Source organism: Balaenoptera musculus, chromosome 12 (assembly GCF_009873245.2).
Source record: "Balaenoptera musculus isolate JJ_BM4_2016_0621 chromosome 12, mBalMus1.pri.v3, whole genome shotgun sequence".
Taxonomy (NCBI): Eukaryota; Metazoa; Chordata; class Mammalia; order Artiodactyla; family Balaenopteridae; genus Balaenoptera; species Balaenoptera musculus.
In genome coordinates this window covers 31,603,122-31,725,017 of record NC_045796.1, presented here as the reverse complement: position 1 = coordinate 31,725,017, position 121,896 = coordinate 31,603,122, and the positions used below count along the sequence as shown (strand labels likewise).

The 121,896-nt window shown below is 37.4% G+C and overlaps 2 protein-coding genes across 2 annotated transcripts in view; one reads left to right on the top strand and one right to left on the bottom strand.

Annotated features, from left to right (window-relative positions):
* The first annotated feature begins 11,443 nt into the window (after positions 1 to 11,443).
* ENPP1 (ectonucleotide pyrophosphatase/phosphodiesterase 1) lies at positions 11,444 to 79,870 on the top strand. The gene is made up of 25 exons (XM_036871129.1): positions 11,444 to 11,683; positions 44,185 to 44,257; positions 46,441 to 46,557; positions 47,293 to 47,418; positions 48,326 to 48,386; positions 50,528 to 50,625; positions 52,493 to 52,572; positions 53,469 to 53,588; positions 54,662 to 54,771; positions 56,150 to 56,215; positions 56,522 to 56,594; positions 57,747 to 57,855; positions 58,835 to 58,966; positions 61,098 to 61,129; positions 61,895 to 62,022; positions 63,284 to 63,353; positions 64,219 to 64,306; positions 65,777 to 65,946; positions 66,789 to 66,840; positions 68,207 to 68,361; positions 69,900 to 70,029; positions 71,096 to 71,176; positions 72,014 to 72,146; positions 73,736 to 73,898; positions 75,827 to 79,870. Exons 1-25 carry the CDS (start codon positions 11,444 to 11,446, stop codon positions 75,995 to 75,997), a joined length of 2,778 nt encoding a protein of 925 aa, XP_036727024.1. The 3' UTR covers positions 75,998 to 79,870.
* A 41,884-nt stretch (positions 79,871 to 121,754) lies between these two features.
* Positions 121,755 to 121,896, bottom strand: part of CCN2 (cellular communication network factor 2) — a 3,246-nt gene continuing 3,104 nt past the window's right edge. Inside the window, exon 5 of the mRNA XM_036871147.1 lies at positions 121,755 to 121,896. This exon is cut by the window's right edge and continues 1,210 nt beyond it. The gene's annotated coding sequence lies outside the window, so the exon portion shown is untranslated.

Below are 121,896 nucleotides of genomic sequence, written 5' to 3'. Positions count from 1 at the left end.
CTGACAAAAATAAAACTTGAACCCTAGAATGTGGGAATTAAAAGTATGGGCCCTGGAATCCAAAGCTGCCTGGCTGACCTTCGGCAAATTTGTTAATCTTTGCCTGCCTCAGTTTCCTCATCTGTAAAATGGTGATGATAACAATAGTATTTATCTCTTAGGGTTTTGTGAGGATTAAGTGACTTAATGTATGTAAGCCATTTAAAACAGCATCCAGCATTATAATAGGCATCAATAAGGGATTGCAGTTATTACTGCTAAATTGAGAGGCTGGGGGTGGGGACTGGAGCACATGCATTGCTTGTGGGAGAGTAAATTCATTTACTCCAATGTAAGGGCCATTTGCCAGGATCTTTAGCAACTAAAAGAAGTGACAATCCAGCATGTCCACGTGTTTAAGTATATATCCTACAAATGTGGTCCACATTTGGGAAACAAGGTATATGCAAAGGTATCCATTGTAACAGTGTTTGTAGTGGCAAGACTAGAGACAGCCTAATATCCCACTCCATCCACAGGGAATTGGTTTAAAAATGTGGTTCCTTGGTACAAATAAAATCTTGTGAAACTACTGAAAACCTTTCAGCCTCCTCACGAGTAAACAGATGATGAGAACTGCCTCGTGCATAGGGAGGGAGGGTGAGGGCACAGCTCTCTAGCTGTCACTGTCTTGTAAACAGTGAAGAGAAGGGAGCAAAAGCAGTCTGTAAATTGCACAGCTCAGTGCCTAGTGTATTGTAAAGGCCCCCAAAGTGGTGACTGGTATTGTTTTATTATTTGTCATCATTTATTTTCTCCATATAATAGAGCCACCTTGCCACGGGCTCCACGAGGCACCTGGAGTTGTATCAATGCCTATTAGAGATATCATTGGCTTTAAGCCTTTGCTCAAAAAAAAAAAAAAAAAAGCATCTCTCAGCTGCTTGCCAGACGGGTCTGTCACAAGTAGCTGTTTCCCAGCCAGTCCCAGTAATGGCTTACAGCCAGGGGGCAGGGGAGCATGCTTGAGTGAATCCTTAAAGTTCTTTTCATCTCTGCTTGGGATTGCTTCACTCTTGTTTACAGTACAGCAACTGCTAGAGAGCAGGGCTGCCCATTCTGCTCATGCGGCAACCTTTGCTCCCAGCTGGGAGGCCAATCGCATCCCTGTGGACAAAGGCCTAACATTGTGACCCCCAGAGTCCGCATCCCCCAACCCCGGTTGGAAAGACACATAATAATTTACGGAAATAAAATTTTGATACATTTTACAATTTGGGACGAGGTTCAGATATTTCTAGTCTGAAGAAAGTGTAAAAATAAGCAGGATGAATCTTTATGTTGTAGTTTTTCATTTTGTCAAGCACGCATCCCTCTGAAATGTTTTTGCAAGTTTAAGATTTTTGTAAGATTGAGGAGAAAAGGCACAACTTTCAATTTCCTTATAACCTATTATAGATCACTTGTTATTTAGAGTGTCTTAGAACTCAAGTTAAAACAAGAAATATTTTTATTGATTTCCTTCCTCAACATCATTCGGTGATTTGCTTTCTTTTCAAATCTCCTTTCAGATGTATAACACCTCATTTACTGGGATAAAACCTTATTTTCAAATAGATATTTGAATCGGTTTTCTAATTTACTGTTTCCTATGTTCAAAATGTACATACCTGAATCACATTTCAAATATATATTATTGTTATCATCACTTTCAAGTTTTTTTTTTTTTTTAACTTGTCAATTCCAGTGCTTCCCTATTCTCTGAATTACCAAACTATTTCTGGTGTTGTCAGGGGGGATCTTGACTTATTCTCATTTATAAAAGGGAGCCCATAAAACTGGTGGATTAAGAACTGATGTCCAAATAGTTTCCAGTTTATGACTCATAGTCAATATATCTCATTTCTTCCTATACACAGATCTTACACAACTAGCAAAAGCCATATTTCAAAATCATCTAGGTCTGTGGTCTTATTTCTACTTCTTCCTTATTTTTCAAATCTCAGTGAAAGCATTCCATCCTCAAGCAACCCTTCACTGACCACATCTTACTCCTACCACAGATTGGTTCAGACATTCCAGTTATATATTGTGCTCTCTTATACTTTTTTACCATAGTGTTTATTACCATTTTTTATTATAGTTCTCAGCATTTATTTGATTAATATCGATCTCCCTTCACTAGACTCTTAAATTCCTTGAGGAGACTGATATTCTCTTACCCATGTATCCTGAGTCTAGAATAACGCTTGGCTCATAGTAGGGATTCAACAAATATTTAGTGAATAAATGAATAAATAGAGGTGAAAAAAATGAATGAATGACTAAAGTCCCCAGAACTGTGACCAGTATACAGTGGCATTCAATAAAATAATAGTTGATATTATTATTGCTGGTCTCCATTCCAGATCAAATCAATTTGCTGAGTATTTTAGTTTGTTGAAGTCTTGATTGTGGCTTCAGAAACAAAGTTATGTGCTCTTTCAAATACGTGGTTTCTTACAGTTGAATTCTTTTCTATAGTTGTGCAATAGACAAATATGTAGATAGAGATAGAAAGAGACACGTGTGTGTATGTGTACATGTGACTGTGTTAATAAGGAATAAATCAATAATTTTTTAGATATAAAAATATGTGAAATAATTTTTCTATTTAGTAATCATGCATATTAAAATGTATATACACCTTGATTTAATTTCTTATTAAAACAGTTAAATTTTTAGTATAAGTTTTATCAATTCCTATCAGGATTTCCAAAATCAAGAATATATGACCAGAAGTAAACAAGGTTAATTACTTATACATTTTTTGCATTTTTTGAAAAGTTTGATTTTATTCCTTTTAATTTGAACACTTTAATAAAATTTGCAAGTTCAAGACTTCATTTTTCTTTAGAATAAAATATGATAATCTCAATTATATGGGGATTTCTGGATAATTAGTTATTTTTCTGTTATAATAAAGTTAATTTTCATTTTGCTTCTCAATTTAGTGATAGCAAGGACTCAGAATTACGTGGTATTAGATCCACATGGAAAGTTTGAGACTTGTGATTAATTACCATTCCATTATTACATTTGATTTCTTAAAATGAATTTACTTATAGCTCATAGACAATGAAGATATTTTGAAAGCACTTTTTTCCCATTGAAATTATTTTCTAAACAGAACATTTACACACAGCAATACTTTTATTAATTTTTCTATTGGAACCAGAATGGCACAACTCATTCTGTCTTTTAATTGGCTTGTCAAACTTTCCAGGAAACTTATTTACCTTTTTTTGAGTTGTAGAAACAAATTTGTCATATATGGCTGGGCTCTTAGTTCACCCCATCATCTTTCTCATTCAGTGCCTAGATGCCATCCCTGGTCTCTTTCCCGCTGCGATGTGCTTCAGCTGTACTCAAGTGCTTTCACTGCAAGTACTCTTTCTTGTACCTGTGAGTTTTGTGTGGGCTGCTCCTTCATCCTCAAATACCATCCTTCTCATTCTTTGCCTGACTGTCACTGGTCCTTGGAAGTAACAGACTGATAACAGGAAGTCTTCCATGACCCCTGTTCTATTCTTTTTGTATGAAAGGAAAGAAACCCACTAAAATCAGATCATGGCCAAAAGGAGGGGCATTCTTCTGAGAATACAACAGGTAAGATCCAAAGACAGTAAGTAAGGTAGAGCTGAGCCACACAGGTAGTGGGTTAGGGTGTTGAAAATCAGGAGGTCACTTCACGTTTTCTCCTGACTCTGCTTTTCTCCAAGTGCCCACTCCATGCTTCCCTTTCTGTATCTACCAGAGTCCTCTGCTGACGCACCTTGCACAGTGTCCAGCGTGGTCTCTGTCAGCTGCTCTTTCTACATTGTGACTTTCGACTCTGTCTGATTGCAAAATTCTCAAGCGACAGCAAACCTTAGAGCTCAAGCCAGAGAAAACCCCAGTCACAGCAGAGTGAATGGATGGGCTGGATTTCTGTGAGGCATCTGATCAAATCATTTGTGACCACAAGAGCAGGGCCATGTCCCAGGATATGTAAGGCTGTCCTTTCTAGTGGCTCTCAGGAGAATAGATTTTCTAAAGTGGGCTACAGGAGGTATAAGCAATGATAGTCATAAAGACTATAGCCCTCCAATTTGGGATTGGTACCTTTCTATGGGCTCCCAATACATTGTGCTGCCCTTTCATAGTTCTCAACATACTGTATTAACTGTGAATATTTCTGCCTTCCACACTGGGCTAGGAGCTTCTCGTGAGGTTGGACCATTCTTGTTTTTCTTTCTTTATCCCATGTTTCTGGCACAGTCCTTGGTATACAGTAAGTAATCAATAAATGTGTGTTCCAGAGGGCAGGCGGATTAGCATTCAGTGTGCATATTTGCAACCTATTTTTCACACTATATTTTTTGGGTAATTATATGGTAATTAGCCAAATATGTTGATATGGTAATTTCTTGCCTTTCAGTTCTAGAGCCCTAGAGTCCAAAGGCTCTGTTTTATTTTCTCCACAGAATAAACCTCCAGTTTTCTGCTGACAAGGGGGAAGAGATAGTCACCAGCTGCATGGAATTGGGGAGAAGATCTGGCCCTCTAACTGCTTCTTAAACAGACTTTGAACCAATTTGCCTGTTTTTTAGTCCTACCTTCACAGCCTCTAACAGAAGTACCTGGTGTAGCCCGTTTTGCACATAAGTCTGGTTACATCTTGGCTTTCTTCACTTTTGGTTTAGGGTTAAGCTTTCTTTGGTCTGTTAAAGCAGTTATCAAGTGTCCACCTGTTTTTCCATCCACTATTGTGTTATTCTCGTCATGTCTTGCCAATTTTCTTTGTCCCCGAGGACTTACGCCTTTAAAAAAGGCATTCTTTTGTCTTAGTATGGTCTGGGGAGAAAGTGAAAGCAAATGTACCTGTTTGATCCATCATCTTTTTCCAGACGTCCCTGTTTGCATGATTTCCTTTTTTTAATTTTTAAAAGTCACTTTTATTGAGGCACATTTGATACATAGTAAAATTCTTTGATTTTAGGTCTACGATTCAATGAATTTTGACAGATATATGCAGTCATATAACCACCAACATCATAATGTAGAAAATTTCTATCACTCCAAAAAGTCCCCTTGTGCCCATTTATAGTCAATTTTCTCCGCTCACCCTGATCCTGGCAAACACATGCCTGCTTTCTGTCACTACAGTTTTGTCCTTCTAGAATCTCACATAAAATTGTTTATAATATTCCCTTATCCTCCTAATGTTTGTAAAATCTGTGGTGTTTGTGCCACCTGTTTCACAATATTAGGAATTTCTTTCTTTCCCAATAAGTCTAATTAGAGGCTTGTCAATTTTATTAAGCTTTGCAAAGAAATATCTTTTGGTGTCATTGAGTTTCTCCATTTCTTTCTGGTTTTGATTTCATTAATTTCTATTCTTCACTATGTTTGTTTCTTTTATATAAAAGATAACAGTCCTTAGCTGCCCATTATTAATATGATGAAAAGACATTTTTAATATGTTTTGTCTAATTTTGTTTTATTGGTAATATAGTATTCCTTTGATTGGCAATTCTCCTATTATTAGTTAGGGCATTGCTTTGAATGTTTTCTTGGCCATATGCTTTTCTATTTCTGGTAAGTGCCTTTTTTTTTTTAATAAAAAGAGTTGGGTTTTTTGTCATTTTTTAAAATACTTAAGTTTTTAAAAATATCATTAACTTTAAATGATTATAAAGTTCCTTGTATATTAAGGAAGATCATACTTTATCTCCCTCATTTATTCATTCTTCTAAAAAAATGTTTGTTTGAAAAACCAGGAGCTATGAGGTAATTTTTGATAATCACCTATATTTTTTTCATATGCATTTGAGGGTTTTTTGTGCATGTGTTTATGTTCACATTTTTATCTTTTAGAAGTTTATACTGGAATAAAATATGAGATATCTTTTTTTATACTGTTTTTCCAATATTTTGGTTTTAGGTGGCTTAAGGTATAAAGAAGTACAAAGCTTTTTTCCCCACTATTCTCCATATTACAAGAATGAACAAATCTGTCTTACACTGGGCCAGACTTAAGCATCTGACATTCTGGATGATGTCACCAGCACAGTGAGGAAGAGGAAATTCTTACTCTTTGGGGTTCACAGCTGCAACATTCCTCCTTGTCTCCCAAGATTTTAGACTATCCTGCAACTATGGCATCTTTGTAGCAAATGTTCTCTCAGATGAGTGAGAAGGAAAGCCATGTGCTTGTCTCAGGCTTGGTCCCGTGTGTCCCATGATCATACCTAACCAGCTTTGATGACCACATCAACAGAAAAAATGGGATTCCCCATATTGATGAATCAGAAAAATGTCAGGATCTTTCCTATATACATGTTATATGCGATTATATACTTGTGAGAGTAAAAATGGATAATAATTTTGAAAAGAATGGTGAGTTAAATTTTTTTTTTTTTCTGTGTGAGGGATCTGATATCTGACCAACTAGAATTATCCACCTGCCTCAGAGCTGGGAGAGGAAGATAAGGTGGGCAGCCTTGACTTTATTATGACCAATATACAAAGATAAAGGAATTGCTACCAGTTTTCAACTGCAAAAATATAATTGTAATACCTACTTCAAGGATATGTAACACCTACTTCAAAGCCAGGTGTTGTTAAGAGACAAAACAATTTCTAAATTTTTTAAGCTCCCACAAACAAATTAAGTGTGAGGCCTGAAAGACTTGAATGTTCAGTGTACTATAAACCGTGGGAATACAGAACTCAGGAAGTGATGCATGAAAAGTCCCTGCTACACTGCAATGAGAGAAAGTTGACTCTTGGATTCTGTGGAGTGTGGAAAGGAGAAGGGTGAGAGGGAAGTGCTCAGTTAGACACCTTTATGATGGCTTTACCTTTTGTGAGCTGAAATCCTGGATGGGAAGGTAAGTGTTAGGTAGGTTGAATAGAAAGCCTGAAGCAGAGATGCTTCTACCCTACTTCCTGATTAGACCTCTGTGGGCAGAACGTTCCCCTCATCGATATGGGGGGGCTTCATCCAAATGAAAAATGTTTACACCCTGTGGCTAGGCAGAATCTGATATAGCGGATGGAAGTTGGCTCTACTGTAGGAAGGGAGCAATACTGAATTTCTCGCATGCCTTTTGGGGATGTGGAAGTTACCTGAGTTGAGAGTCAGTGGAGTTACCCAGTGGGCCTTATAGTCAAAGATAAGATGACCCTAACAATCATCTCAGGGTTCCGTAAATTGACCAAAGGCAGACAAGTTGAGAAAGCATTTATTCTCGAAAAACTGCTAGGATTGGATAAGAACAGTGGGAGTTTGTAGCCTTTAGACATCAGAGGGGCAGACTTGATTTCGTGAGGTGATGGTGGAGTGTGAAAATGGCAAAATTTATAGAAAACAGCAGGAAGAATCTGAAGTTTTAAGTCCAGGAGAGTACTGAAAGAAAAAATTCTCAGAAAAATAATCAGAATCCAGAGTAGCTATAACATATTACCTACAAGTCCAGTTTTCAACCAAAAATTATAGTACTTGCAAGGAAGCAAGAAAGTTTGACTCAGATTCATGAAAAAAAAATCAGTGTGTGTGTGTATGTGTGTGTGTGTGTGTGTGTGTGTCTGTATGAATACTCTGTTTTCTTAATTTCTTTAAAAAAACCTAAGGTTTAGAACAATGATCATAACACTGCATCAATGGCTTTATAACATATAGATTAATACATATGATAATAATGGCAGAAATGAGGAATCAGAAAATGGAGATCTATTACAGAAAACAATGTTATATTTTACCAGAATGAAGTCAGTATTAATCTGAAGTAGATGGTAAATTAAAGATGCATATTATAACCTCTAGAGCAACTACTAAGAAAATAACTCTTTAGAAAAGGTAAAATTCAACAGAGGAATTAACATGGTATAATAAAACATATTTGAAATACAATTTTAAAGACGTGAAGGAGAAACAGAAGGACAAAAAAAAAGACACGAGGCATAGAGAAAACAAATAGCAAAATGGCAGGCATGAATTCAGATTATCTGGCAACCCCAGGTTTTGCTTGACATGAGGTATAAAAGAGACAATGGGGGGTGGCAGAGGCCGTGGACCACCAAAAAGTGAAGACTGGACAGCAGTTCCCTTTAGATGGGGTCTGCATTTGCCATTTTCCCACAGTTTCTATGACTCAGTTGCATTCACTTTCTGCGCTCACTTCACTGATTTTGTTACCTGACAACGAGGTGTTTTTTTCTCCATCACAGAGGGGTCAGTATCCCTTCCTGATTCCATGGGCTCTCCCTTTGCAGATGCATATATCCAATGGGAGCTCTCAAACCTTCCCAGAAATTATATTTAAATTATATTTAAATCATTTATAGTTATTATATTTAAATATTTAAATTGTGCATAATTTATGTAAAAATTTGGGTGATTTAAATATGGAAAGGATCTATTTAAATTTTTATGTAAAGTTGGGAAAATTCAAAACATTTTGTTGACATTTAGAGATACTAGTGTAATTTTATGGTATTATTTATAACACCCGTTTATAAATGAGGCAACCAAGGCTCAGAGAGTTCTTGTACTCTGTACAAGGTCACATTGCAATCCAAGCTTCTTCCAGGGGGAGTATTTTTGCACTTACAAAAAAGAAAGAGAAATCAGGATGTCAGGCAAAGTCTTAAAAATAAATTAATGCCGTGGAAAAAAAATTTTTTTTCTAGATCTCATAAAGATGAAAGAAACTTGTTTTTTCATTTTAGACTGGGCTAGATGTCTTCCAAGTTTCACTGGAGAATTGGAGGGACTTCAGCTGGAGAAGCTCTGGAGCAGGTGCTAAAATAATTATAGTATATTTCATTTTCTAGAAGCTGAGAAGAGTTGTTTCTCAATTTTGAGAAGTCATAGTTCAAACATAGATAACAAGTTGGTTGTGTTTGCTGTTTTGGCCTTACTCATATCCAAAGTTTCAGGCACCAAGGGGGAAGTGTTTACATATTTTTGTACAGTACAACTTAAGGAATCATGAAATCTTACACCCTCATCTTTTCTGCTGTACTAGATTAGAGTCCTCACTCATTAGAGGCAGAATGGTTTAGGACTAAGGATGACACGTTCATTGTTCACCTTTACACTAACCGGAGTTTTGTTGCAGTTTCTGTCTCTTGACCTTATTGTACTTTGGAGTGTGAAGCTGTCCCTCAGATCATTTTGAATATAAACAAGATGGAGACAAGACTTGTCTATAGCTCAGCGTATGGCTAAACAACATGAGTGGCCTACTTGATCCACTTTTATTCTAATTTTAGGGTTTCAACTGGATTTTTATAGTTACCCATAAAAGTCCCAGTTGGCACAGGCAAGGCCTGAGCATAAGGCAGAGGCCACATCCTGGTGGCCTGAGTGCCAGGCCCACCCTGCTGATGTGTTACATTTTGTTTGGACTTGAAAGTATTTAATGAAATTGTTTTTCTGAATTTTGTAGACAAACTTTTACAATCTGGAGAATTCACACAAACATCTAAATTTCCTGTTTCTCTTGAAAACTCTGACCATCTGGCCACAATGGGCACATAGTCCTTCTGAATTAGTGCCATAGCCTTTAACAGGACACACACTCACCTAGGGGCTGCCTCACTCTTTTATGGTTCCTGTTGGTCCCTGGATGTTTGCATTTGTGACCCTGCAGTCCTCTGCACCAATGGGTGGAGTCTTTAAAATGATTTGTTGACTTGGGATGCAGACAATACACTTATTTCATTTGTTTTCTCAAGTTCAAAGCCATTTTGGAATGACTCTGTTGAGTTGCTTTTGACACTCATTTGAACAGTCTCCGTAAATCTTTGTCCTTGACTCTGATTTTTGGAAACAGTCAAAGGAAAATTTAGAGCCATGTTTGGGGTAAAAAAATGTGTGACTATGTAATAGTGAAAACCTGTTTCTCTTGGGTGGTTTGGTTTGAAAGCTGACTCAAAGGTAATTAAAAAAAAAAAAAAAAAAGAGCTCAATAGTGCTTTGAGGGATGGCCTTTACTTCTTCCAGATGTCAGGTACCCTTTCCATTAAGCTCTCGTAATATCCTATGTGTGATTCTATTATGCATATATAATTTGGGTTTTAGTTTTTTGTTTACTGCCTTCACCCTGTTTGATCAGACTGAGAGCCACTTGGGAAAGATATACTTCTGTGCATCTTTGATATTGTTGGAGACCACTGACATTGTTGGAAGCCAAGAGATTGAACTGAAGGATTCATTATTGAATGAATGAATGAATCAATCAATATAAATGGAAAGCATCGCAAGTTAACTATTTTAAAGGGGACAACACACATCTTATATCTGTTAAGCATCCATTCTCATTTAAAAAAATATTTGTATATATTCCTGAAATCAAAATGAATTGAAAATTAATTGATATTGGATGGTATAAATTTCCTTGGTCACTAAAGTCAGTTCCGGGTATGGAAAGTCATTGTTTTCCGCTTGACAACCGAGACTCACGTCACTACACACTTGTGGTTTTTCTAATTGATGAGCAAGGAAATGTAAAAGTTGTAGAATCAAAGGTGAAGCAAAACCCACCAAGAATTATAGCCTACTGTTCGTGTCCTAGTTCAAAAACAAAGTATCAAAGTATTCCAGGCTGTTAAAATTTTTGACGTTGCTAACAAGTATCGGCAGCAACCTCAGGAGAGCGCAGCGCGGACACTTTGAAGCTTTCGATGTATAAAGTCTAAAAGAACTAATAAACAAATAAAGCAAGAGCAGCCCTCACCCCCAGCACAGAAACCACAGAAAACCATAGAAAATTAAATCTCTTTTATGTGTGCATTTGTAAATTCAGGTATTTTAAGGTTGGATAGTCCTGAGTAGCGTAGGTAGTGGATAGCAGGGCTTTGAGGGAATTCTTGTCTGTTTCTACGTAGGAGACAAAGGTCGCTTCCCCCAACGCTTGACCCCATAGCCTCTCTGCTTGTCCATCCAGAAACACACAGGTCTGTCCTGAATGCACTCTCCCGCCTTTGAGAAGCCGCACTGGCCCGGCGGCCGCATCCTCCCTCTCCTACGCTCTATTTCGGGGCCCCATGATCTCATGCCCTCTGCAGACCACGCTCTGCAATTCCAGTCCAGCCCGCGCCGCGAGGCCACGCAGGGCGATTCCTGCAAGTGTTCTGCTGGTGGCCGGGGCTCGAGGCGGGGAAGGCTGGGGGGGCGGCGGGGGGGAGTTAAAGACGCGCCCACGTAAAGGACCCAAAATAACCCACACGCAGAGCGCCCGCCATCAGACAGGAAGCCAAATAATCCAGGGCGTTGAGTTGCTTTCCCCTCATTCGTAGCGCCGGACTGCGGGCGCCGAGCCAAGGGTCTGGCGGCAAGGGGCGGGCGCGGCGGGCGGGACGGGGCGGGGCCTGGCCCGCGCGGAGCCTATTAAAGGCGCGGCGGGGCGGTGGGAGCCGAGTGTCCAGGGCCACGATGGAGCGCGACGGCTGCGTGGGGGGTGGGAGCCGCGGCGGCGAGGGCGGGCGCGGTCCCCGGGAGGGCCCGGCGGGGAACGGCCGAGAGCCGGGCCGCGGCTCTGCCGCCGAGGCGCCCGGGGAGCCGCAGGCGGCCTCGTCCCTGCTGGCCCCCATGGATCTGGGGGAGGAGCCGCTGGAGAAGGCGGCGCGCGCCCGCACGGCCAAGGACCCCAACACCTATAAAGTGCTCTCGCTGGTAGGTCCCGGCCGGCCCGGCGCGCGGGAGGGCGGGGAGGGCGGCACCCGCTCCTGCGCTCCGAGCGCGCGCCGTCAGCACCCGGGGCCCGGAGAGAGACAGCTTTTGTGCCGCTCCTCTTCGCCTTCTCGCTCTCCTCTGCGGGCTTTTATCAGTGCTCATCACCGCCGAGCCTTCTCTTCCCCCCGGGGGAATAGTTCACTCTCACTTGTGTTACTGATTCTCAGAAGGGCCTGTTTATGAAACCAGGCTGTTAAAAATCGAGATCTTTAGAAATCCCACCTCTTCCCGCCCCGCCCCGCAAGAGAGCACAAGCTTTTTCGTGGGGAAAAATGACCAGCCCGAAAATTGTTGGTCTTAGGAAGGACCGACAAGGTGTTTTTTTCTGCTTTTTTATTTTATTTTATTTTTTAATTTAAATTTTTACCTCTTTTGGGGGAATCTGGGTGCAGTATTGATGACTTTCCTTGCATTAACCGATTCCACTTGAAAAGATTTAACAGAGCTCTTTAAGTTGTATCAGGAACTCTAGAAAATACTTTTTCTCTTGGCTCTGTTTAGGAATTTCCATGCAGCTGTTCAGAAATTCCGTCAATATTCATGTTAATGTGAATGTGAAGAAAAGTTAATGATTCTTTGTCTACTCTTTCAATCATAGGTTACACGGTTTTGGTTGCTAACAGAAGTACTCACTCTCCCTCTGCTATTTTGTCGTGACAGTTGCAGGATACACAGTCAATTTTATGAAATGTGGGGTGGCTTTTCATTCTACATGTATGGTAGGAAGTGCTGGGCTGAGAGTCAGAAGCCTGGGTTCTTGCTTTCATGGCCGTTATTAATTGCTGGGGCCTCCTGTAACTCTCCCCAAACCTCAGTTTCTTCTATGTTAAAATGAGGACAACATCACTTCTATGTGCATCAGATAAGATTATTGTGAGGGTCACTGTGCAACACTGTATGTGGGGGAGTAAATTTGAAAACTACAAGGAGATATAATCATTTTATTGTATTATATGGAAGCGACAATTCTATGTATAGTGTACCTTAAAGCATATAATCACTTACATATTATGATTAAACAATGCGGTGTAGAGGATATCTTTTCTGATTTTTGAAGTCTTTCCTTTCATAAGCATTTCCATTTTCACTATGTCTTGGGTATCGTGGAGATGATACAGTGCTCTGAGGAACCAACATTCCTAGACTAAAGAGATGGTGTCATATAATTAGTACTTAAAAATAAGCCTAAGATTCAAAGGGTAAGTGTCCCAAAACACATACTGTTTGTATCTCAAGATACATTTCTGCATCATATATCACTGTTTAAGAACACCTGATATTGATGAGAACTTAGTTTTAGTCTTTTGAGTCACCTTTTTTGTTTTTGTCAATGGAAGACCTTAGCTTTTGCAACACTATCACTTAACTTAGTACTTTTCAGTGTTTGGCAGGCATTCAATAATTGTACGTCGAATCTGTATGTAACTCCCGTGTGAAATCACTTCTACATGCCAATCTACAGTCTTGAAAGTTTGGTAAATTATCAGTTGCTAAATTCCATTTTAAAATCTTTCCTATTCATTTACTTATAAATCCACAATAGGTATCAGCAGACATCTGCCTTTGCAACATGCATTTCAGTCTTTGACACCTGCAGTCATCTGGTCAAAAAGCATTTCTTTATGCTCTGATGATGCAACTCTGGGCTTTGACATGGAAGTGTCTTTAGTACTTTTACAAGTAGGACAATCATGAATATTTTTTATGCCATTAGGAGGGGTCTCTTGCTGTAACACCCGTTGAATTGGACAGAATTCTTACTTCATGACTTTTGATGAAATACAGTGGACCATTAATGTACACCAAAACTCACTGCTGTGTTTTTGAAACTCTTAATTAATGGTTTCAGGTGAAAGTGAAACCTCTTACCCATTCTTCTTTCCCTTCCCTACTTCAATACCCTTCTTCCCTCTAGACTTTCCCAAATGATGCAATTCTAAAGGGAAAAGTCTCCAAGAGGAGCTTGACAGTTGTCATCAAAGAGCTCTGGGACATGTCTTCCAGAGAGAAGCTGCAATTATGGGATTCCTTTTTCAGGTGAAACATCAGCACGCTTTTCATAAACCTGAAGAAATGGGTTGACTAGTTGCATCTGGGATTGGGATTACAAGAGCCCAACCACTGAGGTGGTCCTCAGCCACAAGGTTGTTATCTAGTAGGATAAACACAAGAGTTGCCTTCTGGAGAGATAAGCAGTGGTGACATGACTGTTGCATTTTTCTGAAAGTGTTTCAGATAAACTTAAATGCCGGAGGTATGTGAGAGTAGATGCAGAAGGGACGATCCCGCCCTACCCTGGCTTCTCCCCATTTGATCCCTAGGAAGACCACAGGCTCTGCTCTGGAGGCTTTGGCCCTGGGCTCTGGAAGTACTCATGCCTAGGCACTGAGCCAGACTGTGGAAAACCCCAGAAGGGCAAATAAGTACATGCTTCAGTAGATATGTTAGATCTGGATGCCTTTACTGGTTCCAAGTTAAGTTTTGAACTGAAATGTCAGCTTCCACTGAGGTTGGCCACGGACATTTATTTGAAATAACTTTCCTGTTCCCTGGCAGGTATTTTCAACCACGTTGCAGTACACTTCTCCACTGTACAGTAAGCTCTTACACGGCATAATTTTGTGTTTGTGACCTTCTGCTGTCCTTATGAATACATATACCTGTGTGTGTGTTCATAAGGGGCCTTGTGTGTGGGTGGCTGTGAGTGAAGACAACTTTCACCTTTTGATGAAAGAGTTCTTTGTAAGTGGCAGAAGTTGCCCTTGTTTATCAGACATTTGAGTGTGAAAGTTATGAATTCTGTTAGCTTTTCTCTCCCTCTTGCATCATATCATCTTATTTCTAGAATACAGCATGGAGAATATTCAAGATAGTCCTCTGCTCTTAATCTGACTCAGAATTGACATTGCTTTTTGGTTTCTAAAATTTTATATCTGTCCAGCTATAGTGGAGCATTTTATTTCAAAAATGACCAGAACATCTTAGGGGCCAGAGACAGCTCCTGTTTTCCCCTTATGGTGTTTGTTGCACGTGTTCTAATAACATGTACCCAAGGTCTCTAGGAACCCAGCAACACTGTTGTGTTTACTTCTGGGCCTAAGATGGTACCTCACACTCAGTGTCAGCTTTTGGTCGAACGAATGAAGTGCACTTTTACTTAGACTGAGTAACACTTTGACTTGGAAAAGGGCAAGATGGGAAGACTAAATACACAACCACATACCCGTATGGCCAGCTGAAAGTCAGGAATCCAAATATAGGTGCATTAATAGAGATGACATTGGGTATCAATTCAGGGATAAGATCAAACTGGAATATCATTTGTTTAGCACATAGGGAGATGGAAGAGGCAGTGAATGAGTGATAAAAGTTCCCAACTAAGGCCAGCATACCGAAGAGGCCAGCAGGGCCTCCATGATAACTTGGATTCAGAATCAAGATCTAGCTACTGGGCACACCCTCAGAAAGAAACAAGGCAGGTGCAGCCGTTTGGCAGGTACAAATAAGGCCATCCTTCAGGTACAAATGGGTCTCCCTGCTTATACCAAGGCATCTTCTGTTTTGGTGACTTTGCTGTCACACCCCAAATTCTTTGGAAGTCTTTGTGGCTCTTGTAGGGAACTGTTTTCTTCAGCATTGCTTTCTGTGACTTCCTTTCTTCTGCTTTGAGTCATATTCTGGTCTTTCTCTCTCTCACCATTTATATTTCAGCTGTTTCTACTTCATGCAGCCTCTTAGGAATACACAGGCACCCTTTCAACCCTTTTTTTTTTCCATTCTATTCCACTTTTCCAGTTACCTCTGGGCACTCAGTTTTGCCGTCTCCTGCCCCATCATATCTTAATCATGACTGTGAATCATGACTCTCGCTAGAGCCATGTTGAGAGACCTTATGCATTTTGTATAACAAAGATCTGGGGACCATTAACCTTTTTAGAATACTTATAGGAATTTTTTGTCGGCTTCTTATCTTCCTCCAGGCAACTCTTTTTCTCAGATATCAGTATTAAAGGCAAATGAAAATAGTTTTAAATTCAGTTTTGTTTTTGAGTTTGATAAATTCCATTGCAAAATATCTGCATTACTTTTAAGACATAGCAAATGTATTTCATCTATATTAGGGACATTTTAGACAAGCCAAAGAACTTAATCATGATTCATAACTTTTTGGGAAGGTAGGTAGGGGGAAAGCCACTTCAAGTTTCAAACAACATAGGAACAAAAACCTTTTGGAATACAACTTGTAATTAGAGATCTGCCTATGGTTAAAATAAACATGCCTCCATCAACCATGAAATATCCCCCAAACAACAAAAATAAACAAGAAACCTTTTAGCAAATGAGCCCAAGGCAGAACATAGATTACTCTTCTAAGTTCTGTGCAACAAAAACTGATATTCAGAGTGCTGACCCAATATGAAAACCCTCTGGCATCAAACAAGAGCTAAGTTTTGTATTTACCAAGGAGAGAAAGTATAATAATATATTTAAAAGGGCTTCTCAAAAGAATGACCAGAATGTTCAGCTAAATATTAACTGGAACATTCTGTTTCCTGAGTATTTTAATTGTATGAGGTTTGATTACAAGAATTAAGATATTATTGATAGTATTTTTCATTTTATCCTCCCACTTTTGGTTTTTAGAATAACGTTTGGTGGAAAAGTAGGCGGTAAAAGTTCAGATGATTATTACATAGCACTTTGCACTTTCAGAAGCATTTTCTTGTATATTTTTAATTGATCCTTGGCATATCAGCAACTCTGAAATAGGAAAGTATGGTGACAGTCAATCCTACTTTACAGATAAGGAAACTGAGGCTCGCAGAGGTGTTTCTTAAACATTAGGTTGCATAGGAACCAGCTGGGAACTGTTAAAGACCATAGGTTCCAGGGCTCCAATCCCAGAGATTGTGATTTAGAAGATCTGAAATTATTATGGACTGAAGGTTTGTGTCCCTCCCAAATTCATATGTTGAAGTCCCAACCCACCAATGTGATGATATATGGAAGTGGGGCCTTTCAGAGGTAATTAGATTTAGATGAGGTCATGAGGATGGAACTCTCATGATGGGATTTGTGGCCTTATAAAAAGGGGAAGAGAGAGAGGAGATCTGAGCACACGCACCCACCCATAGAGGAAAGACCATGTGAAGACATAGTGAGAAGGCAGCCATCTGCCAGCCAGGGAAAGAGCCCTCACCTGATGAAGCAAATTGGTCAATTCCTTCATCTTGGACTTCTGAGCCTCTAGAACTGTGAGAAATAAATTTCTGTAATTTAAGCCACCCAGTCTATGGCGTTTTGTTATAGCAACTTGAGCAGACTAAGATAGGAATGGATCTAAAGAATCTGTATTTTTTAAACAAGTACCTCAAGTTGTTCAGATGTAGTTGGTTCAGTTATTCCACTTCTAGAAACAGTGGGTTAAATTTATAGACATAAGTCACATCACGTGTAAGTAATGGACTATGATAACTGAAAGGACTTTTGTTCTTTCTTTTTTTTTAATTAATTAATTTATTTATTTATTTTTGGCTGTGTTGGGTCTTCGTTTCTGTGCGACGGCTTTCTCTAGTTGCGGCGAGCGGGGGCCACTCTTCATCGCGGTGCGTGGGCCTCTCTTGTTGCGGAGCACAGGCTCCAGACGCGCAGGCTCAGTAATTGTGGCTCACGGGCCCAGTTGCTCCGCGGCATGTGGGATCCTCCCAGACCAGGGCTCGAACCCGTGTCCCCTGCATTGGCAGGCAGATTCTCAACCACTGCGCCACCAGGGAAGCCCAACTGAAAGGACTTTTAACTACAGATTTTTATTCTGAACTAATGGCGAAACCCCCCACCCCCACCCCCATTTATTTCCCTTTTATCAGTGTGAAGTCAATAATCATGTTATTGTGAGCTTCCAATGTATACAGATTTGGGGGAAAGTGACTTTCTTCTTAATCTGAGTTTCCTTCTTAATATATCTTTAGATGTACTACAACAGGAAAATAGAGTCGTGATAGTCGTTTTGGAGTGAGTGAATTTTCGCACACATATCTCATTTGTGGGTCAATCATTTTCTCACCATACCTTAGGACTTTACACAGATTTAGGTGGCAAATATCATATCACTGATGTGGTTTGAGACCCTTAAAGATCACTGTATCTTGGTTTTCAGGGAATAGTCCTGAGAAAGTATTGGGCTGGCCAAAAAGTTCGTTCGGTTAATGAATCCTTTCAATAAAGTTCTTGGTGAAAATGAAAAATGTCTTTTATGTTTACTTAAAACCGAAGGAACTTTTTGGCCAGCCCAATAGTTTATTCCTAGAGCTGATTTCTTTCCCTTGATAAGTTTTTTGGCATTAGCAAGCATCTGGAGCCTTTGGTCTCTCATGGAGAGAGAGGACTGAAAAACTCAACAGTTTTTTTATGATGCTATTATACAATAAAATAAATTTAGCTATTATTATGTGATTTTTTTTTTTTCCAAATAGAGTTTCATATTACTCTAGAGTACCTGTAAGTGATTTTGGATAAATATGTTTAGAAGCAAAAGGTAAGACAGGTAGAACAAAGCTTCAGCCAGAGTATTTCAAGCAACAGTTCTGAAAGTGTGGTCTGTAAATCCCTGAGGGGTCCCTAAGAGCCTTTCAAGGGGACTGTGAAGTCTAAACCATTTGAACATTAATAGACATTTTTCACCCTTCTCACTGTGCTGCCGTTTACACTGCTGGAAAACTGCTTGCCCCTCAGCAGGAATCAGGGCAGTGGCACCAACTGTACAAGTCCTCATGCATCTGCAGTTAAAACCAAAAAAGCCAGTTTCACTTAATGAAGCAGTAAAAATGTCCTCAATGAAGCAGATTTTATTAAATTTGAACCTAAATTACCTTCCTTTTTAATATTCTGTGCAGCAACATTGGAGTCTGCCTTTAGCACGTCTGCTGCAGCCTGAAGTACTGTTGTTTTCTAGAGGAAAAGCAGTTGAGCTGCTGTTTGAGTTGTGAGCTGAACTAGCTGCCTTTTTCATGGAACACCATTTTTATTGGAAAGAGCAGCTGACAAACCGGTGGTTCAGACTTGGGTATTTGGCACATACTTTCGCAAAAATGAAAAGCGTTAGCTTGTCACTTCCAGGAAAACAAAATGAGGTACGTGCTGCCTGTCATAAAATTCGATCTTTTAGGTAAAAATTGAAATTTTGGAGAACTTGTTTCTGCCACTGTAAGCTCGACAGCGTCCCAATCCTTAAAGATTTTTCTGATGAAATAGATGAGATAGTAAGGAATGTGATTTTTTTCATCTGGTACAATGACGTGTCAACATTTAGAAGAAATACGTATCTCAGTGAACCAATATTTTCCAAAGGACCAATGGATGATTTACAAAATTATGCATGGGTGTAAGTTCCAATCAAACTGCAAGATAGACTAATGAATTTTAATATAATGGTATGAAAAGTTCATTAATATTGTTTCAAGTTTCATGTTGCATTTCACCTTTAAGAAATTATAACTAAGAATTTTAGTCTAGTTTTAAATAAGAATGTACACAATTATCTGAAAAGGCTTCTTAGGGTCCTCAGTAATTTTTAAGAGTATAAAGGGATTCTGAAACCAACAGTTTTGAGAATATCTGCTTTAAGGAAAGGTGTGTTCATTCAATACTATTTTTAGTACTAGGAAGAGAGGGAAAGGAAATTAAGGCATATAAAAAGAATCAGCTATTTACAACAGTTGTTGTGTCTTATTTAGGTAAGGTCCTTTATGAATTTCAAAATACTTTTACATCTACCACCTGGTTTGGTCTAAACCACAGCTCTGCCATTATCTCCATGTTAGAGATGAAAAAATCATGCTCAGAGAAATTAAGGGGGCTTTCCAAGATCACAAAACTAGTATAATAATTCTCTTAATCTCATTGCTATAGCTTATTGAGAAATGAAGTCAGACAGAATTGGATTTAAATCCTGGTACTGTTATTAGCTGTTTCTGAAGGTAGGCAAATAACTTAAATTTCCTGAATATCAGCTTCTACAACCATAAGATAAGCTTGATAAAACCCTGTTAGGTGTTGTTAGGAGAATTAAATTAGATAAAGTATACAAAGTGGCACATAGTGTGCCCTGAATAAGTGGTCATTTTTCTTGTTATTTTTGATAAGCTTCAGTGTTACTGAATTTAAAAATTTTTCCTTATTCAGAAGACACTTTACATCTTTGCTACCCAAAGTGTGGTCTGTAGACTAGCATATCAGCATCATCTCCTTGGAACTTTTACAGAATGCAGACTCTTGGGCCCCACCCCAGACCTACCATACCAGAATCTATATTTTCACAATCCCCAGGGATCTGTCTGCACACTGAACTTTGAGGAACAGCACTCCATAGGGCTATGAGGAGGCACAGAAGGCGCCCCAACCTGGATTTCTTTAGCTGGGGGTTCCAATCAACCCTTCTCCTGCCATTGACTTCATACATGTTGCTATGATTTAAAAAAAAATTACTGAATGTTCCTTAATGACCTCAACTGTGTTAGCGCTGGGTGGAAGTGGTGCTGCTGCTGGTTGCATTTGCCCCTTTCCTTCCTTGAACGTAAGAGGCACATTGATTAAAGTAGCCCCACCGCTTTTGTCGCGTCTACAGGACATTTCATACACAGTCTGTTTCTTTAATTGCCTTTCCTTACCCTGCCTTGGCTTGTCCTTTAATTGCTCTCTATTGCTGTCCGCTGTGCCAGTCTTCTGCCTTTGCTGTGATCTGATAACACTCCAATGTTCTTTCCAATTCAACCATCCATCTATCAGAATATCAAGTAGATTTCACTTTACATTGCTCTGTCAATAGAACTCTTCAATTCAAAGTTTCCACTTCAGTACATTCTCAACAATCTACAATATACTTGACATAATACCAAAACAAAGGAGTCTTAGACCAGGGCTTTTTCAGGTGGTGTTGAGGTATTGAGTCAGGTTTGATGTCTTTGGCACAGAGTTTACTCCATGATACTTCATCGTCCAAACACATTGGCTTCCTATAAAGTGCCACCCAGCACCATTTAGATTAGAAACTTCCAGACCAGGAGAAATAGGTGAATGAAGTATATTCAGGTGGGAAGGGTGTGGGTTAGGAGCACTGTGAATAGACTGTTGATCTTATCTCTTTTTGGATTAACCAGAGAAATAGTACAAAACAACTCTGCTTGTACAGTATTTAAATACCTTACTGATCAGCTCACAGGAAGTGAATGTGAAGAATGTTGACATAGGAAAGTATTTTTTTGCCTTTGTCATTTCTTGGAAACTTTCAAAGAAAAAGAGAACATTGATTTTTCTGGGAAGCTTCAAAGATCTTGAGAGACGGGTCATGTGAAGGGTCCTAAACCTGGATTCACAAGAATTATTTGCTGTGTGACCTTTGAGCAGTTGTTTCACTTTCTGTGACCATAATATGAGGGTTTTGGATTAGGTGGGTTTCTTCTAGGTTTTAAATCTTTGTATAGAGAGCTTATAATATTTTCCCCTTGTTATAAAGATACTACGTATTGCAAAAATTTCAGAAAGTATAAAAAAAGTATAAAGGAGAAAATAAAGATTGTGTACTTGTTATTATCTGTTATTAATATTTTGGTTTTTTCCCTCAGGACTTTTCTATGTGTATCACTTCTTTTTTTTTTTTTAACAAAAATGGGATCATGCTGCATATACTGTTCTATTTTCTTTTTTAACTTATATTTCCATTATGAAATTTTCCCATTGCTAGATGGCTATTTTTTTTTCTAATTTTTTATTTTTGGCTGTGTCGGATCTTAGTTGTGGCACGCAGGATCTTCGTTGATGCACGTGGGATCTTTCATTGCAGCGTGCGTGCTCTTCCTTGGGGTGCGCAGGCTTCTCTCTAGTTGTGGCGTGCAGGTTTTCTCTTCTCTATTTGTGGCGCATGGCTCCAGGGTGCGTGAGCTCTGTAGTTTGTGGCACGCAGGTTCTCTAGTTGAGACGCACGGGCTCAGTATTTGTGGCACTCGAGCTTAGTTGCCCTGCGGCATGGGAGATCTTAGTTCCCCGACCAGGGATTGAACCCGCGTCCCCTGCATTGGAAGGCGGATTCTTTACCACTGGACCACCAGGGAAGTCCTGCTAGACAGCTTTTTAATGCACCTTTCATGAATGGGATTTTGAGACTTTTATCAACTTTAGTTCATGGGGTAATCTTTGAAAGCATCTCTACTCATACCTCAGACATAATCATTCCCCAAGAATTTAAATATTTTTTAGGACACAGTTTTTGTTTTATTCATCCCTCAACTCCATCTCCATTGCCTATGTCTCTTCTTATGGTTCGATTATTAGTTTTCCGAAAATAATTACTTCCTTGCACTTTGTTTCCACTCAGAATTTCTCAGAGACTGCCACAACACATGTGGGAAATTGTGTACTCCTAAATGCACTCTTCTTTTCAGCCTTATTTCTCATTACTCAAGTAACAGTGTTACCACTTGAGGGCTTAACACTTAACAGCTTCATCCATTCATAGCAGTCCTGCAGGCCTGGGACATAGATGTGTAGCCATTTATTAGTCCATATTTGTCAAGCACTCAGAGCAGACCCATCCCATAGTAAGTGCTGTGTGTTTGTTGAATTCCCATATGCCTCTATTGAGTTTACTCTATGTCAGACCCTGTGTTAAGCCCTTTATCTGCTTAATTGGCACAGCTGTGTGAGGCAGGAGGGAGCAAACGTGTTGGCTGGTGAGTGAGTCTGGTATGGAACCCACACCTCAGGGGGACTCTATGTCCCATATCTTATAGGGGACTTGCACATGTTATATGCATAACTTGGATTTAGAAGTTCAAAGGGTTCAGGTTATTTTTCAACTTCTGCTGTGGTGGTACTTTGCCAATTTAGAGGGTCAGAAAGGGTCTCAAGATGCCTATCTCACAACAAAAGTTCCAGCTGTGTTGAAACACGCCTTCCATTACAGCTCAGATTTTTACTGTTCGCCAGATACACTTTACAGGGACCATTTCTTTTCTCTACCCCAGAAGTGGTCTTTCACCTCCTTTTTTCTCACCCAACATCAGGTACCCCCTGGGATCCAACTGAATTTATCCTCCCAAGGAAACGCTCCTTTACTGCTCTTTGGCTTGTATCCCCTGTCCCTGGATCACTTAACCGCAGTTGCCACTTAATCATATAAAGGCCATAGAGCTTAGTGGTTAAGGGCCAGACTGCTGGAGTTGAATCCTGTCTCTGCCCATAACTGTTGTGTGCCCTTGGGCAAGTCCCTTAACTTCTCTATGCCTCAGTCTCCTCACCTATAAAATGGAGATAATAATAGTAGCTACCTCACAGGTTTGTTTTGAGGGTTATATGAATTAATCTATGCAAACTAATTAGAAAAGTGCCTGAAAGATAGTAGAGGCTAGATTAGTGGTTATTGTTATTATTATGGTTATGGTTAGTAACTTTTTCAACAAATATTTAGAGTTCCTATTGTGTGGGCAGTAATGGTTAAGAGGCTGGGGGCTAAATGGTGGTGAGGGGAGAGGAAAGACTTACTCCTTGTTCTCATGGTCCATCCCCACAGGACTGGATGTTTATCAAAAAATCCCGCAAGAGTGTCTCTCACTGCAGCAGTGATTGGTGCTGCCTAGAATTATATGCAGGGCTGTGAGAGAGGGTAGTGAGGGGGAGTTGGCTTAGTCAGAGAGGTCTAAGAAGGTGTCCAGGAGGAGGTGACAGGCAAGCAGAAGAGGATTCTGAGGGGAGACAACAGCACATACAAAGGGCCTGGGGTAGCAGGGAGCATGGTGTGACCCAGAATTGGGAGATGACCAGGTAGCTGGTAGGCAGAGAGATGTGTGATGGGTGATGAGGCAGGAAAGGTAGTCAAGGGCCAGGGCCAGGCAGGGCCTTGCAGACCATCTTAGGGCTTTTGGGTTTTGTTTTAAGAGCAACTGAAACTCACTGACATATTTTTCTGTTTGCTTGGTTTTGTTTCCACTTTTGTTCATAGTGACAAAGTCTCATTTACATTTTGGAAAGGTCATTTTAGCTTTAACGGCAAGAACAAATTAAAGAGAGCATGTTGGGTGTAGAAAGAGCACCGTCTTATTTTTTTACTTGGCTATTTCGTAACTACTTTCTCTTTTCTACTAGATTTTTAAGTTTCACATGTGACTATGCAAATTAAAATTTGCATGAATTAAAGTTAAAAAGCATAAAAAGGAATTCAGTTCCTCATCATGCTGGCCACTTTTTAAGTGCTCAGCAGTGATGTGCTGGCACCACCCTGTAGGGGAGCACAGACAGAGGGAACATTTTTATCATCTTAAAAACTTGAATTGAATCATGCCAAAGATGATGATATCATAGGGTTTTTTACTTTTATGTTTTTTTCCAGCAAGTAATAATGAAAATGTGCATAAAACAAATGTTGTTTGTTGAAGAAACATTTGATAGAAGAAAAGAAGTTGCTTAAGGGAGTTAAGTTGTGAATGTTTTTACAAATATAATTTTAAGATTCCTTATCCAAATGAACGCATGTAATTTTGTTGACTTAAGCCTAAATATACACATTAAAAGGTGACACATTTCTAAAATTATGGTTCCCTCCTAAATTATAAACCCCTATATCCATTACCAGATTTTAAGTTCTGTCTTTAAGTTGCCACTGTAATTGTGATTGAGTGTAATTGTGATTGAGTACCTAACCACTGGGTCTTTAAAGAAAGTAAATGGTCATTTTAATCTCCCTGTTAATCCCATTCTCTGTCCTCAGGAAGAATACCAAAAATCCTCTGGAAGCTATCTTTTTGTTGTCTATTTCCACTGAGCTCATTTTTCGAGAATAAATGCAAGGTGCTGTAGTCATTATGTTCCAAAAATTATTTCAGAAAAAAACTAGAAATAAATCACATAAACTTAACTGAACATGATGTTCTTTCTCTTTTTGTGTTTCTTCGTCTCTGACCTACCACCTGCATAGGCAGGAGACCTGCCTAGGCAAGAAAAACAATGTCATTTAGACAAAGCCCATAGCCCTTTACCTCTTAGTCCGTCTGTTTCATCCTCCGCCTGAGGGTGGCAAGGGCTGTCCTGTACCGTTAATAAACTGGTTTCCTCTCTTTCCTGTCTTATGAGCTAAAACAAAACTTAAAACATTTTTTCCTAAAATGACTTAATACTCCTTTTATTTAGTGAGTCATGTCTTTCTTGATTGTAGCTTCTAATGAAACAAACTGTTTTTAGGATTATTTTGGCAGTGCTTTTTTTTTTCCCCTTGAGATCCAACTGAAGCAAGATCTAATTAAAATATGTTTTGCATCTAGGAGACTGAGAATTAAAAACAAGTAAACCCTCAGAATGAAAAGTTCTTTGCCTATATTTAATTTAGCTTCGTTTATGCCTTGGGCTATATGTATGTGTCTATCTGATGTCTGATCATTTGCTATACGGCCAATTAGAAAAATAAAAGTCCATACCTGGTAATTTAATCAAGAGAATTTAATATAAGAAACCAGTTACAAAGGTGTTGGAAGAGCTGAAAGCCAAACGGGATGGTATGGCAATGTGGCAACCCAGGGAATAGTACCAGAAAGAAGCTTGTACTACCTTGAGGGCAGGAAAGGCGAAGGGAAAAGCTGATGAAACCCAGAGCTGGCAGCCAGGACTTCCCTGTAGGAGCTGGGACCCTGGAGAGATGCAGCCCCTGCCAGGGGTCCTGTCTGAGGCTAGAACAGGGAAGATGTATTCTGACTTCTCCCGTCTTCCCACCCTCCGATCTTCTGTCGGTGTTTCCCATTGGCTTATCCTGCTCTGATGCTGGAGCCAGGGAGCCTGGGCAATATACTGATATTTACTAAGAGGTCATTTCTCTGAGATAGAAGCTCAGGAGAAAGGCAGTGTCAGAGTTTGGGTTTCTCAGGAAACTGACACTGGGATGGAGACTGGCATCCCAGGGGTTTTAACAGGTGTGCCCTCGAGATCAGCTCCTATGGAAGGAAAAGGGCGGTGGGGAGGGTGAGGTGAGCTGTGAGGCGGTCTCTCAGTGGAGGCCGTCGCCCACTCTGTGAGCTCTTCCTACTAGCGTGGCCATTTAGAGCCGTCCAAGAGGGAGCTGGCTTTCCTGGGAAGGGGTGTGGCATTGGGCAAGTGCTCTCTTCAGCTGAGGCAGGCCCTGCCGGGTGGCACCCCCAGCAGCCAGGGGAGTAATTCCTTCCTTCCCGAAGGCAAATCCAGGCAGCTTATCAGTCTCCACCACTGACGGCGGCAGATGTGAAAGCAGCGTCTGCACACTGTTTATTTTTAAAAATCATACAGCACTGAAATATATAAAGCAGAGGTTCAGCTTTTTCACTTAACAATACCATGTGTTGTTTAAATGGGTCCATATCCCAACCTATGGCTCTACCTAAATTTAAAAATATATATATTTTAAAGAATTTATTGATAAAATAAGAAATGCTTATGAAATAGTATTACATGCAAAAAAGAAACAAAATTATGTATAGAATAATTTCTTGATGAAAAAAATGTATATAGAAAAAATTGTGTACATTTATGTGTGTGTGCATGCATTTTTTTTAAAAATTAAAGGAAAGTAGCCAACGTTTTTAAATAGTGGAAATTTTGTGGTGGAATACTATGGATTCACGCCTATTTCTTTTTTTCCTTCCCTTTTTAAATAAACTTTTTATTTATAGAATGGTTTTAGATTTACTGAAAAGTTGCAAAGCTAGTACAGAGAGTTTCGATATACCACACACCCAGTTTCCCTGTCACTAACATCTTATATTAGTATAGTACATTTGTCACAACTAATGAACCAATGTTGGTACAGCCTTATTAACTAACGTACACACTTTATTCATATTTCCTTAGTTTTTTCCTGATGTCCTTTTAGTTTGTTGTTCTGGTATCCAACCCAGGAATACCATGTTACATTTCGATGTCACGTCTCGTTAGGTTCCTCTTGGCTGAGTTTCTCAGACATTCTCAGACTTTCCTTGTTTTTGATGACCTGGACAGTTTTGAGGAGGACTGGTCATGTATATTTGTGGAATGTCTGATGTTTCCCTCAGGCTGAGATGGGTATCATGTGCTTTTGGGAGACAGACCGCAGAGGTAAAGTGTCATTCTTAACATACCATATCAAGAGTCTATGCTATTAATATGACTTAATCATCGATGATGTTAACTTTAATTACCTGGCTGAGGTAGTGTTTATCAGGCTTCTCCACCTCGAAGATATTCTCTTTTGTGCCTTTCCATTCTGTACTCTTTGGCAGGAAATCACTGTGTTCAGCCCACACTTAAAGAGGAGAGAGTTCTGCTTCACCTTGAGAGTGGGGTATCTACACAGATTGTTTGGAATTCTTCTGTACTGGAGATTTGTTTACTCTTATTAATTTATTCAATCATATATTTATATCAGTATTAACTCATTGATATTTATTTTACACTTTGGATTATAACCTAATAATATGTTGTTCGTATTTTTGCTCAAATTATTCCAGCTTTGGCCATTGGGAGCTGGCTCCTGTGTCCCTTTGACATACCCCCATCATCGTGTATATGTGTTTAGCACTCCCTTACTTTCTGGTGCTAGAAGATGAGTCTGAAAGTCTGAAACATCATCACACATGGTTACAGTTTTTTGTCTTGTGATGAGAACTTTTAAGTTCTCTCTTAGCAACTTTCAAATATACACTACAGTATTAGTAAGTATAGTCACGATAGTGTATATTACATCTCCAGCACTTATCACTTATTTATTTTATAACTGGGAGTTTATACCTTTTGACGTACCCCATCATTGTGTGGGCGTGTGTGTGTGTCTGTATGTGAGTGTGTGTGTCTGTATGTGAGTGTATGTGTGCCTCCCCTTATTTTCTGGGATAGGACTTTTAGGCTCCTCTTGTCCTATTTTTTTTCCCCTAAATGTTTACTAACATTCTTGCTGCTATAAAACTAGTGAGTGTAACCAAAAGTCCACTTCTCCACCTGAAAATTAGAAGTGGACGTATGTAAACGTATATGCCTAAACTTTCTGTGCATTTACCAAAGGGAGAAAAGTACACATCACACCACTCACATCCCTTTATCACTCTGTGGAATAGTTTTCAGACATTTCCCTTCGCTGTGAAGTGATGAAGAACCAGGTGGTTACCTCTGAATGAAGCTGGCCAGCTGTGCACTTTCCGCAGAATCAGCTGTTAGATTCCTTCATTTACCATTTTGCTGTGGGAATGGTTTAGGCATAAAGTCTGGGAGAAAGAAAAGCAAGCATGTTCTCTTATGTGGTCAGGAAGCCTTGTTGGTTAGTACTACCAGCTTGATAAATTCATCTCTGTTCAGCATCTGGTCATCAGCTCTGTAGACTCAAAAGCCCCTCGTGGTTTTTGATGGGTCAGGGATTCAGGAAAGGCTTGGCTGGGCAGGTGTGGCTCAGGGTCTGTCATGCAGTTGCAGTCAGTTGGTGGCTGGAGTTGCAATAGGGAATGGAGCACCTAGATGCTGGCCAGGCATCTCTCTCCCACTTCATGTAGTTTCAGGACTTCCCCACTGGTCTCTGTGCCTGGGATAGTCTGGGCTTACTCGCAACATGATGGCCTCAGAGTAGACTGCCAGCATGGGGACTGAAGGCTTTAAGAGTAAGTATTTCAGTGATGGATTTACATAATTTTAAAGTAATTGGATAGTATTTTATATTGTTTGGGTTTACCATAATGCATTATATTAACTCAGTTGTTTATTAACAGAAATTTAGGTTATTTGCCTGTCTTTGCTATTACAAATAATGCTGCAATAAATAAATATCTCTGTGCATATCCTTATCTGCTTATGTGAACATTTCTATCAGATAAGTTAAGAGACTTGGAATTGCAGGAGTGGAGGATATGTACATTTTGAATTTAGATAGATTCATCTAAATGACCTTTGAGAAAGACACTTATGCTTCTATGAAGACAGTATGAACGTGCCTGTCTCTCCTTATATCCTTGCCAGCACTTGTAATTATCAATCTTTTTAACATTTATCGATTTCACTGGGTAAAAAAGGGACTCTTTGATTTATACTTCTTTGATTTTTAATGAAGGCCTATGACATATTTTTATTAGCTGTTTTATTTCCTGAAATATCTGGTTTATTACTTTTGGTATTTTAAAATTGTGAGTTATCTTTTTCTACTTAACTTTTATACACTCATAATCTATCATGGAAATTAACTTTTTGTCATATGTTGGAAAGTTTTACCTTAGTTTCTCCCACCCCGATTTTTCTTGTGGTAGGGGTTCTTTTTTTTTGGAATTTTTACAGAAATTCCTAATTTTTATGAAATCAAATATATCAGCTTTTCCATTATAATTTTTGGATTTTGTGCCATGCTTGTAAAGATATTTATCACCCTAAAAATATAAAAATATTTCCCTATATTTTCCTCTAGTGATTTCATGTTAAACCTTTAAATATTTATTTCAGATGTTATTTTGTTGTAAGGCAAGAGATAGAAATCCAGTTTACTATATACTTCCCTCAAGATCTCTTTTCTCAATAGATTGCTTTTCTTAAGAAGCTAAGGTAATTTTGAAGATTAGATAAAGAGAGGCCACAAAAATGTATTTTTCAATACTAACAGTCCTGTTGAGGACAGAAGACAGTTAAATAAGCCATCAGACTAAGAACAGTGTTGATATTTAATAATTCTGTGATCCCTTGTGGGCATTACCCAATTGTGGATGTAAATGGAAATTCTAGGGGCAGGAGGCTATATCTGAGGAGTCACCCACCAGCTTTTTAAGAGGACCCTGCCTTGTGTTGAGGTGTTTGCTGTTACTGATCTTGTTGATTAGGTGCTTGCGTCTCAAGATTCAGTGAGGGTGTGGGAGTCATGGAAGGAAGCTTGCCATCAAAGCTGAATCTCTGGAAAAAAAAAAAAAAGCTGAATCTCTGGACTTCCCTGGTGGCGCAGCAGTTGGGGGTCCGCCTGCCAGTGCAGGGGACACGGGTTCGATCCCTGGTCCGGGAGGATCTCACATGCTGTGGAGCAACTGGGCCCGTGCGCCACAACTGCTGAGCCCGTGTGCCTAGAGCCCACATGCTCTGCAGCGGGAGAAGCCACTGCAATGAGAAGCCCGCACACCGAAACAATGACCCAACACAGCCAAAAGTAAAAACAAACAAATAAATAAATTTATTTAAAAAAAAAAAAAGCTGAATCTCTGCTGAGACCATTACTTTAAACTACCAAATGGACTTTTATCCTTTGACCTTTAACTTCAGAGGGAAACGGTCTGTGAAAGCAGTCACTGCGATCTGGGAGAAGTGATTTGCTCACTCAAGCAGAAGTTATAAGTACTGGATTTTTTTCCTTTGAAAATGTTTGGTACTTTTGGAAACAAAAATAAATGATCATGTTTTTCTTTTTATTGTACCTGTATGAGATGATGAATGTTAACTGAGCCTGTTGTGGTAATCATTTCACTGTATATTTAAATCAAACCATCATACTGTACGCCTGAAACTTATACGGTGATATATGTTAATTATTTCTTAATAAAACTGGGGGAAAAAAAATGAACACTATAGGAAAGGAGACTTACTGGCCTAGATAAATCAGTTCTCTGGAGGCCTTGCAGGGTCCCCAGGAAAAGTTCTGATATGGAGGATATGGCTCAGGTGAGTTTCTGACCTCCTTTCTGCTTCACCTGGGAAAGTAAGGCTTGCAGGCTAGTGTTTCAGGTACTTCTCATGACAGGCCTAATAGTTTATTCCAATGGCCTGGGTTCAACAAGAAATCTTAATACATGTATATATTGGGGGTAATATTCCTTAAGAGAGGAGGGTACAGGATGTGGGGTTAGGGGTGATCCAAATAAAGGTAAGATCAAATGTCAGGGGAAAGTAGATTCATAGATATTTTAGATTTATTAGGGAGAATAGAAAATACCCAGTCTAACCCAATAAAGGGGCTATAGATAACGTGCTTTTCGCAATATCACAGAGCTCCAGCAGTAACTCACATCTTAATTTGGATATAAAGGCATGAGAGTTATTGGTCTCTTTGAGATTAGGGCTACAATTTTGCCATCCTTATATTTTTAATCGAAAATGGATAGAATTTTAATGATTTCCTTACAGTTTATGGTAAAGTTCTAACATTGTTTCTGTTTTCTTAAGCTAGAGTTCTAATTTGATATTTCATTTTTTTTTTTTTTTTTTTTTTAACACTCCAGCAATGTTTATCATAGCCAACACTTGGAAGCAACGGAAATGTCCATCAACAGAGTTGATATTTCATTTTAACCTGTTCTCCTAAAAAAATATTTTCCAATTATCATTACTAGCTCCCATGGGCTACTGATTTGAGCTTTCTTTGAGACTTTTCTTCAAATACTTATTTTACCAGGATAATTCATTGAAAATTAGGGAAATGATGAAATGACTATTTGCTTGAATATTAAAAGTGCCAAAACCCTTCTCTGGACTATTATAGTTTAGGCAAGACTCTCATAGTTTTATCTGCCCAAGAATTGGTTCAACCAAGTGTGTACAGCACTGTGCTTATTCAAGATAATTGTTTTGAACTGCACTTTCTATTATCAGTGACTCCTAACAGATTTATATTTGATTGAGGGCATTATCTTCTCTATCTTTCATGTACATAGTGTCATATCTGAATGGTAAAAAAATATGTCTGCCATTATCTTTCTTTCTCACTTAGGAAAAGGTTAAAAGCTCAGAGCTGCTGAGTGACAGATGGGGGAGCCTTTAAGAGCCAGTATTTAAAATAATAATAATATAAATATTACATTAAATATTTAAATATTAATTTAATGATATTTTGTACCTCATAAAACTGCTCTACTGCCTTCTAAGTTTATTTCTCCTCTGTTCTTTTTTAAAAGGATATGAGAAAAAAGAATACCAAAGAAGAGTGTGTAGTTTCTCAATGTGAATATATTTCTTTTTACTCATGACTAGAATTCACTTTGGTAAAGTCTATTAAACTCAGCCTGCTACTGATTTCCCCCATTCACTAAATATGAGAAGTAGTTTGTATCTTAAGAAATGTACCAGATTTCATGGCAATATTTCTGACATAAATTGGAAGAAGTACTGTTGGAAATGATGGTATACATCCAGCAGTTCTGTTAATCATTATTGTAAAAACATGTGTCGATGATGAATTCTTAGAAAGTCAACCAAAATTTCTGTGATACGTCTTTGAAGCTTGTTTTTGTGGACTCCTGTCTTAGCATCTCTCATTTTAAAGGTAATATTTTCCCTTTTATGTTTGTGGAAAATACAGTATCCGCAGAGCAGAGGTTCCTTCTATCCGTAGAAGTAAGAGTCTCTCTGAGGGGGAGTGCTATGGCTTGTGATCTTAGCTTGCTTATAACTCATATAGAGATCCTAGAAGTGCTTTAGCAGCTGGGTTTGTGCAGGTAGTGACACGTTCTACCCTACATGTATGGATCTGTCCAGAGTCAAAGGAACCCACCATGGTGTTCCTCTCTGTTATGTTGTCATTAGCCTTGTGATTGGTCCTTCTGGTTACTCTTATAAGCAGTGGTTTGATAAATTGCCTTGATCACCAAGACCCTGGATATTTTTGGGTTTTTGTTGGCATTCTTTGTGTGTGTGTGTGTGTGTATTATAAAGAAATTGCTAGTTATTGCTTGAAACTTCATAAAATGACTCCCCCATTACACTTTTATTTTAGCACCTCTTCTTCTCTCTGTCATTGTAATCTTCAACCTATGCTAGTCATAAGTTGGTATTGCGATAATGATTTCTGTGACTCCTAATTGAGACCTGTCAATGAGAGAATAAATATTATCATTATTTTCTTAATGGCCAATGCTGATGTAATTGTGAGGGTAAAGGACATTCAGCCTAATACAGTTGTCATATGAGATATTCCCTGGAATAGTACTGGCAGGGACTAATATTTCTTAAATTGAAATTGAAGAGGTGGAGCATGGGCCAGAGAGACAGAGATATAAAAGATATGTTTTTGGAAACTATCAGAAATCAGAAATTGAGATATGGTTTTGAAGTCATAATTTCATTTTATGAAGAAATTGTGCATGCTTATATACCTTATAAGCTATGTATTATAAGTGAATTATATACGTAATATGTTGTATGAAGTTGGAACATCCTGTGGAGGACATAGGTATTGTGTAATTTATGGCGTGTCCTCCATATATAAAGATATATACAAGCTGATCTCACTTTATCTACCTCAAGTTGTGAAGGTGGTCTCAAACTTGAAATTTCACCAATGTTTTTGGCAGAAGCAAACATAAATCCTTTTTGGAGGAAAACACCGTCATCCTCAGCTTCAAAGAATCCTGAAAATTTTTAACATCAATGAACAGAACACAGTTAAAAACAACTAAGCACACAAAGGAAAATGGCAACATGAGCAAAAACCAGCAGAAGTATCACACAGCAGAAGCAAACAAACAATGACTTCAGATGGTAGTGTTATCAGACACAGATTATAAAATTCTTGTCCTTTTTAAAGAAAATATTGAAGAAATAATAGTGAATTGAATTAGAAGGATAATTTCTTGTGATCTTTCTTTGTGATACATGCTAGATAATGTCTTCTGATCTATTTTTCAGCTCACAAATTCTGTCTTCCACTACTCTACATCTCTTCTGATGTGAAGCCTAATCCCTTAATTAATTTTGTTCATTTTATTTTTCATTTTATTTCTAAAAATTTTATTTGGTTCTTTAAAAAACTTTCTAGGTTTACTGATTTCTGATAGTATTATCCCTTTTACCTTTTATTTTGAACACTATTTGAAGAGATGACAATTTTCTAGAACTGACGAAAGACATCAGTCCTTAGATTCAAGTAGCTCATTGAATCGTAAGCAGAATAAATAAAAGAAATATATGTCAAAAAACAACAGAATAACATTGCAGAATACAAAGGTAAAAATAAAAATCATGGAAGGTATAGGAGAAAAATGACAAATTTTCTTCAAGTGTGACGGACTGACAGCTGAATTCTCATAGTATAATGAGATCTTCACTGTGCCGAAAGAAAACACTTGCCAGATTGGAATTGTATACCCCTGCAGAAATACCGTTCAAGAATGAGAACAAAATAAAGACATGTATATACTAACAAACACGGACAGAATCTGCCATGAGGAAAATTTTAAAAGATTTCTTTATGCAGAAGGAAACTGATTCCAGATGTTTCCAGATGAAAAGTATAAAGGAAAAATGCATTAAAATGCATAAACTTGTAAATATTTGGGTAAACCTAAATGAACTTATAAAACAACAATGTCTTAGGGGTTTACAAATTAGAATAAAAGTAATATTAAAAGAGAATAAAGTCTATAAAAGCTAAAACCTAAGCGTCCATATCAACAACTTAATAAAAGAAAACCCAGAAAATTAGACCTGGGATATGGAAGGAAAGAAAAAAATAAAGATAAGACCAGAAATCACTAAAATAAAAAAGAGACTGGCAAAGTAACAAGCAAATTCTTTGAAAAGGTATGATCCCCTATGGTGAGCCTGATTACGCAAAAAAAGAGAGAAGGCACAAATTACATCAGGAATGAAAAAAAGGAACACAAATTCAGTGCTACAGACACTGAAAAAATAACAAGTGATTATTGTAAATCACTTTATACCAATATATTTGAAAATGCAGATGAAGTGAAAAATTCCAAGAAAAACTGAGTCAAGAAAAATTAGAAAATCTAAGTAATTCTATAATCAATGAAGAGATTGAACCAGAAGTCAATAAAGTTCTTGCACAGACCTTTCTAGGCCCAGAGAGCTTCCCCAGTTAGTTCTATCCTTCAAGGAAAAACTAACTCTGATCTTATACTTCTTTACTGCTTATTGTGAAGTGAAGTTGGCATAACCTTTCACTTGAAGATCTTTTTATTGTTAGTGTTCTGGTATTTTATAGTGATGTGAATAAGTATGAGCCTTTGATTTATTATTCTGGTTACTTGATATTAGTAGTATGAGCCTTTTGATTTCAATATTTGTATGTAACTTCTTGAATCCTATTGAGAATACTATTTAGATGGGTTTGTTTTAAATGCTTTTCTCTCTTCTCCTCCCTGTTTTTCCTTTGTGTTGATCTTAGACCTTTTCTTTTTGTTGATCTCATATTGCAGGCTTACCTCAAATGACTGGTGAATCATGGTGGTTCATTGATATTTAAGAATGAGGGATTAGGTAGGTTAACTGGAGGCAGAATTTGTTGATTAGAGTTTGCTTAGAGTAAGTGGGCAGGGAGGACTTCCTGTTATGCTGAAGATCACTAAAATGCCAGAATGAGGTAAACTTTTCTCTGGGTCACTATTATCCATGCTAGCCCCCTGGGTTCTCCAGTATACTGATTCTAAAAGTATATGGGTTCATTGTGGAAACTGGAAAATAAAGGTAAGTACCAAGAAGATAACAAGAATCACTGTGAGCCCATCAGCCAGAGATAAGACTATTTGTAAACTATGTATTATGTATAACATAAAATTAGGACCATATTGCCTATTCTGTTTTATAGTTTGCAGTTCATACTCAACAATGTCTTTCCCCAGGTCATTAAATATTCTTCTAAATCATAACTGTTAATGGCTGTATAATACTCATATTATATACAGTCCATATTTTCTTTAGCCATTTTCCTACTATTAGACATTGTACATATGTCTATTTTTTGTTATAAATAGTACTGCATGTATATATTTGTATCTAAATATTTGTACATAATTTTTTTGCCTTAGGATAAAGTGTAGGAAGTGTAGTTTTTGAGAAGTATATATACTTTAAGGTGTTTCTTTCAGACTTTTTCTAGAGATTTTTATATGCACAGTGCTTGGATCAATCCACAGCTAATCTTTGTTAAGTGTGCAGATATGAATCTGTAGTAATCTCTAATACACAGATTGGTGTTTACATGGATCCCTTTTTCAGTGGCATGGGTTGGAGAGCTGCTGTATAGGTATAACTAAAGTTACCAGTACAGCCGTTACCTGCAAAATAATAATTTGCTTTTCTTCTCTATTACACCTTTTTGACATATTTTCTTTACCAGTGCATGGTCTTCAACCACTGTTAAACAGATTACTGCAGAATTAAACCCCCCCTCCCCAAAAAAGGGAAATATTAGTATACTGGTTTTTGGCATTTCTTTTAACAGCAAATAAGAAAGAATGCCCTGAAGTTTGATTAAACATGGATAAGGTTATATTGTTCCTGTGGAAGAATCTGTAATGTCTCAGTGCTCTAAGTGAGTTGGATATTCCTAGTAGGAACTGTCATTTATGGAGTACCTCAGCGCCCCAGTCACCAATCTGGGTACTTTCTGTAAATTATGTCCAAGGCTTGTGCCAATTTTTTGAGGTGTGTATTATCACCACTTCATAGATAAAAAATAATGTTTAGCAAGGATATGAAACATTTCTAAGTCACATAGTTGGTGGTTGTCTATAAGTCGCAAGAAGGTAAGCTCCATGAAAGCACTGAAATGTTTTCGTTTCCTGGTGTATACCCAGCACGAGACGCTTCTTAACATGTAGTAGCCTCTCAGGAAATATTTGTTGAATGCTGAAAAAAATGAGTGAACAGAGGTGGGATTTGAACCCTCGCCATTTTGAAACTGAACCCCTTTCTGCCAGGTAGATGTCAACTTTTTCAGCGTGTTCAGGTTTCACTGAGAGGTTGAGTGTGAGGTTTGCCCCTAAGTGATGTGCTTGTCCAGTGCATAGTATCTCCTTCCCCCATTTTCATTTGACCAGTTATATAAATTGCTTCCCATGAAATTTCACTGCCATTTGGGAGAATCTTCGGTTAAGTCAAATGTAACTAAAACGATACTGAGTATATAAGAAGCCAAGAAAAAGTTAGAACCTCGTCTTTAAAAAACTTCTCAATACACTCAAGCAGTTGTTCTAACTTCTACACTGAACTCTGTAACACTTCAAAGTTCTTCAAGAACAAGACATTATCTTTGAGCATGACATCCCTCTGAGTCTCTGGTGGGAGTTTCTTGGCACTGGGCTTATTGCATTAGGATCTAATCCTCATCCTCTAGGAAAGGAAATCCCCCGAAGACTCCAGCAACGCGTAGGTCTGAGTTCCCACAGAGTCGTTTCCAGAAAGCATGCTACTTGAGTAAAAGGTCAGAGGACTGATAGGCAATGTGGTCGGCTAATTCATCTTCAAATTGGAGAGGCATCTGTCACATTTGAATACCAAATCCAGCAATTGTCCATTTCCTAAAAAATGCTTTTCGCCTATATTTATTATAGGCACCCTTTATATAAAGGCACTGAACAAACTGATTGACTTTGTCAACTCAGATGAAGAAAAGGGGGAGATTTATAGTTTCCCCCCAAATTGTTTAATTAAATCAGTTTACTGATTTTTCAGGTCAGCAGTTATTTTGAATGTCTATGTGCTAGGCACTCTGCTAGACCTAGAAAATACAGAGATGAGTCAATAAATCCATGCCACCCTGGAGCTCACAGTCCGGTCAAAGACAGACAGATAAACAAACCTCCCAGAGCATGGTCAGGGCTGCAGTAATTGGAAAGACCCAGAGGAGGACAGAGCATCTCCTGAGAGAAGACAGGCAGGTGAGTGACTTATGGCACAACCTTTCACAGTGTCACCAAAGGATCTTTCTAGAATTTATAAATCCAGTCATGTCACTTTCATGTTTAAATCCGCAACAGCTCCACATTGACTGCCCCGAAGGCCACAGCTACCTTTCAGCCACTCCCGTGTCCCCGCTCCTGCCCCACTCCCTTTACAATCTGACTGCTTAAGTTCTAATCTTGCCCATGTCGCTTATCAACTCTGTGATCCTTGGCAAGTTGCTAACCTCTCTGCAGCTAAGTTTCCTTAAACTGGGTAAATACAATAATCTGTGTCACAGTGTTATTGTGAGGATTAAATGATTTGATAGAAAACTCTTAGAAAAGTGCCTAGCACATAGTAAGTACTACAGAAGGGATGGTTGCTATTGTTCTGTAAAAGTGATGGCTATTACTGTAATCATTGTTATTCTCTCTTTCCCAGACTGGTGTTATTTTCTGTACTTCCCTGGCTTTGCACAAAGCACCATTGCATAGATTTGTTACTGAATTAGACACCAGGCCCCTCTCTTGAGGCCCTAGCTGAACTGAGGCCCCCTGGTTGGATCAGGGAGTTCTTTCCCGGTCAGGTTCACGCTGCCAATGACGAAACTGTGTTTGGTGCAAGCAAGACAGGCTTTTATTCAATGGCCAGAGAATGGAGAAGGGGAGCTCATGCTCTAAAGGCACCATCTCCTCTAAGGGAGGGAAGTAAGGGAATTTTAAGGGTCAGGAGGCAGACAGGTCATCAGGGCACTAGGAAGGGGGTGGAGATTTCCAGGGGCAGCCCGGGCATGCGCAGTCTTCCACACTCCTTTGCACATGGCACCAATTGTGCAAGCAGAGTACAAATCCCTCCGTTGGGCAAAGATCTTAGCATGATGATGAAGCAAAGGTAACTCTTGGACTCCTCCAGGTTTCATCTGCATAGATGCGGTCCTGTGGTCAAGTCAGGGCCGGGTTCTGAGCGGTTGACCACTGTGTATCTCTCAAAGCATGTATCTCTCCCAGTACAGCTGCAAACCATCGGCCCAACACCAGGTACTTTTGAAACAAACACAGAGATAAATCAGGGCAAGTGTCCTTCAGCTCTCAGGGGTTGATATGGAAACACAGAGATAAATCAAGTCAAGGAAAATGGTGACCATTAGCCTACTTTGTCTGCCATCTTGGATCTAGCTGGTTCAGTCTGGTTTTGCCACGGGCCTTTGTGGCATCTTGTTGATAAAACACAACTAGCCTGTACAGTTAAAAAATAGTTTCTGTACTTATGCATGGGTGCATGGGTGACACATTGTCACTATGTAGTTTAATTCTTAGGTTACTTCTCACTGTCTCATGTCTTTATCATCAACAAATTCTAGAGTTGTTGCCCTGAGTAGATTATCAACTCAGATTAGGGATTTCACCACAAATTCTTTTTGTTTTAATTTTGTACTTCTCCACAGAATCGAAATCCAGTGCATAGTGCAGGCACTCAAACATTTGTTTATTGACTGAAGGGGAAATTCCTTTTTTCCCACCTCTCTCTTTGTGAAGCCTTTTGTAAGCATTCTCTCCTTTTCTTCTCTCCACTGTGCTGGTAGCATGTTAACATTTTTTACATATTTCAACTGTAGCTCTTGTCCAGTTCCATTGTAATCATTCATTTTCATGTCCACATGCTTTCTCTGTCAGGGGAGGAGTTGCTTTCATTTGCATCTCTGGCCTTTAGCAAAGGCCAGTAGACACATATTTGTATGAATACTTGATAAAGAAAGAATAATACTGATTATGTTAACGCCACTGTGTTTGAGGGAATTTGTGAGAAAAAAAATTGAGTGATTTCTTTATACCTGTTTTGGTTCACTAAATGTCCAAGAAATGATTCGGGGACTCTAAACAAGCAGGAAACTCCAAATAAATATTGTTCTAACATAGAGGCAAAACATTCCAGCAACTTTACTTTTACTTATATGTCTGCAAGCTTCATGTTTTCTAAGATGAAATATTTTGTCTATAGCTTCTAAGAAAATATCAAAACTTGAAAACTACCTAAATTGTTATAGAGGTATAAAAGGATGGTGGATTTTGACATTGTTGGATTAAACTACTTTGAGAAGGAAATTCAAATTGAATTAGATTTCACAGCTCTGATAATCGTTGGTGAGAAATTTCCTACTAAAAACTATTCTGATTGGGTGTTGTGTAACAAAGTGGTAGGTAATTTAAATTTCATCTTTTACAGAGGTGAAATGATTGCTTCTATGGTCATACTTTAGTTTCAGTTTCATGCTATGCATTATCTAAAACGTAAATCTAAATAACATCTTTTAGTAACAAAGAGGTGATTAAAAAAATCAGCATGCCTCTTCTGTAGCTTAACAAGAGGGCAAAGATTTTCATGTATCATGTATGCTTTAAACTCATGGTTGCAATTTAAATGCTTGCTAACCACTAAATCTTTTCATAGTTTTCTTCAAGATGAGACTTATTTTAGCAGAACTGTTCACAAGTTTTGTTTTATATTTAGTTAGAACAGTAAGGTTATTGGTAATACATCTTCATGACTGAATTTCTTCAGCAGTGAGGGAATATGTATTGGAAGTCAATAAATTTGAGAATATAAATAACTTCTCTTATCATGATTTTCATTCATTGTCAAAAGGTTAACTCCGATTACTAGTAAAAGTAGTAGAACTTTTTCGTCTTCTTACTTCCAGCAAGTACCTTATGCCAATTTCAGGTTTCTACTTGTGGGTTCACCTCCACTCCACACCGTCCCACTTCTGAGAGCTCAGACGCTGAAATTCTCTTCAGAGTCCGTAACTTCTGTTCTTCTTCCTTCCTCACTCCCTCCCTCATTCCCACTCCTTCATTCTCTCGATCCTTCACTTCTCACAGTTCTCCATCCAGATACCCATGTTCACATGGTCCTAACCCTCCCTGGTCAGCTGTTGCAGTCACACCTTGACTCTCTTGTTCCCTTTTCTGTTTCCCCTCGCTTCCTATCTCCCCATGCCATGTTATCTTTTCACCCCACTCCTCCACTCCCACTCCTGGAATTAGAGGTCTCTGGGTCTTATTACAAACAATTCATGATCTCAGTAAGCTGGGCCCCCAGAGCTGGAGGGTCTTTTCACTCTTCCATTATTGACTCCATCTCTGTTGTCCCTACTGATTTGCTGCCATCCTTCACGTGGGGTCTCTATCTCCCCATGCCATGTTATCTTTTCACCCCACTCCTCCACTCCCACTCCTGGAATTAGAGGCCTCTGGGTCTTATTACAAACAATTCATGATCTCAGTAAGCTGGGCCCCCAGAGCTGGAGGGTCTTTTCACTCTTCCATTATTGACTCCATCTCTGTTGTCCCTACTGATTTGCTGCCATCCTTCACGTGGGGTCTCCTAAGCCCCCTTCATCACTTCAGAGCCCCACCTTGGCTTCCTCACTCCCCACAGATGCTTCTTACTTACAGAAAAGGATTGAAGGGCTGCTTCTAACTTCCTACGGCTGCCCCTCAGCTTTTTTTGGTTTTTGTATCTTTAAGCCTTCTTCTCACCCACCTATCTCTGAGGCTAATCCCCTGAGAGTATTTTATTGTATGATTAACCTGACTGTTTAAGCCAGTTTCTTATAATGAGCTTAGGTTGTTTCTGTTTTTTTTTGTTTTTTGTTTTTAAATACGAACAGTTCTGAATTAAACATCCTTGGATATATATATATTATTATGTTATATACTATATTATTGCCCACTTGTGAGAATACAGGCAGTGCTAGCTTTGCATGGTTCTCTGACATGTACAATTTCAGTTCCCACAGTTTAATTAAATAACACCAGTCTCCCAACAACATGGTTCAAATTTCAGTAACTAAGACTTATTGACTGTGAGTAATTGCATAAAGTACAATCTTTGCTACTAGCTTTTTCAGTCCACAAAACACTATGCAAATAGCAGATGCATATCATGGTCAGTGACCAATGTCACTTCTTTTAAAGTGTGTCAGTGATTGGTTACTATGCATCTGTTGGTCAGTTCAGCACAGACAGAAAAACAAGTACTTGTGTTGCTTTTTTTTTTTTTTTTTAATTTTATTTATTTATTTATTTATGGCTGTGTTGGGTCTTCGTTTCTGTGTGAGGGCTCTCTCCAGTTGTGGCAAGCGGGGGCCACTCTTCATCGCGGTGCGCGGGCCTCCAACCATCGCGGCCTCTCCTGTTGCGGAGAACAGGCCCCAGACGCGCAGGCTCATCAGTTGTGGCTCACGGGCCCAGTCGCTCCGCGGCATGCGGGATCCTCCCAAACCAGGGCTCGAACCCGCGTCCCCTGCACCGGCAGGCGGACTCTCAACCACTGCGCCACCGGGGAAGCCCTTGTGTTGCTTTTTTATCTGCCAGTGGTAGACCTACATCACATTTTATAGAAATGAATAATTGAAAGAGGGAATTGGCTGATAAAGTGCAGTTAAAAAAAGAAAAGTGATAATGCCGGAAATGAAATTCAGATCAAATGTAAATGGGGTTATGGAAGAGATAGCTGACTGTGGGTAGGCTAACACTGCTGCCGTTCAACAGACTCTAGATATACAGCCAAAGGAACTTAGTGACAGCGAATTTATTGACATGAGAAGCATGGTTGTGAGGAAAAGGATGAAGATGTCCCAGAGGAAGTGACAGTGATACAAAGATTCATATTAATGGAACTTTTGGAGATATTTCATGATATTAAAAGTACAAAGGTTAAAACGTTGGAAACTTATCTAAACTTAGAAAGGAATATGACAATTTGCCAAGGCATATAAAAGATTCTCACTCTGTATTGTGAGAAGTAGATAAAGCACTGTTCAGACTATTCTTGATAGGTTTATTACAAAGAAATAAAACTTTAATTTTCCATGGTTTAAATTACAGGATACTAAATACAGATTAGTTTTACTATTTTTTCATTTCCCTATATATTTATAATTGACAGTAAGAGAGTTTTTATTGTTTTTGATAGATCCTTTAGAATTACTCTTCCATAAGTTTGTGTTAGTTTACACCACCATTAAAGGCTTAGGAGAATCCATTAGTACTCTTACGACCTTGTTCTATTTGCCATTCTTTACTTATTTGTTCAAGCTCTTCTTCTGATGGCTCTTTATTTTACTGGACATATATACATTTAGATTTTTGATTTCCTAAAAAAAGAACCTGACCTAGACCCTGTTGTATTTTAGATCCACTGTACTTTCACTCTTCTTTCCTTTACCTTCGTTTTCTTTTGAAATGAGTTAAACCTGCTTCCTCAGTTTATTTGCCATTCACTTCCTCTTTAGTTCTGCAGTCCCTTGACAGTAGGCATGCTGAGGACAGAGGTCATGTCTCTTTTATTACTGAGGACCCAGTACCTAGACTACAGATCAGCATACAGTCAATACTCAGTATGTTTTATGTGAGGGAATGAGTTCAGAAAACATAAAAGCCTCTACCCACCACCCACCCTGTCCCATTCACCCATTCCTCCTCTCGTTAGTATCTCTTCATCTTGGCTTTGGGGAAATGCCACGCCACCTTTCCATACTGTGTCCATTCCCTTTTTCATATTCTTGGTTCCAGCCGAAGTAGTCTGCTCATTATTCATCTGCCACCTCCCATATGCCTTCCTTCCTGCAAGCCTTTCCTTATACTGGTTTTTCTCTGCTCTGCCCTCTCTTCCCTTCCATCAACTCTGCCTGGCAATATCATGCTGTCATTTCCCCTTTTCAGAGTCCAGCCCAGAGGCTTCCTCTATGAAATCTTTTCTGATCTCCTTCTCACCAACCACCCCAGCCTCTCTTCTTTAAACAACTATAGAACTCTGCAACTAGAGTCTACCAAATATGAGCCATTTGTGCTGTTGCTTGTGCCTTTTCCCAAAAAGTAGAAGCTCCCTGGGGGATCTCTTATTCTTTCCTTCAATGCATAATATAGTCTTTACACATAGTTGGTGCTCAATGCATATTTTATTGAATTGTCCTGAAATGTGACATTCCAGAGAGCTGCCAAGGGAACTCCATTCCACTGAAAAATATTGAGGATTATTTTGTAGATTATTCTGCTCCTTTTTTTTTTTTTCTAACTCACAAATAAATTTCTGTCATTGTTCTTAGGAGTTATATGGTGTAATCACTCACACCATATTAACCAAATGATCTAGTTAAAGTCAAATGTCAAAGTCCAGAATAGTGGAGAATGAGAAAGTTGCAAAATGTTAGAGCTGGAAAGATTTTTAGGGATCCAAGGAGTCCAGCCCTTTAATTTTATAAGTGAGTAAATTGATGTCTGGAATGTTAAAGTGACCTGCTCCAAATCTCTACACAACCAGTTTGTGGTAACATTTGGGTCCGGGATGTAGTCATCCAACCCTGTCTGTTGCTCATTCCCACAAGCTGTCACAGTGAATATGAGAATAGTGTTTAGGTCTGTGTAATTAAACTGTTAGAAGAGGCATCTGATATTCTCATATTGCCTTTTATGGATTAACAAGTAGAAAATTGTTAGGTTTCTTTTTTCCCTACCTTAATTATTATACGTTTTTGGACTGGATTCATTTACATCAACTGGGAAATTTCTGGCAACATTAACCTAGGAAGGCATAGATTTGTTTGCTAATTAAGTAAACTTTTTGTTGAAGTATGACGTACATACAGAAAAGTACCTGAAGCAAAAATGTGCAGTTTGAATTTTTCCAACGTGCACACATCATGTGACCAGCACCAGATCAGGAAACAGAGCAGCACCAACAAGTTTAGAAGTATTTAAAGAAATAAAACATTTGAAGAAATAAAAGGGCTTTGAAACCACATCATTTTTGTTTTCTCTCCACAGGTATTGTCAGTCTGTGTGTTAACGACAATCCTTGGTTGTATATTTGGGTTGAAACCAAGCTGTGCCAAAGAAGGTAATTAGTGTGTGTGTTTGTGTGTGTGTGTAGGAGTACTAGTCAGCCTTTTTCAGAATGTGATTGAGATAAGCGTTATGTCCTAATCCCTTGAGTACTCCATAGACAGTGCAAATTTGATGCTGGTTTGAGCCTTTTTCTTGAAGCTCTTTTATTATTTTAGCCATATACTATTTTATTTACTTGCAGAACTTCATCCCAAAACGATGAAGAGGGGCTATGATCAAAAAACCAACCAACCAAACAAGCAGAAAAACCTCAAAACAACAAAAAATAAAGAACAAAGACACAAACAAGCAGCTGGCTGACAGGTTCTGCTGCTGTGCTCCTGGAGCCTGTCTCCCTGACTTCCTCCAGTGACTCCCAAACACTTTTTCTGCCTAAGGAGTTAGGTGCTGGAGCAGCCCTTGAGGTTACTAGGTAACCAATTAGCATCCCTGGGCAACCAGAAACTTATCCTTAATGCTTATAAGTCTTTTAAAATTGCAGACATTTCAAAGCAACAGTGATATTTTTAAGCTTACATATATATATACATTTTTTTTTTATTGAGTGCAGAAATCTAGCCAACACTGACAAGATTACTATGAATAATAAAACTATGAATAACAGTACACTGTAGCAGTCATTATTTTGGCTCTGAGGTAGTTTTTATTTTTTCCCTGTTAAAATCATTGATGGTCTTCCTAGGGAATTTGGTTTTGAAAATTGAACAAATCCTTCTGTTCAACTATTCTGTAATTGTAATATTAGTCATTTAAAAAATTTTAGTGATTGTTAAGCTGTCATTTATTGTTGAAATGAATGAAATGTAATTTTATATATTTAGTCAGCAACTATTCAGAGCAAACTATCAATGTTTAATAAGATTAAAAAGCTATAGACTTTAGTGTTCACCTGTGTAGCCTTTAGACACAAAGTAATTCCCCTTGAGTTTAGTTTGGCATGTAAAAATAAAACCGAATGATTGAAAACAGCAATTTTAATCTAAACTCAACATGGAATGCATATTATTTTTTAAATGACTAGGAACATATTAGTGAGCTCCAAGTAATAGCTATTATTATAATAGCTTTCCCCCCTTGGGTCAGGAAAGTTAATATTTTTGATCCTAGGAATTATTATTGTCATTTCATGTCCTTAAAATTGCCTAGTTTCCCAGCGTTAAATGAGAGTTAAACTCTGTGGCAGTGTCTTCTTGGGTCAGGAGACCATTGCAGTCAAGAGCTAGGATTATTCATTTTTTTCTTTTGGACTTCCATTATTTTATAAGTGGATTTTTTTTCTTACCATCCTGATTTTTAGTAATCCAATAAAAACCTAGCTTATTCTAGGTAACTAGTGAAGAGTTATAATGTAAAATTGTTTTTAATGAAAAGTATTTTCCTTCCATATCTGCCATTTATCCATTTAACAAAAACTTATTAGTACCAGCTCTAGTCAAGGCTCTTGCTAGGCACCAGGGATACAGTGAACTGGGTAACATCCCGATGTGGTCTTTGTTCTTAAGAAGTTTGTGCTCTAGGGTGAGACTGGGATATTAACCAAATGATCTAGTTACAAATGAAAGTAAGTGACTGAGATGAAGGATAAGGTTTTATACAAACTTAAGAAAAGGAAAAAGGACCTAGACTGGGAGTTTGGGAAAGTTTCTCAAAGGGAGCAGGCTGGATCTGAAAGTGCAATGGATGTTTTAGGTGATGGTGGGAGATGGGTCCCGCAGAACATGTTCTGTACAAACACATTACTTCTTTACACCAGACTGAGAATGATGTAAGTCAGGTATTCTCTGTCTTTCTGAAATATTCATCGATTATCACTTTTTAGACAACTCTGCATAAAATCTTAAGAACAAGGTCTTCTTATTTTTCTTTTCTTTATTATTCAAAAGTATTTAAGTTTTATTACCCCCAGTAGGGTTTATAATATATAAAAGAAAAAAGTCATCTTTTTTTCCTATGGCAAGAGATAAAATTGCAAACTCTATAAGGTTACTGCCTTCTGTTTGTGTTACTTTCTACATGTATTTGTGAAAAGATTCTTGGTTAACTTCATTGCCCACCCCATCTGTGTTTTCTAAAACAATATTTGAACCTGACTATAACTAACTTAGGTGTATTAATTGATGTTTGCTTTGTAATTATATAATGATTAGAAACATCTAACTCCTTCAATATTTTCAGTTAAAAGTTGCAAGGGTCGCTGTTTTGAGAGAACATTTGGGAACTGTCGCTGTGATGTTGCCTGCGTTGACCTTGGAAACTGCTGTCTAGATTACCAGGAGACGTGTATAGAACCAGGTAAAAATATGCAGGGGAACAGATGGAGTCATGGGCCTTGGTAAAAGAGCAAAGAAAAGTTCTGCATCTTTTAGGTATGTGATTTACCTAACCCATTTGAGATTTTTAAAAATTTGGCTTTTATATTTTCTGAGAGAAAAAACATTTACATATTTTGCCTTGTTAAAAGTTTTATGGATAGCAAAACTGCCTGTTTTTAATGTATGCTGACAGCCTATGTAGGCTAATTTGCATTTCACCTAAGTTCAAAAAGGCTGCTTAAAATATATGAATATTTCTATGGGCTTATTAAAGCAAGAGTTCTTAAGATGTCCACTTAAACTTCAAAGTAAAACTATCAGACTATGGAAATTTTCTCAGTTTGATTTGGTCTTCTCTACGTATGACATGGAATAACATTTAAATGAGAGCGAGCCAGGTTTAGATTAAATTTTGAGAACTCTGACAATGACTGGTGGAAGAAGCCAAGATGGACGTGGGAGTTGTATAATAAGAATTATGTTTGTTTACATTTTAAAACGATGAGATTCTGGCTTTTTAGTGAATAATCATTGCTGCCTGCATATTTTCTCTTAGTTCAGATTTACCACTGTGGTGGCAGGTTCTGTGACTGACTAAGGGTTAGAAAATGGTCCATTGTCTCTTCATGGATCATGTTCCAGAGGCATTTCTGTATTCACTTTGGACATGTTGAATTTGGACCCTGAAATGTATTATGTTGATACTTGTTCCTAGAACGGATATGGACTTGCAGCAAATTCAGGTGTGGTGAGAAAAGGTTGTCCCGAAGCCTCTGCTCCTGTTCGGATGACTGCAAGGACAAGGGCGACTGCTGCGTCAACCATGGCTCCGTGTGCCGAGGTCAGGGGGTCATGCCCTTGCCGGGTTCACATGCAGGCTTACATCTTCCTAGGTCCTAGCGGGGTTTAGCACAGATGTATTTTTTACATTAGAAGTCATAGTTATTGACCAACCATATTGGCTGAAAAAATATTTTAAAAACATTGTATTGTAAGGAAAATTTCAAATATATATACCTGAATAGAGAGAATATGTGATGAAGCTTGCGTCACCCAGCTTAATAATTACCATTATCTAACACGGCCAATGTTGTTTTATCTGTAGTCACTCACTCTCCTGCTACAACCCCCTCGTGTTATTTTGATATTAGCTGCATATTTAACGCTGTACTTGTGGAAAGATCACTTTTGCAGTCCTGGCTGACTATATAACAGGTTCCTTTATAGTAAGTGAGGACGATGTCTGCTGTGCATTGAGAGAGTGGACGTGAAGTTAGTGCATAAGATTCTGTGTAAACTGATGTTATTATGATGTCTCGTCTAGGTGTTAACAGGGTTCCTTGAAATTCTTTGACAGAACCTGGCTCTGTATGAGAGGAACTAAGACATCAAGGATTTAATACCAGAAGATTTTGTTGGGTGGATAGAAGCAGGGTTGTAAATTTTGGCTGAAAATATTAACAATTTGAAAATGGAAAAGGTGCCTTCAAGTTCTCCCAAATACAGTAGTATGTTTTAGCCTTGCAATCATACATTCATTTTTTAATTCCTGATATCAGCTAACTTTTATTTTGAAACAGAATAACTCCCTTTATTTGTTTTGTTTCCCTAGAATCATGTCCCATATTATCTATGTATCTGTTAACGTATTTTGTTTTTGGAATCTGTCCTAATGTGTCTCACAAGCATCACAATCATTGTTTCTATTGAGTGTGTTTAACTCATTGTACTTCTTGAAAATGTTTTAGGTGAGAAAAGTTGGGCAGAAGAAACATGTGAGAGTATTAATGATCCACAGTGTCCAGCAGGGTAAGATTATATTCTGAGATACTAATTTTTTTTAGGAGTACCATTTTTTTCTCTTTCCAAATAAAAATAATAATTATTCATTGGTTCAGTAAATATTATTTTTAGTTAAGCCTTCTTTTGGCACTGGTGGTATAGAGATGATTATGGCATGACTCCCCACTCTGGAAGCTAGTGGAAAAAAGAGAGGTCATGAATATTTAGTATTCATGAGTGTTGGGTGAAAGTATTTGTGTTTTCCTTCTTAGGAAGGAAGGATCTTTACATTCATTTGAAGTTTTTCAAGTTGAACTTATAGTGAATTACTTTACAGCTTCTTTTTATTTTTTTTGTGTTTTGGTTCATTTATATATTTTTGGGATAACATGTCTGTGAGAAGATGTTACATAATTTTTATAATTTATACTTGTTATTTTTGTATTTAGAGTATTTTTACAATACCTTATGTTTACAAGGTCATCAAAAAAAATTTGTGTGGAATTCAGAAGGTGGAAATTTGGTGGCAGTATTAAACATAATTATCTTTGCTCCACTTGAACAAAGATATATGAATTCAAATTCATATACTTTGAATTATTAATCTTCAGAAATATATTTTTATGTCTTTAAAATAATGATTTTTCCAGACTGTTAAACATTTTAAAGCTGTATTTTAGCTTACTTATGTATATAATTTATTTTTGTTTTTTAAATATGTATTTTTGTTTTCTGTTGGATGGAAGAGTTCTTTTCTGTTTAAAACAATAGTAATAACAGCAGCAAAAACTAAACCCAAAAAATTCCAACAGAAGAGACTTTTTCAAAGAGGACTTCTCATGTATCGTAAGATATCTGTTAAGTCCAAGGTATATTGGAAATTTTACACTTAATGAATTTTGAATCTTCCTTTTCCTTCTAAACATTGACTATTATTTTCCAATTGTAATGTTGACTCTTGTTAGTGGAAAATATAAGCCCTCCTTTCTTTACAAGAAGACCGTAATTTAGGACATATTTTATTATACTGGAAATTATTATACCCGTATATTTACCTGGAGGCCCAGCAAACTGTTTTTATGTTTTCTGTTGATTGAATAGAAATAATTTTATACAGACATGGACCATTGAGACTATATGCAGCTGATTCTGCAGAGTCTCCCAACAGAACTATGGTACAAATACTAGTTAGTGGAAATTATACACAAATTTCCTCCTTTTTCCATTTGTGTTTGGGTATGAGAGTAAGCTGGGGAGGCAGTAGAGTTGGAAAAGGCAAGGTAAGGTAAATCTTTGTGCTCAGATTTTTAAATTACTGAGTAAACTTTCAGTGGAAAGTTTTTTCATGGTTATCCAATGATATACGACTTTCCTACTCTCTATCAGATGTCATTAGAAGCTGCAAAATTTCTGAACCATGCCTGTTTTGGTGTAGCCATGGAATGGTTGTCCATAGTTATTCTCTTTTGCTGAGTATATCATTACACATGTTTTTTTGCTTCCCTCTTTGGATTTCCATACCACACATGTAAATCTCTGTGTGTGTGTGTGTGTGTGTGTGTGTGTGTATGTGTACCTTCATTGTTTGTTCATTTCTAGCTTTGGATCATTTCTTTGTTGTTTATGTATTTGAATGTAGTAAATACCTCACCAACTTCTCTATTAAATATTAATATCTTTTAAATATGGTAAACTTAAAAGCTGAATATTGTATATAATTTATGTGATATGAGATACTATCTATTAGGTTCAAGTAGAGACAATATCAGAAAATGCTTTTACAGGAAAAAAAATAGTGGAAACAAGAACATAATTTAGAACATGCTGTTTGTTAACATTTATGCTCTTGCAAATTGGGAAAATATTATTACATTTTAGTCGCTTTTGGTCTAGCTTTTGGAATAGCAGGAATCATAAATGATGGTCTCTGTATGGTGGCTCAAAATGGTATGAGTGCTTAATCAGTACTATTTGATGATATATATAATAAAATGTAAAAGCATATATATGAATATAGATGCTTACAAAATATTCTTTATGAGGATGTTTGTTGAGCTTGTTAGTTTACCTTAGATTACATATCAGCCTCAGTGGAAAATCTTCACTGGATCTGTGTCTTCTTTCTTCTTCTTTAAACAATTTTTTTTTCTTTCTTTCTCATTATCCAGGTTTGAAATGCCTCCTACCCTCTTATTTTCTTTGGATGGTTTCAGGGCAGAATATTTACACACTTGGGGTGGACTTCTTCCTGTTATTAGCAAGCTGAGTGAGTAACTTCAGAGTTTACTATTGGAGTGCCACAGTTTCAGTGAGATAGACTAAGGAGGGAGTCATTTTTTTGAAAAATGCTGGCAGAATCTGTTTTACTAAACTCCTCTATTGCAAAAGAGTTAAACCTAATGATAAGGAACTAGTATTTAATATTGTAATTGTTCTGAAACTGCCTTAAATAATTCTGAGATAATAGTAGTTATTTTAGGATTTTTATCCCTTGGTGATAGAGGTAGATATAAGGATGAGATAAGAGATACTTAGTTTTTCTTAGACTTTTGGATTCCTTTTATGGACAAATTATTTATCTAATATGTATTACATCTTAAAATAGCATTTCAAAAACTGAAGGTATTTCTGCTGTGTTTCTAGTAGTGTAGATATAGAATATTTGTTATTTATCTTATAGTATCGTGTAGCATCCTTCCAACTTCCTCATCTCAATAAAGCCTTAATTGATTATTGTATAAGTTACTAATGCAATAGTAGAATAGTCTTTTCTTAGTATTAATGCCAAAGTTTTAAATCACATTAACCACCAGTAATATGGGCATCACTTGTATCATCATTGTTACTGAAAAAAGAAAAAATTAAATATAGGTATAAAAACTGTAGAACATTGCTTGTTATCAGTGATCAGTATTTAAGTAGCCACAGTGTAATGCTGGACTGAACTAGAAGTAAGTAAATACACTGTTTTGGTGTTCTTCTGGAGCTCTGAGACATTATTTACTGGACTTGAGTATATGAGGTTGGTTTAAACATCACAGCCACTCTCAGTAAATACATAGGTTTGTTTATTGTACTTCTATTGTAACAAGCGAAAATAATATTTGGAGAACTTTTAAAAATTTCAGTTTTTAATTTCTCCTGGGAAGAAAATAGTTTTTATAAATAATCATTTGACATAAAAAGTCTTTAGCAGAGAGCTTGCATGGGCAAGGAAGGCTCTGTTCTTACCAGCCAAGCTCATGAGCTTTGAGGTTTGAATATGGCCCTTTGTTATCATCAGGAGGAAAGTTTGTTTCCATAGCACCAAATATGAGTTCAGAACCTGAGTTCAGAATTAAGGAGCTGTAGGTACCTATATATGAAGTTGAAAGGAAATCAATACACAGTTAGACTAAGTCCTCTCTTTGGGTAGTTGGGGAATGTAGTTTGTAATTCTGAACTATTTGGAAGGCAGTGAGATAGACACGTGCCAATCTGAGGAATATTTTCAGGCAATGGCGTATTGATATGCTAGAATCATTAGTTATGTATTCTGTCTTCAATGGTAGAGGCAGAAGAGGAATGTGACACTAGGGCTAAATCAGGAACAGTTTGACTTCTGTCCTTCCTTGTACTTGACGCCAGAAGATGCTTTTTATCTTTAGAGCAGTGTTGAACTTGTCTAGAGTTAGCTAGATTGGATTTTTGGGATGGGGCACTGTCGTCCCAGCTACTGCTTCATTCTTGTTTTAATTTTGCAGATTTAGCTACTAGTGCAGTTTTTTGTTGTTAAAATATAACTACATCTTATAATTTAGTATGTTACCACCAAGTAGTAGCAGACAAAGATCTAGCAAGAATCATTATGGTCCATCTGGAACTTAATGTTATTGATAAGTATGGGATAATTATTTCATTGGCTTAACAGTTTTGTTTAATCATTTTCTAACTAAGAGAAAAAAACTAACTCTTAACATTGAATTCGAATCCAAAATGTTGCTTTGTAATTCACCCTGAACTTTTATATGGTTGTAAATCCCTTCTGGGTTCATTTTTTAGTACTATTTAGAAGTCTGTGGTACCAAAGCTAAATAAGGGAAACAGATTGTTAGTTGTATTTAATAACAATATTTAATTTTTTTCCCTTGTAGAAACCTGTGGAACATATGCTAAAAACATGAGACCAGTATATCCAACAAAAACTTTCCCCAATCACTACAGCATTGTCACAGTAAGCTCTGCATTTCAACTTTTATATGTTCACAGAAGTGAGATGTAAGTGTAACGTTTTTCGAGAGAATAAGTAGATTTCAGATCAGAAAAAAACTTCTTTTTCATTGTGTAGTTAAGCAAGGAAACCTAGGTTCTGGTCTTAGCTTTTCTACTAACTAGTTGTGGCCTTGGGCAGGTCACTTTACCTTCTGGGTCTCCATTTCCCATCTGTGAAAAGAGGTGACTAAAGACTCCAAGAAATGATTTCTTGGTTCCCTTTCAATTTAAGAGTCTCTGATTCTTGGGTCCTGTTTTTTCTGATTAGTTTTTATCTTACTTTATTTGAACCCCAGACTGTCTACACTCACATGTTCTCAGCTGTCTTTCCAATCATCTTGATGTATGAGACTAAGCAAGCCACTTTGCCTGACTTTAGGTAGGATTACAGCTCTATTTTTGTTTCACTCAAAGTTTGCAGATTTAATTTGAATCCAGAAAAAAAAAGTAGAATTCATTAGGCCTTAGGCTTGAAGCCAGAGAATTAATGCTTTAGCTTGCGTTGGTACAAGCTATTCTTGGACCCAACCAAAAAGGAGTTTGTTCTACAGAAATGTTTCACTGAGCAATGCAAAAGGACAACACAGTACTTTTTTCAAAATTAGGCTGCTTCTTTATATAGAACTTCATCCATATCATTCCTAATTTATTTTCTCCTATTACATAAATTAAAACACAAATACTCCATAAAATCTTGAGTGGTTGGTTGTGTTTTAACAATACCCATTGTTTTGTTCTTCTCTCCTTAAGCTGGGTGAAGTTCCGTGTAGCTTAAGTTGTCTATTTCTCTTTGATGATTTTGTTCTGTAACTTTAAAAACTTAAAACTTGCATAAAACTTGTATTTTATATTTTTTAGGGACTTTATCCAGAATCCCATGGCCTCATTGACAATAAAATGTATGATCCCCAAATGAATGCTTACTTTGCACTTAAAAGTAAAGAGAAATTTAATCCTGAGTGGTACAAAGGAGAACCAGTGAGTTGTTTGTTTTCTCTGTTAAAATTATTTTTATTATTCTCATCAGTTTCTATCAGAGTAAAATACCAGATTCCCTGGAGCTTTTAATAACTCATTTAATTTACTATGTTTTGTGCCATCCTTATGCAAACAGAGATGAATTCAGGTAACTCTAAATATAGCTTGTATCATTATGTAGTTTATTCCAGAGTGGGGTTTGGGTTATGCTGAGCCAGTTTTCTTTTCTGCTTGATTTTACCTTTTTGTCCTAGTAGCGAAGAGCAGTAGTCTGGGGGTAATATTTTGATCTACACAAAGCTAACTGTTTGTACAGGTGTAAACTTTGACTTTGTTTGCATTTGTTAACTTAGAAGATTCTCTCTGATTGTGATTTAGATGTGTTCTCCTTTTGAGTTTTTATAAATTGCCACGACAATTCTATAAGGTCTATTTGGATAGTCTTGATATTCCTCTTGGAAGGAGAAGAGCATTTGCAAGCTATAAATTCAAATTTTAGCCCTGACATTTAAAGCTGTGTGACTTTGGGTAAATTATTCTTTCTGTGCCTCAATTTTCTCATATCTGTACTGTAAATAATACTGTAAATACTGTTAACTACCTCATAGAGTTATTGTGATGATTAGTTGAATTAATAATCTAGGATGCTTGTAGGAATACTATTTAGAACTGTAATTGGCAATAATAAGTGCTTAATAAATGTTAGTTACATAAGCAAAAATGTCTGTAAGTTAAAGATATGTATATTTGTAAATTTTTCTTTTCTTCTTCCTTTCATGAATTTTTCTTCTTTTAAGAAGGAACCTATTAAGTAGAAGTATGACTATAAAAGTTGCAGGAGTTATCAACTGTTCATATTTTTTAGGTTAATTTAATTTCTGATTATTTAATTTCTCTTTGCTGCTGTTCAAAGTCATATTACATTGTTATTTTGTAGTCTAACTGCTGGAGCTTATTAACGTCAAAAACATTCTAGCATTTGGGAGGAAAGCATTGGTGTTGCATGAACACATGGTTTTCTAAGAAATGAATGCTTGCATAATTTCCTAACTTTCCTACACTGGCTTCCCCAGATTTGGCTTACAGCTAAATATCAAGGCCTGAAGACGGGCACATTTTTTTGGCCAGGATCAGATGTGAAAATTAATGGAATTTTCCCAGACATCTATAAGATGTATAATGGGTATGTATAGCTGTACTTTTTCTAGGACCTATAACATAGAACTGTTGATTTTCTTATCATAGCCTGAGTTCTAGTGTTTGAATGATATGTTGTTTGAAAAGTGAGACCTGTCAGAATAAGAACTCTGTCTCAAAGAGTTTTAGATGGATGATAGATAGACAGTAAAACTATGACGAGTTTTTTCCTGGAGGTTTTCTAGAAAGCACTGGTAACATGTTAGGTTTGCATTCAGATCTTTGGGCAGGAATAAGAATTGAAGTCCTGGTGAAAGTAGAGGTCCTGCACATTTTCACTCTAGGGAGAAAGAACGAGGAGAAGGAAGTGAAAGTATTAAAGGGACACAGGTAGGAGTGACTCTCTGGTATCTGGAAATATTATTTAAAAGAAGATATTAATGGCACCCCTGGATTTGCATTTTCAAATTACTTTGTTAAACGTTCCATTTAATGTGAGAACTGATTGGAGTGGCCTCCCTGTGATATTCAAAATCCATGAGGTACCACGAATAAAACAGAAACTTTTTTCTGGAAAACTCTCTTTGGATCATTTTAGGGAGAATAGCAAAATAATTTTGTCTTTCACTTGGGAAATTTATGTCATAAAATCAATATGATAATGTATTTGAGGGATGAAAGGAAAAGTTCATAAATTCCAAACAAGAAATGCATAATGATTTTCTTGATGACCTTATGCTGTTGTTTATTCCTTATGGTTCACACGAGCACCTTGTTATTTGCCGTTAATTTCATTCCATAGATGGTTATTGAGATTCTATGTGCCAGGCACTGTCCTAGGCCTGGGGGATTTGAAGAGTAGTGATATATGTTCTCTGGCTTCTCAGGGTCTGACAGAGACCTTCTCAAGGTACAACTAAGTGTACTTGGGGTTGGGCAAGCACTCTGATGGAGACCTGTAAGCAAAATCCTGTGCCCACAGGAAGGTGTCATTAATTCTGCCCAGAAATTGTTGCCTGGAGAACTGTCTGCTCATTAGGTGTCCACTTCCCAATTTTACTAAGAGTCGTCAATGAGTGAGTTCTTCATGAGGTCCTCTTTGAAGAGTGTATTGACACATGGGTTATTCATGCCTTAGCAATTGCTATTCTCGGGTCCAGGAGTAAGATCCTCAGGTAGAGTATAGGAAGCAAATCCTTTAAACCCGGCTACAACTTCCATATGTGTAAAATTTAATGTTTGTTTCTTTGTCGGGAAAACAATTTTAAGTTTTCAGATGAAACTCTTACATTGCTTGGAACACATGTGATGCCTTGAATTGTTTTAGTCTCTCTGAATGCAATTTTCAGTGAGACACACATTTATATCTTAAACCCAAACAGTTGTCACAGATTTGTTTTCATTTTGTTTATCTTTCATATTAGTTCAGTACCATTTGAAGAAAGAATTTTAGCTGTTCTTAAGTGGCTGCAGCTTCCTAAAGATGAAAGGTATGTAGACGATTAATTTCTGTCATAAAATACTCCTTTGTTTTATAAAAATGTCAGAATATTTTAAATCAACGACAGGAAAACTTTGCTATTGGCTATGATGTTTTATATCCAAATGAACTCTTTAGTGCCCTATTACAGCCACATTTTGAAGAACTCTAAACATGTAAATTATTTCTCAGCAATTTTAGAAATGTTACCCCAGTGTTGTATAACTTTTATTCACTATCAGTTGTTGAATTATTCTTTCTATTCTGTTTTACAATGTGTTCGTAAAATATTACATTTTGATACTGTTTGATTTAGACCACACTTTTACACTCTGTATTTAGAAGAACCAGATTCTTCAGGTCACTCTTATGGACCAGTCAGCAGTGAAGTAAGTACATTTTTATCAGTGATTACTTCATTAAACCTGGTAATATCTAACTGAACCTTGCTTTGAAGCAGGTTTCTAGACCATTCTAAAGGAATCCATGATTTCTGGAAAGAGTGAGTATTAAGCACATTTTTATTAAACCAAAAGATGCACTTTAATCAAAAAGAGTTGGAAGCATTGTTTTGTTTTACACTATCTACAGTGCTAAATTGAACCAATGATGAGTTAAATTCTATATTTTCAATTTCAAATGACACCTGTCACACTCCACCCTTTGTACTCTTTCCATCAAAACCTATCTCCAGTAACTTCAGTGTAGTTAACAACCCACATGCCCTTGCTTTGATTCTGTCCTTCAGCTAAGTAGAAATGCTCCTTCTTAGAGGTGGGAGATGTGTGGCCGTCAATGCGGCCATGTCATAATTAGACAAATGGAAATTTCTTGTAGTTCTTATCTTGGTTTGAACAATTGGCCAGATGCTAGTATAATTTTTATTCTTTCACTATTAAGACCCGTGTCTAGGTCAGTTTGGCTACAAGTAAGTCTAAGGATCATTTTGTAATTGATTATCAGATCACATAAGTTTTAAGACCAGTGCTATTTTTTCTATTCACTAAAGATTTACCAAAGTACCTGCTTTTCTCTTTCATCTTCATTCAAGGTCGAGCCCATCGCTTTTCAAATCATATTCATCAATTTATAAACTCAGTTAAACGCTAGTATTATTGGCTCGTCGAAACCCACTTTATCTTCATACTTAAAAATTCCAATCCATGTTGCTTGGATATCTTTGAGTGAAAGAAAGACCATGTTGAAAGAGCTTGTTTCATAATACAGTGAAATACACAGACTATAGATAAAGGTTAGACTGTTTTGATACAGTACCGAAGACACAGGCAAAACTGCACAAGAATTTGCCTCTGGTGGTTTTGCCCGGAGAGAGGAGGAGAGAAGAGCCATAGGTAATTTGCCAAAATCATGCGCCATTCTGTGTCCTTGTGATATTCATATGCAAAATAATACAGTTTGTATGGAAACAATGGGTTGTATTCCTAGAAGTTCTAATTTTAAAAAATTAAGTACATAGAACTATAAGAAGCATTTCATGAATACTTTTAACTGCGTGACATGAGATTGTTTCCCTTTCTTAGGTCATCAGAGCTTTGCAGAGGGTTGACAACATGGTTGGCATGCTGATGGATGGTCTAAAAGAGTTGAACTTGCATAGATGCTTGAACCTCATCCTTATCTCAGATCATGGTAACCTGAATTTGCATCATTTTTCCTTCAGGTTAAATGGTGCCCGCAGAAGTTTACTTGATTGATTATTGTTTTATTATTTCCTCTGACTTTTATAGTTAATTCTTTCTTTTAAATGTGATTTCTTGTAGAAAGCCTTTAGAAAATACTACATTAAATACAAATCACAAGTGAAACGTAGAATTCACAGAAACCTAAGAGCCTATTAACCACAATGCACTCATCTCCTGATTTGGGGAGGGCTTACACCAGGAATTTGGAGAGTTAAAACAATTTTTTTAACATTAAATTTTGGTAAATCTACTCTCAAAATTTTAGGTGTAATTTGAATAGATTATTATGTGCTGCTTCTGTTTTCTCTAGCATGATAAAGCTGACTTTTAAAAGCAGTATGTATTAATTTTGGCAATATTTTAAGTTAACTTTTACTTACTGTGACCTTTAGAACATGTATGTGTATAGCCTTGGGACTGTAAAAGCGATGTATATACAAGAAAATAGGAAAGAGGTTCTTTTTGTTTGTTTTTTGTTGTTGTTATTATTGTTTGCTTCAAAAATAATTATTGAAAACTATTTCTAGAAACAGTCCTAAGAATCTGTATCCTAAAGAAGCCCCCAGTCCTGGAATGAGGTTGAGAGTTTTATACTCATAGTTAATATGCTAGGTGATTCTGAGAAAGTAACTACGCTTTCATATTCAGTCTAAAACTGTGATATTCCTCATCACTCACATAAAGATATTGTAATATATAAATAAGAAGAAACACTAATTTTGGATGAAGGAAAGGGAAAAGATTTTTTTTTAAGTGACCTGGTAGATATACATGAAATTCTGTGTCTTACCTATTAGATGTTCAACTGTCATGAGTGCTGACCTCATGTTTATTGATTTAAATTCTGGAAGTGAAAGAAATTCTGTCCTACATGTTAAATGTTTTTTATTATAGTTGTAACATGTTTGGGGATTTTTTTCTCCTAGGCATGGAACAAGGCAGTTGTAAGAAATATGTGTATCTGAGTAAATATCTGGGGGATATTAAAAATGTTAAAGTTATATATGGACCTGCAGCTCGATTGAGACCCTCTGATGTACCAGATAAATACTATTCATGTAAGTATATCTCTGTGCTAATTTTGAATATGATTATATTCACAATACATTCCTCGGAATCATTATGTCTCTAAATTAAAGGGGATCAATTAATTTCCTTTTCATGATTAAATCTCCAGAGCTGATCTTTTGCACCCAAAGGGATTTTATGGAACTAGATGGGAGGGCACAAGTCTAACCTCTTATCTGTTATTCATGGCTAAGAATATTATTTGATGAACTTGGTACAATTTTATGTTATTGTTGTGTCTTTTGCTTGTGTTGGGTTCAAGATTACTTGTACTAGAAAAATAAAAACTTAAGAGAAAAGTTCAGTTACATTTATTCAACTTTGATTAATGTCATTTCATTAAAATAATTAACAGATGTTATAGGATAATATTCCATTATGAGGAGGAATGCTGGCAGAGATGATTAATTCTATAAGCAACTAATTTCTGTTCTCAGAAATGACTTTCTTAAACTATTCCAAAAAACAATGAGAATGTGTTTTTTGAACAGAGAAGAAGAAATTTCACATTCTCTCTTGACCCCATGTTGTACTCAAACTAAACTACCAAGAAATTTTAAATATTCATTCTTTTGAAAGTCAAGCCTATTTCAGAACTGATTGCACCTCTATTGTACCCCTCTTTGATTACCATCCTTGGTAATTCTCAAATACTAAGGGCAGTTTTGTTTATCTTTTTGTTACAATTACCTTTGAAATGGAAAGAGAAAAGAGCTTTTCTGGCAGTCATCAGCATTGGATTAGGTTTGGGTATATGCAGTGCTATATGTTTCAGTAGATACTGTTGAATGTTCATGAGAAGAAGTAGATTTCCCTGCAGGAAAATAGTTATGCCAATATATTAACATAGTAACCCAAAGCACAGACTCTAACTTGTACAATAACAAGTTTTAATTAGTGTTTAAAAAATTTATTAAAGTAGTACATGATTGTTACAAAACCTGTTATAAAACTATACAGGCAATGGCAGTCCCCAGAGATGTTTAGGATAGGATGGCCAAGCTTAGCCACACCCTTATCTCAATTAGGCCCCTAAGTTTCCCACTTTAAAGTAAAAATTACATATCTCTGTATCTACATTCATACATTCAAATATATATGCAGTACATATTCTTTTATCTGGATAATTTTCTCAAACTTATGTAAAGTATAGCTAAAAGAACCGTAGGGAGCTAGGCAGTTACTGTTTGCAGCACAGAGTACACTAAGTAAGTACACTGTGGGCTTGCTGTGCAAATTCAGTTTCAAAGCTCTTCTACCTGCCCTCACTTCTAAATTCCCCTATGTCCTTATTTGGAAATTCTGGAATTATCCTTGAATATCAAAGTATGTAAAAAGTAATAGTTTTCCACCCTAAATCCCCCTAATTCACAACTCAGTTCCTCTCTCTAGAGATAAATACTTAGATTTGGGATGTGTCTTCCCAGGTATTTGCTATGTATATGTAAAACACATTCATTTTTATTTTTACAAAGTGACATTATACAGGATCTAGATGGGTGGATAGAGGGATGGGTAGATATTTGGATGCATGGACAGATAGAGAGACAGATGGATGTATAGGCAGATGGACAGGCAGATGGATGAATGGACACACATATGAATGACAGATGGATGGATAAATTGATGTTCTATAACTTGCCTTTTCACTTGACAATAGGACATAATTTCACAGGCATGGTGGTAGTAGAGGTTGGTTGGTTCCTAAAGATCTGTCTTATTCCTGTCAATGGCTAGTATATAATAATTGAAATCAATGGTCCCCAACCTTTCTGGCACCAGGGACTGGTTTTGTGGAAGACAATTTTTCCATGGATGGGGAGAGGGGATAGTTCAGGTGGTAATGCAAGCAATGGGGAACAATGGGGAGCGGCAGATGAGGCTTTGTTCACTAGCCCGCCGCTCACCTCTTGCTGTGCGTCCCAGTTCCTAACAGGCCACAGACTGGTACCGGTACGTGGCCTGGGGGTTGGGGACCCCTGATTTAAATGATCTGTTTGAAACCAGCTTTGGTATTTAAATATAGGGTTTGAGTCTGACATTATATATTTTTTGTATTATTTTTATTTCTAATGGTAACATACCATTCAACTATTAATTCTTATCTTTGCCCCCCTTCAGTTAATTATGAAGGCATCGCCAAAAACCTTTCTGTGAGTATCTTTTTTCCCCCATTACTTTGTTATTACTAGTTTTGTATAAAATATATTTAGAAGAAAGTTTCAGTATTTGTTCTTGGGATTGTAGAATTTAATCTAATTTTTTGAGTATCTGGGCCAACATTTAAATGCTCTGTAGTTTTTAAAGATCTTTAAGGACAAACCCCAATAATGTAGGTTTTTTAAATTTTAAGAATTTATTTATCTATTGACATTGTTAAATTTATATGACAGTACAAGAAATAACTGAAAACAATAGAAGGGAAAACCCTATAGCTGTACTACCATAAACACTGTTAGCATTATGATATATTTTCTACCAGTCTTTCTTATGCCTATTTTTTAAAATAAGTTTTTGTCCTAGTGCTGATTTATTATCTATGCTACATTTTTTTACTTGATAGAAAATTCTTACAATTTTAAAGAAAATTCTTAAAATTGTTATAAGAGTGTTTGAAAATATGATCATCAGTAGTAACACAAAGGCAAACTAGTGACTCAATCTAAGCATCCCGGGACTCTTATGTAATAATTATGATTTTTCTATAAAAATAAGAACATTCAATAGTTGGGAATATTCAACTTGTACTTTATATAGGTAGTAAGAACTCAGTTTTATTTGCATCTGTGACTTATTGGGCATACTGATTAAATGTTTGTGAGAAAAAATTCATATGGCGTTAGAAAGCAATTTCAAGGGAAGTTTACACTTAAGAAAATATGGAAATAATGGTTTTTCTTTGCCTTCTACAATTTCAGTGCCAGGAACCAAACCAGCACTTCATACCTTACCTGAAACATTTCTTACCCAAGCGTTTGCACTTCGCCAAAAGTGACAGGATTGAGCCCCTGACATTCTATTTGGACCCTCAGTGGCAACTTGCATTGTAAGTTCTGACAATGTCCCAGGTAAACTTAGCTTGATCTTGTAGTAATTCAAGGTAACCATTGGGCCCTTTCCAATGATGTCATTATATGAAAACTACAAATATGATTCTCTTCACTCTATCCCAGGGTCTCTCAACCTTGGCCTATTGACATTTTGGATCAGATAGTTCTTTGTGGTTGGGGAGTTGTCCTGTCTGTTGTGGGATATTTGAAAACATCCCTGGCTTCTACTCACTAGATGAAAAAACACCTTTTCTATAGTTGTGACAACCAAAAATATCTGCAGACATTGCCTGAAGCCCCCTGGGGAGGGGAGTCACCTCCAGCTGAGAACCACTGCTCTGTCCCCTCACATCTGTCTTGATTATTTCTTATGCTCCACATTTGTGTAACCACTTGCCATTGTATGTCTTCTGCATGTTACAGTTTTGCCTAATAATACCTTCAGAGTCTAACAAATAATTGGCAAAACTCTTTATAATAATGAGCCATTACCTTCTTCATTAGACAAAGCTGTTTTTTCATTCTTGTTATCCTAGTCCATTAATAAACCTCAGTTTATTGGTGTGTTCAGCAAATTTTTTGGATGGTTCGTATTGTTAATATCTCAAAACTTGATCATTAACTCTGTATGGTTGCCAGGAAGCCAGGGCTGATAAATACCTCTGTCCAGCAAAACTTTAGCAGGGAACCAGAATTCAGTCAACAGAATTGCACTGTCTCTCCTTTATTAGAGAGCTGTGCTTTCAGTGTTTAGAAAAAGAATATGAAAGAAGAGGAGGTCCTTACCTTCATGGGAGAACTAATATTAGTGAGCATCTACTGTGTTCTAAACATTTCTTTAGTACAAACCATTTAATTTTTATAAACCCAGCATGACAAATTGAAACCATGAGAAGATAATTAAATTGCCAAAGTCACAGCTGAGTAAATATTATGGTTAGGGTTCAAAACCATGCTAATGGTTTTCTCCTTTATACCGTATTGCTTATAATTGATTTGTCTACAAAATGAAAGATAAACATGGCTGCCCCTTAATGCTTTTCAAAGACAAGTGGTTTTATTTACTTTTTTTTTGATTTGCTTAACAATAGTTACTTATTTTTGATCAAAGAATATTAAAAAGTGTACAAAAGTATTAAAGAAAAATATTGAATATTAAAGAATAGTTACTCTTTATTAATGGAAATAATGTCATGATTGTCAGTTTTGCTTTATGAATGGACTTTACATTGTTAATTTATATTATGTGAAAATTAGGAATCCTTCAGAAAGGAAATATTGTGGAGGTGGATTTCACGGCTCTGACAATGCATTTTCAAATATGCAAGTGAGTAAACCTAGTATACAGTAAAAATTATAGTTTATATCTGAAGAAAAAACTGATATATAAAGTTTTAGACTTAAAATCATGGACTGTCATTATATGTCTCGAATGAGAATTAATGAAGCTTTTAGTTTCATATAGCTGTTTTATTTGGACATTAAATAAATTAATAGAATTTTGTTAAATATTTATATTCATATTTTATGAATGTTACTTATACCTCATACTAAATTTCTAATAATTATTTTGTATGTATTTGTGCTTCATTAAGAATGTTGCTCCACAGTAAATGAAAGCCAGTAATTTAATAGGTGAAAAGATATCATAGTTATGTTTTAAATAAAGATAATGCCGGGAATTCCCTGGTGGTCCAGTGGTTAGGACTCCGTGCTCTCACTGTTGAGGGCCTGGGTTCAATCCTGGTCAGGGAAGTAAAATCCCACAAGCTACGCAGCGCGGCCGCCCCAAAAATAATAATGCCTTCCACTTACCTAGCACTTTAAAATTTTCAAAATATACTCATAATAATTTTTTGATTTGATCCGTATGGCACTGTGTGTGGTGGGAAGAATGAGGTTTAGATCCCATTTCACAGTGGAAAAAAGATTTCATCATCATTCTGTTCTGATTGTCACGTTAGGAATTATAATGCAGTTAAGAAAAATAACCTAGATGTCCTTAGATTAAAAGTACAACAGGGGTTAAAATAATATCCTAGAAAGTCCGCTGGGCACAGTATTTTTCCACTTACCTTAATATAACCAGTTTATATATGTACAATGGGGAAGATATAAAATACCTTTTTGGTGACCAACTCCATACATAACTGAAATGAGTAGATAAACTGTTTCTTTTCTGGCCAACGTAGGCCCTCTTTATTGGCTACGGACCTGGATTCAAGCATGGCATTGAAGTTGACTCCTTTGAAAATATTGAAGTCTATAACTTAATGTGTGGTAAGTGTGAACAGGCATCTTTTCTCCCTTCTGAACACAGAGCTGGAATAGGATTATGAAAAGTAGGTCACATGTTGGGCACCTTTCTGGAAGTGATGATATGGCAAGACAGACCCTTATATTTCCACCTTTCTTCTTCCTGACCCAGAGTCATTGAAAAAATGTGCAGAACATAATCATCTGATGACTGACCTGTTCCTTCCACTAGACTGCACAGTGGTAAAGTACAACACTCAGAGTAGGGAGGTCTGTACATCCCAAGCGCCCAGTACTTTGCCAAGCCCTGGACTTCATTAGATGACAGTTGAACCAGATCAGGGTGGAAGCCAGAGAAAAGAGTTTGGGGTTGTGAAAGGAAGACAAAACAGGTGGATCCTCTGGTAGCAATAATAGTTGAATTGATGGCAATGTCAAGATTATAGAAATGGAGGAGGACATATTGACTATGTTCTTAGTTTACTCTGTACCTTCCAAATTAGTACTTTTATGGTTGAGTATTGCATTTTAAATATTACTTCCTTTTTCTGATAACAATACTGGGCATTTGTAAAACCTTAAATATGTTCTAAGTATAATTATTTTAGTGAGAGCCTGTATACTTAAATGAGTTAATATATCCTAAAGCACTTAAACAGTGCCTGGCATATAGTAAGCGCTTTACTGTATAAGTGTTTGCCATCATTATTATTAAGAGCGTGAGTCTTAGACTTGGACAGAGCTGGTTTTGAATCCTAGGTCTACTCCATTAGTAGCTTGAAATCTTAAGCTAAACACTCTGGTTACAGGCATACCTTAGAGAAATCGCGGGTTCAGTTCTAGACCACCGCAATAAAGTGAAGACTGTAATAAAGCAAGTCACATTATTTTTTTGGATTCCCAGTGCATATAAAAGTTACATTTATATTATACTGTAGTCTATTAAGTGTGCAATAGCTTCTGTCTAAAGAAACAATATACATACCTTAATTAAAAAGTACTTTATTATTAAAACGTGCTAACCATCATCTGACAATGTGGGGTTGCCACAAACCGATTTGTAAAAAATGCAGTGTCTCTGAAGTGCAGTAAAATGAAGTACAGTGAAACGAGGTCTGCCTGTACTCATCTACCAAATATTGACAATAACTTATTAAATTGTTTTGAGGATTAAGTAAGAAAAATATATTAGCATACTGATTGGCATATAATAAGCATTCAACAGGAGATAACTATATTTATTGTATACATTAAAATTTAGAAATTTTTATAGAGAAGTACAGCATGCATATCAGTATTTCCATGGAGAATAGCATGGTCATAAGTACTCTACAACCCAAGAGAGAGAGATTTATAGTTTTATTTTAGGTAAAGAGTTAAGGACTCTTAAATAGATTTGGCTTTAAAAGATAAAATTCATAGTTCAAGTCTACTATTTATTTAGTTTTGAAATTTCTAAGTAAATCTTTATTTACCATTCTTGAAATTATGCAGATTTACTGAATTTGACACCAGCTCCTAATAATGGAACTCATGGAAGCCTTAACCACCTTCTAAAGAATCCTGTTTATACCCCAAAGCATCCCAGAGAATTCCGCTCCTTAGTCCAGTGCCCCTTCACAAGAGCCCCCAGGGAGAGCCTCGATTGCTTGTGTGATCCCTCGGTAAGTAGTCCCAAGAAGTTTAGCCCAGTGGGTATGGTTTTTTAACACCCTCTGCATAGCATATGTTGTAGAAATACATAATGATTAAATTAAAATTTATGAGTGGGAGTAAACATATATTTATTTTCAATTCCAGTGACACATGCCGACCTTTTTATTATTTATTTTTCCTGCTCCGGGTTTTTGCACTCTCACTCTATTTTTATCCCCCTGTGTCGAGACTTGATTTGGCTGTAGGCTGGGAGAGGTCTAGCTGAGTCCTGAAATGTACTGAATCCCAGAATCCGTGCTGATATCCTAGCAGTGAGGTCTTTTATGAACCAGTCACAATATTCCTTTTCTAAAATACATCCCAACCTATTTTAAATTTAGAGGGAAAATATCATTTTTTGGCATGAAATGGATTTATGACACTTTTTGTTTTTTACTCCTATCTTAATATACAGTTGTTGTAAGGAGATGAAAATACATGACAAGTTATGAACAAAATTGATAGTGTCCATAAAAATAGACATTTGAGTAGTTTATCTTACGCTTTCCATTCTGTTTTAGGTTTAATTTAGACTTGTAAAAAGACTGTTAGAGTAGAGATAAGAATTATAAAGCAGCAATTACATTCTTGTTTTCGATGACTTGTGTTATGCTATGCTAACAATTTTGTCTTTTTGCAACTGTTATCCCTATTCTTTTATCTCTTCTTCAAAAAAAATAACTTTCACTTGCACAAAATGATTTTAAATTTATCTTTGTTCTGTGGTGGAATACTTAAACTGTAAAATTCATTTATTACAAAATGAAAGCATGTTTCTCAGTCCTTAAAAATTGTATCATTAATTTTTTAGATTTTGCCAATTGTGGATTTTCAGACACAGTTGAATCTGACAATGGCAGAAGGTAAGGCATGCTTAGTCTTGAGCCTGGGATGTGGAAGCAAGCTTTTTCTCAACAATGTGAACCACAGAATTAGTTTTTGGGTCATTGTTTGAGAATACCAACAAAATAAGGTAGTAATGGAGGACGACCTGATGAACCGGAGAGATTTCTTAGCTTGATAGTCTAGACTATTAGTCATAAGGAAAGAAGGCATGTTTACAGTGGAAACAGCATGTAATATAATTAGTGGAAGCTGAATCACTCTTTATGAACTTAGTGGAGTGTTTTGAGATTTTGAAGATATTTATAGGTTTATACAATATTATAATAATAGATCCTCAGATTTCCATTTAAAATACCCATTAGCTTTCTATCTTACCTAATTCTTAGTTAATTATAAGGGAGTATAAATTGATTTATTTATCTAAAGTTATTTCTTCATAACTTTTGAATGAAAATTAAGAATATGCAGGCAGCTGATGAAATGTGGATATTTAGCATCACTTTGACACAGTCTCTGATCCTTAAGTTACTTGGCTCACAGCTTTTTCTTGCTGGAATAAAAAGGTGAATTATGCATTCATATATGCATATGAATGAAGTTCTGCATTCATTTATATGAATGACGTTCTATTCATGTAGAACTTCTCTTTATAAAATCTCTGTAAATGTTCAGATTAGAGAAATCTCTGATGGCCCCAAGGTGGCCAAGTTTTGTGGTGAAAAGTGACACCTTGGAACTGAGTAGATATGGGTTTGAATATGAACTTAGGAACCGTATGTCCATGGAAAAAGCATTTACTCCCTATAAATTGCTGTTTTCTCATCTATAAAATGGGCATATAACCTTAATTCTTAGGGCTGTATAAGAATTAAATTCAACGATGTATACAAAGAACTCTAAAAAAGCATCTGATGCTTGGGAAAAGGGGCAGTAAACGGTATACATACTATTGTTGTTTCATTCAGTGTAGTCTCATAATTTCAGTTTTGAACTTCTGCTTTCCAGGTACACACATCATCCAGAAAATTTTCCTTCTGTAGTATATCCTGGAAAATAAGTAATAAAGACAATGTTAAAGAATTTTAGTAATATAATTTAAGGCCTAATTGCTGAAAATCCTAGCAATTTCATGTAGTATCTTGTGATATCTTAGTATTACATTGATCTTTCAGAATCTTCATAGGCAAAAACTGCAGTGAACTCCTTTTTTTAAAAATTGTTTACGGTTCTGCTCTTTGTAATTAGTTTAATTTATAGTTACAAATAATTTTTCAATAGGGTTAAGTAGAGGAAAGAATTAGATCAGTGTATCATTATGTATTATCATATCATGCACACTAAGTATATTTGAATGGTGGTTTCATTTTCCCCCTATGACCCAAGAGAAGGCCATTAAGCGTGGCACTCTACCTTATGGAAGACCCAGAGTTCTCCGGAAGAACAGCACCGTCTGTCTGCTTTACCAGCACCAGTTTGTGAGTGGCTACAGCCATGACATCCTGATGCCCCTTTGGACAGCCTACACCATCGACCGAAATGCAAGTATTTGTCACCTCTTTACCTCTGTGTGGTTATTTTATATTATCATTAAGCAAAACATTGAAAGCATAGTTTCTCACTGTCACTCTTGGCTCTGTAATTGGTTCCCAAATTAGAAGATCACTGAACTGAGAGTCAGAAAAATTAGATTCTGGTTCTAGCTCTGCTACTAACTAGCTACGTGACTTTGACACTCAGAGCAAACTTCTTCTGTGAAATGAGGGTGTGCAGTGAAGAGTTCTCCCTTGCTTTTGTTTTTTCTCAGTTTTAATATTTGATGATTCTAATTTCTAATTTAATGAACTCAGTTTTACAATCAGTTTATCTCAAAGTACATAGCTGTGTAAGTACAAGGATTTCCCTTGGCTGCCCAAATCGTAGGGGGTCCTCAGTGATGGAGAAGGCCATTAAAGCTCAGTTACCTCACTGTATATACCACCTATAGGAAGACACCCAGACCAAACCAGGGAAAGGTCAGGGATCCTGTCTACCACCCAGACCAGAAGAGTTTGGCCTTGAAAGAAGTAGGGGAAAATATCCCAGAATAAGACCACCATTCCCCCTCACTCTCGTCCCTTGGGTGCTGTGGTAGAAAGATAAATGATGAGAAAGAGAATGGGGGGAGGAGATGAGATTTAGATCTTATCTGGAAGTGAAGTTTTAAACTAGACTGACCAGATTTTCAAAAACTGAAAATGTCTGGCAAGCTATAGGATGCCCTTAAGGGATGGAAAGGGGATTTGAGAGAGTTTAGTAGCAGTTAGATTTTAAAAACAGAGCTTTTGTTACTACTCACTAAGGCTGCTAAATAAAAAGATAGGGAGACATGTATATATATATATGTAATTTCTGTGTCTATATATAGATATATTGAATACACACAGACATTTCAGCTATTAACATGTTTTTACCTTAATTTGATTTTTAATTTTTAAAGAGCATCTTCAAACACTTTAAACACATTTTACTTGACTTTGTAGTATATAGCAGTTTACCCAGTGTTTTGTAGGTCTCCATCCTATTTATTGTTGTTTAATACCTTAATTATGGTGTTCTTGGACTCTGAATTTTCAGTTTTCTTATATAATGAAAGCTGCAAAAATTCAGAGTCATCACTACTCCTGAGATTTTCATATCGAATTGCTGTTCAGTGGCTTTTCTCCACCCCCTAAGCCCCACTACTTTTGTTGTTGTGGCTGTGTTGGATATGAAAGAGTCTATCTCTAAAAATCAGCAATTCACTACACAAAAGTTTGAAACTGAGTAGACAAAAACATTATAAACAAAATGAGCACAACATAGTAGGAAAATATTTGCACATATATGATTAATACCCTTAATATTGTAAAGAGTTCTTACACTTTGGTTAGAAGCAAGATGAATACTCTCGTAGAAAAATGGAAAATGGTGAAGGACATGAACCGACAGCCAGAACTCCATGACTTTATGTTGTGGTTCACCTTTAACTATTTATAAAACTCTCTGTTTTTCTTCCGTATGCCTGATCCCTGATGGTCCTTTTCATTTTGTTCTTCAGGATAGTTTCTCTACAGAAGACTTTTCCAATTGTCTTTACCAGGATCTCCGAATTCCTCTTAGACCTGTCCATAAATGTTCGTTTTATAAAAATAACACTAAACTGAGTTATGGGTTCCTTTCCCCACCACGTAAGTCTCTTCCTCTTTGACCTTCCCTTTCCCTTCTTTCTCTCTTGCGTTTCCTTTTCTTTCTTATGGGGCAGTGTACGTCTTGTTTATTTTTTGGTGAAAATTGTGAATGGGAAATAGAACTATTAGGGAAAATTTTCAAGTGTCTAAAACTTGAGTTTTGGAAACCTTTTTTACTTTTGTTTGGAGGGTGATGGATTTAGTGCAGGCACTGTAGATAGAACATTCTTCACTTTTCTGCATTTCTTTTAAACAGAATTTGAGAAAACTCAGGTCAGAAGGATGCATCAGGGTTCTTAGGAAGGAGATATCATTTTGTTGTTTGAAAAGAAAAATGTGACTTGTCAAAGAATTAGGTAAAGGGAGAGCCTAAGTGTGCTTGTTCTTTCACTGATACAAAGCCCCTAGGGAATGGCTTTTTTTGAAGTTAAGTGTTCTGTGTTTTCAAGTGGCAGACTTGTATGTTAATGAGAAGACAATTTGAATCCGTCCTAAAAAGGCAAAACTCAGAAACCTACAGGTGCTCAAATACACCCAATATCCAATCGAGTCCCCAGAGCAAGCTTCTGAAGTCAGAACTTGGCTATTGCATTATAAAAATAGACAGGTCTAAGCCAAAAGTCCATACAAAGAAGCCTTGTACAGCATTTTGAGGCAGACATCCTGTGATGTTTTTTCTAGTTAGTAGGTGTTGTTCTGAAGCCAGATATTCTCTTTTTTCTTTTCACTGTGAGAGAGTTTTAGGAAAGAAGATTGTCAACACAATATACTTTAGTTGAAATAAGGCAAATGAGGTAAAATTTGAATATGTTTAATTTGAAACCTTCATATTAAAGATTCTGTTTCATTGATAAATTCATCTTGAAGAAGAAAAGATCCAAATATTTTGTTTTTTTTAAGGGACTTGACCAAACACATTGCATTTCCCCTTGACCCAGTACCTGGGAAAGTTTTACAAGTTTAAGATGATACTCAGCTGATGTTTTTAAATGTCTCCCATGAGAAAGTGTAATTCCTAGTGTTATTTGTGAAGAATGAAATAGTTGACCTGTTATTTTCTTTGTAGAATTAAATAAAGGTTCAAGTCAAGCATATTCTGAGGCATTGCTTACTACTAATATAGTGCCCATGTACCAGAGTTTTCAAGGTAAAAAATTTTAATCTTATGTCTCATAATTTCAATGAATTTCCCTAAATTATAGGTATGATTTATATGTAATAAGACTGATGCTCTAAATTCAATGACTAAATATCAGATATGTTCTTATAGGTTTGTTTAACTTTGAGAATACCAGTACACAAAAAATTCTGCAAGTATTAGAATTATGATATATTCCTATAGTTATTATTATGCTTTGTACTTAAGTGTTTACAAACATTTTTGGTGGAAAAAGTATGTAATGTTCTTCCTATGTTATGTAGCTAATACGGTCTACTAACATATATTAAATTTCAGTCTATTGTACTATTTAACTATTTGGAAGTTCTTGATAATTGTTTTTTATTTTAAAATGAATAGATTTTACATCATTATTAATTATTGCAATACTTGACTCTTATAAGAATAAATACACATTTATACTTTGTGACATATAGAATTTCAAAATATAGAGCATACAAGGAAATTTTTACTCTAATTTACATCTAGAATGCTTTTGAATATTTCAAAAAAATTCAGATATTAACAATAAATTTGAATAACCTGCCTTGTTTGTGTTCATGATTTTTTTTTATGCTTAATGATGATGTGTGATCACAGCTTCATGATAATGCACATGTTTAAGGATGCCTCAAGTAGAGTAGAATTCAGCATTTGCTGGTTAGTCCTTCCAAGGGCCAAAGCTGAACAGTGGATTCCTAGCCAAACTTGACTTTACCCCTAATTATGACAAACGCTAATTTTGAATCATGGTGTGGATTTATTTCACATGACAACATGGCACCTTGTTCTTTTGAAACTGTACTGTCGTCCTTCTTGTTTCAGTTATATGGCACTACTTTCATGGCACCCTGCTGCAAAGGTATGCTGAAGAAAGAAATGGTCTCAATGTTGTCAGTGGTCCCGTCTTTGATTCTGATTATGACGGACATTATGATTCCTTGGAGATTCTGAAACAGTAAGAACGTATTTCATTTACTCTTAAAAACAGCTCTCAAGTGAGATAACCATCCAGCTGAGTCAGCAGAACCTTTTCTATCTGATACTATTCATATTTATGTACACGACATTTCTGATTACGCTGGAAGCCCCTTGAAATATCTGATTAATTTTGATGTTTTGCTCAGTGTTAAATATTCTTTAGATGAAAGCAGTGTTTATCGCCCACTCAGCTCAGATGAATAATTCTGTAGTTCATATTAAATACTGAACTCTGCCTTTGTTAAGAAGATAACATCAGTGTTGAAAATCTCTCTGTGTGGCTATCTTAAGATACTGTCTTAACTCGCATACTGCCAATTAGAAGATGAAGAATGATAGAGTGTGGCTGGAGGCATCCTGAGTCAAGGAAGCAGGAGGCTTATAAAGCGGTAGTGCCCCAGGGTTGCCCCTGGTCGAATGTCACAGCTTTTACCCAACTCTGCCGGGAGGGGAATGATACAGTGACCTTCTTGAGAAACCATCAGTGGTGCTGTTTTATAAAGGAGAGGGGAAGAACATTTTAGAGACTAGTTAATCTTTATTAGAACAATAATGACAAGATTTTTGGAAGCAATTTTTCTATTCAGACTATAAGAAAAAGAGAGTGAAACATCCACTGAGATTCAGCCCCTTTCTGAGAACCACTCTCTCAGGCAGACTTAGGGATTACTGTTTACACACATACACCTGTGATCTTTAGTTTGTAAAATTACATTTTTCTTTTTTTTTTTACTATATCCCTTGAGGCATAAGGGTCCCATGTAAATGCCTCAGAGATGACAGCAGCAGAATGGGTAAAGAAGAGAACTTATACCTTTCCCATTCACAGCTTCAACCAGAGCGCTGTCTCCATCTATTTATGTATCATGGTTCCACATACGATTATGTTTAAAAACAATGATACCACTACCTTAAATTTTGAAAGATGCTAAAATACCACCCGAACAAATCTAGTTTGTTTTTTTTTTTAATTTCAAACAAATCTAGTTTTGAGACCAAAGGAAATGGCAGAATTAAGATGAGGTAAAAGTGTCACTTGGGACATCTTTGAGAATATGCTTCAATTAAAAAAAAAAAAAAGTTATGGGATAGGAAAGAAGATCCAGGTAAAACATAGGAGAATTCATAGGTTCTCTGAAGGAGCTAGAATAAAAAAATCCCAAACCAGTTCTCTTTCACTCTCTGTTCATAACTGCCTAGAATATAAAAGACTATCAGTAATGCTTTAGAGTCTTGGTTGTACATATTCAAAATTGATATTTTTCTCTTTAGTGTCTCAATTTCAGTTTGTTAATGTAGAATTACCCCCAAAAATCCAAAGTTTAATAAATTTCTATAGAAAATCGCATTATTTGGATTGTGTTTAGCTGTCTTCTAATTCTTATTCTTTCTCCATCTGGCAGAAAATGTTGAGGTATTATGATAACTAGCCTCTTACAGTATGTTTAATTATTTGACTGAATTTTATTTTGGGATGTATTGTATTAACAATATACTTGAGTGAAATATTCAATAAGAAGAAGATAGTTATTTCTTTCTCAAAGTGAATATTACCATATTTTACAGAAACAGCAGAATCATCCGTAATCAAGAAATTATGATTCCAACTCACTTCTTCATTGTGCTAACAAGTTGTAAAAATACATCTCAGACTCCCTCACAGTGTGAAAATCTAGATACCTTGGCTTTCATTTTGCCTCACAGGACTGATAACAGTGAGAGCTGTGCTGTAAGTAACCTTTTTTAATTTACCTTAAACACTGACACATAAATATGTTTGTGTGTGTCATATCTAACATAACTGGTATATACATGTACTTCGAAATTATAGGATGGTTTTAAATTTGATCCTCTAAGATGACATATCTTCAGAGAAGATCATTCTTGTCTGTTAAAAGCACTAACAGTAAGATCAAAATGTCAAAACTTAGTGACTTCGTATGGCTTAGCCATTAAATCCCTGTATGAATTCTGGGCCCTCCCCTGCAAAAAAAGGCAGCAATAGACTTATGCTTACACTTCACTGACCACAATGATGTTAAGTGCCATGAATTAGGCATTGAGTCCCTTTTCCATCTGTACCATTCCAAAAGCTATTGTACCGATATCTTAAATACAAGCATTTAACAAATTCTATAATGGCAGTGTAATTAGAAGACACTAAATATTGAACGTGAACCAGAAGGAGGATTATTTGAAGGTGTATCACACATACTTACGGAAATAGTGACTAAGGATTAGCTGGATATTGGCCTGAGAGAACAGATCCCTTGTATGTACTTTTTATTTATTCCTGTAAATATTGGAACAGATGGCAGATATCTACTGGCCAAGTAGTCTATTGAGTCAGGGCTATTCCCCTGAAAGCCAGAGTGAGGACTGCTGCAGAGGAGGAGACTGAGTGGAACAGCAGTTTTGGGTAGTGGATGACTGGAGGCTAATGGGAAAGTGGAAATTATTGGTCTGTTCCTTTTTATGTGAAAAGTCTATATTTACCATTTCCAACTAATGATATCTTAAGGGTACATGAACCTTTATTGAAGTATGCCTTTAAAGTATAATCATAGTACACCAACCAGTGGATATGTTCTTCATCTGACTTTCTCCACTAGCCATTTTCAGAAAAATGTATACCAACACATGGATGTATGATTTCCGTCCCTATTACCTGCCTTAGCTACCATCTCTGCTTCCATGTGCCAGAGCATAAGGCTTTAATTCTTTTTTGATCTCGTATTAGCTAAAACTTCACTACCTCACCAGAAATGAAAGTGCGTTTTACCACTTCCCCTAATCCTTTCTTCATCGCAACCACATTGATAACTGATTCGGATAAGAACTAGCGTTTGTATAGTGCATTTGCATACATCATTACATTTGATCTTCAGAGTAACCCAGTAAGGAGGGTGCAGGTAAGAGAATTAGGATTCAGATGTTAAATAACTTGCCTCAGTTTACCTGGTAGGATAATGGTAGAAACAGGACTTGAATCCAAGTTTCTTTAATTTATTTTATTTTTTTTATATATGTATTTTTTATTTTTGGCTGTGTTGGGTCTTCGTTTCTGTGCGAGGGCTTTCTCTAGTTGTGGCAAGCGGGGGCCACTCTTCATCGCAGTGCGCGGGCCTCTCACTATCGCGGCCTCTCTTGTTGCGGAGCACAGGCTCCAGACGCGCAGGCTCAGTAGTTGTGGCTCACGGGCCTAGTTGCTCCGCGGCATGTGGGATCTTCCCAGACCGGGGCTCGAACCCGTGTCTCCTGCATTGGCAGGCAGACTCTCAACCACTGTGCCACCAGGGAAGCCCGAATCCAAGTTTCTTGATGCTAATTTCCATATTCTTTCTACATGGCATGTTGCTTCTGTTTTCTAACATTTTTTAACCCCATACTGTTGACGTTTCTTGCACCAAAGTAATAGAGGAACATCTGTTCCACATATACTTTTCCCAAATTTGATACATCTATTAAACAAACATGCATGGTACGTATTAGATAGTGAGCTACTCAAGAGCAGGGATTATGCCTAACAACTCTCGTGGTATCTGCCATTTAAGAGCCGAGGTGTCTCGGCTGATTAAAATGGGGGAGATGGAAAGTTCATAGGGAAGGTTGATTGACTGCTCTCCAGTGACTTTTCTTCCTTTCCCACGCTCATAGCATGGGAAGCATGAATCCTCATGGGTTGAAGAGTTGTTGAGGCGACACAGAGCTCGAATCGCAGATGTTGAACACATCACTGGACTCAGCTTCTATCAAGAAAGAAAAGAGCCAATTTCAGACATTTTAAAGTTGAAAACACATTTGCCAACCTTTAACCAAGAAGACTGATGTTTTCCATTCCAAAACCACGCCGTAAATCTTTTTGAAAGAACCTTCTGTTTTATACATCCTCTATTTACACTATTGCCTTGTTCGGAGACTGTTGACCGGAGTTAGAACTGGGAATCCTCTTGTGATACACAACCATCTCAGGGAAACTTGTGGCCTCCGCATAACAGTAGGAAAGTGTTCCTATTGAGTCACGCACGTGTCTGAATGTGTAAGAATTGTTCAGATTGGGGAATAAAGACAGACCATACCTAAAACTGCTCTTCTACTTCTCTTAAGGGCAGAAGTAGCTGTGAACATTCTCTGGACACCAGATGTTTGAATCTTATTATCATTAATAAACTTCGATGATGCTGGCAAACACTAGACTGATGAGGAGGATTGGAATAGGCCCTGTTTCATTCGTTTCTTCCCAAGAATTTAAAAGTGATTCTGGATTCTTTTTAACTTAGAGTTTATTTTAATTTTAATCATAAAAGTTAATGGAAGCAGAAATATTTGAGGCCCTATTTCTATCTTTTCTGTACAGCCCCTCAAAAGCCAAAGTATGTAATCCTGTGTTATTTTTTAACTGTGACTGGGCTTCTTCAGATTTAATGATTCTTTCAAGTTAAACTTTGAGGGAAGACCTGTGTTGAGTACATTTTTTATAAAATTTTACTCTACATTTCTACCAAAGAAGAAAAATATTCCCATCCTTCTCACTGGTATTTAACATAGGTTGAAAATAACTCCCAAAATGGTTATTTTAGACTGTTAAAAGTGTGTCTTGTCTTAGTGAAGCTCCACAGAGCTTGTCAACTCATGCAAGGTGGCATTTTTCATCCAGATAGTGGGAACGTTTTCCTCTGTGCACAAAAAATGACGCTACCAGCAGCAGAGGTATACTGTTCTGAGCTGTTCATTTTGAAGTTCCATTGATTTGAAGAGAATGTGGTACCATCATTTTATATCTTCTCAGTAGTCATGATAAATGAACTTGATTTCTCTGCTTCATAGACTATACCCTTTAGTACCAACCTGTGGACTTTCAAAAGCTACATTCACTTTTAGGCTACTTGGGTCTGATATAAGTCTTATATTAATACAACAAAGATCTGTATTTGTCCTTCATATGATACTTGTTCTTCAAAAGCAGAGGGGCCACAAAGACCTAATTTAGATAATACAATTTGCATCTGAAAATTATTTACTAATTTAGAAAGTCTCATTGGTTTTGTTTTAGTCCCACAGATCCCTGAGGTTCTGTACATTTTTCTTCCCCAGTCTGTTTTTTTCTCTGTTGTTCAGATTGGGTAATTTCTATTGTTCTATCTATCTTCAAGTTCACGGATTCTTTCCTCTGTCTAATCCATTCTGCTGTTGAGCCCATCCACTGATTTTTATATTTTAGCTATTGTGTTTTTTTATTTCTAAAATTTCCATTTGATTCTTCTTTGTAGCTTTTATTTCTTTGCTGAGAAATTTTATCTCTTGGCTGAGACTTTCCATTTTTGCATTTGTTTCAAACATGTTCATAATTGCTTATTGAAGATTTTTATGATGGCTGTTGTAAAATCCTTGTCAGATAATTCCTACATGTGTCATCTTTGTGTTGGCATCTATTGTCTTTTATCATTCAAAAAGATTTTTCTGGTTCTTGTGGTAGTGAATGATTTTCAACTGAAACCTGGATATTTTAGGGATTATGTATGAAACTATGGATCTTATTTAAACCTTCTGTTTTAGCTGACTTTCTCTGTCATCACCCTAGCAGGGGAATTGGAGGCACTGTCTCATTATTGCCAGGTTCCTTACTCAGCCTCTATTGACATGGGGTAAGAGGGGACCCTTGTTACTAGGCAGGGTGAGAATTCAGCTTCCCACTGGGTCTCCATTGATGCTTCCCTGGCTGAGATGTGCAGGGCACCTTGTTACTGCCCCCATGTGGTCTCCACTGATGTTGTGGACAGGGGTGGCAGGGAAAACTTTATTATCACTAGGTGGGAATGAAACTACCAGTTTCCTACTCAGTCTTCTCTGATGCTATCCTGGCAGAGGACTTGGGGCACCTTTTCACAACCTGGCAAACCTCTGTCTTTGCTGGCATGGGTGGGATCATGGTCTTTTATGTGGTGTTTAGTTCAAGTGGAGCAGTTATTTTTTTCTCCCTTGCTAGGCCACTCCTCTTCTTGTCCTTTGGCTGGTGAGATAGCAGGCCTTTCTTGGGGCTTCTTTTTGTCTGTACTCATTGACATTTCCAGGTTGCTGACTTCTTCAGCAACAAGTCTGGCATATATGAACTAAAAGAAAACCCAGCAGAACTCATTACAGTGTTGTTCCTTGGGTCCCAAGATCCCTAGCCTGTCTGCCTTCTCCTCTCCACCTTTCAGAATCTTGCTATGTTTGTTTTATATATAATAACGAAGATTTTTATCTGCACTTAGCAGAAGGATATCTACTTCTTTATAGAAGTGTCTCATTGATTTTTATATATTTTTCAAAACACATGCAGACACAGTTGCCTCTGCATAGAGCATCTTAGCAGATCTTAATTAAATGGATAGATGCCTTTCTCCTTTGCCAGACAGCAAGAATACAGAGAAAAGCAAGTTACAATCCTTCCAGTCTTGGTGAGAGAGAGGAGGCAGCAGAAGTGTAAATGATCCCTAAAAGATGGTAAATGTTATAATGGAGCCATGGGCAGGGTGCCAGGGAGTACAAAGCAGGCACTGGGTGCTGCTTGGCAGTATCAGCAGTGGCTTCCCAGAGGTGGTAATGATTGGGCTAGGACATGAAGGATGAATTGGAGCTCTGCAGGTGAATAAGTGAAAAAACGGCATTCTAGCCTCCCTTGGGTGGATACATTTGGGGCATTTTTCCATTTACTGCTACTTCCGATATTTTCTACAAGTGTCACTGTGACCAACTTACAATATACAACTATTTCGTTTTTCTTACTTTGTTAATCTCCTGTTCTTAAAGGAAATGTCAGACTATAAATTCTGCGCTGATTCTTTAAAGGAAAAGGCATCCACATCTGTTCCTACTTAGCTTTCAGTTGCTCTTATACAATATGCTTTTTTTTCTTCTCTTGTCTTGAAAGAGACCCTTTCTTGCACTCTTTCATCTACTTAAGACATGTGACTAGTCCCCGGTTTGAATGGTAAATTCACATGATCATATATGGAAATGTATGTATCCTACTTTTTTCAATAAAGGCTATTCTTTCCTTTTCAAATGCACAGCAAAACCTTTATTTATCCCTAATTTTGCTGCCATGCCTCCAGTCAGTACTTGTTAAATGAGGTAAGTAACTCTCATACATAATTTTCTAGCTGGTTAGTTTATTCACGGCAGAGCAAAAAATCAGGTGAAACTTAAAAATATTTCCAAGAATCAGAGAAAAGAGGGCAAACCATAGCGGGAAGAAGGCGAATGTTCAGGTTCCGGCAGGGTAAGGAGATATGCAGAGCGTGGTTAGGCCAGTTGGCCTGGCTGGTCCTGTTTAAGGAGATAAGACCCACCAGGATAGGGCTGAATCACTGAGTCCTCCAGGATAGGCTACGGCCACCCCCACACCGTGACTATTTTCTGCCATTAGCTGCAATAACTGTCCAGCCCAGATCTGTGGGTACGTGTTTATCTGTAATTGAAACTGTTGTTTGAACTTTGAAACTAAATGTGATTATACTTCACGCTGAAGCCTATTGCAGGAATTTGGTGTGTGGGTGCTTTCATAAGCACCAAGTTAAATTTTATCATGGCTATAGTCCAAGGGCGTTTTCCCTGATTTTTTGGCCAGTCTAAATATTGTAAGGTAGGGGAAAAAAAGAAAAAAAAAACTTCTATAGATTAAGTGTCTCTAAGCTAAGAAATGTGAATTTACAAATAAAAGTTGTATATACAGAATCTTGGCTGCTTTCCTGCCTGGATGTGGATGTGTGTTTGGAGGGTGGGGTCAGGAAGGGCGGGTGATGGTGTTTCTCCAGGGATTGGTGCTGAGTACAAGGGTTGTAGACAATTAACTCCAGCTGTGTTGTCAGGAGGAGGAAGAAAGATCCGAAGCTCATTTCAGGTTCACAGAGTTAACCATTTCTGATTTGTGACCTATATCCTTGTTTGTGGTATTTTAATTACATTTAGTCGTACTTCTAGGTAACAACGAGTGACAGGCATATATAAATATCTTTCCAGTATTTCAAATGGTCTGAAACCAGGAGGAAAGTCTCCAACTTGTAACTTCCATAGATTTTTTTCAACATAAAATTTTTGCATTTATCCTTTCCGTGATAGATAAATAATGAGCGAAAAAAAAGGTGTTTGCTAGAAATCATATCTGTACCAGAAGCCACAGAGGTATGAAATACGTTTTAGTGTACTAGAAATGAAAGAATCTCTGGAATAGGTATTATACCCATGGGATGGCAAAAGGAAGCAATGTAATCCTACCCCAACGTGGTTGTTTTAAATTTAACTTCATACTTTCACTCAAATCCTCAATTCAAGGGACAATTTGAGGATTTTAGTAAAAATATCTAACACATTACTTTAAAAACTGATATCCAATTTCATTATATATCAGAAATTCAGAACTCAGAATAGACTTCGGCTTTCACAGAGTAGAGATACAAAACAATTTAATAAACATCCAGGAAATGAGATTTTTACATCTCTTGATAATTTTGCCCCATGATGTCCAGGTATTTTTCACTATCAAAAATCGTTTATGCCTACACTTAGATGGCATTGCGCTGGGTTTAAATAAAGGAAGCAAAACAGGTCTCAGAACTGAAAGTTTATAAGCTAATAAAAACTTGAAACAATTTTAAATAAATGAGAACAACATTTTCTCAGTCCAATGAGTAGATCTCATTGCTCAAATTTCCACAATTTAAGAAATCTCAAAATTCTCAATCATAAACTACTCTATACCTTGACACAATTTCACTCTTTGAAGAGTTACTCACTTTTATTAAGGTCAAAACGGAAACAGGCTGGTAGATTTATGGGGCTTTTATTTGTGTACTTACTTGTTTTTAAGATAACGCCACTGTTTAACTTAATAGCACGCTTAAGACACTGCAACTAGATTAGATTCAATTAGATCAAGATTGACAATAAATTTCAAAGCTGTGCTTACTCTGTGTCAAGGAATTAGGCATTAGAGATAAATTGGGGAACAGGACAGATGGGAGGCCTGCCCCCTTGGTACTTACTTATCAACCTCTTAAGTTCTAGCCCAATGCACATGTCCTTTTGAAACCTCGTCTCTATCCCCCTAAGGGATCCATCATGGGATCATACCCTCCTAGACTTTGGAGATTATAAATAGCACATGCCTTCAAGGCTAGACATTCTTACGTAGTTGCACCCAACTGCCCATATTCCATAACCTGGGCACAGTGTTGCTAGATGGCATTGAGACCTACTAAGAGATTGTCCCCAGCCCCTCTCTTCCCCCCACTGCCCCGCCCCCCCACCCCATGCTAGGTCTAAATACATGGCTTGCTAAAGGCAACCTGCAACCATAAAAGGAAATAAAATGATTTTAAAGTGATGTGGTTATAGGTATAAGAGGATTGTTGGCTTCTACTTGGGGCTTCCAGGGAGGGACCTGGCAGGATTGTCTCCTAAAGAGAACACATTACCACAAACCATGTAAGGAAAGTGAGAAGTCCCAAGAAGCTGCATCATCTGTACTTTTCCCAGCCTGTGATCTTCTGTTAAATTTGCTAAGACTGTATCCTTTGAGCTTATCCCCAAAAACTGTAACTTTGATGAGATATATGTTGAGTGATGTTGAATGTGCTCTTTCGCCAGGAGTGCAACTCTATACTGTGGGATTTCTTTCCTCCCAGTGGTTGTAACCGTAAAAGAAAACTAATCAGTCAATCTAAGAAAGAATTGGAAAATTTTATTGGAGCCAAATTTGGGGATCATAACCCGGGAAGAGCATCTCGGAAAGCTCTGAGAACTGTTCCGCCTGTTAGAAGTCAAGACACAGTTTATATAAGTTTTTTGAGACAGATGGCTGTACATTAAATGATGCATTATTGACAGTTTACATAATCCAGATTTAAGTGCCATGATGGTGGGTCATGTGATCCTTTACAAGATTAAGAAGGAATGTTATCTTCTAAAGACTTGTCTTGTTGATGCTGGGAGAATGTTGCTGTTTATGGTTGAGCAGGTATTCCTGCTGAAGGGGAAGGTTTGGTAAATGCATAATGCAGATGCACAATGCACAGTGGGGGGAGAGGGGAGGCCAAAGGGCAGAAAAGAATTTTTATGTTTAAATTTTTCCTGTCTTGCCATAAATATGAATTTTATTTCACATAACTCTCGTTTGGTATTTAGCATGTTTCTTAAATTGATATATTCCTTTCATGTATTTATTGTCTTGTCTGCAAAGTCATCTGTCACTGAGAACAGAAATAATCTTTATATCCTCTGTTTCTAGCACAATGCCTGGCAACATAGTAGTTGCTCAATTTAAAAAATGCCCAGGTGAATAAAAACCAATGAGATGATCCTAACAAAACATCCATTTAAGATAGCCAAGGAATCACAGGTTACAGAAATGCAGCTGGAGGACAAGCACACTGAAATTAATTATTCTTTGTTTCCTTAGTTTTTAAGCGCCAGATGGAATTTTCAGTGGGATATTCTTTAAAAAGAGTTCATCTATAGATATGTTTCTAGTGCACAACGCAGATTTTTTAAAAAAATAATAAAAGATCAAGAATGCCTTTCAAGGGTCACTTACAGTTGTTTCATTGACTACATCCTGTGGAAAGTATGATGCCTGGTGAACTGAAAAGGAAAAAAGGAACTCTTCAGAGTTTTGGCATGTCAAACGAAAACCTCTCCATAAAGCACACAGTGTTTCTCCGGTAACAAGCTGCTGTCATAAACATTCAATGGCAAAGGTGAAGGTGCATGGGAATGTCATCCATGCTATGTAGCCCAGGCCCCAGGAGCAAAACTGTTTTTTTTACTATACAGGCTAGTTGTGTTTTATCAACAGGCTGCCACAAAGGCCTGAGGCAAACCAGACGGAACTGGCTTGATCCAAGATGATGGACAAAGTAGGCTAAATGTCACCACTTTCCTTGCCTTGATTTATCTCTGTGTTTCCATACCAACATCTGAAAGCTGAGAGACACTTCCCCCGACTCATCTCTGTGTTTGTTTCAAAAGTACCTGGTGTTGGGCAGAGGTGCTTTGCAGCTGTACTAGGAGAGATACATGCTTTGAGAGAAACACAGCAGTCAGCTGCTCCAAACCTGGCCCTGACTTGACCACAGGACCGCACCTGTGCAGATGAAGCCTGGAGGAGTCTGAGAATTACCTTTGCTTCATCCCCATGCTAAGATCTTCACCCAACGGGGGGATTTGTACCCTGCTTGCACAATTGGTGCCGTGTGCAAAGGAGTGTGGAAGACCGTGCATGCCCGGGCTGCCCCTAGAGATCTCCACCCCTTTCCTCGTGCCTTGATGACCTGTCTGCCTCCTGACCCTTAAAATTCCCTTACTCCCCTCCCTTTTTAAGTGCTAGAGGAGATGGTGCCTTTAGAGCATGAGCTCCCCTTCTCCATTCTCTGGCCATTGAATAAAAGCCTGTCTTGCTTGCACCAAACTCAGTTTCATTATTGGCAACGTGAACCTGAGTGGGAAAGAAGCCCCCGACCGAGCTCGGGGGTGGCGGGGTGGGGCCTTGGTTCAGCAAGGGCCCCAAGAGGGGTCGTTACATCTCATACAGGAGAATATCTTAGTTCTCATGTTCATCAACTCCAGGTAACACCTTCTGCTGTGGGGGAAAGCAAATCAGCCTGGAAGAAATAAGTAGGTGGTAGGGACCACACCGGAGCTTCTGGAACAAACAGACTTCAGGCAACTTCCCTTTACCAAAGAGGAGAGATTTTCCTCTTTCCCACACCTTCCTCCTATCTTTGAAATCTAGGGCAATGGAATCTAGCAGTGGCTAAGATAGTAGTGAACCAAGAAGTGTTAGAGGTGGGTGAAATCATCCCATCCATCTCTGATGGAAGGTTGACAAATGATTAAACTTAAATTCTTGAATAACCAATGAATCAGTAATATTATTATGATAAAGATCTTGAGATCAAATATGATGTTAATTACAATAAGTACCCATTACTGGGTACTTATTTTGTTCCAGACATTGTGCTAAATGATTTACATATATATTCTCAACAATCCTGTAATGTGAAAATACTCATCTAACCATAGCTAGTGGGTTATCCCTGGCAGGGATTTGAACCCAGGTCCTGGCAAAGTTCATACATTTAAGGAGTATGTCATATTGCCTTCTTAATAAACACATTGAAAATGTTCAAGTTCATCAAGTTCTACTCCATCAGTAATTGAACTCTGAAACAGTTCTTGAAATAAATTTATTAATAGTGTGTTAATAGTATGACATATCACCAATTTTTTAAAAAAGCACTTAGAAACAAAACAAAGATACGTTAACCCTCAATTGAAAAATGGGCAAAAGTCTGGATTAAGACATGCACAGGAAAGAAATGAAAAGAGCAAACATAAATGCATAAAATGTTTAAATTCATTTATTAATATATTTTTATACTTACCTTGTGGGAAAAAGATTAAAAAGATGCAGACCTCCAGTGTTTCAAAGTTATAGGCAGTCAGACCTTGAGGAGGGCAGCACAACATAAGATGCTATGACATCTCTGACGGCAATTTGACAACTGTGTTCTGAAAGTCTAAAAATTGTCCACAAACACTTCAGTTTTCGGTATGAAGAACTTTCAGTTCTTCAAATTTGTTCTGAAGAAGCTGTGATCCAACTGCTGGAAGATACAAAGTAATGCTCAATCTAAATGGTTCCCTATTACTAGGGAAACAGTAATGGTATAGTATATTCATATAATAGAGTAAACTCTTAAAAAGTGATGCTTATCTAAATTTACTAAAGTGGAAAACTTCACACCATAGGAATTCAAAATGACAGCTTCTAAAATAGCATATGATAATTTACCGATTCTGGTGAAAGGAAAAATAAAATCCCTTTTCCTCCTCTTTTCCCTCCTTCTGTCTTTTCTTCCTTTTCTTCTCTTTCTCTCCTCTTCAGTGTCACCCCTCTCATTGTTCCCTCTGGAAGTTAATGCCCTAAACTATTAACAATATTTGTATCTGAGTGGTGGGATTTGGGGTGATCTTCAGTTTCTTGTTCCTCTATAATGCATTAATTTTATAATCTGGAAAAAAACAGTAAAATTCATTTAGGCAAAAAATATTTTGAAAATTCATAAAGTATTTGAAGTGTCTTTATCCATGTCTATATAGGTGGTAATAAATGTCTGAACAGCAGAGAGTATCCAGTACCAAAGGATATTGAATAGGTACAGCTTAATAGTGTGTACGTGCCATTCCCTCATTGCATTGCTATTTGCCATGGCGATGCTAACACAATTCCAAAAGGCCCATTCTGACTTGAATTCTGCCATAGACATGTGTCTGCACAAGACATGTGTCTTTTATCATCTTCCTTCCCATTTTCTGTGTGCACACCTGGTCCAACTTCCTTCTAATCCATCATAGAAGAAGTGTGATTCTTTTTCTTTTTCCCCCAGACCTGACTCCTCACTTCCTCCAGGGCTTTGTTTTCTTGATGATTAATGCTTCTTTCTCACACACACATCTGCGATTCCTACCTCTGAACTGATTCCACATCTCTGCTTTGACTATGCACGTGTCCTTCTTCTATTTTTCTAAAGTATTTACCCTGTGGCATCTGTTCCCTCTGGCTCCCTCACAATCTTCTCCTCTCACTGTAGGAAAGGACAGATAAGTGATTGGTTTTTATTTCCTGATGTTATTTCTTCACCAACCTCTCCCCTTTTTTGTAAAGTCCAATAAATTGGTTTCAGACCACGTCTCCAAACTTCACTACTTCTTATAACCTCTCTTAAAAAAAATAACAATTCCCTAATTGACAGATTTTATTTTTATTTTGGCAATTTAAAAAATATATTGTAAAATATAAGGAGGAAAATAACAATCATCCGATGCAGTCACCCACTGTTAACATCCTTTCTGGTTTATTAACTTATTGATAATTGCATTAATCTTTGTGTTTTATGTTTTCAAACACTATGATTATCTTAAGCCTCCTTACATGGCCCAGATTCCATTTTTCAGTAATGTTTATTTTCTTCTTTCTTATTTGTAATTTATTATTTCTATATTATTACTTCTTTGAGCCTACTATCCCCCCTTTTAAAATCTCCTTCTATTATTTTATTATACCTTCCTTAAATTTATTTTTATTTTTTGGATTCACGTTTCTGTTAACCTGTTCTGTAATGTGAAACATTTCTTTTGACCTATGTGTTTTTCTTCTAGATGGGATTGATGTAATGAGCTCTTCCTTCCTCCCCTCCTTCCTTCCTTCTTTCCTTCCTTCCCCCTCCCTCCTTTCTTTCCTTCCTCTCTCCTGCCCTTCCTTCCAGCCTTCCTCCTTTTTTATCCTGTAGTAATTTGCTGAGTTTAATGCCATTTCTTTTTATATTACTCATCCTATTTTGTTCTGAGATGAAGCGATCATCTTCCAGTTGTGTCTGAGAGTTGTTTGTGTTTTCCTTTAAACTGTTAGGGAGGAATATTTTATGTCCTATCCAATTTTCTGAAGTCCAAGGGTAGTGTAGGGATGGGAGGAAAGATGGACTGAGGTTGTCTTAGACTTTCTAGGATATTTGAGATCTTTCCTTCTTCAGAGATTGTGTCTCAGAGAAAGGTACACTTCACCTTAGGTTAAAAAATCCTATGTTGGATAATTTTAGACTTTGACTTATTTCTCCAATTTAGTGCATACCAAGGAGATTTCACATATCTGTCAACCGTATTTTCTCTTTCTCTGTTTCACTGGTTTTCCTCCCATTATGTCCCTATTTAACCATTATAATAGATTGTTGGCTCTTTCCATTCTGAATGCCTCTTTGCAATGAGACTTTGCTGCTCCATCCCTAGAACGTGGGTTAGCCTTGTGACTTACTTTGACCAATAGAATGTGGCAGAAGTGACATTTCTCCACTCATGAGGTTGTCCACCAATGAGGTCACCTTGCCACTTATGCTTCTGGCTCTGAAAATGCTCCTACTACCATGTAAGGAAGTCAGTGCTTAACTACTGAACGATGAGAAACTATGTAGGAGAGAGGCTCAGCTCACAGCCTGTTCCAAGGGCCCAAATGAGAGGATAAGGCCGTCTGATGGCCTCTAGCCCCAATGGAGCTGCCAGATGACTGCAGCTGCATGAGTGGCCCCAAAGGAAACCATCAGAAGAACCACCCAGCTGATCACAGTTACAGAATCATGAGAAATAGTAAATCATTATTTTAAGCTACTATGTCTTAAGGAGGTTTTTATGCAAAAATATATAATTGATACCTGAACATGGATGGTATCATAAGCCCAACTTGAAACATGTGACATTGGCTTTGGGACCAGGCAGTGGGCAGAGGCTGGAAATGGTAGAGACTGTTGAAGGTAGAAGAAAGGACTACCTGTGTTATGTGTTATACGATGTTGCTGTTCTTCACAATCTGTCTCCAGTTGTTCGTGAAACACTCTGAAGGGGACAAGGCTGAGTTGAAAATTGAGACATAAGGCATTTGTGTGCGAGTGTTGATTCCGTATTTGAAAGGACACATTGATGCACATCAGTGTTCATTGAAGCGTTATTCACGATAGCTGAGAGCAACCGCAATGTCCATGGATGGATGAATAGATAAGCAAAGTGTTGTCGATACATACAATAAAATATTACTCAGTCTTAAAAAGGAAAGAAAATCTGTTACATGCTCCAACATATATGAACCTGGAGGACATAGGTGAATAAGGCAGTCAACAAAAGGCAGTGTTGTGTGGTTCCACTTATATGGGGCATCTACAGTGTCAAATTCACAGAAACAGAAAGTAGAATGGTGGTCACCAGTGGTGTGTAGGTGGGGGAAATAGGGAGATGTTAAACGGGCATCTGTTTTGCAAGACAAAAAAGTTCTGGAGATCTGTTGCATAACAGTGCAAATATATTCACCGCTACTGAACTGTACACTTAAAAATGGTTAACACGGTATATTTTAAGTAAGGTGGTTTTTGTTTGTTTGACCACATTTTCTTTTTTTTTCAATCGAGGGGTGGGGAAGGACATGGTGACAAGATAGATGGTAAATCCTGATTGTAGATGGGGAATTTGCAAGTTTACAGTTATGCTTCACAACAAAAATAAATATAGCAGGAGCAAAAATAACAAAAAAAAAATGGTCACTTTAGAAACATTGTTAGTTCTGTAAATGTAAACATGGGATAAAACTGAATATAGGAAACTCCTGTAGCCATGGTACTTGGTAGATTTCAGCACTAAAGTAAGGAGCAGTTTGCCTCCTGCTGGCCATCTTAGAATTGTTCCATTTTAGGAAATAACCAGGACTGATGGAATAAGCATGTTCCCTGTAAGATTAGGTGCTTTCATTTACCAAAATATTTCCTGTAGAGACTCTAAACTCCCATAGCTATTATCTGCAATTATTCACTCATTCATTCTTCCATTTTTTTATAATGAACGTACAGTTCATTTGGATATAGCTCACTCATTCACCAACCTTTATTTAACCCCTAATAGGTGCCAGGAGCTGTGCTAAACACAGGTTTCAAAGATGACACTGGTGTAGACCTGAATTTGGCATCTAATAGAGTGACATTGACACGTAAATCATTAAATTCAGTAAAGAGTTGTAAATGTGATAGAATTTGTCTGTGTACTAGAGAATAAAAATTGGGGCATAAAGAGGCAGTAAAGAGACTCAGCAGAAGTATAATTAGTAAATGGGATCCCTACCCTTAGAATTCACTAAGAGAAGTAATCTGATCATACAAATATTAATATATTAATTGCACATTAATATATTCTCTTTTTTCTCTAGTTGGATTTTTCAAGAACAGCTTTTTATTTTGAAATAATTACAGATTCACAGGAAGTTGCAGAGGCAGTACAGATAGTCCCACATATACCTCATCCTGTTTTCCCAGTGATTGCATCTTCAAAACAGAAAGTTGATAATGGTATAAAGTGTGTGCATAGTTCTGTGTCATTTTATCAGATGTTTAGATTTCGTAAGTGCCACTGCAATCAAGATTCGGAAGTATTCCATCACCACAGACCTCCCACAGCTGCCCCTGGAGAGTCACACACACCTCCTCCCACCATCATCCCTAACTCCTAACAACAGTTGATCTGTAAAAGATGACATTGGCCCCCAGAGATAACATCTAATAGAAAGACATAGACAGGTAAATCATGTAAATCAAATTCAGGAGATATATACATATATTAAGGTATTTTGTCATTTCAGGAATGTTATATAAATGGAATCATATAGTATGTGACTTTTTGATGTTGACTTTTATTTCTACACAGTACAATGTCCTTGAGATCCATCCTAGTTGTTACATATATCACTAGTTTGTTCTTTTTTTTTTAAATTGCAGAGTAGCATTCTTGTTACGGATGCACATGGTCTGTTTAAATATTCATCTATTTTGGTTATTTCCAGTTTTTAGCTACTACATGTAAAACTGCTATGAACAATCATGTGCAGGTTTTTGTTTAGACATAAGTCTTCATTTCTCTGGAGTAAATGCCCAGCAGGGCAATTGCTGGGTTGTATAGTAAGTGTATGTTCAGTTTTTTTGAGAAACTGCCAAACTATTTTCCAGAATGACTGTACCATTTTACATCGCCACATGTAATGTATGAAAGATCCAGTTTTCCCTCATCCTTGCCAACAATCTGGGTGTCAATATTTCATTTTTGCCATTTTGATAGGTGTGCAATATCTCGTAGTGATCTTAATTTGCATTTCTTTATTTGCTAATGATGTTGAACGTTTTCATGTCCTATTTGCCACCTGTATATCCTCTAGTGCAATATCTCTTCCTGTCTTTTGCCCATTTTTTAATTGGATGGTTTATTTATTTTTTTACTGTTGTGTTTTGAAAATTCTTTTAAAAGTCTGTATATGAATTCTTTATCAGATATGTGGCTTGGAATTATTTTTCTCTTGGTCTGTAGATTGTCTTTTCAACCTCTTAACAGGGTCTTGTGAGGAACTTTTGATGCACTTACTTAGCAAAATTAAAATGCTTTTAATTTTGATGAAGTCTAATTTATCCTTTTTTTTTTTTTAAATGAATCATGATTTTGGTGTCAGGTCTAAGAACACTTCACCAACCCTTAGGTCCTGAAGATTCTCTTCTGTGATTTCTTCTAAAGCATCATCATTTTATGTTTTACATATAAATCTATGATCCAAAACCTTGAATTAATTTTTGTACAAAATGTGTGTTTAGTTTAAGGTTTATATTTTTGCCTGTGAGTATTCAATTTCTCTAGCACTATATGTTGAAAAGCTATCCTTCTTCCATCGCATTGCTTTTGTACCTTTGTCAAAAACTAATTGGGCATATTTTTGTGGGTCTGTTTCTGGGTTCTCTATTTTTTTCCATTGATCTATGTTGTTTACTGAACCTATATAGTAAATGTTGAAATCAGGTAGAGTGAGTCTTCCCATGTGATTCTTTTTCTTTTCTTTCTTCAAAATTGTTTTAACTATTCTAGTTACTTTACCTTTCCATATATATTTTAAAATAATCTTGTCCTTACAAACAAAAGATCTTCTGGAATTTTGACAGAAATTGCAATAAACCTGTATATCAATTTGAAGAGAATTGACATTTTTTCTATGTTGAGTTTTCTAGTCCATGACAACAGTATGTCTCTTCATTTATTTAGATCTTTGATTTCTTTCATTTATATTTTACAGTTTTCATCATGTTTTTATTAGATTTACACCTAAGCATTTTTTTTTTAGCAATTGTAAATAGTATTGTATTTAAGATTTTGATCTCCAAGTGTTCATTGCTAGTGTATAGAAATACAATTAGTTTTTGTATATTGATCTTGTATCATGCAATTTTGCTGAACTCTTTTACTAGTTCTAGGATTTTTTTGAATAGATTTCTTGGAATTTTTTATGTAGATAATCATACCATCTGCAAATGAGGACAGTTATATTTCTTCCTTTCCAATCTGTATTCCTTTTATTTCCTTTTTTGCTTTATATCACTGGCTAGAACGTACAAGATTATGTTGAATAGCAGTGGTGAATGGGCATCCTTACTTTGTTCCCAATCCTAGCAAGCAAACATTATTTTTCACCCTTAACAATAATGTTAACTGTAGGTTTTTTGACAAATGTTGGTTGATAGAAATGTCATTTTATTTAATTTTTCTCAATCCGATTAAATCTGAACGTTAGTTGCTATGTTTCTGATGAGCATCCATTTTTTATGTTTATAAAAACAGTAGGTTTATATAAAACAATTAGAAAAAATAATAAATAATACTGTTGTGGAGAAAGAATTTTCCTCTACTCTTCAAAGTTTCTTTCAGCTCGTCTAATAATCAAATTGATGTGAAACAGATAAAGAGGAGAAAAACAAAGTTTAACTTTGAATATATGGGAACTCCACATACATGAGAGGTTCAAAGACAGAAAGGTAAAATGAAGTCTGTGTGCCATTCTGAGCTAAGGAATGGCTTAGGGGCCTGAGCCTTCCAAGGTTAGGGGGGTCATTCACAGGACAATAAGAAGAAAAGCAGATGTTGGGTAATTAGATGTTTGCCCTGCCACACAGATGGGCCACTCAAATAAAACTGATCTCTGGCAATAACTCTAATTCTGGGAAAAACTCCTAATTTAAATTCTTCCAGGTACTCACAGGAGGGGCAAAGTTTCTCTTGAATCTACAAATTCTCCATTGCCTTTAGTGCAAAATAATCCACATACCACAGTGGCACATTTTGGGGAGACTTGTTCTGAACCCCTTCAATACAAAGAAAACTCATACTCCTGGTAGAATTTTTCACCTTGCAGTGATTATATGAAAAACAGTGATCACATTAATAATTATCTGACCAATTACTTTAAGATATCTTTTGCATTTTCTCTTGGTTATTGTTTTTCTTCTTATAACAAAGTCCTCATTCTTATGAATTAGATTAAAGTAAGAAAAGAAAAAGTCAGCAACTATAGTTGGCCCTTGCCATTATGTTTATGTAGAATTGATAAGCCGTAATCACTTTGCCAAAAAATTGAGGTGACTCTCATTTTATTGATAGGATAAAGTGGATAATCAAAACCTTTAAAATATTATTAGATCACAGTGAAATATTACCATAGGATCCCTTCAGTTTAGGAAATATTAAGGGCATATGATGCTCATGAACTAAATATACAGATGCCATTGGAATTCCTTGGGAAGCACTGCCTATCATTTTGAGTATCCATTAGAGCACTGACCACTGAGAGGAACTGTTTGCAAGAGTCTCATATAGGAGAAATACCTCCCCTTGTATCTCACAAGTCACTGAAGTCTGGGCCAATCAGCAGAGACCTTCAGCAGGCATGTAGAAGCTCTCAGAACAGCGAACGATGGCTGCAGATGTCCATGGCAGATGCCATTTCTCTGAATTGTCTGTACTACCATTTTTCAACTGGCGTTTGCTATAACAACAACAGTGACAGAGGACAAACAGCCCAGAAGTTATAGCTACTTAGAGTTCAGTTTGTCCTTGAGATACAATTTGTCCTTGAGCGCTGCTTCTCTTCATCCAGCAGGTGGCGATAAGTGATTATGGGAAATACTGTAACAAGCATCAGCGTGAAGGACCTAGGAGTTTACTTAGGCTGCTTAGAAAGGGTAATTCTAAGGGCATGTTGGACATAATGCTAATCTGAAGGTATCTTTTAATTTGAATATCACCTGAAACACTGTTTTATTTGGTGCCTCTAAACTAGTGAAGTGGTACCTACTGTTTAAGAATAAAACAGATTTAGAGCTGAGCTACTTTAGTTGCAGAGGGGCATGAAGCCACTCTCCCCCAATACAGCAGACCTTTGGGACTTTGAAGACCCTGCTTTGGCTCAGCTTCTCATCGGAACAATTGACCTGTAATTCTTACGACTAGGTGACTAACCTCCATCTAGATGTCTGACAGTCATCTCAAATTCAATATGCTCAAACCAGGCTGTTTTGTGTTGTGTCCAGCCTCAATAGGCTCATAAAGGCTGATGGATAATTTGTCAGAGATTTTGCAAGTGGGTTGATTTTACATTGGTAGCTTGAAATTGTCTATCACAGAAGCATTTACAATAGAAATTTTCTATTGTTACAAATCAGTACCTTCCATCTCTTCCAGCTAGTTGTTAAATATTTACCAATATTCTGCTGATCCAAACACACTTGCTTTGTCCCTTAACAATACCTCTTGTCTTGCTCACACATCCTATCAATTCCCAAGCCTCTGATTATCTCACTCTCCAAAGCCCAATTTAAATTCACTTCCTCCCATGGTCAACTTTTTTTTTTTTTTTTAATTTATTTTTATGGCTGTGTTGGGTCTTCGTTTCTGTGCTAGGGCTTTCTCTAGTTGCGGCAAGCGGGGGCCACTCTTCATCGCGGTGCGCGGGCCTCTCACTATCGCGGCCTCTCTTGTTGCGGAGCACAGGCTCCAGACGCGCAGGCTCAGTAATTGTGGCTCACGGGCCTAGTTGCTCCGCGGCATGTGGGATCTTCCCAGACCAGGGCTCGAACCCATGTCCCCTGCATTGGCAGGCAGATTCTCAACCACTGCGCCACCAGGGAAACCCAGTCAACTAATATTTGACAAGGGAGCCGAAAAGACAGTCTCTTCAATATGGTGCTTGGAAAATTGGATATTCACAAGCAAAAGAATGAAACTGGGCCCCTATCTTACACCACTCACAAAAATTAACTCGATATGGATTAAAGACTTAAATATAAGACCTGAAACCATAAAACTCCTAGAAGAAAATATAGGGAAAGAGCTTCTTGACATTGGTCTTCACAATGATTTTTTTTTGGATGTGATACCTAAAGCACAAAGCAACAAAAGCAAAAATAAGCAAGTGGGACTATATAAAACTAAAAAGCTTCTGCACAGCAAGAGAAATGATCAACAAAATAAAAAGATAACCTACAGAATGAGATAAAATATTTGCAAACCACATATCTGATAAGAGGTAAATACTCAAAATATATAAGGAAAGCATACAACTCAATAGCAATAATAATGAATAATAATAATAATAGTAAATCCAATTTTAAAGTGGGCAAAGGACCTGAATAGATATTTTCCAATGACCAACAGGTACATGAGAAGGTGCTCAACGTCGCTAGTCATCAGGGAAACGCAAATTAAAAGCACAATGAGAATGACTATCATCAAAAAGGCGAGCGATAACAAGGTACAGCCACTATGGAAAACAGTATGGAGGTTCCTCAAAAAATCAAAAATAAAGCTACCACATGATCCAGATATTCCACTTCTGGGTATATATGCAAAGGAAATGAAATCACTATCTGGAAGAGATATCTGCACCCTCATGTTTATTGCAGCATTATCTATAATAGTCAAAACACTGAAACAACCTTAAGTGTTCCAATGGATAAAGAAAGAAATTGTGGTGTAAATGTAGAATGTTATTTGACCCAAAAAAAAGGAAATCTTACCATTTACAACAACATGGATGGATACTGTTAAGTGAAATAAGTCAGAGAAAGACAAACACTGTATGATCTCACTGATATGTTGAATCTAAACAGAAACAGAGAACAGATGGTGGTTGCCAGAGTTGGAGACTAGGGGAAATAGGCGAACAGGGTCAAAAGCTAAAAACAGAAAAAACGAATTCGCCTCCTCCTGCAGTAATACTGAACTTGCTTCTCTGACCCCTGCCACTTCCCCCCATGCCTCTGGCTTCCTAAGACACTTGGCTTATGCCACAGGGTAAAATACCCTTATTTTATAATGTGTGTTTCTCAAAAGTCTAGTGAGTAAATACTAGGCTGTGGGTTCCTAAAGGGGACTTTGAGTCCATATCTGAGACGTCATGGTAACCTCAGTGGCTATGGTAGAACTTGGCACATAGTAGATACTCAAATGGTTGTGGTTTTGGTTGTTGCCACAGAATAACTTTGCAATTCTTTTACGTTGGCCATCTGACCCCAACCAGATTATTAACATCACTTTTTACTTCTCATCTTCATTTATCCTGTTATATTGGTTACATTTTACTCAAACCATGACCCTTGATGTACCCCATGGCCACCTCCCATCGTCTCCATCTTTGTGTGTGCTCTGCCTTGTCTCCATGGAGTATCTTTATCCATTTCCCTCAAGGTCTTGCTCAAATGCCTTATCTTCTGTGGAGCTTTTTTTTTTCTCCTTAATCCTTCAATTCTGCCACTCTAAGTAATCTGATCTCTCAACAGCACGTCTCCAAATTTGTCCACTAACTCCTAAAATTCTGTGAAAAGGGGAAACTGAACTAATCCACTGTGGTTGACTGGACCGCAAAGGGGAATGCCAGAGTTCATGAAGAATATTCTGAGAGCCTTGCCAAAGTCACTCCCTTGTCCAGACCAAACAGGAGTGTGAGTGATAGATAGAGATTTTGGATGTGGGGTATAATGAAGGGGAGGAGGGCAGGGCTTGAGTTCTATCTCTTTAAACTGGTTGCCTGTTTGGCAGCCCTGCCTGGAGGTGAGAGGGGCATTTGTGCTCTCACCCGTATCAAAGGTACCATTACCACCCTCCAGGCCAGGACTGTTAGCCTTCCTCAGAAAACCATGTTTGGAGAGATATCTCTGGGAAGGGAATTTGGGGTTGAAACTGGAAAAGAAAAAGAAAGCCTGAAACTTAATTGGGAAGTAAGAGATATATCAAGGGGAAAAAGGCAACAATTTCGATGTGGAAAATATCTTGTGAGGAATAAAAATAGTAGCTTTTAGGTGACACATGAGGCAGTTGGGCTGCTAACCCTTCCATTAGTTGACTTCCTGTGTCCCACGGGGACTGTCCTCTGAAGACTGATTGCTGCCTTTGATGCTTCTAACCATTTGGTGTCACTACCGTGGCCATAGAATCTGGGATTCCAGAAAGACAGGTAGATTAGCAAAGAGTTAAAGAGCTTTGTTTTGAAAAAGCTGATCTATCGATCACTTATCAAGAATTTGTTAGAGGGAGATATACAAAAATAAATGTGTGATTCAAATTTTGTTTGTTTGTTTTTTCCTCTTTGGTGCTTTGGATAAAGTGAATGGTTTTCGTTTGTCTGGCAAGACAGCATAAAGCATGAAGTGGTTGCTTATGTCCCATCGCTCGCTCCTCTCCCTCAGTTCAATTCAGCACCCTTTTAGTAAACCCATGCTCTGTGCTAAGTAATTTGATAGGCCCTAGGTATACACATTTGAATGAAACATCATCTATTTTTCCTTTAAGGAGCTCACTGCCTAGTACAGGAGGCAGATCTGTACACTTCTAATATTAGCCCCAGATAAGTTATAATTAATGGATGTACAAAGTGCAATGGAGACTTATAGGAGGGAGTAAGTTGGGGGAGGCATTATGGAGGACTTAGAATGCTTCGCTGCTATTTTTTTCTCTTTTAGTTACATACTTTATTATCTCAAACTACTTGTTAGGCCCTGGCATCCCTGATCCAGAGAGATAAAATAGACAAACTTTTCCAATAAGAAGAGAACACTACATACGACAATCAGGCTTTTCCACTGAGCCTGGACGCGGCCTCAGAATCCTCTCGACTCAGAGCTCAGGGGAGCCATTCACAGCCATTGCCATTTGCACAGAGTAGAGACCTATTTCTCACCCCAAAACCCCTCCAGAACTGATAGTCTACTCCTCCATTACATTAATTTTTAGGGGTCTAAAATTCCTGTTTTTGTGCCCTAACATTCCCTCATGAAAGATTATTTAATCAAGGTTTTATAATTTTGAATTGTGAACACATATTTATCCACGGAAATTCTCCACAGCCTGCCTTGGGAATATGCCGCTCCAAAATGGTTTCCAGTTTGCTTTAGTGAGGCACACTGAAGATATTAGCATTTGGGGACCAACCTTTATATTAACCTCCTAGCTTGAGGGTTCCCAGACTATATACGTAGTGCTCCTTCAAACCTCAAACTACTTATGGGAAAGCCCACAACTGTTAATGCCAGAAGAGACTTTTTTTCCTATCCAGGCAGACAAAACTGTTTCTCTTGTGCTAGTAGTTTGATTTCTTTTTTTTCTAGACCACCCTTTCAAGTGTTCTGGCTTTACTGGGAGAGGAGCTTGGGGTGGTGGTCTTATTTTCATCTCCACCTCCTGGCATCACAGCTTCATATGCTGTGTTCATGTGAGTGCTAAGACCCCAGACTTATGGTTCCTGGGGCTGGAACCCTCTTCCCTCCCATGATAACCTCAGTGTTATTTTGCACTCATAGCTTTAGTTTTTAATATCTTATTATTTGAAGGCCCTATAGAATTCCTTCTTTTCTTGAGAGCTCAACCATGCATTTTAAAGATTGTTGGCTATATTTTACCCAGAATTTCTAGGTTTAGACATGGCTGGAGAATGTTCATATTGTCTACTGCCCAGAAACAGAAATCCATCTCGCAAATACTTAAAACCTAACATCATTCAAGCCGTCCTTAGCATCCATAGACATACGTGAAAACAGAATGGGACCTGTGACAGTGTCTTCCTGTCTGATTATTTGGACTTCTACAGGTTTAGATATAGAAGACTGAGTCCTGCCTTCTACTCCTCATGGCAGAAACAAATAATATAGTTCAGGCATGAACCAAATCACCAATTTTTAGTGTACAAATACAGTCACATTTCTTTATTTTTCTGTAGAATCACTTTAAATCCAACTGCCTTTATTGAAAAAGTCCAGTGTCTCTCTTTCGAGGCCTCACCCTCTCCAGCAAATTATTCAAGAACTCCGAGGGATTATTTAATACAAAGGGAGTCAGTCCTCTTCCAACCCCAGGCAGAGAGAACTGCCCTGTACTTCAGCACAGCTATTGTCAGTCATTGCCACATGGTGTCGCTGTTGAGCCTGAGTCCTGCCGGGTCCAGAGACGGTTGTTTACTGCTACAATTTCTTCCTCGCTGGTACCCTCATTTGGACGGCAAGGTTACAGCTCTTTTAGTTCACTCTCAGATTTTCAGCAATTGTTTTCTAAAGCTGTGACAGAGTAGCTGGTCCTGAGGGCCTTTTCGCCTCAGCCAACCACTGTGCCAACCGGCGCATTCTCACTCAGATTCTTGCCCTCCTGTTTTGCAGTAGTGTTTAGACTGTGTATATTTTTCTCAAGGATATTAAGCTCCCATTCTTTTCACTTCTCACTTATACTAAAAAAGAAAAAAAAACTTTTTTAATATAGTGATTACTATTTAATAATTTACTGATACTCAAAACCCGCTCTATGCAGGCAGCACTGGGACCCAGAAAGAAGTGACTTTCCCAAGAGAATTCTACCAATTACTGTTAAAACTGAAACTCCACTGTTCTCTGTACCAATGTCACGTCTTTCAGACACTAACCCTTGCCACGCAGTAAGCTGTTTGAGTACAAATCAAACATCTCCTGTATATCTTCACACATCTTTTTTTTTTTTTTTATATTTTTGGCTGTGTTGGGTCTTCGTTTCTGTGTAAGGGCTTTCTCTAGTTGTGGCAAGCGGGGGCCACTCTTCATCGCGGTGCGCGGGCCTCTCACTATCGCGGCCTCTCTTGTTGTGGAGCACAGGCTCCAGACGCGCAGGCTCAGTAGTTGTGGCTCACGGGCCTAGTTGCTCTGCGGCATGTGGGATCTTCCCAGACCAGGGCTCGAACCCGTGTCCCCTGCATTGGCAGGCAGATTCTCAACCACTGAGCCACCAGGGAAGCCCCTTCACACATCTTTGCTTATTTAAGTGTAGTCCCCTCACTAACGGTCTGCTCTTGATTGTCTGCATTGTAGTAGTTACAAACACAACACTAACGATTCTCAAAGCGTGGTCGCTAGACTAATAGTATCAACATCACCAGGAAACTTGTTGGAAATGCAAATTCTCATATTCTACCCAGACGGGCTGAGTCAAAAACTCTAGGTGCGGGGACCAGCAGTCTGTTTCCACTAACTTATGAGAAACCCCGCCTCACAACACATACAGTCTTTTATCTGTTAGATACTCTGATACAGTGTTTGCCCAGGTACATAAGATTTTGAAGGCCTACAACAACGTTTGTAATTTGAAAAACAAAGTTTCATCTACAAGTCACAAAAAGAAAATGCCAAACTGTAAATCAAAATTAATAAATAGGTAACTATCTACAACACAAAACAATGTCAGTCAACCAAACCTCAATTCTTATGATTATCTATATGTTTAATTAGGAATGTGGGTGCATTTTAATATGTTTGATATGATGTGCACCGTCAAAATAAGTGTATACTTTGGTCTTGTTTTGTTATTTACTTCTTGAACATAGAGACTCAACTCCCTGTATGGCATCCCTGCAGATGAAGGTTAAATATGTGGAGGGACAATTGTCAATTTCCAGACCTGTTCAGCTGACCACAAATATCAGTGTAATTAAAGGAAAGAACAAATGACTATGCTGCAGTAGACTCCCACTAAAATGTCTTTCAAAACTAAATTATTATAGGCAAATGAAACGAGAAAAAAACCCAAACTATATAGCCCTATTAGTCTGTTTTGGCAGGGTATCATGCTTGATTTCTATTTTCTTCTTATCTCTGCTCTTTTACCTGTGCATTCTCTAATGTAATGACATTAGATGTTTAAGTAACCTAAGATGAAAAAGAAAGAATATTTACTGATTGCTTACTTTATATCAGCTACTATGTGCCTGCTACCTAATAGACGATTGAGAGAATTCATTGAATGCAATACTAAATTCGATATTCACATTGACGAAGAAGGCATTTACTATTGTTTCTTTTTAAGGATGGGAAAACTGAAGTTTAGAAAGGTTAAATTACATTCTAAGGCCACGCAACCATAAATGTCGATCCAGGAGTTAAATGTCTTAGACACTAGAAACTCATGATTTTTCCACACGACCATGCTACTTCTCTGAGAAGTAGCATTAACAGTGAACATTGTCTCTGGACAATTTTTACCGTGCAAGGCATATTGGTGCCATTTACTATTGCTTTGGGATCTGGAAACTTGTGAAGTAACTAAGCCTTTCTATGCCAGTATATGTAGGCATATGTACAAAATAATTATTCTTTATGTATGAGAAGTCCAGATTTGCTATATTTGAGTTGAACGTCAAAAGATGACATTTAAGGGGAAAGTTTCTTATAGGAAAATCTATTTTGAGACTTTATTATTCCCCATTCTCTTATAAGACTGTAAATGCAGCAAGTCCCATCATCTGCTTTGTACTGGTTGCTTAGAGGCAGTCTGTAGCTACTTTATGCTTTGTCAACTCTACAGAGTCATCTCCTAAAAATAGAATTATTGCTTGATGATAAGCTTGTACGAGAGAATAGCCCATAGCTACTACTGACAGACAATAGTCTGTTATTGTTACTGCAACTAGGGCAAGTGTAATATGAAAGGTTTAGCTTACAAACACTCCTTTCATCCAAGTCTCTACTCTGTTTCCTAAAAACACATCTCACTGAATGGTCCAGGGCTCCCCCACCTGCTAGCTCTCTGCCATCAATATTTTAGGAAAAAGTCTAATTAAGGAATGGAGATTCAATTGCTCAGCAATAAGCTCACCCAGCAAACAAGGATCTCATTTATTTTAGTCCTGATGAGGTTATAGATGAATATCTATTCATATGACAAAATGTTCTTAACATCGAGAAGTGGAAAAAAAGTTATTAAAAAGTTTGCATAGTACTTGACCATTAAAAATTACATTTATTTAACAATCTAGAGGATATACATGAATACATAATACAGCAGCACTGTTCAATAGAAATATGAGTCACATATGTAATTTAAAATTTTCTAGAAGTCACATTTAAAAAGCAAAAAGAAATAGGTGAAATTAATTGGAATGATATATTAAATGTTCTAAACTATATTAATTTTACATGTATATATTTATGTAATTATATATTTTACACACTATATAGTTATATTTATATCTAAATATGTTAATTTATTCTATTAATAATACATTTTAACAATATATTAAAAATACATTAATGATATATTGACTGATTTTATTTATATGTGAAGTCAATATAAAATTATATATATATATATATATAGATATACTTTACATTTTTTTCATCCTTAGTCTTTGAAATCTGGTGTGTATTTACATTTACAACCCATCTCAATTTGGACACTAAATTTGATGTGTTTAGATTTCATAAAATTTATAGCTAAAAATAGGTTCATATACTGAGTTATTCCATTTCATAAGTCATACATAAAAGTTTTCCAAAAACTGAATTGAATGTCAATTTTAAAGTTAAATTAATTAAAATTAAATTTTAAGAATTAGTTCTTCAGTTACACTAGACACATTTCAAGTGCTCAATGCCTACATGTGGCTAGTGGCTGCCTTTCTGGATGGTGCGGTAGTAACATTATTTTCATGAAGTCTCAGACTGCATAATCACTTCCAGACCGCAGAGGATGGTCTTCCTGTTCTGAAACCCAGGACAGCTGAGGCTCTGCCCTCTGCTAGCTTGGCCTGCTCCCAATGCCATTTCTCTCTTACCAGACTCAGTTCCCTTTGTCAGGCCCATGGTATACAGTTACACAGATGGCACACTGCATAATTCCAGGGGATACCACTCACCCTGTAGTGCCCTGCTAGTGGACTTCGATGACGCTGTAGGTCAGTCTCCTCACCTAAAGACTGTCCTGGTGGGTGGGCCGTCCAGACCACCCTCAGGTCCACGTTTTCCCTCCATCAAATCTCTCTTGTGATGTGCTCTACTCCAGCTCCTCAACTTTCCTCCAAGTCTGCCCAGAATCCGGGCAGGCAGCCGTGTCTCCTCTGAAGATCTCTTTAACATGAACTGACACCTCCATAATAGCTCTGTGATTAGAAATTGATTGAGACAATGTCCTCATGTTCCATGATGAAGAAGGGATGAGATTAGACCTGGGAGTCAGACTCATAATCTTGGTCCTCATCGATCAAGGTACTGAAGGTGAAAAAATATTTTTCTAAAAATATGAAACAGTAATTAGATTCCAGAAGTTCTCTTGCTGGAATTAGGTGAAGAGTCACCTGATTTTATCATTAAAGAGAAGCTATGGAAACAGTTTTACTAATGGCATATCAATCACCTCTGCTTCAAAATCAAGAGGAAACCTAGTGGTATCTTCTTCAGACCGGAAACATGAATTCAATGGGAAATGGAAAAAATCAGGGGGCTGCGAGGCTCCATCACAGTAAGAGAAATCTGTTAATTACTGAGGTCGTATGACTCTAAAAGTAATAGAGTTAGTGCGGTAGAGTAATAAAGTGAGTGGAATGTAGAAATCACTTTGAATCTTGGGAGCAGAAATGCAGCTTTACTTACAGAAGGAATCTGCCTCAACAACTGAACAGTTTCCATTGGACAAGTTAAATCAAGAAGAGGAAATAGGCTTTCCTGGGATCAGAGTCAGTGACCCTTCATTGAAGGTTCAGGACAGCCAAATGCCCGAGGGAGAAGCCCTTGGGGCCACTCAGGAAAAGAAGTGCCTCCTTCAAGGAGCCCAGAAGGGGAGCTACAGAGATCTCTTGGAAAGATGGAGAGGGTGAGAATGGTGTCAGTGCAGGAGTTCTGGAGTCTGGGGAAGCAGTCATTTGGGGCCAGAAAGTTCAAGGCACATTTTTGCCCTGGGTCAACCACAAAAATGTGCTGGACTTAAAAGCCAGCTTTTCAGCAGCTCCCACCTCCCCAGAGGCCACGGAGGCACCAGTGTCTGCAGGCATCTCACTGCATAAGCATCTCTTTCCACGCTTCTCCCATTCACTCATATTCCTCAGGTTTAATCTCAAATCTCCCACTTTTGTCCTGCTGTCTCACACATAGATTCTATTCTTTGATCTTTGGATGATATCTGACTTTTAATTTCTTCTCAAAGCTCTGTCTCTGGGCTCCACGTTTTGAGGATGTGTTTTTCCTCACCCAGAATAGTTCTAGGATAAAGCATTTAACCCACTGGGCGGCGTATGCACAAATCCTGGAGCCTATATGCATTTTAGAGACTGCTCCCCACCCCGCAAAATACTTGAGTCCTGAAAAAAATACATATGGCTCCAAATAATATAAGAAGACTGGAAAATTGAAAGTAATAAGTGTTTAACTAAAATCTACAAATATAGCACCACGTCAACTGTATTAATTGTCAAATTTAGTATTTATACCAATTTCATTGCCTTTGAATATAATTTTGGTATTTGGAATTTCTTACTTTGAAATACTTCCTAAGTATACATGGTGATAGCTGACAAATCATAGTCAACCATCAATCAAATGCTATCTGTAGCCAAATAGCTTCAAAGGTAAAATTATAAGCATCCTTTCAAAAAATTTACAGCTGAAAATCATATTTAGTGTGGGATGAGGATTTGTTTTGATATGTTTTATGTGATGCAGTGTGAAGCCTCCATAATAAAAGAACTCAGGGCCTACCAAGGCCTTAAAATGACCCTGAAAACCCCTCTCCACCCAGCCCATACCCGGCCTTTCCTGTTCCTGGGTAAGACAAGTCCACATAGCAGACAGCATGATGTGTCAGAAAGTCCATGAGATTCACATCCTGGACAAATCAATTTCTAGCAGTGAGAAAGTTGGCAACTTCATTAGCCTCTCAGACCTTTCATTTATTTGAATATTCAGAGATTCCTGGGAGGATTACATAAGATGACAATTGGGCTCAGTATCTAGTAGGTTGGTAGGACGGTCTAGAAAGAGAGAAGATGGGTTAAATCCTTGTGTCCCATGGCAGAACAGAAACAGAGGAATAAAACTGAACTCATCATCAAGGACTTAACTAAGGAGTTAAAAACTGCAGGAGGTTTCAGAACCACAAACTTTACAAAATTCAGCATCATTTACCGGGAGAAAGATACACTTAAGATACCTATGTTAATTGGCTCTCGTGGTAGTTGCATCATTGTACCCACGACTCAGTCCCCTTCCCTGTAGGATAATTATGCATTCTCACCCATTGCCACAGGGCTTGTAGAGCCACCCTATGGGCTGAATACACTTGGCCACCATGTCAACTTGGCCATGTGGCTTGTTTCAGCCAATGGAAATGCAAATGCCACATCCAAGTAACAGCTTTAAGGGCAGTTGGGTGGTTTGCCTCTGCGTCTTCCCCTTTCCCCTTGGCCTCAATAATGATGTAGTGTCCCAAAGAGGGGCTGCTCTTTTAGCCCTGTTCCTGGCACGATAAGGCACATGGAGCAAAGCCACAGCAGCCGAGGCAAAGCTACTAACATGGAACTGTGCGAGAAATAAACATTTGTTGTTACAAGTCACTGAGATTTGGGACTTGTCACCACAGGAAAGCTGATTAATATAGGCATTTAGGAGGTAGACACTTCCAAGTAAGAGGATTATTCTCCTTGTTCTTTTATTGATCTAATTTGAAAAAGACGATTTTTGCATTAATCAGCAGTAAAGAAAACCAGCATGTTTCACTCTCCCCAGAATGGTGTTGTGCATAATTTATAGTAATTAACACTTTAACAGAATTAGTAAATTAACATTAAAGGTATAATTCCTGTGCCACCTGTCACATGCCACAAGGGTCCATGTCAGGATGGAGTCATAGAGATATTTGAACTCCAATAAAGTTATTTATTTGTCCCTAATGACATCTTCTGGGATTTACTGATGTAGGCATTTTATGTTTTTCAGTTATAAGTGTGAAGTATTTTTGTTGCCAATTTTGCTAGTGTTAGGAATTCTCTGCAAGGTTCTTTCTGTACTTAGAAAATCAGCATTAATTAAATCAACTCATTTCCCAAAGGCTTAATGTAGCACACTACTTATTTCTTTATGGTGAAAATCTGTTGTTTCTTCTCTGAGCTCTAGATAAATAAAGTACCTTGACTCAGAAGAACGTAACCTTTCATTAATTAAAGTAGCAACTACTAAGATTTTTTTGTGTGGTTGTTCTTTCTGGTTTACTTTTATTAATTGAGTGAATGCTACTTTTAATTTTTCTTAGTGTAGCTCTCGGACCAGACAGTAAAACTTTATACAGAGGGATGGTCTGTCTTCTTGTGGAACCTTGGAATTCTTGCACTAATCTGAACATTTCTGCGTTATCCCATCGTCTCTGTGTCTGCCCTTATTTTTCTCGCCACATTTGCCTCATTCATTCATTCAGAAGATATTTATTGACTACATGTCAAGTACTGTTGTATACCCTACTGATATACAAGAGAAACAACATCTTATTCCATTGGACTTAACATTGTTAGAAAATTCGTAGGAAAAGATCTGCCTCGGTAGAGGGAATAGAAAGTCAAAAAGCCATGAGGCATGGTTGAGCTTAGACCATTTAAGGAATGGCCAGAAGATAATGTTGCTGAAATAGAGCTAAAAAGGGGAGAGTGTTAGGAGATGAGGCTGGGAAAGTCGAGAAACTCTAGATCATGGGAGCCTTGTGAACTATGCTGAGAAATCTAGATTTTATTCCAAGCATAATGGGAAGCCATGGGAGGATTTATATTTTCCAAAGATCACCCCACTGCTGAATAGAGAAAGGAGAGTAGAAGGGCAAGGGGACATAGGGAGACATCTGGGGAAGTGGTTAGAGAAATCCAGGAGAGGGACCATGATGACGTGACATGGACTGGAGTTGTGGTGGTGACAGTAGGAAGAAGGGATCAGATTCAGAATGTACTTTGGATGTAGGTCTTGCTGACTGGCTGACTGTGGAGTGTGAGCAGAAAAGAATTCAAGGACGACACCTCAGCGTCTGGTCTGGATGATTGGCTAAAAGGCAGTAGCATTACCTGGCATGGAAAAGACTGGGGAAGAAACGAATTATTTGGGTGTGGGGCAGTGGGGAGAGATTATATATCTTAGCACATGAAAGTGTTGTATCCAGAGGCATATTATCTGTTGCTGAAACTGGTACTTGTTATCATGAAGGCTGTCGCCTTTCTTCCTAGTTCCAAGTATTTGTAAGAGCCACCTGGACACTCAGTAGACTATTTTAATATGAAGCCAGGTGAACTTAAAGGAAAAGCAGCCTCCTGAAAGTCATCTGTTAAGATTCTCATAAAGAGGGGGCAGGGCTGAAGACTCAGAGAAGCAGGTGTACCTATATTGTACTATGCATGTCGTAGATACCTACTGTTTGTTTTTTTGTTGCCTGACTTCCATCCTATAATTGTATTCAATTTCTCTCTAGTACAGGGCCTGCCTCCTGATTTTGTAAATAAAGTTTTATTGGTACGAGGCCATCCCCATTTGTTGACATAATGTCCATGGCTGCTTCTGAGCTACAAATGACAAAGTTGAATAGACAGAGACTGTATGTTCCACAAAGGCTAAAATGTTTATTATGGAGCTTTTTACAGAAAAAGTTCACTGATCCCTGCACTGGTGGAATCATCCTCCTCCAGCTTTCAACCCAGGTGCCTTGGGTAAAGCTGATTCCACTCATAGACTCCAAGGTCCACCTGAGTTAAACCACTCTCCACATTCCGTTCCACTGGCATGAGTGACCAGTTCAGGAGTGAGCGCTGACCTCAGCTGGTCTAATTTATGAGAACTCAGAATTTTGCCTGGAATTCTGGGTCAAAGACTATAGCTTTTTGTGAATCCAGAAGGCTGTAGGTTTAGAAGTGCTGGTACCTTGGGACAGGTTGTTGGCGACAAAAGAATATAAGATGGAAAAGAAGAGCTCTGGAGAGAGAGATGGAGAGAGAGAGGAAGGGGAGGGTGCAGAAGGAGGGTGGTGGGGGGAGAGAGAGAGAGGGAGAGAGAACCAAACCCTGGTCATGTACTTTGAGTTCTTTCATCCAGTCCTGTCTCAAGCCAGTGTACCTAGGACTTTTCTGTTAAATTCCTTTTTTTCCAATAAATCCCCTTTTTGCTTAAGCCAGGCTAGATTGAGTTTTTTGGTCATTTGCAACTGAAAGAAACCTAATAGATGTAAATGAATATCATGCTGGATCATAATATATCTGATTTGTCTGATATTGAGATGACATTAAGAAATGTATGCCTTAGACATTTTATCTTTCCTAGAAAACCCAACTCAAATGGTTCCTTTGTCATAAAGTCTCAGCAGAAAGTGAATTTTCATTCCTTTCCTCTCCTATAGGATTTTTTTCCAGTGCAACACTTGGGAAATTTAACATGTTCTACCTTACTTTGTGATTATTTGAGAAATATTTCTACTCTATACATAGGTTTTAAGGTCTGTGAGAGCAGAAACTACATCTTACTCACCTATGCATCTCCCCTAGAACCTAACACAACGCATAGCACTACCATAGTAAGGACTTAAAAGGTGGTAAGCAAATCACTGAGTGCACCTTGGTAACAGTTTAACTTGAAGCTACAAATTAAAGATGAGGCAAAACGAAGTAGAACAAGGTGAGTGAAAGAGAAAACAAGTGCCACTCCCTCCCCACCACCCCTGCAAACTTTGCTCCCTACTTGGAAGGAGAGGATATTTAAATTAGATGCAGATTATAGCTTTGATTTAGATTGGAATAGATTTTTTTTAAATACCTGAATATAAAAATTGTATAATAGCTAAAAATATACCAAATCTCTGGGATCTACCTAAAATATAAAGAAACAGGATCAGGATACTTATCAAAAATGTGTAATGGCTAGGGGTTAGGGGGTGGGTGAGAAATTAAACTATTTCCTAAGTGTACTCTACTGAATTCAGTCTATTCGATAAGCTATTTACATATATTATGCCTGATTTGTCTTGCATTTCTAGCTTTGGAATTTAAATGAAAATGATCAACTCTTTAGAAAGATATTTAAATTTTTAAAATTATTCACAAATAAACATGAGACCTGATTAATTTAAAGATATGACCCATATATTTATGTACTAGCATAATTAAATAACCCATTTAATTTAACCCATGTTTATTGAGAATCTTCCATGTCGAAGCTGAGTTTCTGAGCTCAAGAACTTTGGAGTTGAGAAAGTAAATCTATGAACGACTAGAATGGTGCTTTCAAGATACTTTGTGTGACGATGAAGATGTTTGTGATATCTGCATTGTCCGATCTGGAAGCCACTGGCTTCTGAGCATTTGAAATAATGCTAATGTGAGAGAGAAGCTGAATTTTACACTTTATTTAATTTTAATTCATTTAAGTTTAATAGCCACATTTGTCTATTGGACAGCAAAGAACTAGAATATGGGTAAAATTGACATAAGTGACATAGTACAGATATAAACAGAATGTTTGCTAGAATGTTTTAAAGAAAAGATGGCTGCTGACAGGTCAGGGGAACCAGGAAAGGATTTATGCAAGTGACTTCTGGGAAGGGTTTTAAAAGATGTGTAGGGTTGACATATATAAATGTATTTATGCATTTACACACATACACATTATGGAAGAATCAGGGGAAGAATTTTTCAGGCAGAGGGACTAGACTGAGTGAAGGCAAAGTGTGGAAACTATTTGGAAAACATGGTAAGCCCAGTTTGGTTTTGGCATAAAAACTATGTATAAGAGTAATATGAACTTGGACTTCCCTGGTGGCACAGTGGTTAAGAATCCGCCTGCCAGTGCAAGGGACACGGGTTTGAGCCCTGCTCCAGGAAGATCTCACATGCTGCGGAGCAACTAAGCCCATGTGCCACAGCTACTGAGCCTGAGCTCTACAGCCCGCGAGCCACAACTACTGAGCCCATGTGCCACAACTACTGAAGCCCGCGTGCCTAGAGCCCGTGCTCTGCAATAAGAGAAGCCACCGCAATGAGAAACCCGCGTACCACAACAAAGAGTAGCCCATGCTTGCCTCAACTAGAGAAAGCCCGCATGCAGCAAAGAAGACCCAATGCAACCAAAAAAAAAAAAAAGCAAAAAACAAAGTAATATGAACTTATTCTGAGTAGATGCTTTGATGTTATTTTGTAGATCTTGAATACAGTCCTGCAAAGATGGTATTTACCTTGAGAATAACTTTTGCATCTTTTTCGGAGCACAAAACTTATGTGACCAGAGATGATAATCTGATGGCAGTAATTAAGAAGAAGAATTGTGGAGGAACAGGAAAACTAATTAGCAGACTCATACAAATATTGCTGGCAAAAATAGTGAAATCTGTAATAAGATGACAGAAATAGAAAGCTGGAGATGGTTTAGAATTTTCTAAGTTTGGAGGCATGTGATAGAAATTGGTACCTACCATTTGTCTATAGAGATTTGTGAGGTAGGCATGCAGTAGTAGCTTGTCACCATCAAGGTGAGAAGGGATTTTGGCACCTGGGAATAAGATGGAGGGAACTGCAACCCAATTACAGTTTACGAAGATTTCAGAGAGAAGGAAAAGAGGACTTAGTAGTTTCCAGTGTTCACTGAAGCATCTGAGAGGTTAGAGAAGGGGCAGAAATAGTAGAACTACCCAGTGACTGCTTGGGCCCCATTAGGAAGCCCTACTGAGAGAATCATTTAATTCAAAATATTTAAAAATTTCTCTTGAGAGTCCTTCTTTGACCCATGTGTTATTGAAAAATGTGCTGTTTAATCTCCAGGTATGTGGGAATTTTCCAGCTATCTTTCTGTTCTTGATTTCTAGTTTAATTCCATTGTAGTCTGAGAGCAGACATTATATGATTTCAATTCTTTTAAACTTGTTAAAGAATATTTTATGGCCCTGAATATGGTCTATGCTAGTCTATACGTGGATGTTCCACGTGAGCTTGAGAAGAATGTGTAATATGCTGTCGTTGGATGAAGTAGCCTAGAGATGTCAATTATATCCAATCAATTAATCAATTAATCAATATAGTTGATGGATGGTGCTGTGGAGTTCAACTATGTCCTTACCAATCTTCTGCCTGCTGGATCTGTCCATTTCTGATAAAGAGGTATCAAAGTCTCCAAGTATAATAGTGGATTCATCTATTGCTTTTCATAGTTCTATTAAGTTTTTGCCTCACACATATCAATGCTCTGTTGTTAGGTGCATACACATCAAAGATTGTTATGTCTTCTTGGACTACTGACCTCTTTATCATTACATAATGCCTCTCTGTATTCCTTACTTTCCTAGTTCTAAAGTCTGCTCTGTCTGAAACTAATATACCTACTCCTGCTTTCGTTCGATTAGTGTTAGCATGCCTTATCTTTCTCCACCTCTTTACTTTTAAGTTACATATATCTTTATAGTTAAAGTGGGTTAATTGTAGACAACTTATAGTTGGGTCTTGTTTTTTGATTCATTCTAATAATCTATGTCTTTTAATTGGCTGGAACACTGACTTTTAACGAGATTATCTATATTATATGATTCCATTTTCCCTCCTTTCTTAGCACATCAGTTATACTTCTTTTTAAACTTTTTTTAGTAATTGCCATAGAGTACACTATACATTTAAAATAATCCAAGTCCATTTGCAAATAACACCATATTACTTCATGGGTAGTACTTTATAATAAAATAATCCTAACTCCTCCCTTCAGTCTCTTTATCATTGATGTTATTTAGTTCATAAACATAAGCATACATACTACATTTTGACAAATTATTATTTTTAGATCAACTAAAGAAAAGCAAAAGTTTTAATTTTACTTTACTTACTTCTTCTTTGATGGTCTTTCTTTATGTATAGATAGCTTCACAAGGTACAGAATTCTAGGTTTGTGGGCTTTTTTCTGGAAACACATCAATTGTTTCACTCTACTATCTTCTTGCTTGCATGGTTTCTGAGGAGAAATCAGATGTAATTCTTATCTCTGCTCCTTTATAGGTAAGGTATTTTTTTCCTCTGGCTTCTCCCAAGAATTTTTCTTTATCTCTTATTGTCTGAAGTTTGAATATTGTATGCCTAGGTATAGTTTTTGGGGTTTTTGTTTTTGTTTTTGTTTTTTGGTATTTATCCTGCTTGGTGTTCTCTGAGCTTCCTGGGTCTGTGGTTTAATGTCTGACATTAATTTAGGGGAAATTCTCAGTCATTATTGCTTCAAATATCAATTCTGTCCCTTTCTCTCTTTATTCTCTTTTGGTATTCCCATTATGTGTATGCTACATCTTTTGTAGTTGTCCTAAAATCCTTGGATATTCTGGGTTTTTTTCCAGTCTCTTCTCTTTGCCTTTCAGTTTTGGATGTATCTATTTCATATCAAGCTCAGAAACTCTTTCCTCAGCTGTGTCAAGTTTACTGATGAGCATTCTTCATTTCTGTTACAGTATTTTTTGATCTCTAACATTTAATCTTGATTCTTTAGTAGAATTTCCATCTCTCTGCTTACATTGTCCATCTGTTTTTGCATGTTGTCTACTTTTTTCATTAAATTCTTCAGCATATTAATTATAGTTTAAAAAAAATTTCCTAGTCTGATAATTCCAATATTTCTACCATATCTGACTCTGGTTCTAATGTTTGTTCAATCTCTTCAAACTGTTTTTTCTTGTTTGTTTGTGGGTTTTTTGGTTTTGTTTTGTTTTGTTTTGTTTTGTTTTGTTTGTAGTCATCTTTTTTCTTTTTTAAGTTTATTTATTTATTTTTGGCTGTGTTGGGTCTTCGTTTCTGTGCGTGGGCTTTCTCCAGTTGCGGCAAGCGGGGGCCACTCTTCATCGCGGTGCACGGGCCTCTCACTATCGCGGCCCCTCCCGTTGCGGAGCACAGGCTCCAGACGCGCAGGCTCAGCAATTGTGGCTCACGGGCCCAGCTGCTCCGCGGCACGCGGGATCCTCCCAGACCAGGGCTCGAGCCCGTGTCCCCTGCATTGGCAGGCGGATTCTCAACCACTGCACCACCAGGGAAGCCCTTTGGTTTTGTTTTTTGCCTTTCAGTATGTTTTGTAATTTTTTATTGAAAGGTAGACATGATGTACTGAGTAAAAGGAACTGCAGTAAATAGGCCTTTAGTAATGTAGTAGTAAGGTGTTAGGGGAGGGGAAGCATTTTATAGTCCTATGATTGGGCCTCAGTCTTTTGCTGAGCTTGTGCCCCTGTAAACATCACCAGTACTTTCAGTCCCCCCTGTCTTTGGTGTGACCACATAGCTAGAGGGAGCTGAAGTTAAGTATTTTCCTTCCTCCAGGTAGGTTAGACTCGAACAAAATCCCAATAGGTAAGGCTCTAGTAAAATAATTTCTCCTTGGGCCTGGCCTTGTTAAGAAGAACAGAGGGCTCTGGTGTATTTTTAAATGGTTACTTTTCCCTTTCCCCTGCATGAAGCAAGAGGGGATTTTCCTCCAATATTCATAGAGCTCCTGGAGGTAAGATTCACAAAAGCATGGGACTCTCCTTATGACTGGGTCTGGGACTACTTTCTCTATAAATAAATTTCTAAATTGAAGTTAAAATATTTGAGTGTGGGTAAAAGGAAAGTGGAGGATTCCATGATAATGGAGTGTTCCCACCTGGGTAACAAGTAGATTAATAGTGCTATTAATAGAAATGCAGAGTCACATGGAGAAGTTGATTTTGAGAGAAATTATGATGTTCTCTTAGTGAGGAGCATAATAAGACCAATAGTATTCCTCTTTTTTTCCTAACATCAAGGATGATTCACCTAAGCATATTTACACAAAATGAACAACATCTTCCCTCAAAAAGCTCTTCAAGCAGATGATCCCTGGACCCAGCTCTCTATTAAAAACACCCAAGGGTGCCTCCAGTCAACATCGCCCAGGAGAGCCTCTTGGCTGTTGCTCTTGGCAATGACCACTTCTTGGCCACTACTTCCAACAGTAGTCAGCAAGAATTTCCATAGCAGGAGCTTCCAGTGGCCACCCATATTGTCACAGATCTTAACCAGCAGCAACACATCCTAGCAGGTCTTCCTTCTGGTGAACACGGCTCCAAGAGATTGCCAGCAGCTCTTGACTGCTTATCCTTGGAATCCCATTAAATTCTAAAAGATTTAATTGTAAAGGACCTCAATCCCATACATCTTCTCAAAAGTCTTCTGGTTTCCCTCAGTGACTAATGGGAGCATTAGACTTCCAGCATCACTCCTCAAGACCAGATCTCAATAGGCTCTCTATTAAGCCCTTTAGGGGCAGTTAAGATGGCACACTGTTCTTTCAAAGTCCTTTATATCTCCATTGGTTACTCTACATACCTGGTAGAAAAGTCCCATAGACAGAGATGCTGGGCTTCTGGCTTGAAGGACTGATGGGTGTTTACTCATTGTGGGGTCCTCTATGTACTCCAGTTAGCTGAGAAATCTCTGGGTGTAGGAGGTCACTAGACAATCAGGTTTGGAGCAGAGAAACAGAAAGAATACCTCGAAAAGATAGTTAGAAAATTGACAAAGACTCAAACTCAAAAGGATGAAAGCTACCAGAAACCAGAAATGAGAGAATTGAGAATATGTATACTATTCTGTATACAGGACACCATTTTTAGTTGCCTTTCCCACTTTCTTTTGCTGTTCACCAAGGCCGAACACATGAACTGACTTCCCCAGAGTTCCAGCAAAGCTCCTGTCTTCCTTAAAATGTATCTCCCAATGGTCACATTATAAATCCCATAACTCCCTCCTCAAATCTAGGCAATTTTAGTGTTTGGCTCATGCCCCGCACATGTCCCTTCTCTCACCACATCCCTATTTCAAGGTGTTTATGCAAATGGAGTTCTGGGAATTTCTCAGACTTCTCAGAGCTCCTTAATATAAACATGGAAACTTGCCTTGAGTTACAAATTATCAGTGACATGAAATAATTTTCATATTGAGATTCATCAGCCCAAATTATGGGTAAAGTTTAAAAACCAGCAAATAAGCAAAATGCAAAAACAAACAAACAAAAAAAACAGTCATGTAGAAAATATTTCCTAAGCCCTTAGATTTAATGTCATTTTCAGTATTTTGTAAGAACTCACTAGAGAGGATACAACAAATACTGACCACAGATCAGAAAGAATCCAGGAAGAGAGGAATTGGGGAGAAAAATAAAGAGTTGAGCCTATGCTTAGTTAAAAAAAAAAAATCCTCTGGAATGATATAAAAGAACATTTGAAAAAAGAATTAAATAATAATAGTTTGTCTTTTTTTTTAATGCTAAGGGTTTCAATTTTAAAGGACTTCAATCTCAAACATAGAATAAATCAATATATATTGGATTGAAAAATGGAGAATATAAACATTGTTAGCAGTTAATGTAGAAGTATACATTTAAATTTTGATCTCAGTTTCCCAATTTGAATTAACCCAATTGTGTTAACTGTGCTGACAAAAACTGTATTAGAATTTGTTGACCTAATGCAAATCTTACATATGTTTTACATTCTTGAGACATAAATTCGAATTAATCAGTGACATTCTACATTTCTTACTATTCTTTGTCTTTTAAATATCTAATATAGAAGAGGGTCTCCATGTTTATTGTTTTGGATCCTATATTTAGATTTGGAATGTGACAGTATTTTAAGAATACATTTTACATTGCATACTTTATTCTTAGTCCTAGCAACAGTCTATATATAATCAGTATGATTCATGAGATAAAGAATAGTTATTGTAAATTTATAATAGAAAATCTTCCATGAATTTATTTACGGAATTGGAAAATGAGGTAAGAGAATACACTTAATATACATGAATACATGTAGCCTAGAGGTTATATGTGTGTTGCACATGCTCCTGGGCACATGGCACATTAAAGAATAGTGACTTGAATGGCTAGCCATCTGTTTAGTATCGTGAGCTGTTTATCTAAATCTGAAATCATGAAAAACTCTAACACTTTTTGGCATATTCTTGCCATTTTTTTAATGAGTTAAAAGATTTATTTTTTAAAACTTTTTCTGATTATGAAATAATGCATGTTCATTTTGGAAAATTATAGAAAATTATTTTTAAAGAATATAAAATTACTTTAAATTGAATATCATGAGATGAATACTACTAAGAGATTTATTTCTTTTAAAAGTCATCTCTGGATTATGTCTGGAGTTGGTACAGATTAGACCAATCTCTCCTGAAGCACTATGAGCTGTGTAGAAAAACAAAGATGTGAACAAAGATATGAAACCAAAGTCATCATGGATGTATTACATTTAGTGTATAATGAATAGGTTCCCTAATATTCTCAGGTGGCCAATTAGGTTTTTTCTTTAGCTATCATAATGAGCTAATCAATTTAAGGATAGATGATAGGCTTAATACACTGCAATTCTTATTCTCATAGAAGCTCAAATTGCCCCATCTTTAGTAGGAGTCTCTTCAATTTGCCTCCTGAATCCTTTCAGTATGATCTTAATGGTCCTTGTTAGCTTCATTATTATCCAATATATAAAGGTGTTCCCTGCATAAATGTATTTACCTTACACATTTACTGCCCCAGTCCTGGAGTCAGCCATTCTCCAAGAAGCCTTAGGATTTTTTAGTGGAAATAACAAGAGCACATCTGGACTTAGGGATGCTCATTGCTTTTAGTTGTCATTGTGGCTAAGCTTTTTCAGTGAGCAGATTGTAAGGAAAGACATGTAACATACGTGTGTGTGTTTTAAAAGATAAATACATACATAAGTTTACGCTGAATATTTCTAATTCAAATTCAGGACTACAGAATCTAACTTAACCAATTTATATTACATCTGTATTTCTGACTTCCTCACTAAGAATTCTAGGAACTCACCACCACTTGGGATAGTGTTAGAATGTCCATAATGGCTAATTTGCTGATCTCACATTACACACCCCATAGTCTCAGAATAACAATACCCCACCACCACCACAAATAAAAGGAGTTTAAATGTGTGGTGTGTGGCATATGCTACTTTCATTCTCTCCCCAAACATTGTATGTTTGCACATCCGCACTATCAGAGTATATAGCCAACTGTATACTATACTCTCTCCTCTTTAGCCTTATTTAGTCTTAGTTCTAAAGACAAGCTATATTTAATGCTCACCACCAGGTCCTTCCGTTAGCATCTCTCAGACATTTTTGTTTTTTTAGCTTCTTCTCAGGTAGCTCCTCAGAAAGTGTTCATAGGAACAATATGCCCTGAGTTCTTACATGGTTTTGATGATTTGTCTGTGTCCTTTATTCTTGAATATCAGTGTTTGAAGGGTAAAAATTCTTGGCTCACATTTTCTTTCCTTCAGTATCTTAAACATGTTATTGTAATTTTTCTGATATGAAGTGTTGCTGTCATTATCAGAATAATGAATTAATTTTCTTTTACTTATAAGGTTTATGTTCTTTTTGCCTAGATGTCCCAACAGTTTTTCCTTTTTCTTTATAGTGCAGCAATTTTACTAGAATATGTCTTAGTGTTGGTTGATTTTATTAGGTATATGGCATGCTTTTTCAGTATCTCTTTCTTTCTTTCTTTTTCTTTCTTTCTTTCTTTCTTTCTTTCTTTCTCTCTTTCTTTCTTTCTTTCTTTCTTTCTTTCTTTCTTTCTTTCTTTCTTTCTTTCTTTCTTTCTTTCTTTCTTTCTTTCTTTCTTTCTTTCTTTTTCAGTATCTCTTTCAAATCACTTTTTATTTCAGTTTTCTTGATTTATAGTTTTTGGTTTTGTACTTCTTCAGGAACTCCTACTATTCATATGTGAGACCTTCTTTGCCTATCAGTAATATTTACCACTTTTTCTTGAAACCTTTTAATTCTTTTTTTATTTAAAAAAATTTCTCTCCTCATTATCTCTTCTTCTTAAGGAATTAACTGTTGTGTTTGTTCACTCTTGTGTTCCTTCTATTTTTCTAATATTTCTTTAATTTCTAATTCCTTCTTGAGTTTTTATCACCATATTTCCAGGTTTTACTAACTCGTTTATGTTGTTATTTTATGTCATTAGTCGTTACCTTTTAATCATTTATGTCCAGTGTTATTTTCTTAATGTTCTTTTGAAATAGTAGGTTATAGTTTTGACATGTTTTCTGGGCATGTATTTCTGGCATGCTTTTATTATCTGTAGATATGTTATTCTGTCCTTTATTATTTGTTTGTATAATATCGTTGTATGCATTTGGCTTTTTTTTTTAAACATCTTTATTGGAGTATAATTGCTTTACAATGGTGTGTTAGTTTCTGCTTTATAACAAAGTGAATCAGCTATACATATACATATGTCCCCATATCTCCTCCCTCTTGCATCCCCCTCACACCCTCCCTATCCCACCCCTCTAGGTGGTCACAAAGCATCGAGCTGATCTCCCTATGCTATGTGGCTGCTTCCCACTAGCTATCGATTTTACATTTCGTAGTGTATATATGTCCATGCCATTCTCTCACTTCGTCCCACCTTACCCTTCCCACTCCCTGTGTCCTCAAGTCCATTCTCCACATCTGTGTCTTTATTCCTGTCCTGCCCCTAGGTTCTTCAGAACCTTTTTTTTTTTTTTTAGATTCCATATATATGTGCTAGCATACAGTATTTGTTTTTCTCTTTCTGACTTACTTTACTCTGTATGACAGACTCTAGGTCCAGCCACCTCACTACAAATAACTCAATTTTGTTTCTTTTTATGGCTGAGTAATATTCCATTGTATATATGTGCCACATCTTCTTTATCCAGTCATCTGTCAATGGACACTTAGGTTGCTTCCATGTCCTGGCTATTGTAAATAGAGCTGCAATGAACATTGTGGTACATGACTCTTTTTTGAATTCTGATTTTCTCAGGGTATATGCTCAGTAGTGGGATTGCTGGGTCATATGGTAGTTCTATTTTTAGTTTTTTAAGGAACCTCCATACTGTTCTCCATAGTGGCTGTATCAATTTACATTCCCACCAACAGTGCAAGAGGGTTCCCTTTTCTCCACACCCTCTCCAGCATTTATTGTTTGTAGATTTTTTGGTGATGGCCATTCTGACTGGTGTGAGGTGATACCTCATTGTAGTTTTGATTTGCATTTCTCTAATGATTAGTGATGTTGAGCATCCTTTCATGTGTTTGTTGGTAATCTGTATATCTTCTTTGGAGAAATGTCTATTTAGGTCTTCTGCCCATTTTTGGATTGGGTTGTTTGTTTTTTTGATATCGAGCTGCATAAGCTGCTTGTAAATTTTGGACATTAATCCTTTGTCAGTTGCTTCGTTTGCAAATATTTTCTCCCATTCTGAGAGTTGTCTTTTCATCATGTTTATGGTTTCCTTTGCTGTGCAAAAGCTTTTAAGTTTCATTAGGTCCCATTTGTTTATTTTTGTTTTTATTTCCATTTCTCTAGGAGGTGGGTCAAAAAGGATCTTGCTGTGATTTATGTCATAGAGTGTCCTGCCTATGTTTTCCTCTAAGAGTTTTATAGTGTCTGGCCTTACATTTAGGTCTTTAATCCATTTTGCATTTATTTTTGTGTATGGTGTTAGGGAGTGTTCTTTTTTTTTTTTTTTAAATAGTAATCTTTATTTATTTATTTATTTTATTATTATTATTTTTTTTATATTTATTTTTTGGCTGTGTTGGGTCTTCGTTTCTGTGCGAGGGCTTTCTCTAGTTGCGGCGAGCGGGGGCCACTCTTCATCGCAGTGCGTGGGCCTCTTCACTATCACGGCCTCTCTTGTTGCAGAGCACAGGCTCCAGACGCGCAGGCTCAGTAGCTGTGGCTCACGGGCCTAGTTGCTCTGCGGCATGTGGGATCTTCCCAGACCAGGGCTCGAACCCGTGTCCCCTGCATTGGCAGGCAGATTCTCAACCACTGCGCCACCAGGGAAGCCCTAGAGAGTGTTCTAATTTCATTCTTTTACTTGTAGCTGTCCAGTTTTCCCAGCACCACTTATTGAAGAGGCTGTCTTTTCTCCACTGTATATTCTTGCCTCTTTTATCAAAAATAAGGTAACCATATGTGCGTGGGTTTATCTCTGGGCTTTCTATCCTGTTACATTGATCTTTATTTCTGTTTTTGTGCCAGTACCATATCGTCTTGATTATTGTAGGTTTGTAGTATAGTCTGAAGTCCGGGAGCTGATTCCTCCAGCTCCGTTTTTCTTTCTCAAGATTGCTTTGGCTATTCAGGGTCTTTTGTGTTTCCATACAAATTGTGAAAAATGTTCTAGTTCTGTGAAAAATGCCAGTGGTAGTTTGATAGGGACTGCATTGAATCTGTAGATTGCTTTGGGTAGTACAGTCATTTTCACAATGTTGATTCTTCTAATCCAAGAACATGGTATATCTCTCCATCTGTTTGTGTCATCTTTAATTTCTTTTGTCAGTGTCTTATAATTTTCTGCATACAGGTCTTTTGTCTCCTTAGGTAGGTTTATTCCTAGGTATGTTATTTTTTTTGTTGCAATGGTAAATGGGAGTGTTTCCTTAAGTTCTCTTTCAGATTTTTCATCATTAGTGTATAGGAATGCAAGAGATTTCTGTGCATTAATTTTGTAGCCTGCTACTTTACCAAATTCTGTGATTAGCTCTAGTAGTTTTCTGGTAGCATGTTTAGGATTCTCTATGTATAGTGTCATGTCATCTGCAAACCGTGACATCTTTACTTCTTCTTTTCCGATTTGGATTCCTTTTATTTCTTTGTCTTCTCTGATTGCTGTGGCTAACACTTCCAAAACTATGTTGAATAATAGTGGTGAGAGTGGGCAATCTTTTCTTGTTCCTGATCTTAGAGGAAATGGTTTCAGTTTTTCACCATTGAGAATGATGTTGGCTGTGGGTTTGTCATATATGGCCTCTAGTATATTGAGGTAAGTGCCCTGTATGCCTACTTTCTGGAGGATTTTTATCATTATGGATTTAGCTTTGATAATTTTGCTTTTCTATTTTTTAGGTAAAATTAGTTTTCCTGGACTTTATTTAGGAAGGAGGCTTGGTTTAAATAGCTTTTCTGACTTCATAGAGCTCCCTCTTTGGTTGTTTTCATGCAGCATTAAAAATATGGTCATTTGCTTCCTGAGATTTTGAATCTGTTTCTATTCTCATTTTTACCTGGACCTTCTCTCTCAATGTTTTCGCTGTCTCTGACTTGCTTAATTTTGATTTTACTCCCAAGAATGTGGAGTCCTCCCTTGGGAGAGAGCCTTGGTTTCTAAGTTTTGTTGGAATGGGCAAAACTCCTACCAGTTTCATAAGCTATCCTCAGATTGATCTCCTATATTTCACTGTTGGATATTTTGGAGCTCTCCCTTTCTCAGAAGCATCAGATACCCTATTGCATTCCTTTGCTTTTTCTCACATTTATGCTGACATAGTGCGGATCTTGTGGTGGTTGATGATTTTCCCCCTCTCTTATCTTGGGGCAAGGGATACATTGCCATATAATTCTGTTGTAAATATGTCTCATGGTGTTTTGATTTTGCACTCTAGTTACTCTGTTTTTATGTGGAGATTTGGAAAATCTAAAATCTATGCTTCCATTATTACTTCTATCTTCCCAGAATTCTCAAATTCCTTTTAAAACAGTTAGGCTCATTTACCATGGCCCTTCATCTTTGCAGCTAGGAGTCAACTGACAGAAAGGAAATGTAAAGCAAACAGTGTGCTCTGTGTGTGTGTGTGTGTTTGCATGCGGGCTTATTTGGGGAAGTGGAGTGCAGCTACTGATGGCATTGCTGTATACGTATGTAGGTGTATCCTAAAAGTCCAACGTTTTGACCAGAAATACTTTTCACATTTTGAACATGGGAAGCTTTCCCTTTGGTTTGTGGCATGGGTACTGTTTGTAGAACTAGTCTTTATTTTCGGTTGTATTTCTGTCTCTTAGAATGACACTGGCACTACAACATTGCTAATTACCTAGTGAGGGCTTGGTCTGTCTGCAACTATTTTTTTTTCCCTAGAATCCACAGCTATTCTGATCTAGAAAAAAATGGGCTTTTAGGTGTCCCTGGAGTGTTCCTTTTGTTTGCCACTTATGTCAGTTGATTTTTCAGTGGAAACCTGGTGAGGTCCAATATCATTTCTACACAGGGCTTCTTGAACAATTTCATTTTGTCAAACCACTTGGTAAATTATTGATTTTGAGATCTGATAAAGTGAAAAACTTTATCAGGAGAAATGGAGGAGTTGCTTTTAATTTCAGGCAAATTTCTATGATACAAATGAATGGAAGATTTGCTTATCCTTCTTTTTCTACTTATGCCATCATGTATTTGTGATTTGTTATCTGGCAAATGAAAGAACGATGCAAAATAAGACTTATTAAGTTGTTCCACTTTAATGGAGATTTTATACTTTTTCAGATTTAACAGTAAGATATTCAAGTTCAGAAATAAATCTACAGTAAAGCATACAAATTCAAAAAATAGTTAAAAATTTTCTATGTGCAAGGCACATAGGCTAGTGTGTGATCTACAGTAGAGCATACAAATTCAAAACATTTTTCTATGTGCAAGGCACATGGGCTATTGTGTGATGACAGGTTGGAAATTAGATGCCTACAATGGCCAGAGAGGTATTAAATGTAAACAGGACCAAGTGTAATACAACAGGGGTTAGTGGAGACTGAAATAATCTAGAGAGAATTGAAGTGTTTATAAAGTACTGTGAAGATAACAAAAAATGCCTGTGTACTCAATACAGTGTATATGCCTGCAAATTTGTGACACCTGATTCAGTGTGATGTGTATTCATGTAAAAATTCTATTGAAGGGATTAACCAATTGATTAGATGATAAAAGATATCTAGAAAATTATAAGTGAATTGTTTTAAGACAAACAAAAGCTTCCCATTTTTACTCAAGAAAACTCAGAAATGTTTAGAGAATAAATGAATAACCAAGCCCTTTGTAGAAAAAATATATACTTTATTTTCAACTAGAAAGGTGCAAACATGTAACTTTTGGTCACACTCTCAACAAATAAACTGTCCAAAAAAACAGTCATAGTCAAAGTAGAAACAAATGCTTCCAGGTGGAAAAACCAATCAGCT

Coding starts and splice junctions, on each gene's coding strand:
- ENPP1 (XM_036871129.1), top strand. CDS start 11,444: ATGGAGCGCGACGGCTGCGTGGGGGGTGGGAGCCGCGGCGGCGAGGGC. Junction 11,684..44,184: donor CCTATAAAGTGCTCTCGCTG/GTAGGTCCCGGC, acceptor TTCTCTCCACAG/GTATTGTCAGTCTGTGTGTT. Junction 66,841..68,206: donor GAATCTGACAATGGCAGAAG/GTAAGGCATGCT, acceptor CTATGACCCAAG/AGAAGGCCATTAAGCGTGGC.